Genomic DNA, 143,709 nt, shown 5'->3' with positions numbered 1-143,709 from the left:
TTTTGAGTTTAAGATGACTGTATTTAAGTTGGAGGAAGAGTAATGGCAAACCAAAAACCACACCACCTTTGGCCAGTGGTTCCTTGTGTCCATCCATCTCTAAAACAGTTGCTGGAGATGTATCTTTTCCCTGGTCTCTTGCCTCTCTACCCTGTGTCTTTGCATTATTCCCTATAATGCTCAAAGAAGAAAAAGTCACATAGCATTAAATGCCAAATACTGCTGAACAAAGCAATAAATATGCTTTCTTAAATTTTTATTTTCTAACCACAGGAACATTTAAGCTTACAATAGAATTCACTGAGGAATATCCGAATAAACCACCTACGGTTAGATTTGTCTCTAAGATGTTTCATCCAAATGGCAAGTATCACTTTTAATACATAACCTATATATTGTCTATTATGGAGGTAGTCCATATTTCCTATTTGTGCCTGTGTTTGTGTTTAGGCATTTTTGCTATTTCCTGAAAACTGAACTTGCTCATGGTGGGCTATGGCAGTCTTCATCTGTAGTCCTAGAAGTTAAGCAGTGAAGGGACTTTGCCTTTGTCTGGAGTTTTAAGAAACTTCTGGCTTGATGTTTATCATTTACTCTTGAGGTTTCCTTTTAATGTTAGGCCAGATTGGGGTAGTCTTATTTTCACTAGAATTTAGGACAGGAATATTCAGCTTTGGATGGATATCAGAATTACCATGGAACATTTTAAAAATGTAGATGCCCTGGCTTCGTTCCAGCCCTTCAGAATATAAGATTCTGTTTGCGATCTGGGGAGATAGACACAGTATGTTGGAAAAGCACCACAAATGATTTGCTTTTTTCCTAATAGTAAGCCTAGAACAGCTTGCCTTTCATTCGGGTTAATAAAGTATGTTCCAGAGTATCAGGTATTTTTATCTTCATGCCAAACTGTAACCTTGTGAACTCTAAGCTATCTTATTTCAGATAGGAGATACAGTTTACAGATTGGGTAGAATGAATTCCCCACAAGTGTATGGGTGGCTAGGGAGCCTGTCAGAAAATGTGTATGATTTCCTGCATAAGAGGGCAGTCTTTTGGGAGAACAAGCACTAAGTACCTTCTAGTTTTATACTGATTACATTTGACATCTCAGATCATCCTGGTTATTTCACTAGTAGTGATTATGACTCATCTTTTTAGAAACTTAACTGAGAAGCAGTTTTGGAATCTTCCAAAACCTGCAAAGCAAAGTGTTCTTCACTATATTTGTCTTGATTATACTGCTAAAACCTTAGTGGTTTTGATGTGTTTAACCTGTCTCCTTCTATGCTCCTAGTCTATGCAGATGGTAGTATATGTCTGGACATACTTCAGAACCGCTGGAGTCCAACTTACGATGTGTCTTCCATTTTAACATCCATACAGGTGAATTTCCCCTAGTGTGACTAACAAACTTTGATATGTTTACATTAGCAATTAAATTGTTTTTTGAGAGTCTTAACTTTAAGCTCTTAAAGGTAAAATGTAGGTCATTAAGATCCAAGTCACCAGGAAATATGTTAGCTACTAACAGATTAATGTACCTCTAGCTCAGAATGCTAAGAGGAACTTAAGCTGTTTGTTACTTAGGATACTTGAGTTTCACTATCTTATAAAATATGTTTGCTTTGAATATGTGTACTTTTTTTGCATTGAGGAACTGACTTTCTAAAAATTGTTTCTGTAGTCTCTATTGGATGAACCCAACCCCAATAGTCCAGCAAATAGCCAGGCTGCTCAGCTGTACCAGGAGAACAAGCGGGAATATGAAAAACGTGTTTCTGCAATAGTGGAACAGAGCTGGCGTGATTGTTGACCCGCGTGAAGCAAAAGAAGCTGGTCATATGAAAAATATATATTGATGTGTTTGTCATCTTCCTATTCCTCAGTGTCATTATTTACTTTATTAAATGCAAAATAGCTGTTGTGCTGTTTCCATCTTCCCTTGCCAAGGTTTTCCTACCCTTCTACCCACTCCTCGAACATCAGAAAACACCCTCTGAAATCAAATGTACTGTACCTGGGTTACGTGCAAACATTGCTAATGCTTAACTATTCCTTTTCTGTTGTGCCTCATCTGCAGTTTTAGGACAGTATTGTGTTACTGTACTTTACAATAAGCTTTTAAAATGAATTGTTATGCAAGTGGTGCTTATGCATAGGTTGATGACCAGGATGTTATTTTTAACAAAATGATGGCTGAAGTGTTTCATCCTGGCTGGTCCTTCACTTGTGTTGGATCTCGAAGTGAATGCTGTTTGGCATACAGCCTATAGAAAACAGGGAAACAAATCCATACAACCGTCCATTTTGAAAGCAATGGAAGCTAAAATTGCTGTGATGCTCAGATCTGACCAATATGAACTACAAGACGGTTTTTACTGGTAGGAAGGAGAATGTTAAAGGACTCCCAAAGGACAGTGCAGCAGTTGTAGTAACTGACACACCATCTCCTTGCAAGATATTCACTGGACACACCCATGCTAAGTTTCAAATACTGAAGTCTTCTGGATTTTTTACTTTTTAAAGAGGTGTGGGGATGTGGGGTAGAAACAATCATTAGTTTTTAAGCTAGTGAAGCTTGGAGATCTTTTCATCTTTTTAAGGAGCAGTGCTACCTTAGAAAAATGTATAGCCCCCCATCTTTTTTTAAACTTTTAATTCAAAGAAGGGAGCATATCTGGCAAAATACCAATATTTTCCACTCAAAGCCTGAGTTATGCTGCATGTTTCAGTTTCTTCTTCCCTTTCAGTATTATAAGAACCTTAAAGTCAATGTTTGTAATCTTTCTTTGGGTATTTATACTTTTAGATAGACAGTACCTTTAAATGCCAGTGTGGGACAGGCTTGTAAATGTTTTGTCTAATGTTCCATTGTCATCTTGTGCATTTATCACTATTCTAAATCTAACTTTGCACAGGTAACCCATGTAAAAAATGTACATTTTTCAAAACTTGTAAATAAAAATAACCTTAAAATTTTGTAGTCAAGGTATAATTATATTTTAGCCCAGTGTGTGAACCTTTAGTATTAACTCATTAGAATCTCATGTCTGCACATTTTTCCCCCTTAAATATACTAAAGCAAAAATACAGATTCTGGGAAAGAGGAGTAGAGATTGTTGGAAAGGATTTTTTCTTTTCAGTCACAAACATTAATGCCTTAAAAAAATTAACAATATAGAACTATTAAAGTTACTTCAGTATGTATCAAAGAAACTGGAAAGGGGGAAGAATAAAACCTATGTATTTGCCAGCACCCTCAGAGTACCAAGCTCTAAGTTGCTGATCCTGACATTCCACCTCTAAAAAGCCCTGGGGGGGCTCCCTGGTAGCACAAGGGGATAAGACGCAATCTATGAAGCAATCTGCAGCCACTGCAGCACGAGTTCGAACTCCAGCTGGGGAGCTATACACATGGCACAGCAGACCTCTCCTGACTCATCCGCTGCTCCCCTCAGCAGTGTATTTTGGTCAGTCTGCCTGTTCTGCTCCCCTCTATCTCTGGTGAATCCTCTCACCGCCCGCACCTCTGGCCTGTACCCCAGTTCTTGTATGCATAAATAAATACCTGAAAAAAAAAAAGCCCTAGAAGCAAACAATAGTACCAAACTATTACTAGGTCTTTTAAGTTCCATGTAAAGTTTGGGAATGCAGGTAACCGCAATCTCATTTAAACAGTTCTCTCTTTTGAGCAACGACACATCTCATTTTAAAGAGACAAGTGACCTTGTGGAAACTCACCTCTACACCTGTTTGGAGGGTGCTAAATGAAATTAAACCCTCTGGAAGTACATGCCCCACTTGTCCTTTAAGACGTGGTGCTTAAAGGACCCTCAGAGTGGGGGAGTTCATTCTGCATTGACCACATGAATTGGTTGGTTTCACCTAGGTGCAATATTGCTAAATGTGCTTAGCATTTTCCTTCAAGTCCACTTCTGCTTCAAAGTGGAATCAAATTCACTTGGTTTTTATTTGCTGTATTAGTTTTATATTATCTTTTTCATCCTACTATAACTGGGTACCTTAAATATTGACACTGTTCATACTTGAAAGAATTTAAGCTGAGACTGGGAATGTGCAGATTTTTAATTTTTTTTTGCATCCCTCCTAGGAAACACCATTCCCAATCTTTCATGGAATAATTCTTTTAAAATCTTAAAACAGTCAACAAACTGACTTCCCAAAGAATGCCCTTGGTTAAAGGCACCACACACTATTCATTCAAAAGTTTAATGCTAACTTGCTTTTTCACACTTTTTTAAATGCCACAGACTACCTGTGTAAGATAAGCATAACAATGCTCATTGTAAAGTTAATTAAAATAGATTTGCAAGATCTCTTTTCAAATGGCAGTCAGGTTTGCACTTAAATCTTCAAGTCTGCACCTACTGATATGGGGAAGTGGGTATGATGAAGAGCCAAAGTTGTAATTAGATTCCTTTATTTAGGACTCATCTCCAGCTTCAGGGGTTACTCATAGCAAAGTGAATGCATTGTATACTACTAAAAAAAGATTCCCAACAGAATGCATGAAATTTCCATTCATTTTGCAAAGGGGAGGAAAAAAGTCTAAAAAAACCTGTGAGACCCAGTGCTAGATATAACTGAAAGCAGTTAGCTCCTTAGTGTAACATTTAAGAAATTCAAATCAAACTTGAAACTGTTCATGTAAATGTGAAGGCTTCTAGCAAAGTTACTGGGTAAAAATACTGCTATCTCAAAAAAAGGGAAAATACAGGAACTAACAAAATACAGAACCTGAAGGTTGTCAGCAATTCATTCTTATGAAACTCATTTCTCAATGTATTTTTAAGCAGAGTTAGGTCACTTCACTCGAATTCCAGATTAATACCAAAGCTGATCTAAGGAAGTTAGGAACTCTGGACCCCCAAATCCAGGAACCACATTTGTATGTACTGGTTCCAATAATTTTGGAGCCTTGACTATAACATTTATATTCCGTTCTGCTGAACTTTTCTAGACAAACCAGACATATGTAACATTTCTCTATACCCCTGTCCCCCAAATTTATTTTGGGAAGAGGGAAGGAATGTAGAGAGAAATGATTTTTCACACTCCTTAATCATCAAAGCCACCCTTGGGAGAATTGAAGGCTGGCTTTTCTAACTCACTAATTGAACCATTAACTTCTCAGGGTTGGCATGACCCTTGCAGGTTAAAAAAAAAAACAAAAGCAAAAACAACTGCAAACATTTTAGTTTAATCCCTTTGCTATTATGAAAACTGTTAGTGCCACACAAAATGCACACACGTCTTCCTACCAACATTCACACACTGTAAGAAGTTAGTGCAAAGCAAGTATCACACACTGTATTCATCACTGTAGGTGACTAAAAGAGATTTGGGCATAAAAGTTAACAATCCCTTTATATATTTTTTTAAAATAATGATTTACCTATAATGGACAGCTCCTTAATGCTAAGTATAAAAAAGGGAAAGGAAATTAGTTTGTTGTGGGCCAATTACATGTCAAGCATGGTGCTAAATGTTTTAAGACACTATAGACAACCTAATCATCCCGAACATCTTTTCACTGGAGATGTTTGTCAATATTAATATTCACCTCCGTTAAATCTCTTGGTATATTTAAGGTACAAACCATAATCATGTCAAAACAAACAGCCTGAGATTTGGTTGTAGCCAGTATGTTGGTCTATAGAAAAAGTGTGATGGCTGACTGATTAGGTGTTCCTGTCTGCTAAATTATAATGCGCATCCATCCACATGTGTTCTGGTGTTGAATTATTCTGTGCAAACACCACCTCCCTTCTCCAAAGACTCAGTGTCGCTACATGGTTGCTGCCCACAAATAAGTACACCACCATCTTGATCAACTTTGGCTCCTTTTTATTCAGGAAGCATACACTAACTCTTTTTATACATTTTTTTTTACATTCCAGAAATAAGCGAAAATAGCGGTTTTAAATATGTTACAAAGTTGGCTTTTGGGACTTAATAAGCTTTTTGAGAGAGGGACCAGCCAACCGACCTTTTCATCAAAGCACCAATGTACCTTCAGTCTTTTACCAAGCTCTACCACAGCTGTGGCTGCCCTGGATGTGCTGTACATCCAAATCAAGTGAAAGCTATAACGGAGAGTTGCTGTGAGTCTCTCTGCAAGGCACCAAGAACAAACAGCTCCAGCTTCCTTTCTTCAGATTGAAACAAATTTTTGAAACTTTTCAACTGCTCTCTCAAGTAGTGCTCTCTCAGCATGAAGACTAGAATTTGTTAAAATCCGTATATCACAAGATACAATAAATCACTTCCAATATTCTGGAAACCACATGAGAGAAGTTATAAATAAATGAACACTAAAATTACTTTAAGAAAGTTTTACATCAGTTAGTTGGTAAGGACATTTACACGTACAGCACAATTTACTTTTAAACATTCTATAACTGGCTTCACACAGAGATGGAAAATAGATAATACAAAATGATTTGACATTTTCAGTAAATCTGGAATTAAGACTAATTTGATGGTAATTGTTATCAATTTTACATGTTGCAGATTGCTGTGCTATGCCCTTTAAAATGAGAATTTTTCTTGGGGTGATATTCCATTGGATATGTGTTCTTGCTTTGTACAAACTACTAAAATCGAAGGGACACAGCAATATCAAAGACACAAACAGTAACTGCACGATATCATCTGATTAAGCTAATACAAGTGGACAGAATTCTTCAGGTTCCAATATCTAATAAAGCACTATATGAAATGAACAAGGTAAAACATCTTAAGAATGAATATACTCTGTACCCAGAACATGTAGCATTTTTTTAAATTCACAAATCTGCCTAATTAGGCACCTACAAAATAAATTAGTACAATCTCAATTTGCTTGAGGCATCACAAGTTCGTAATGCCCCACTTGGCCTTCCTGCTTGAGCTGGTCTAGTAGGTCTTCCTTCCGTCTTTTTCTACCTACCACCAGGTATCTATCATGACCGACCCCATGTGATTTACTCTTAAGACCATACTTCTGGGCAATCTGGTGTATTTGTTTCCGCTCATCATTGGTCAGTTCTGTAGAGAAAGTCAAATCCGTGTGGCTGTCAGAGCGGGCGTAGTTTCTGATGATCTGCTCGATATCCCTCTTGGCAATTTTATTCACCCTCTCTACATCAAGGCCAAGCCCTTCCCGCTTATGCTGCTCTTTGACAGAGATAGGCTCCCGAATGCCCTCACCAGATTTCCCTAAACCACCACCCGTCCAACCCATCTTTCGCAGCAGTTGATTCCCGATGTTATCTTCCTTGATTTGTTGCTTGTAAGCCTCTTCTGCTGAGCGGCCCTGAATTTCATTTCTTGAAATCACATCTTCAATAGCTCCTTTCTTCAAGTTGTTAATGACAGTCGGCTGGGTCTTTTTGAGGGTTTTCACAGCTTCTCCAGCAGCTTCGTATTTGACAGTTTTCTTCACCCCCACTGCTTCTGCAATTACTTCACTCTCTAGAATCACCTTGCATTTCCATCGGAGGCCTGTCATTCTTTCATAAACATATTCAACGGTCATTCGGTTGAACTGAGCTGTGTCATTCAGTGTGCACACAGGATTTGAAGAATTCTCGTAAACTACAAGATCTTTTATATCTTTCTTCTTTCCAGATCCTCTAGGTGAAGAGCCTGTTTGGCACTGTGAACTTTTGACAGATGGGTAAGTAGGCTGTGTCTTTTGAAGGATTTTCAAAGCCTCATCAGCAGCTGCATGTTTACTTGTTTTCTTGGTTCCATAACCTTCAGCTAAGCAGTGATCTTGCAAGAACACTCGACAACGCCATGTGCGATTTGGCATCATCTCATATTTGTACTCAACTGACATTTTGTTGTATGAGGCAGAATTGTTAAGGATACCAATGGCATCATTTGCATTTTCTGTAAGGACAAAGTTGGTCCAGTGTTTGGCAGAAGCATTAAAAATTGGCTGCCCAGAAGCATCTTTAGCCAGTACCACCAGGTCTTCTGGTGGTTTCAGAGCTGGAGGAAAGTCATAAGAAAGCATGCCAATCTGACACACCACAAGGTCCTCTCCAATCGTGTGCTTGAATTTCCGTCGGACAACCCTAACTTCAATACGTTTCTGCAAGAGTTTTACAGCTAACTCAGTAGCTCGATCCCTGGACCCATTCTTGCTGCCAGCATAACCTGTAGTTAAGTAGATATTTTGGCATCTAACTTCACAAGCATAACCATCTGTTAGAAGTTTTTTATTTTTGGGGATGTCAGCAGGAGGGATTTCTTTTAAAGGAGCATATATATATTCAGGATTGGTCTTACATGCCTGAATACAACGAGTTAACATATACGTGTAATTAATCTTATCAGACCCAGAAGTCATCTCTGGATTAGAAAGGTTCTTCCAAATAGTCGCTGTTAATTTTTCAATAAAATACTGCTTCTCAGCTACCACTGACTCAGGAAATGTCTGTGATGGTGAAGGCTCAGGAACTGACTGAGAGTTTGCCTGCTGTGATGTGCTGCTTGGGGCAGGGTTCCCACTGTCAAAATACATGCTGGCTGTTACAGGCTGGTCTTTTGTGAAAATAAATCCTGATGAATCACAGTACTGAGAATTCCCATCTTGAACACTGAAAGAGTCTTGAGTATAATCTTGGTAGATGTCTCTTGGCATCCTGGCAAAATGTGTTTGTTCGTTTACCTCTTTTGTTTGAGGGTCATAAGGATCTTCCTGTCTTTCATCTTTTGAACTACTAGCTACAAAATGTACAGGCTCAAAACGAGGTCTCGCATGGAATTTGGAACCGGCTTGCTTTTTAGGAGGATTTTGACCTACAGAATGAGTGAAATTTACAATTCATTAAAAAGGGAAATTTTCAAAGGAACCAAGCAGGAAAATAGTACCAACCACATTTTTGCAAGCTGCATTGTTGGTACAAGATAACTTCCCATCACAAAAACCAGGTAATTTAGGTGAAGAGACTCAAATATCAATGTAAGATTCCAGCATAAAGAAGGCTGCTCTCTATTTTTCCACGTGTAAGGAAAGAGGCTTGATAGAAAATATGCCATTGAATCAATTCTGCAAGTCACCACCACACACGACTGGTAGATGCTGTTGCATCTAACGAGGTAAAGTACAGGTGAAAAGTACTGAGTAGGAGGTTGTCCCAGTAAAATCACATACCACCTGCACTGAAAAGCTCCCTTCTTAAGGATTGCCAATGAACAGATGGCTCTAATGCAACAGATATGACCACAGGTATTTACAAAGCCTTTCTTTTTGTATCAGAGGTGAGTGACTCTGTGATGGCACTTTATGTAGTTGTGACTGAAAATCAAATAAAAAAAATAACTATCAAAATATTCCAAAGGTTTTCAATCTCTAAGTCTTAGTTCTGACCTATTCTGCACAAAAGGATGTTTGCTATATTTTATTTCTAGAACAACAGCTAGAAACTAATGATTTATGGGGAAGGGAAGTGGCAGGGGGGAATCAAATTTAAAGCTATGAAAGACTGTTGAGGCTATAGCAGACATAACAGCTTTCTTCCTATTACACTGTTCAGTAGAAAGCTGGTCCACCTGGACCCATCCAAGAGGACTGTTACTTAGATGCTCAAATGATCAGAGTATAAGGTTGTTCTATTTAGAGGAAGGTTCCATGGCACAGACTTAAGGATAGCATAGTGTGACCTGCATATACTTAGTTTTCAGTTCTCTTTAGCATCCTCAAAAAAAAAAAAGTAAATAAAAGTTAAAGCCCTTTCACATTTGTGTAAAGTTCAATGTTACCAGTGTTACTTAAGAAACCATGTATCATGGGCCTCCCCGGTGGCGCAGCGGTTGAGCGCTGGGGTGCGAAGCTGCCAGCAGCCTCTGCAGCGCCGGTTCGATCCCCAGCTGCTCCCCGGCCACCGGAGAGGGTCCCACATGGCGTGCAGACCTCTCCTGCCGCCCGCTGCTCCCCTCAGCAGTGTCCTTTGGTCCTTCTGCCTGCTCTGCTCCCCGCTCTAGCTCTGGTGAATTCTCTCACCCTCCCGCGCTTCTGACTGTACCCAGTGCTTGTATAAACAAAACAAACAAACAAATAAATAAATAAATAAAAGCATGCCTCTATAAAAAAAAAAAAAAGAAACCATGTATCACATTCATACCATTTTTTAGAAAGCCATGTTGCTTCTTTAAATCCCACCTTCCACAAACAAGTATACTCACCATCACATGTTGAGAGGTGGCGTTTTTGACCTTTGGAAGGTTTGGGCAGCATCAGATCATATGAAGGCATCTCCCCAATATCAATACCTTCAGCCATTTGGAGAATTTTTTCCATCAAACGGGGGCTGTACCTATTTAAATTAATATAATCTACAGTTAAAACAGGTAAGAATGTACTTCTCCCCAAAAGTTTCTAAACTGAAGAATCTACTTAAAATATTTACCTATCAAAAGAGTAATTACATTACTATCATTAGGAATCAAGATTTTGTAGGATAAGACATACAAATATAAAGTTAAAACATTTCAGTAGACTTCATCTTTAATTCGAAGGTATCAGTATAAATGCTTAATTTTTGTCTTTCATATATGCATATCAAATATACATCACTATTTATATATTTATAGAAGTAGCAAGGATATTAAGAGCTGCTGGGTTAACATCCAGATTGTGGGCTCTATCATTTCCCACGAAAAGGAATCAGGGTCCTTGGAGAAATGGCTGATTCCAAGTCTGGGCAGTAATGTGTAAGAAGAACCTGGGAGAATCTTCTTGTGCCTGGAATTAAGGAAGCTGTCAAAAATCACAGGGGTTGTGTCAAATGGACTCAGAAACCAATTTGAATAGACTCTTACTGGCAAAAGGAGTCAACAATAACCACAGTGGATTGAAACACATCAAATATGTTAAAAATCCATTAGTTCATAATGATACTTACAAACTCATTACTGGTCACCTTTGGGGGTTGGTAGGCCATCAAGTCATTATTTTAAAATGGTAAAGAAAGCAAGCATTTATCTGGCATTTTTCTGTATAAATTGTACCTCAGAGCAAATAAAGAGTTAATGAGAAAATTCTTTTACATAAGCATTCCAGTTAATAAATGAAGGAATGATAAGACTACTGACATTTTGCAATCCATAATGAAATAAATGATCATCAATGGCTGCTAAGCCTATTAAGCAAAAAGTTGATGGGGGAAGATCCCAGAAACAGACCCACACAAACATGCTCAACTTTTTGTTGACAAAGCTGCAGAAACAATCCAATGGAGGAAGGACAGCCTTTTCAATAAATGGTGCTGGAGCAACTGTGCACCCAATGGTCAAACAAAAGCTCAACAACCTAAACCTCACACCTAATAAAAAATTAACACAAAATACATCATGACTTAAATATAAAATACTACTTTACTAAAAAACACAGGAGAAAATCTTCAAGATCTAGGGCTAGGCAAACAGTTCTATACATGACACCAAAGCATGATACATAAAAGGGAAAACTAATAAAATGGACTTCATCAAAATTTAAAAATTTCACTCACTTAAGACAGTGTGAAGGGTATATGCAAAGACAAGATAAAGAGTGTTGCAGGACATCTGGGCTGGGATGAACTGGGAGAAAATATTTGTAAATCACACATTTGACAAAAAACTAGCAGTATAAAGACCTCTCAAAATGTAACAGCACATGAAAATAAGCACAAAAACACAATAAGCACATGAAAAGATATTCAACATCATTAGCCACCAGAAAAATACAATTTTGAACCACAATGAGAGATTACTACATGCCGATCCAGAATGGCTAAAGTAAATAATACTGACAACACTGAGTGCTGCCAAGGAGGCAGGAAAACTGGATCACTCATAGTTTGTTGGTGGGAATGCAAAATGGTATGCCCAGTCTGGAAAACAACTTGTAAATTTCTTATAAAATTAAACATGCAATTACCATATCACGTAACAATTACACTTTTGGACATTTATCTCAGAGAAATGAAAACTTGTGTTCACACAGAAACCTGTACAAGAATGTACATAGCAGCTTCATTCATAACAGCCCCGAAGTGTAGTTGGCCCAGATGTCCTTTAACAGGTGAATGGTTAAACCCTGGTGTATATACACCATGGAATACTAATCCCAATGAAAAGGAATTAACTGCTTATATATTTATGAGTGGGAGGAGATGGGGAGATGGCTGTGGTTCCAAAAGGGGTCCTTGCGGTATTGGCACCGGGCAACATCTTGACTGTAGTATGGATAGAAAAACCTACATAGGTGATAAACTGTAGAGAACTAAATATTCACGCCCAATAGTCAAACTGAGGGTGGTAATAAAAGCAGGTGATTGTAACAATGTCATTATCCTGGTTGTGATATATTCAAGAATTTTGCCAACTGTCATCCTTGGCGAAACTAGGTAAAGAATCCAGGGCACTCTGTGGAGTGTTATTTTTTTACAGTTGTGAATCTACAACTATCTCAAAAATTAAATTAAAAAATTTTAAATTTTAAAAAATTCAATTAAGTTATAATCTTAATATCACACATAAAAAAATAGGGACACAACCAACCATGCACCTCCTGATGTAGTACAGTGGGATATACAAGGTACTATCTATAAAGCATTCTCGCCCTCCAAATAACTGAACCTGAACCTCAACCCCCAATTCCCAGAAACAGGTTCAATGCCACAGGACTATACCAGTCAAATCCAGATGCAGGAAACACCATTAACAACACATTTTCTTCATCAAAGTAATAGTATGCAAAAGCAGAGGGGGAACAGTTATAGGTTCAAGGAGACAAATCTAGCACATGTAGTGTATGGCCCTTGTTTGGATCGTACACAAAACCAACCAAATGTAAAAAGATATTTCCAGACAAATTGAGAAAATTGAGTACGAACTAGGCACTGGAATATTTTAAGAAACTGCTGTTAATTTTGTGGTGTGTGAATATTATGACTACTTTTAAAAATTCTTATCTGGTACAGATACACACGGAAGTAGTGCAGGTGAAGTGATAGGAAGATTTTCTTTCCTATACTCCAGACTATCTGCCACCAAAAATCAGGCAGCACGGATGATATGGGAAGCGTAACAGATTGTCGGTAATTGCTAATGTTGAGTGATCAGTACATGATGGTTCATTAAACTCTTTTACCTTTGCACATGATTTTTTTCTTCCATAATAAAAAGCTTAAAAATGCAGAATTTTTTAAAAAAAGGGCCCTTATGAAGATTGGCTGCTTGAAAAAATATCATTTTACTGCAGAGAAAAATCTGGGTTCAAGTTAAGTTTTCATCATTGTGGGATGTACTCACCCCACCTTTAAGGACTTTCCCACTCTAAGACCAAAGAGACTGTTGGTGGCATTTGGGAAGAAAGCTCTGAAAATGAGTTAACCATCACACCTTTATAAGAATAAGTTCTGAACCTGGAGTATAACATTATCCATTTTGCCACAATAAATTCCACACCCATCAGGTACCTTTCCTTGCAAAGCAGAAAAGTCAAAACAGGGTGGCCTTTACTTACAAATTACTAGACGCTAGCTCAGTTGTAACCTGCACTTCCCACTAATAATTACTACTACTGCTGGCAGCTAACACCAGCATTTAAATGCCAAGAGTAATTTTATTTCTTTTACTTTTATCAAAACAATGGAAAGCATAGCCTAAAACATCAACCATTCTATATATTACTTCCATTCAGATTTGGGAGTCCAATGTTCAAAGTATGAGATGAAAGCAAAAGAAAACATTATGGGCCTCCCTGGTGGCCAAGGGGTTAAGCATCAGAGTAACCACCAGGACTGCCCTACTTGGGAGGCAGGCCGGAGTTTGATCCCCAGCCAGGGACCTAACCCACAGGGAGCAGCAGACCTCTCCGATTTCACCCCGCTGCTATCCTCAGCAGTGTATTTCAGTACATCTGCTAGTTCTGCTCCCCACCTGGTCTCTGGTGAATCCTCTCACCTCCCCCACTCCTCTGGCCCACACCCCAGTTCTTCTATGCAAAAATAAATAAAATCTTAAAAAAAAAAAAAAGAATGTGAAACGAGACAAAGTCAACAACTTATAAACTGGTAATGCCACTTTTGCTACCAAAATTGGTACTACAACCAAGCCACTCACCTTGAATTCCAGTCAAAATTCTCCAGACCTTCAATTACCCTGAATTCAAATATGGTGTGCAGGGGTAAATGGTGTGTATGTCCCACAGTGCACAGATCTACTTGGGGTTCTCTCCATTCATATTCACCTTTCTCTCAGCTTTCTTTCTGAGTAATGATTATATCTACTTACTGTTCCACATTCATTACATCTGCCACAAAATTCAACATTACCCCATAGGTTATAAATCTTTGTATAGACTGCCAGTCATTTCTTTATTGGGAAGCTGTCATGGGTGTGGGTGTGTGAGGGGCGCACAGTGCCCTTTTCTCTCTTTTGTTCCTGTTTAAAACACCTGTTGTTTAGGGGTTTTCAAAGGTAGTGTACTATGTACCAAGCTTTTGGAAATCAGGACACTATTCCACTGTCTCATCAGGTCTAGCATATAAACTGATGATTTCTAACAGCCAATCTGACTTCATGAATCTTATGTTCCTAAACAAAGATAGGTACACATAGCAATATACTTATGATACATAATGGCACCTGAAATTTAATAAACATTCAGTAATAAATGCTTCCAAAAATTTACTATATTAAACTGTTCTACTATGTCTAAATAAAAAGAGCTGGGGTTTAATAATGAAGCAAAGATTAAGACTTCCAAGTACAAAACTATTTTCTCAAAACTATTCATAAGACCCCTGACATGAAATGAATAACATACCATCAGATTACTGATAAATCTTTCAAAAGTTCCCACCACCACTTCATTAGCTGGTGACTGATGCACTCTACCTATAATGTGCAAAGTTCGTTTCTCAACTATGAGGTCAGTCGGCATCTATCTTCCAAAACCATTCTCATATCAATAAGTAAGAGACAATCAGGGTAGCAAAGCTGGCTTCATTTTAAAATACAGTTTACCTATTAATACCTCATCAAAGCTCAATCAGTCTGGATTCTGCTTCTAATCCTAACAGTGAAGAATAATTGGAAAACTAAATGTTCCAGTTACCAAACATTCTGTTTTACTGAATTTTTATACATTATCAACCAATTTCAAGTAAAAGTTGCATTTCCTTATACATTTATATGAATATTTAAGTGCTGTAGATGGAGTTGATAACAAGACTGTATTAACTTCTCATCAGCCACAAGATATATCTTAGAAAGTGTCTGCAGAAGAAACGGACAGATTTTTTTCCTTTTATGATCATTAGCATTACCTGGGAACTTGTTAGATCCTGGGATTTTGCAAATTCTGGGACCCCACCTCAGATCTACTGCATCAGAAACCCAGTGTTTTCACAAGTCTAACAGGTGATCTGATTCTTGCTTAAGTTTGTGAACCACTGTTAAATAGTCAAGAAGATAATCAAATTTGTTCCATGAAAATCACCACCATTACCAAAAGGAATGAAACATGGTTTGCAACCGCCCATTTGAGCTCCTCCTTGGTCTCATGATCAAGGAGTTTTCAAAGATATCCTTGACCTAGGGAGTTATTTCGGCCTAACTAAAAATGGGACATTTTAGCATTTGAGAGAGGTGGGGGAAAAGTAGTTTCCTTCTTCACAGTCTGTTTTAAAAAATGATGAACCTTGAACACGAAGTTAACAATTTTAGTTTAGAATGGGCTGTTTCATGTATTCTGCAGTTCCCTTGAAAGAAGAGTATTCTGTCAAAGAATACACCAGATGTTCTGCTGACATCAACAAGTACTGAAATATAGATTTCACCCACCTGAAGATGACAACTAACATAAAGCCTGCCTAAAGTGGAAATTGCACTTGGTCCCTTGCTTTCAAGAGTTTTTATTGCTCCTTCTCTTTCTCCTGTACATAAGCTATCAGCTTTTCAGTTATGTGAGTTGAGGCTATGGCAATCCTTGTACTGATTAATTTGACTTAACTGCAATGTAATATGACAATATAGCATATATACTAGGCAGAGATGTGCCAGGTCGAGTGCAGGCACACACAAAATGCCCGGGATGCTTGAGCTTTCAATACCAACTACCAACAGCCTGGTTTGTGTTTTTTAATTCCCTAGTTATGTACAAGGCTGGTGTTCTTGGAATGAAACCCTGAGATATAATCATGATGTGGCTGTTATCAATTACTTGCTTTCACTCCTGGTTCATCCTTCCCAAATATTAGTAGCTAGGGGCCTCCCCAGTGTTGCAGCGGGTTGAGCGCAGCACTGTGAGTCTGTACGCAGCCTCTGCAGTGCCGGTTCAATTCCCGGCCGGCCAGGGAAATTCCCACATGGCACGGCAGACCTCTCCTGTCTTGCCTGCTGCTCCCCTCAGCAGTGTTTTCCATCGTTGTGCCTGTTCTACTCCCCACTCTGTCTCTGGTGAATTCTCTCACCCTCCCGCATCTCTGTCCTGTACTCCAGTTCTTGTATAAATAAATCAATCAATCTTAAAAAAACAACAACAAATATTAGCAGCTGTGTCTCAGTGGAAAGAACATTAGAAGACATGAGTCCCAGCCCCAACTGCGGGACCTTGGAAAAGTCACTTAACTTCTTAGCCTCCACTGATTCAGCTGTAAAAGTGAAACACCACCTAATTCCCAAGTGAGATACATACATATTTTGCATATTTATAAAGCTGTATTCATCTTTTGAGGCCACATATATTTACTGTGTGGCTATTATACAAAAGGCACTTTGCTAGGCACTGAGGATAAAGCTGTGAACAAAAAAGCTTACAGTCTAGTGGGAAGATTATTTATTAACACAAAGGATGGTCAGTGTGCCCTCCCACCCCCATGGAAGACTGTTTTCATTAGGATTCAGATTCCCCATGGCCTTCTATAAAGGAGATTATGATTATAGAATAAAGATACATTTTCACCTGCAAAATAATATTGTTAAGTGAAGGTCAATTTGATTATCTGACTTGATTCGTTACTGAGGCTTCCCCAGTTGTATCCAGTTCCTCCAGTGAAATAATCCTTATCTCTAGAGGCAGAGATTAGAGAGAAAAACATTTTTGTGATGAGAGCAAAACAAAGTATTACACTGGATGGTATGTTGAACAATGAAGGTAGGAATGGACAATTCTTTTTTTCTGTATCTGTTAGAGTTATTTCTAGAACTGAACTGGCTGCATTTGATCTGATCATTTTCCAGAATTTCTAATCATTCCCACATATTACAAAAACGAGGCAGGAGTGTAAAAAAAAACAAGAAGCATCTCAGTCTATCAAAGGAATAATTAGTATAGGGCAGACTTGGGGGTTCTGATCAGGACAGAGGTCCAAGTAGTCAATTTTAAAAAAAATGGGTTGGAAGCATACTGCAGTCTCCATTGAATGCAAACAGCTTTCAAAGGCCTGTTCCGAACGGCGCACCAGGTTCTAGGAAACCGGAGGGGGTGGGGGACGGACAGACAGACACACAGGAGCGTGTGCGGCACGCGCGCGCACACACACACCACACACATACGTACACACACCCCCCTAAAACCTCACCCGAAGGCCAAATGTTAATCCTCCTGATCACATTTAAGGAGAAAGGAGGGCAACCCGTTTTTACAGTAGATATACCCATTTCTTTGTTTGCGTCCAGACACATTATGCGCAAATCTACAAGCAAGGCGGACCCCGAGGCTGAGACTTCACAGAAACCGCCCCCCAACCCCCAACGGTAAAACCCAGCTGGGGTCTAGTGTTGTTTATTTAATGGGGATAAACGGTGACTGTGGCTAAGGAGAGACTCGGTTAATACCTCAGGGTGACTTGTCGTCCCCCACCCCCGACCCCGACCCTCAAAGCCCAGACTGTGGAAGATTCTCTGCGGATGCCGCAGCTTTGCATGATCCTACGCAGGTTCCAGGTTCCGCGATTCGTCATTTCCCACGCCCTCCAATACCACCACCACCTCGACCACCTCTCAACAATCCTCTTCAGGCGCTGCTTCCTCTCCATCCCTGGTTCTGGAGGGGCCACTCCCGCGATCCCCACACCCTTCTAGCTGTTATGTCACCCCCTGCCACCTCTCTCTGCCGCTACCCCCCACCCCAGGCCAACAGTGTGCCCTCTGGTGTCCTCTAGCACCTCCAAATCTCCAGTCTCCAAGCTCTCATCCTTATCCCGCCTCCGTCCCTATCCCGACCACCATCCCTGACCCCCTTACTCAGGGTCCCTAACTCAACCTTCACACCTTCCTCACCTGCAGCCCAGGAAAACGTGGTTGGTCCAGGCGGCGGAGAGAGCCAGGAGCTGGTCCAGAGCTGCCCCAGGGTAGCTGTGCAGATGCCGACAGATGAAGCTGCGCCGCAGAGCCCACTGCCAGTCACTTTCGTGGCTATAGCGCCACTGCTCCAGCACTGGCTCCGGCGGGGGCGGCGGGAGGGGCGGCAGCGGCGGCGGCGGGAGGGGGGGCAGCGGCGGCGGCGACAGGAAGTCGCCCCCCAACAGCAGACGTCCGCCAGCCATCTTCTCCGCCCCCAAGCAGGGACCCCAGGGATGAAGCCGTCTACCGACCGCCTGCGAGCGAGCGGGAACCGGGGTCCGTGGGAGGGGCCGGGTGAGGAGGGGCGCGCCCAGGCGCGAAGACCAATTCTCGGGGGACTGGAGTGTGTGAGGGGGGGGGCGACCTTTAAAAAAGGAAAAGGAGAGCTCAAGCTCACGTCCGGACGCCGGGGAGCACGCCTGCAGCACTCCAACTCGTGGAGGAGCAGGAGGAGGGCTCCCACCGCTGTCACACGCGCGCCGGGAAAGCCCACACGGCCCCTGCGCTCCGCACCTCCGGCGACCCGCAGACGCACGCACTGTGCCGGGAGCGGGGGGAAAAAGACACCAGCACGCTGTGCTCCCCCTCCTCTGGGCTTCTGCCTACCTACCCGCGTGCCGCCCCGAGGTTGTGAGGCCAGTGCGCGTGCGCTGCGGCTGATCCCTAACTTCAAAATCCCGTCGCAGAATCTCGCGCGACGCACATTTTTCCCTCCTTTGATCGCTACGGGCCTTTGACGCATATAGTGACAGCGAAGGGCGGGGACTCCGGAAAGGGAATGTGGAAGGTTCTCCGAGCTTCGGGAACACGTTTCCATTAAATCCCTGGAAGGCTCCCTCCGACGATGGTTGGCAGCGACCGGCCTGCCACTTTCCCCTGGATTTCTGGACAGGACGACGGTGGATCGCGACCTTTGGGAGGCACTTAGATTTGGAATGGGTTGTACACTTTTTTTTTTTTTTTAGTAAACGTCAGCTCTTGGAGAGGCCTTTTCCTCAGAGGATGGCTTCCAGAGCTCTGCGTGTCGTGCATCATTAGCTTTGCATTTTATCGTGAAAACATAGTAAAATGAAACACTTGTAAAAGAAAATCTTCAGTGCCACATCTCAGATCAGCCACTTTTCTCGTCCATACACCATTCCAAGTGTTGACAAATACAAATACCATGTTGACACAGTTCTAATCCTGATTGCAAGTAGTTCTGCATTTCATATAGCGATTTAAAACATGCAAAATATTGACAAAATACAATGGGGGCCTAGAAATGATGGTTAAACGTTGCGCTGCAGCAAACAGCTAAATTACTTACTGTGGCCAAACCTATCACTCCACGCACGGATCTGGTCCAGTCTGTTCCCTCACTTCTTCTGCCAATCTGTGCTATTCGTCAATGAGTGTCAATGGGAATTTATACAGCACCTACTGTGTGCTCAAATGCAAAGGAAAAACTGGGTTTTCCCCAGTGTCCTAGAATTGATTACAGTCTAGGTGGGGACAAAGTTCTGCATAAAATTCAATGTCTTCTTTTCCATCCTCCTTGTTTCTTGCCAGTCGCTGTGCCAGCCATGCACAGTCCTGTGCGCCCAGTAACCATGCCTGGAACAATTGAGGAAATCAAGAATTTTCTGGTCGCAGCCAGGGTAAAGGATGCAGATCCGTCAAGATCAAGAAAAACAAAGATAACAAAGAACGTAAAGTTTAAATTCCAATGCAGCATAAACTATCCCAGAAATTACATCACAAAAGTTCTTGATCAAGATATTCTGCACTACAGTATCCTCTTGTGGGATGTTTACTAATAGATTAAAGCAATAGGTAGGAGCTCTCACTGGCCAAATCTTGGTGATTTGAGCACCCAAATTAGTAAAGGACTGTAATGAGCCATTGAAAAAATAAAAAGTATAAATCCACAGTAATACTAAATAGATAAAAGCATAATGAAGAAGAGGATTTTTTTTTTACAATAGAATATCATGTGCTGGTTGGGAAATACGAAGGGAATACATGAGTTGGAAAATAATCATTTTGTACATTAGCACAAGGCAAGAATTATCAACGGACGCTAAATCTAAGGGAATTTTTTTTTAAGATTTATTTATTTGTTTGTTTATTTATTATTTATTTATTATTTATACAAGCACTGGGTACAGTCAGAAGCGTGGGAGGGTAAGAGAATTCACCAGAGCCAGAGCGGGGAGCAGAGCAGGCAGAAGGACTGAAGTACACTGCTGAGGGGAGCAGCGGGCAGCAGGAGGGGTCTGTGCGCCATGCGGGACCCTCCGGTGGCCGGGGAGCAGCCGGGGATCCAACCAGCGTCGCAGAGGCTGCTGGCAGCTTTGATACCCAGCGCTCAACCGCTGTGCCACCAGGGAGGCCCCTAAGGGGAAATTTTTGATGAGTAGGATATTTGCATTAACATAGTTTCTCCCCATAGATTGTTTATTAGTAGCAAAGGGGGGGGGAACAATAATTATATAGTGACGAAATTGGGCAACGCATTCATCCCAAATGAGAACAATCTACTTCTTAAATGAGACTTCAAAAATATCAAAGTCCTAAAAAACAAAGAAAGGCAGTTCCAAATTAGAGACTAAGGAGACAGGACACAATGGATGATCCCAGATCAAATCCTAAATGGCAGGGGGAATAATGCTGTAAAGCATATTTATCAGTAGCAATGTTTAAATTTCTATAGTTGATAACTATGTTTATGTAACAGAATATCCTTAGGAAACACCACTTACACCACTTAGGTATATTTGGTGATAAAAGGCCATGATACATATAAGTTATTTTCAAATGGTTCCAGAAATATATTACATTAACAAATAGTTTGTCGAGGGCCTCCCCAGTGGCGCAGTGGTTGAACGCTGGGTTGCGAAGCTGCCCGCGGTCTCTGCGGCGCCGGTTCAATCCCCGGCTGCTCCTTGGCCACCGGAGGAGGGTCCCACATGGTGCACAGACCTCTCCTGCCGCCCGCTGCTCCCCTCAGCAGTGTACTTCTGTCCTTCTGCCTGTTCTGTTCCCCGCTCTGGCTCTGGTGAATTCTCTCACCCTCCCGTGCTTCTGACTGTACCCAGTGCATGTATAAACAAACAAATAAATAAATAAAACATGCCTCTATATATAAAAAAAAAAAAAAAAACAAATAGTTTGTCGAGCTTGGACAGACCTATGCAGAGACTGAATGGTCTGGAATGGAGACTGGGTATTAGGAAGTACTAGAAAACATGATAGAGTAAAGATAAGGCCAGTCCGTAAGTCCCTCAATAGCAGTGTCTAACTAGATCTCATGCAAAAACTAGATCCCCCTAGCATAGGGCACTTGGCCAAACCCAATGAAGTGTTCAATACACCCTTATCATTTTATTTACAGTAATTTCATTAAGCCCAAAATCAAGATAAGGAGCTTGTCCCCAACCCTATACCTAACAGGCATACATGTAATTCTTAATGGGCATTGAATCCGGACAAGGACTTTCTAAAGCTTGAGCCACAAGTTAAGGAAGGGCAGGACTTGGACACAGAGGGACAGTAGGTCCAGGCAGCAATACTGTACAGTACTACTGGTCTAATGAGCAACTTTTCTAAGGAGCACCCACATTTGAAAATAATGAACCTTCAAGAAATTTGTCCTTGCAGCAAAAGGCTGAATCTCCCTCGGCGGGGGAATCTTAGACAGGAGACAATGCTGCTTAACCTTGGTGCTGACAACTGGAGCCCTGGTTGTTTATTAGGGCTCGATTCTCTCCCTAGAAGCAATTGACATTCCCCCCTCCTCAGCAAAACCCCAGAGGCAGGCTGTCATCACCACTGTGGGCCCCTTCCTCCCTCACCTATGCTCTAGCAGGACTGTAGGCAAATTTTCATTGAACCCATTTTGCCCCCTAACTTGCATGAAAAATTTAGCCATTTGTGTTCATTTATGATTTCTTCTGACTGGCTAGTCACTTTTAGGACCTGAGTCTTGATGATGCATTACTAAGTAGAAAGCTGCATTAGAGGTGGAGTCGGCAAACTATGGCCCACAGGCCGCATCTGCTGCCCCGACCTACGCTTGTATGACTCTTACTAAGAATCGCTTTCACATTTTTTAATGATTGAAAAAAAATAAAAAGAATAATTCAAGACAGGTGAAAAGGAAAATCACATGTGAGTTTAAAATTTTAGTGTCCATAGTTTTATCAGTACATAGCCACGCTCATTCTTTTGCGTATTATCTATGACCGTTTTCATGCTATAGTAACGATGGAATGGCTGCACACACCACATGGCTTGCAAAGCCTAAAATATTTACCAGCTGGCACTTTACAGAAAAATTTGCTGACCTCTGACCTAGAGCAATGATTCTCAACATGGAACAATTTTGGCGACATCTGTTGGTATTATTGCTTGTTAGAACTGGAGACATGAGGGGCAGGGTGTCAGGTGTGCTTCTGATATCTAGGTGGGGATGCTGCTAATCATGCAACAATGTATGAGACAGCAAACCCCCCCAAGAATTATCTGACCGCAAATGGCAATGGTGCTGAGATAGAGTAACCCTTGATTAGAGAAACCTAAGATGCTTCTAGTAATGGGGTAAGTCCATCCTTAATAAAGGATATCTAGGTCTTTAATTTACATTAGCTCAGGTCCCCTTCACAATTACTCAAGCAAGGGAGTTACTGATGTTCTCCTTTCACAGATTTTTTAACACAACATGCCCCCAAAGCACACAAAGCTAGTAAGGCTGTCTGGCTCCAGGGCCTGTATTTTTCCATACGTCGGGGCCTCCCTCTGCTCAGTGACATCAGAAGCCAGTGTTGTCTCAATTGACTGCCCCCTAGTGTGCGAACTGCCCAGAGACAGGCCAGTGTCTTTTCCTCTGGTGTTCCAAAAGTTCCCAGGCCTTGGTACTGAGAGGATGAGGAACACTGTCTTATCTCCAGCATCTGGCTATTCGGGAAATGAAGCTGAGAAAAAGAAACCTGACCTCAATTGCTGACAAAATTATGAAAATTTTCCACTTTCTCTCTTGCCCACACTAATGCAGGGGAAGGGGAAGGCAGGAGGGAGGGAGACAGGACAGGAGAGGCTCCTCCCTGGTAGACCCAGGACACAAAATACTACCTGCCACCAACAGAATGCCTTTCAAGTCAAAAAGAACAGTCATTTCCATGAATTTTTGGGATTTTGCACATCACAGGATTAAATGAGAGAAGACATACAATGAGGAGTTCTTTTGCTTTCTGGAATTAAAACTCACCAATCTTATTCTGTAGGATCCACGTCCTCTGTTATCCTAGTTGATACTGAATTCAACCTGATCAGTTAAATCCATGCCAATGAGGGAAAACAGAGAACTCATCCTGCGGGAATTTCTGGCCCAGAATGGGGGGAGGGGGAGCAGCAGCCAAACTAAGAAGATTGCCCACAGACTGCTGGTGCCTCCCTGCACCCCTCAAGTCACCCACTCCTCCTAACACAAACCCTGGTGGGGTCACCCCACCTAATGATTTAAGATCAGATCACACAGTCATTGAGCATTTCTTTGAATTTTATTGAAAATTGACATGGACATTAGAAAGGTATCAAGCTAAACAGTGCTGGTTTTGGGATGTTTCTCCTGGCGAAGAATGAAAGCCCCGCAGAGGAGGGGGGCAGTGACTGGTCACACTTTTGAGCAAAAAGAACAAAGGAGAAGAAAGGAAAAACAAACAGATTGTGGAAAACATGCAGAGAGACTCGAGAGACACTGGCCAGTGGAATGGCGACTGCTGTAGGAGTCTATGGGGATGAGCACACTCACATGGCATTTTGATGCAAGTCAAACCAATGAATTCAAGGCAGATTTATCAACATCAAAGCTCACCCTCCAGATCCCAGGTTGAGCAGAGACCTCTCTTAAAACCCCAACTGGCCTCGCAAGGTTGAATGGATCATTTTGCTTTCACTAAGTGTAAACTCCCTCCTGCCTCGCCCTTTCCACCTGAGTGTTAGATATTGGATCCATTTCCCCCCATGCTGGGAGTCTGCAGAAGGTCTGTGAATGCTGACGAAGATACGAGTGTCGCTGGAACGTCTTTTCCATATTCAGAAATGTTTAATAGTGGCTGGAGACAGTCCAACCATTGAACCGGAGAATTGTTTAAAAAGAAAAACCGAAAACTCAAGCCCAAACCCATGAACAGCACTTCCACACCCACAGCTGAGGTCTCCTGCCCCAGTCACTTACACTTGGGTGAGTCGTCCTGCAGTGGTCTCTGAGGTTACATTGGGTCCATTCTCCAGCTCTGACGGCTCCTTTCCTGCCTTGTTAAGTTAGGACAAGACACTTCCATTTAAAATGCCATGTAAGTCAGGAGAGAGCTTCTTGCCTGGACACAGGGACACATGAGCACTAGTTGGTGTGATGTGGCGTGGGGTGTGTATGTGTGTGTGTGTGTGTGTGTGTGTGCACTCAGATTGAGGGGAGAGGGAACTGGTTGGTTTCTGGTTTGAGACAATATGGAGCCCTAACTCTTCTATAATGGCAGTCTTCTCCTTTAGACTTAGTGCAGCTGCTGAAGACAAGATTAAAAAAAGCTGGAGAGGGAGAGAGAAAGAGAAAGAAAACATGAAATTAGCCAAAGAAAAAGGACATTTGAAGTAAGAGAGGGTGAGGGGAGCGGGCAGTGTGAGGTAGCAAAGATGACACTTGAAGAAGACAGGTTAGAAATGAGGCCATTGATGGGCCATCACCACCACCACCAGGGACATCTGCTGAGAGGGTTTGAACAACACCACACACCAGTTTAAAGCTTCTTGTTTTTAATGAAAAACAAGCACATATTAACAGCCACATGTGAATGCCAGATGAATAAAACAAAAAACAAAACCCAAAAGTGATGTTCACTCCAACTAAGGAAAGCAGACTTCTTGGCTCAAGAGAAAGGACGTGTGTGTGTGTGTGTGTGTGTGTGTGTGTGTGTGTTTCAGGAAAGCCATTCCATTCCAGTCCGTGAAAATAAAAGCACAGACCCTTTCAAGTGACTGGTTTTGTTTCACCAGAAGTAAACAGAATACTTTGGTTATTGAAGAAACTAATGATTGTACTAACTCAAAAGCTTTTTCACTGAAGAAGGAAAAATTTTTTCTGTTTACAGTGAAAAAGGCTAGCCAACAAAGTAAGCATTTACATTCTTTTAAAAGCCTCGGTGGACTATCTGAAGGCCTTGGGGTCACTCACAGATTAGATTTTTCTCCACCAGACTCTCTAGAGTTTGTTAGAGATGCATGCCTAGGCCCCCTTCCAGACTTCCAGGAAAGCTGACCAGCGAACAGGTGTGTCCTGGTGACTCCTGGTTCAGGAGCTGGCCCGGAGTTTTCTGCTTTGCCTGTCTTACCCACCCCATCCTTAGGTAAAATTTTTTATGGGGAAATAAAAACCTCAAAGGCTCTCTACTACAAACGATTCAGTTTCTCTCAGCATCAAAAGATCTCATCTTCAGGAACATACTGGGACAGATCGAATCCACTTGTGAAATGGATGGGCAGGCAGGAGACACTGAATTCAGCCTGACTTCTGGCAAGAAACAGCTCTGGGACCTCCCACAAGTCTCTTCATTTCTTTGGGCCTTAATTTTCTCTTAGGAAAAAAAAAAAGTAGGTCCTATCTGTGTCAAGGACCAAAATGTCTCCCTTAATACCAAATTCCTGCCTAGTGTCTGAAAGTCTGTCAGAGGCTGGGTGGTGCTAATACTTTCAGAAGTTTTCAGAGCATTTCACATTAATCTGTAAACAAATGCCAATGAAGGAGTCTCCTAGTTGTAATGCAAATAACTACCTGAAGGGGGAGATGAAGACCAGTTGGTGGTATAAGTTTGGGGTTCTTTGGAAGAAGCAGCTAAGAAAACAGCAAAGCTGCCAATGTCGTTCCCAAGAAGACATGGCAGCCCTGACTTAGCATCTCTCTGTGTAGCCATACTTCTTTTATTTTTTGAACCTCCAAGGCTAAGGTCTCCTTAAACCCTCCAATGAAAACTTTGATGGTCTCAAGAAACTAGCTTATGCTTTGGCAACCTCATCTTCATATTTGCCTCTGGCCACTAACCCATCAGTAACTCACCAAGAAATCCCTATCCCAACTGCAGTCTTGCTTTGCCAACAAGAAAAGGTGTGTGCCTATGTTCGCTTTTCATTTTGTCTGCTTTTTGCTTCCTATTATCTATTATTGAAGTAAGAAACCCCTCAAAGGCCTAAAACTTTGGTGTTGTTTGTGTGTTTTAAAAGCTGATAAAAACAAAAGTTAAAAAAAAAAAGGAAGAAGATGGTCATGCTCAGTGCCCATGGGGCTGGGAGGCAGAACTCAAAAAGAAGGACTTGAAGTGGAAGTTCATCATGGTAGGGAGGGGGCATCTGGCTGCCTGGGACCCCAAAGGAAAGCTGTCAGTTAAAAGAGGAACCTTGACTTAAAAGGCTAAATGGAGTCCAGTCCAGCTGTAGCGGGGAATACTATTCAGTACACAGCCATGGATTACTGCAAAGGAAGGGCAGAGAAACGGCATGTTAGCCACACATCATTTCCAGGTCACCTCCAGCTCTCACTGTCACTGGCCAAACACCAAAGTCCACTCTGCCTTGTGGCCCTGACAATAGAGGGCTCTCTACCTCAGAGGGGGTTCCCCAAACCACTGTCGACAGGTGCTGTGATAAAAACTGGGGCTGGAGTATTTTTTTAAGTATCAAATCCTGAGACAAGAGATAGTTAAGAACCTTCCAAGGCACAACCCTCTTTTCACCTCTCCAGGTGATGAATCTCACCTCCTCTTACTGGGGGACATGTGCAAAAGACACGTTAAAAATCATTTATCAACTGACCAAATCAATAGACTGGAAGACTCATCAGAACAAAACCCAAAACACTGATTCTTTTGACTGCTCGAGTTGGCAGTTTACAGCGTGGGGTTATGAGACCTGCTGCCCTGCCTTGTTTGGCTGGTGTGAAGCTTTAAGGGAAATTACAGAGGCACCTAGGAAGAATTCCACAAATCTGTCATGCAGGACACTAGGCTGGTAATCATATTCAGGTTTATTCTCCTTTCCGCATCTGTGGGGTACCCAGAGTTACAGAGAGGGGAGACATTTATGCTCTTTTCTTCAGTGGTTGTGTTTTCTGGGAAGGATTGGTGTCAGTAAACTTGTTCTGGATTTTAAATTTTTGAGTATAGCTACTTTGAGTGAATCAAAGGGTTGGACTGAGGTTAGAAGGAAAAAAGGCATAAAAGGAACTCCCTTTGGGGCCTTCTGAGGTGGGTCTGGGACTCCCAGGGTGCAGGAGACTAAGGGGGAAGCCTTGGCGGATGCAAAGACCTCAGGAACGCAAACCGCAGTCAGTTGGAACAGGGGTGGTGGAGAGTAGCAGATGGGAGTCCTGAACTTGTTACGATCTGGCAAAGTTGGGGGTGTGGCTGGGGGTTCCAGTAGGGGGACTGGGATACACCATGCATCTCCAAGCCATTCCAAGCATCTCCAAGGACTGCTGGCTTCTTGACCAGAGGTCAGACACTGTCCTCAGACAGTCAGGATTTTCTAAACCTTGTCAGGAAGAGAGGGGAGGGCACAGGTCATGTGCCCCCCACCCCGATGTGTTAAGGGGGAATTAGAGAAAGGGAGGCCCAGCTCTGTTGTGCAGGAAAAGGGCATCTACAGGAAACCCAAACTGAAAATGAAAAGAAAAGTCGGGTTAATGAATGGAAGGATTAATGTACAAAAAATAAAAAGGTTAGAAGAAAATGGTTTAAGTCACGATGACTAATGGGTAAATTAGAATGCAGCTATGTTAGATGGTCTTAAGGTCTTATTGCATTGGCTCTTGGGAACCCTCTTTCTCACACACCACACACCACACACGCCCCTGAACAGCAGCTAGAGTGGCATTAGTTAGCAAAATAATTCTCAACTGCCGTGAAAATACTTTTTATCTCTTCTAATTGCCAGGTCCTGCCTAACAGCCCCCACACACACCTCGTGCAGGAACACCTTCAGCAACTCTCCAGGTGGTCTCGGCCCACCGCACAGAGTTCCAGGACCTCAGCCCCTGCATCACCTTGTCCCCGGGAGAAAGGGAGCAGGCAGAGGTTTCCCCTCGGGTAGCCATCGGGGTAGCCCCACTCAACTAACTGGTACCTCAGGGCAAGACCTGCTTGAGAACTATTTGCGGAGGGGTGCTGGGTTCCCAGCTCCGGTCCAGGCCGCAGTTACCTACAGACCCTGAACTATGGCAGCCCATTATTGTTTCATGTTCACATAGCACTTTGACCTTTCTGTCATCTAACCCTCATCTCTGTGATACATAGGGGGCAAGTAGTATCGGTCCTACTTTGACATACGAGGAGACTGCGATCACAGAAGCTAACTGCCCGGCCCATGTTCCCAAAGAGAGAGCCCCGGCCCTGCCAGAGCCTGAGGCCCCTGGCTGTTTACCACTCCTCCCACCCCCAATGTCCCTGAGAACTCTTCATCTGTGCATCTAACCCCTATTTATTAGCCAAAGAATACATTTATGTCATTAAATAAATACAATTATTAGATATTTGGGAGGCATAGTTAAAACATATGCATATGTGAGTATGTCTGTACAGTCATGGCCTCAGCTGAATACAAACCTCTACACACACACACACACACACACACACACACACACACACACATCACGTGAACAGCAATTTATACCAGAAATTACGAGTTCCAGCTCTAGCACTAACACACTGTGTGATCCTTGGTAAGTCCCTTAAATTCCCCTCTCCTCCACTTACACATCTTATAAAGGGAGGAAGAGTATGCCTTTCTTCTCTTCCTCAAAGGACTTCGGGAAGGTGAAAATGAGGTATCATATGGAAAAACACTTTGGAAAGTAGTAAAAATGTTATACAAATGTGTAGCTCTCTTTTTCTTCATCTTCCTAGGTGGAAAGAAACCTAAACACTACAGGAGGCCTATGTTCTGAGCTTCGTGGGATAGGAAGACAGGTTTCCCCCTCTCTCCAAAAGCCGGATGTTCCTATTTGGCATTTGTCGGTAGGTTATTTTGGAGGTTCTGGGAACACTAGAACTTTTTTACATAGAAATGAATGGAAACAGTGATCCAGACCCAAAGCAATAACCTACCAACTAAAGACAGTGTGCTTTCAGGTAGTAGAGTAAACCCTTATTTTCCCATATGATGTGCACCACCACCCAAAGGGTCAAGGGCCAGTAACCATTGACAGACAGTATCTGCAACTGAGATACGACCACACAGGGGTTTCTCTTACGGTTGGAGTAGCTGCAAACAGTGCCTCAAGCCGTTTCAAAATCAGTGATGAAGAGGGAGCTGTATTCCGCCTGCACCCTAGTTACTGAGGGGTGACTCTGGAAAGGAACAGGCTATCTTTGCTGCTTTCAGATCTTGAGTAGCCAAGCCCACCTTCCCTCCCCTATTTGGTTTAGAACTGCTTTTACAGTCTACTGGGGGGCCGCCTGCCAGGAAAAGCCAACATACTTGGGATTGGGGTTGGCTGTTCTGCTGTTTGCCAATTGCTTCTCACTTGTAAAGTATGGCTTTAATTATAGTTTTGTCAGAATTCATTTTAGTAATGGCCACTAACAAAGATTTACTCAGGGAAACCTGAACCAAATTGTGTCAAACCACAGGCAATGAAACCCGAATTCATGGAAATCCAACGTACGAGGATCCAGCTCTCCCGGTCCCCTTGTTGAGAATGGGGTAACAAAGAAAATACGGGTGATCACTCCACTTTGCTGGGCACTGGGACTACTACAGCGGAGGAGTGACAGTCTAGGAATTTAGAGTCTTCCTCAATGAAAATCAGCTGTTTAATTCAAGTCAACTAACAGGGCATGCCTTCCAGCCAGACAATAAATCATTTCATTGTTCTTTTTAGGGTTGTTTTCTTTGGCCCAATTTCATAGGCCTTATGTTTCAGAAGCCTCTATGGACTTCCTCTTCAGGGTTTGCTTGAAAGTCGAATGTTTTGCCAGCTGCCCAGAATCCCTGGTGCACTCGCTGCAGTAGTCAGTGTGGGACGAACAGCAGGCTCTCCACTTAAATCATAAACTACATTGGTAAATGGGGAGAAGTCTTCTCAATATTTTACATTCCCTGATCCAAACATACCAAATGTAAAAGATGTTTATGAGACAACCAGGGTACTCTGAGCACTGACTAGATGTTTTGTGTCAGCAAATTGTTAATTTTGTAGGTGTGATAATGGTGGTGCTGTGGTTATGGGGTTTTTAAAGAGGCATTATTTCTTAGAGAAATTTGAAACTGTAAGTCCCTCATGTTAGAGTATTTATAGATGAAATGATATGGGTTTGCTTTGTAATTATCCAGCAGGTTTGGGATAATAGATGAAGCAGGGCTGGCCTTATGCTGATGGGCTTTTGGGGGCTGAGTCATGGGTGCGTATGGGTGAGGGACGCACGGTCCTCTTCTTTCCCTTTTGTTCCTGTTTGAAAGTTTTTATGGCAAAGTTTAAATAACTATCACTAAGCCTAATTGTGTCAACTTGAACGTACTTATGTTCCTTTTCCACTCACTGCCTTAGTATAGTAGAATAGATATAAGGTCCTTAATTGCTCTTATCATCAACCTATAAGCAATGTGATACCAGGAACTGCTTTAGTCACTTCTGTCGACACAACACTTAGCCTTCAGGAATCCATTTTACCAAAGGTAACTTGCTTACCTCCTTTATCAAAGGTGTTCATGAAGCCAAATTAAATGTAAAGAATTTTCTAGAATATCTGAGAGCTCTTTATTTTCTTCCACTTCTGTGAAGGTTTGAGGGATTATACAGCCAAAGGAAATTTGAAAATGTTAAGTCCTTTGGCTAAGGAACAGCCACCAGAAGGAAACAGAGAAGCGAGCTTCCATTGGCTTGAAAAAGTCCCAAATCTGAGGGTCAGTGGTGACTGAAATTGCAGGACAAGGTTTGTGAACTCAACTGTTTCCCTCCTCATCGCTAGAGTTTACTTAATCTTAGAGTAAGGATTAAGGCTCTTTCAAAAGAAACGGTCAAAATGGAAACCTCAAATACTCATCACAGGACCCTTCTCTGTCACCCACTTATTCTAGCAGGAAAAATATGAAAACACCCCCTTTTAATCAGGCAGGCAAACAATCCACATGTACACTTGAAACCACACCAAACTCTTTCTTAATATCTAAGTCACAAGAGGAAACCAGCTGGGACAATGAAGCAGCTTCTTTTAAGATTAGATATGAATGTTGGGTGTGAGGAGGGGCAGATTTGGGTAGATGTGTTCTAGAAGCCACTGCCAGTTCTATTTAGAGTTAATAAAGCTTACCAGGACCATGGGTCTCATGCAGCATGCAGCAAACAGCAGAGTTAACTGTAAAACAGTAAGAGCTGATGAAGATGGAGTGAACTTAAGGAGAAATCAAATATTATGAGTTGACACGAACAATGAAGAGTTAGAGGTCAAAGGAGATTAGGAGTTAGGGGAGGGGTTAGGAGGGGTGAGTGGGTTGATAGGGACCCCGAAATGCTGGTACTCATTCTTAACCTCTTTAAGGGTAGCCAAAGGAAATCCCAAGTATGTGATTCTACTAGACCCAACCACCATCTTGCAAGAAGAAATGCTATTAACACCACTACTCTGAAAACCCACCAGCACAGTGGGGCAGGGGGTACAGATGTCATGCTGGGTTTTGCAGCAGTTCATGGAATTACCCAAGAAGCCCAGGCCCAGGGCTACTTAGACACCTGGAAGTATGGAAGAGGACAGTCTAGTTTGTGACGCCCTCATTGCTACTATGAGGTGTGAGATGGCAGCAAAGGTTTCTTCCCCCACCTCTGAATTGGAAAAGGGCATAGTCCCCAACCCCAAATAAAAAGGTGTCTCCTGCCTGGAATGGAAAGGAGTCAGTTAATTTGAGGAGACTAGGAGAAAGCCTGGGCTGGGAGGAAATTCCACTGAACATTTGCAATGGAGAATATTTATGCTTTAGTACCAACGGAGTCCCAACCAATGAATCTTCTAATTCCTGCCTGCAGCTGGTAGACGTGCCCCGGGACTGAGTTAACACACACCATAGGGCCATGAAGGCAGCAGGTTAGAACTGGAAGAGTAATTTTGGTTTTTCTGATCTTCAAAACAAGAATCCATTCCTGCTGATGTAAAGAACACACCGTGACTGATCAGTTAATAAAGTGTGCCCCAAGAGGCTTTTTTTTCCTGTTGAGCTGAACTTTATCCATCAGGCTATACCCCAAAAGTTAATTAGGCAGTGGATTTGACATCTAGTGTTGTGATTCCATAACAAAAATCTCTGGACTGTGAAAGCATTCACATTCCATTTTGGAATAGTCTACTCAGATTGCAAAACTGAGTGGTTTCAAATGCGAAATGGTTTACTCTTGAATCAAAGTCACTGTTTCATTCCTAAGTGATCAAGCCGGACAGGGAGGAAAGGGAAGGGTTTCCTCTTTCTGGCAAATAACCAATAGCTGACTTGAGGAGCAAGTGGCTAAGAACAGAAGGCAATGAACATCCCCAAGTTGGGAATCCTCAGGTCCCTTTAGTAAGGACGTTGCCTACCCCTCCAGCCCAGGGCAGCTCAAGTGGCCCTGCATCAACGAGCCCATGGGAACACTGGGTGCATCCTCGGTGTTGTACAGGTGCCACTGGAGATGCTTTTCTCTTCTTGAGTGTTGGGATGAGGAAGGGGTAACTTCTGCAAGCAAAGCTTGGGGATGGTTCCAGGTTATGGACCCATCTGGTAACCAGGAGCCCCTGCCGTCCTGCCTGATCAAATACCAGGGAGGGTGGACGGATTTGAAATCATGCCCCAGATTGAGAATGGGCCACACAGAGTATGCCAGCATCCGAGGGCTCCCCAAGTACTGCAGGCTGGCAACAACGGAGTGGCTAAGAGGGAGGGACAGCGAAGAGGTGGGAAATTGGGGCTGTTTGGCTGCAGCAATGAGAAGGGGACTGGGGAGGGTGTGAGGGTCGGCCTAAGGCCACTGGATGAGCAAACAGGCTAAACCAGTCAGCGTCAATCTTTGGGGGGTGCAGGTCGTGGTGGGGCGAGGGTGCCCGGAGACTCCTGGTAAAGGTTCTCTCTTTCCTCTCTGTGTGGCACCGGCCCTCCTTTTTGTTCATCTTCTTCCAACTTTTCAGCTCTCTTAGTCTCCTCTCTCCTTCCTCCACTCTCCATTCCGTTTGCTTTTCTACTCTCCTCCCTCCCTTGAGTTTGCAGGGCTTTCCTCAGAGGCTGGGCCTCTGGGGCCACACCTTCCTCTACTCTCAGCTACCCCAGTCAGGGAGTCCGTGGGTCCCTGATCTTCATTCATACACTGAGACCAGTTCTAAGCTCCCAAACCCATCTATCAGCCCACAGCTCACCCCTGGGCACCCTTCTCAGCCCCCTCAGCGTCCAGGCCCTGCCTTGAGGAATTAAACAAAGAGGAGAAAGAAGCCGCCACCCCGGAGCTGCCAACCACTTACTTTTTCTTCTCTTTGTCTCTTTTCAGAGTCTGTGAGCCTCCCGCCTGGGAGCCCTGGGACTGCAGCAGCTCTGCCGCTGTCTTCCTCTGTTTGAAGGCGTTCACTTCATCGTCCAGGGATTTCTTCTTATCCTCCAGTTTCTTCTTCTCGTCCTGGTGTAGTTTCTTCAGACGGTCAAACTTCTCATGCAGCTGGCAGGGAAGCACAGAGAATTTTGGGAGAGTCCCCCAGTGAGCAAGTTCCAGCTGAGAGGAGCCCAGGGCAGATGGGGGTGGCAGGGTGGCAACTCCACAGGACCCTGGGACCTGCCAGGGACTGAGATGATGGCACGAATGAGCACCATGTTCTGGATAGTTCCCTACCCCTGCCATTTTTCTCTCCAAGTTTCTGTTCCTGAATATGGTCAAGGAACAGTGCATTCTAGTTAAACAAATATTTTATTTAAAAACAGTTGCCATAACTGGTAGATAATATCAATTATAACAGTCATAACATTTACTGAGTGCTTACTTAGGCAAGGCACTGATTTTTAGACGCACTTTTTATGTATTGACTCATTTAATTGTCATAAAAATCCTATGTGGTAGGTTATGTGATGAAGCTGTTATTATCTGCAATTTATGGGGGAACAGAAGGGCAGAGAAGTGAAGGAATTTGCCCGAGCTCAATCCACTCTTTACAGAATTACATAATGAGACTGCCCAGTGTGAAAGCTCCGGCCTTTTCTTATCTCTTCCAACCAAGGAGGGTCACCATGGATGGCAGAAGAAACCTCAGCAACGCCAGAGTTGGTCAAAGGAAATACTTGTCCTTGGCCATGGAAAGAGACAAAATAATTTTATTTTTTATTTATTTTTTATTTTTTTTTTATAGAGGCATGTTTTTATTTATTTGTTTGTTTGTTTTTGTTTATACACGCACTGGGTACAGTCAGAAGCGCGGGAGGGTGAGAGAATTCACCAGAGCCAGAGCGGGGAGCAGAGCAGGCAGAAGGACCGAAGTACACTGCTGAGGGGAGCAGCGGGCGGCAGGAGAGGTCTGCGCGCCATGTGGGACCCTCCTCTGGTGGCCGGGCCGCAGCGAGAGGTCTGCGCGCCATGTGGGACCCTCCTCTGGTGGCCGGGGAGCAGCCGGGGATGGAACCAGCGCCGCAGAGGCCGCGGGCAGCTTCGCAACCCAGCGCTCAACCGCTGCGCCACCGGGGAGGCCCAAGACAAAATAATTTTATAAAATGGATTGAGTGTGGAGATCTCAGCCTTGACCAAGGGGAAAACTTCAGTAGCCCTGAGTACAGCAAGACACCCAAAGGAAAAGAGCAAGAATACTCTGGCTACTCTGGCATGCCATTGTGATGAGCAGATCAGGGAGCGGGGATCTAGGTGGTCACGTACTCGAGCGTGATAAACTACCCTGAATAGTCAGAGCAGACCATGTGGAATTTCACTTTCTTTTGAGGTTCCAGAAGAGAGTTTAGGATTCTGTAACACTTCTAGCACACCGTAAAGGGGGTCAGGTCTCCTAGTCCCCTCGGTATCTGGGTCTGCCACTTACCCAGGTGTGGTGCCTGATGGACTGGCTGTATAAACCAGTTTTTACTAGTCACTTGGGACGGGACAGTGGAAGCTCCACCGATCTTTGCTTTAACCTGGCTTTGGTCCATCGGCTTTTCATTCATTTACCTTTAAGACTCCCTCCCCTTCCCTCCTAAAAGTCCTGGGTGACCTTTTTCTTTTGAAAAAGGAAAGTAAAATAAATCAATACTCTTGCCACGGGCTTTGGTGATTAACTCCAGAGAGTAACAGCAGATTAAAGGAAGAGACTTGGGAAGGAATGAAGTGCTTCTCTTCTTTATGGGTTTGAGCCCCAGAGAGGTGAAGCAGTTGCTGACATGACCCAAACTGGAGCTGAGGTCAATTAATTGGGCATCTGTAGGCGAACTGGTCAGGCAACCATGGAAGCAAGGCCATGGTTAGAGAACTAACTGCACTTTATCAGGCATGGCTGAAGTAATGACACCCCGGAGAGACCATCGAACTTTGTTTAAAGACCCACTAGAGTCACGCAGATGTTTCTGTAATGTGAAATAGAACAGAATATCCAAGAGATGGGGAACTGCCCTAGCTATCACTGGGTTAGGTATTGTGGATTGCCTGAGCCATCTTTCCCTGTGGTCATCAGAGAAGGTAGGATGGGGAGGACAACCAAGGACGTGATCAACAGTCCCCACTGAGCTCCAAACTCCCAGGAAGAGGAAAAAGAATCAGCCTGCCCCTGTCCTCAAGGGACTATGTTAGGTCTTAACTCTTTAGCAAGCGCTGCCCTATAGAACTTTCTAGCAATGATTTTTTATCAGTACTCCTAAAGATGATAGCCATTTGTTGGATGGGGACTGGGCACTCGAAATGTGGCCAACACAACTTGGGAACTGAATTTCAGATTTTATCTAATTTAAACTTAAATAGCCAACTATGGCTAGTGCTTACCATAGGGGACAGCGCAATTCAATGAGAAAACATCCAGCCTTGGGGAAGGCACGATCAAGAAGAAAGGGCTCTCTGTGAGGCCCATTCTTACCTAAATTTAGTTTCCTTTTCCTTCCTGCCTGGCACACAGGTGCACATTTACCTCTTTCTCTGCTTCTTTGAGTTCAGCTTCTTTCTCTTTGACTCTCTGGACGAACATCTGTCTCATCTCCTCTTCTTTTTTCTGCAGCTCCCCTAGGAACTCATTCCTTTTGGCCTCATACGTCTCCTGTAAACTGCAAACACAGTCGAGTTAATTTCCCCACCTTCAGAATGGCTCCCATTCGATGAAAACTGGTCCCAGTGATCCTCCCTGGGTTCTCCATCCACCCTTCCCCAGTTCGGGGAGAGGAGCACCAACAGAACCACAGAGCTAGGGCAGCTGGCTTGGGCTGTGACGGCACGGACATGGGGTTACTTATCAGGGATGGGGAGGCCAGGTGAACTGGAGAGATGTTGGGAGCTAGGAGAGACTGACAGCATCTGCTTCTCAATCCTTATTTCACAGATGAGGACACAGACCCGCAGAGGTGATGAGACTGGCTCTGGCTGAGTTTCACACAGCTAGAGGCAGAGCTTCGACCAGAAACTGGGTCTCTAGTCTCCTAATCTGGATCCTTCTACTGCACTCTGCTGCCAGGTCCTGTCTGTAACTCAACACAGCCATGATCTAGGTCAACAAACAGCCTATGACACTGCACCCTGTGCTCGACACAGGAACAGTGACATGCCAGTCCCTCGACAGGTAGAGCCAACAGCCACTGTGCCTCCTATCAAGGCACTCGGAGTCTGGGCTGTCCAAGTGAAAACATTCAGCCTGGACTTAGTTTTCAATAAACAGGAGTCCACCTGGTGAAGAAGAGGAAGAATTCTTTGACTGTACTCAAAGAGTACAGTCCATGGAAAAGCATATATGGGGAAAGAATGGAGTACTTGGGGGTCCGGCATCACCCAACATGGCTGCAGAGGCTGGTGCAAGCTGGAGAGGTGTGGGAGATGGAATACAGGCCTTGGATGCCATAGTAAAGACCTGGACATTCATCCACCTCAGGGTTTTAAGCATGAAACCTGCTTGATCCGATTTGAAAGTGAGAAAGGCTGTAGATTGAAGAATAGACTTGCCAACAATCCACTTAATGTTAAGGGCTGATGGCAGGGTGGATAAGCCTGGGGGGAACTTAAGGGACAGTAAAGGAAGCCAAACTCCTAGGACTTGGGAGGAGTCAAAGATGATGATGCTGGGGTTTTAGCCCAGGGAACCCGGTAGATGGCAGTACTATGAACAGCAACAGGGAACACTGGAGAAAAAATATTATCCGAGATGAAACATATTTTTTCTCCGGTGTTTCCTGTTGCTGTTTGTGGTACTGCCATCCACTGGGTAGCCTGGGCTAAAACCCTAGCATCATCATCTTTGACTCCTCCTAAAACAAAGGGGGTTGGGAATTGTATGGGGACTGTAACCAAGATGAAAATGAATACATTATGCGAAAATGAAAAAAAATGATGTAAAAAATATATAAAATTAAAAATAATAATAATAATAAAAATAAAAATTATATATATGCATATACCATTTCAAAATAAATAAAATATTGAACAATCAAAAGAAAAAGTTTCAGAGGGAAGAAGACGAATACCATGTTAGACAGCTTGAGATTCAGCAAGTCAACTCTAAGATGTCCAAGTGAAAACATCCAGCATGCTCTTGGGTCAATGGGTTTGGAGCTCAAAAGTCAGGTGTTAGTTTAGGAGTCATCTTTTTCTAGGTGGTAGTTAGTAAGAGTAGAAAAAGCCAGCCACAAATTCAAAAGAGAGGGAAAGGAGCTGAGGTGCTGGGAAGAATCCTGGGGTGCACAAAGAGTTCAGGATAAGCTGAGGAAAAAGAGCTTGCAAATGGGGATGAGAAAGAGTATCCAGACAGGAGGGAAACCAACCAGAGCAGTACTAGCAAAGCCAAGGCAGAGAGAATTTCAGGAAGGATACAGTGGGACGGTGTCAAATGTTGAGTTGAGATTAAAGAGAACAAAAAAAGATGGGATTCGAAAAAATGTTCAACATCACTTGTCATCAGGGAAATGCAAATCAAAACTACCATGAGATACCATCTTACACCAGTGAGAATGGCACATATTAAAAAAATAGCAACAACAAATGTTGGCGAGGTTGTGGAGAAAAAGGAACTCTCCTGCACTGCTGGTGGGAGTGCAAACTGGTCCAACCACTATGAAGAGCTGTGTGGAGATTTCTGGACCTACTAAACATAGAGCTTCCATATGATCCAGCAATTCCACTCCTAGGTATTTACCCAAAGGACACAGAAACATTAATTCCAAAGGGCACCTGCACCCCTATGTTTATAGCAGCACTGTTTACAATAGCTAAGCTTTGGAAGCAACCCAAATGCCCAAAAATAGATGACTGGATCAAGAAGATGTGGTACATATACACCATGGAATATTACTCAGCAATCAAAAAGATAAACACATGCAGTTTGCCGCAACATGGATGGAGCTAGAAGGGATCATGCTCAGCGAAATAAGTTAGAAAGAAAAAGAAAAATACTGGATGGTCTCACTCATAGCAGGAATTTAGAAAACCTAAATAAGGGACCAGGAAAAAGGCTAATTAATACAAAGTAAAAATCAAAATCAACAAGCAACTATAAACCAGAGACACACTATGGGGGCGGGGGGGAGAGGAAGGACTAGGATCAAAATAAGGGGGGTGCAATTGTATGGGGAATATAACCAAAATGAAAATGCACACATTGTGCAAAAATGAAAAATGATGTAAGAATTATATAAAATAAAATATTAATTAAAAAAAAGATGGGATTCAGAGAACACCCTGTATTTGGCCCTGAGCTGCCCTTGGAGAGAGGCCTTCCGGTGGAGCGGTAGGGACAGACCAATGAACTTGTAAAACAATGCCTTCTCTTTCCCATGAGGGTCTAACTTTGGCCAGGGCAGACCTAGGAGGAAGAGCAGCGTTAAGGGAGAAGTTTCTCTGGGGTGAAAATTGCACATGCAGCTTGGAAAGGAGCAGCAGGGGAGTGCAGGGGGCGAAGGTGTGGAAAGAGAGCTGAGGATGCAGGAGGAGGGAGGGGGCTGGATGAGCAGGTGGAGGGACACTCTCCCTCCATACATGCAGATTAGAGCTATGGGAGGCAAGGGAGAGAAAAGGTAAGGGGTATTTGCCAGAAAGACAGGCAGGCCTTCCCCTAGCCCAGGAGCTCCAGCAGCCCCTGTCGAGGAAGGGAGGTGAGTCTGCCCCTCCAGAACGAGGCAGCCCCAAAGAATTGGCTATGCTTTGCCTGCAGGCTGGCCTACTGCCGTGAAGAGGCACCATGGATCTCAGAGGCTATTTGAAAGGCTTCTTAGCGCACAAGCATTCCTTTTGCTTGTTGATAGAGGCCTGACATTTCCTGAAAGGAGACTGAGCTCCAGGAAAGGGCACCACATGGTATTTAAAATGCAAGGCCAATGTCATGCATCATGCATACAGATGAGACACCCTGACGAGGCCTATGGCTCCTATCTGCAGAGTTAAAATCAGAATCAACTGCTTTCAGAACCATTCCTCTTCTCGGAGAGCATCTTCGATTCTGATTTAAGCACATGATGATGCTTAACTCCCGGTGGTCAAAACAAAACTTGCACTTGAATGAAAACATTCAGTCAATGAAGCCTGAAGTTCTTCGGCACATGTACAACTGGTTCCTTGTCCCAACTGGTTTTTGATGAGGAGGAAGATACGGACTGGACTGGAACCCTGACAGAACAACAGGAGCCTGACGAAGAAAGTGGGGGGCAAAGAATAGGCACAAACTGCATGTGTCAGCTGCAAGGTCCCAGCTCAGGGCCCCCCTCTGGCACAGCAGACAGCAGCAACCATGTAGTGGGGGCTGGAGGGGGGTCAGTGAGGCTACTGACCTTGCTGATCCTCTGTCACTCCCCCGCCCCGGCATTACTGTTACAAGCAGGGCAGCGGTGCTTACAAGCGCACCCTGCCCCAGCTCCCTAGCAGGTGTACACAGGTAGAGAGGGGACAGGTACCTGGACCAGCCCAGTGACAGCCCTGTGGCTCTAGGTCTCAGCTACTGTGTCCGGCGGCCCCTGTAAATGCTCCAGGGCAAGGCTTCCAGCACTCCCTGGGTGGGTTCAGCTGGGCTGGGCTGGCAGGAGAGGTACCTGAAAGGTTTGCTGTCGGGGTCAGTGTCCTTGAAGCCCATCTCCTCCAGCTTACAGCGGCGATACAGCTCATAGTGCCGGCTGTGGGTCTGCTCCCGCAGGTCCTCCATGTTGACCCGAATCAGCATCTCCCGCAGCTTCACAAAATCGCAGTGGGCCTCATTTTCAACTGCATAATAGGGGGTGGATAGTGAAAGGAAGGCCAGAGAGGGAGGGTGATGGCGTGGGAGTGGGCGAGGGAAGAGGCCCAAGGGAACACGGTGGAGGATTGTGGGGGCACTGGTCGTGGGCAGGGTGTGAAAGTACACATTTGTGGAGGTTTGAATCTATAACTCCCAGAGCAGATACAAAGATGTAAACCTACTTTACTTCAATAAACATCATCTGGAGTGTGTGTGTGTGTGGGGGAATCCCTAAGAAGACAGTCAGCAGCGTCTCAACACAAATTCAGCAGACACTGACAGGCAGGCATGCTCCTTTGTACCACTTGTATGACAGTGGTGTGCACACATTCAGCCAATGGTTCAAGACATATTTGTGGAATCCTTGTTCCTATGAGGTCCTGGGAATTCAGAAACGTCACAGAGCCCTGCCCTCTGGAGCTTACAGGTCAGTGGAAAGATGGATGCAAATAGACAGCTATAATACCATGCAAAACTCCTGAAAATGGAGGTGCAGATTGTCTACAGGGCAATGAAATCTCAGAAGAGGGGGCCTAAGGACTCCTGGGACACCAAAGAGTTAGCCAAAGAGACAACCCTTAAGATACCTCTTGCAGGAGGAATCAGATTTTATCACACAGGGAAGGGAGTGGTTCCTGCAAAGTCTCCATGAGGTTAGGCAGGCTTCACAGCTAGCAAGTTGCAGAGTTAAGATCGAAATCCAGACACACTAGGGGAGCAGCAAAGGCAGTGACCAGGTACCAACGTCCCCAGTGAATAAGGGGAACACATTGAGACACCAACAGACTGGTGACAAAGAGGGCTGTGGACCACGCCTCCACCTGTGGTCCATCTGGATGGTAGAAGCCATCAAAGGAGGTGTTTTTTTTTTTTTTTTTTTAAAGAAATTTATTTATTTATTTATAGAAGCACTGGGTACAGTCAGAAGCGCGGGAGGGTGAGAGAACTCACCAGAGCCAGAGCAGGGAGCAGAACAGGCAGAAGAACTGAAGTACACTGCTGAGGGGAGCAGCGAGCGCGGCAGGAGAGGTCTGTGCGCCGCCATGTAGGACCCTCGCCCGGCGGCTGGGGATCGAACCGGCGCTGCAGAGGCTGCGGGCAGCTTCGCAACCCAGTGCTCAACCACTGCGCCACCAGGGGAGGACTAAAAGGAGGTGTTTTGTAGAGGGTGGGTTGACAGCAGCGATGGTTACTAGGACATAGTGGACCCCGCCTTCTGGCCTCCTCAAAAGAGCACAGTGAAGGTCTGTACCTTGGGCAACGGCCAAGAAGGGCAGAGATGTGGCCCTAAGTCATACAAGGTGGACTTGTGGCTGGGACATCATAAGGTCGTGAGCAGGGCTCTGGCAAGTGTCTCCAGGCCTGACTCCACTGTGTCAGAATAGGGGTGTCTGTCTTAATGATGTAGGGACAGTGGTTTCTGAGATAATGAACAGGCACAGTCACCCCAGATGCTGCTGTCTTTCAGGAGCGGGGAGCAGAGGTAGGATGGCAGGTGTGGTGGAAGGGCTGGGCATGCAGCAGACTGCCTGGCGGTCATCAGAATAATCTTCCCAAAGGGCTCACATATCAGCTGTGCATAAGCTCATTGCCTTTGGGCCAAAGCCCTCGGCTGTCACAGAACATAAGCTACTACTAAAAATCGCATCTGCCTGCAACATTACCTCGTCTGTCTCCAAACGGTGGTCGCTGGCAATACACAGCTTCTTCCTCATTTACATACATCACTGAACCCAGATTTCCAAACCCCCTTTGTTGGTTAGATCTGGGGCGACCTCAGTGGGAGGAAGTTTTTGGAACCATGTCATGGGCCTCTACTCTCTCAGATCCATACATTCCTTGCCAGGCCCGACAGAAGCCATTGGCAAATATTCCGAGCACAGTGTTCCCAGCCCCAGACGTCAGAGCAGACCAAAACCTAGTCCAGTTGTGTTTACCAGTTGTGATCCAGCCTGAGGAACCCCGGTTATAGCTTCAGGGTATCCAGGGTGGCCTAAAGCATACCAGTCTCTGCAATGTGGACAACTTCCCACAGCTTTCAGATGTTTGCTCATCGGCAGGGAGGAGTTGACAGTGAACCAGTCTCCTCACACACGGTGCCCCCACAACCCGAGAGCTGATGCCTTTTTGACCCAAGGCAGTGCCCTAAGCTGTATTTTATCCACAGAAACGACTAGTCTGGGGCTACCTTAACACATGCCTGGCAGAGCACAGAGGGAACTTTCTTCTGAATATAAATACACAACATTACTTGTTTTTAAATTGCAAACATAATTATACACACAAGAGTGCATGAAGTGTGTACATGCAACCTAAATTTTTTTTCAACCTAAATTTCAAAACAAAACAGTCAGGTGAAACACTACCAAAACCTCAGAAGTCCCCAGTGTCCCTTCTAGTTCTCATGCTCTCCTTCCCGCAACAAGACTTAAGCACTCTCCGGAGGTAGGGGTTTATCATTCCTTTGTTTTCTTTTCTTTTTTTTTTGATTTTTTCTATATCTTTTTACCCTATATTACACAGCTACATATGCAAACATAATCTTGAGTGCTTTTTTTTTTAAAAAAAAAATATTTATTTATTTATTTATACAAGCACTGGGTACAGTCAGAAGCGCGGGAGGGTGAGAGGATTCACCAGAGCCAGAGCGGGGAACAGAACAGGCAGACTGACGAAATACACTGCTGAGGGGAGCAGCGGGCGGCAGGAGAGGTCTGCGTGCCATGTGGGACCCTCACCCCGTGGCTGGGGATCGAACCGGCGCTACAGAGGCTGCAGGCAGCTTCGCAGCCCAGTGCTTAACCGCTGTGCCACCGGGGAGGCCCTCCTTTGTTTTCTTTATAGCTTTGCCACTTACATATGAACTCCTAAAGGCATTTATCTCGTTTTGTTTTGTCTGCTTTTGGAATTCATAGAATGGAATCACACAGCGGGTATTTTTCTGTGACTTATTTAGCTCAATGTTATGTTTCTGGGGTGCATTCATGTAGAAGTAGCTAGAGTCCATTCCCTTGTGCTGCTGTATAACATCCAGTGATTTGAATATTCCACACTTTGTCCAAGCTATTTTTAATGGCTATGTGGACTATGTCTGGTTATTGGCTGTTACAAATAACACTACCGGGAAGGTTCTTGTTTGTCTCCTGGTCCGCTTGGGCAGGTATATATGCCTTCTCACAGACTCTTTCCTACCAGGTACATTTGTTTTTGTTTTAGGAATGTTTTCTCTAGGACAGTCAAGGAGAGCTTGCTCATGGCAGAGAAACCAGGTCTGGAGCTGGAGTTTGCCTGCTGATGACCCCTGTTGCTGTTTGCAGCCTAAGTCAAATGAACAGCAACTGGACACAAATGTGAGGCGGATCACTCAATGACTGGAGACAGACAGGAGGGGTTCCCCGAGTGCAGCCCCTCTACTGGAGACTCACTTACCCTGCACTGTGCCCCACGGGTACTGCCGGGCCTTCATCATCTTGTTGCCTATCTTCAGTTCCTCTGTGCTGCCGATGACAGCAAATGGCAGGTGGGCCTAAAACAGAAGGCAAACAAAAGCTCAGAACTCGGCAGAAGGACTGTCCACATCCCACAATGCAATTGCTGCTCATGTCAGGGGCCTCAGGTCTCATGTTGCAGAGTTCCTCATGTCAACGTCAAGAGGCATTTATTAAACTCTGGAGCTGTGTGGGGATGCGAGGCCTAGCCCAACCTTCTGCCTTTAGGAAAGTCACAACAGAAGGTAACAATGACAAGGCTGAATGCAGAGGGAACAAAGAGAAAATAAGCAGAATAAGAAGCAGATACACAGATGAACTGTCTCTTCAGTATTCACAGCTGCTGAGGGTAACAGCCTTTCTGAAGGAGGGAAGTGGGAAGAGAGGCTGAAGGGGAACCAGTGTGAGTCTAGAGAACAGGTATAATACTGAAATCACACAGGGACTGGGCTGTGCCCTACTTGCTCTCATCCTTCTGTGGAGCAAGAGCACACATTGAACTCTTGAGCCTACAAGTCAAGTTCCCAAGTATTTATGCACATGCCTATTACTATGCTGGGTTCTGTTTCAGGTGCTGTAAGGGAGACAAAAGAAGTAGAAGTCATAGTCTCTCGCCCTCCAGGAGCTTACAATCTTGTTGGGGAAGCCAACATTCATACCCAAAATCACAGAAGACAGCATAAGACCAGGAGCTCAAATGTATGGTCTGGTATCCCGCACACAGTAGGTACAGGGCCCTGGAAAGAGTAGAGGAAAGGAAGGGAATGTACAAAGAGGAGTATGAACTTGGTGCTTACAAGGAGGAGGAACTGGGCTGGCTGGTGAAGGCTTTGTGGGTCACAGAAGCAGCAGCTGCTCCCAATTGGTAGTATGGGGTCTGGGAAACACAGCACCCAGCTCCACAAGGAGCTGTCCAGGTGCTGAGTGACCCCTTGGCCAAATGGAACCACTGGATAAAAATTGTTTAAAAATCAGGTGAGCGGCCTCCCTGGTGGACCTCTCCTATCACGCCTGCTGCTCCCCTCAGCAGTGTATTTCAGTCAGCCTGCCTGTTCTGCTCCCCACTCTGTCTCTGGTGAATCCTCTCACCCCCCGCATCTCTGGCCTGTACCCCAGCTCTTGTATGCATAAATAAATAAATCTTTAAAAATCAGGTGAGGGCCTCCCTGGTGGCACAAGGGATTAAGATGCAGCCTATGAAGCTATATGCAGCCACTGAAGCTGGGGAGGAAACCCACATAGTGCAGCAGACCCCTCCTGCCTCGTCTGCTGCTCCCCTCAGCAGTGTATTTCAGTCAGTCCACCTGCTCTGTTTCCCACTCTGTCTCTGGTGACTCCTCTCACCCCTCACACCTCTGGTCTGTACCCCAGTTCTTGTACGCATAAATAAATAAATCTTTAAAAAAATAAATAAAAATAAAAATCAGGTGATGCCAGGTGGGATTTTACCCCAAAGGGTTTTATACCAACAAGCAAAAAGTCCACTAGAACAAGCTTTCTTTGCCTGCTTGGAGACACAGGTCTTGATTGCAGGTATTCTGACCCATTTTGCTCATTCCTCCATTCTACAAATATTTACCGAGTTCCTACAGTGTGCTAGGCATTAAGACGAACACAAAGTTGAAAAAGCTCAGAGCCTGTCCCTGGAGAGTGCCTGCTCTGGCAGGGGGGGAAGGCACACCGACAGCCATAATATAATAAGATGGTCCGGATGATCAACAGAGGCTTGAGGGCTGGAGGAACACAGAGAAGGGAGTAGCTAATGTGGTGGGAAGTCAAAGCAGCTACACTGAGAAGGTGGGAGCGACTGTACTAACAGTGTTGGCAGCTACAGAATTGGCATTAGCAGCAGCAGCAATTTATTCGGTTCAATGTACTATGCCCCAGGGGCTCTGTGCTATCTTATTGAATTAAAAAAAAAAATATTGAGGTAACATCGGTTTACAGCACTGTATGTGATTTAGAGGTATAGGTTCACACCTCTTTGGGTGTATGTTACCACACCACACTTGCCACCAAGGCACTATATTCCACCACCATAGTCCTTTGTGGCCCCTCTCCATTTGGCTCCCTCTTTCCCTCTCCCCCTCTGGGAGCTTCAATTCTACAGTCAGATTTCTATCTAGCTTTTGTTATTGGTTTGGTTTTTATCTGACCCTTTGTTTTGTTTCCCAAAATCTCATTGAATCTTGGCAGCCATGCTATGAGGGGGGTATTCTTATGATCCCTCTTTTATAGAAGAGAAACTGAGGTCACAATGGATTAAGTGACTTGCCAACAGACACCCAGTAGTGAGGGGCAGAGCTAGGGGTAGAAGCCAGGTCTGTCTGGCTTCAAAGCCCACCCCTGTTGTCTAACCAGGGAGGACAACAAGCTACACCTTGCAATGAGTTGTTTGTGTAAGGTCAGATGACAGGAGGCAGGTCCATTCATGAAGAACCACAGCAAACCCGGGTTTTTGTTTTAATCTGCAGGCTCTTTTCACAACCAATCCTTCCTCTCCATTCTCTTAGCTGCACCCGCGAAGGTGTTTCAGAGTGGGAAAACACAAGTCTTATTCAGGAGCTCAGCTCCAGGACATCCACTAACCCCCCAAAGTGCTTGATCACCCAGCGGAGTGGCTCCCCCATTAGCCTCTCTCATCTCAGGTATTCTCTCACCCGTTCCCGCTCTGCTGACTGTCCTTGAAACAGCGACATGGGACAGAAAAAGAGGAGGTTATGGGGATGGAAAGTGGGCAAAGGGTGGAGGTAGAAAAGCTTCATCGGCCCTGGTAGGGATAGTTGGCCATGGACACCTTGGTACAGGTAGTCACTGAATTCCCAAAAACCCTGCTCAAGGACCAAGCACCTCGAAACACATGACAGCTGGCTTTGTAGGAGGGGGTCATCTGGGCACAAGTCTTTCCCACTTAGGGACCTAAGACATGTTGGGTGCCTCAAAGCCACCCCTAAACATTCTGGGAAAATGTTTCCTTTCATGCAGAGACCCCAAAGCTTGGGTCATGAGACACAAGAGAGCCAAGGGGCAGTGATGGCAGACAGCTAGACTGAGGGAGGAGGTGAGAAAGAGAAATCGAGTTGTATCCTTCTCGCATATTCTGGGCGCTCAGCTGAAAGTGACGGAGGAGGAGGGCGGGGTGTGAAGAGAGAAGAACTTCTCTGGGCTCAAGCGGGAAGAAGAAAAAAAAATCTAAGAAGAGAATAAGGCATCAAAAATGTCGGCATTCCCTTGGCTCTGTTATTTTTATCTCCGAAAAACATAGTTAGCTGGAATGACAGGGTCACTTGCTTCCCCTCTTCCTTAATTGCTGTCTTTTTCTCCCTCCCCACTCAAAAACACATAGGCCCCGCCAAGGCAGCTCCAGAGGGCTCCCGAGACCTCCCACGGCACACTCCTTTGCAATGGGCATCAAAGTCTATTCTGATAAGTATATGCAAGGATATCATTCCCAAGGACTCCGAGGCAGATTTCACTTGATTCTCACAAGGGCCGTACAGGGTGGTTATTATAAACCTCATGCGTGATTTGGGGCAAATGACATATTGAAAGGTTAAACGGGTTGGCCAGGTCCCTAACTTCCATGCCCAAATCTGCCCAGGGAGCAGTGAGGACACTGCATTTTAGCCGGGAGCCACCCAGGGTGCCATCTGCTAGAAGTCAGCTAACCATGAAGGGCGGGCGATCACAGGGCCAGGCTCTGGGCCTCTTTCTGCTCTCACGAGAGGATGACAGCTGTGACACCTGGAATGGAGTCTGAGCAGAGGAGGGAGGTCAGCCCCCCAGTCACACTCACACAGCATTTGAATCTCAAGCCAGGTTTTCTGCTTCTTTTTCAGGTCCGCGCAGGAGACTGGCGGGGGACAGTTTATATATGTGGCTCCAGAGAGGACACCTTGATAGATGCAAGACAGACCTGCTGCTGAGACAGGGACAGGCTCCTCATGGGAGTCCAACTTCAACCAAGAGACTTCTGCTGAGGTGCTTGCCAGATACCCAGTGTCAGTCTCTATCCAGAACTCGTCCCAACCTCCTCTTGGGAGTCTGTTCCCTGATTCGCTACCTACACAGTCTCACGTCTGCCTTGACTGCCTGTAGGTACATTTTAAAGTATTTGATGATACCAGTAGCCTGAATTATTCTATTCTGGTCCCACCACCTCAATTACTGTTGGGAGATCAGACCATCGTTCCCCTCAAACCAGTGAAATAAAGACTGTGAAGATCGTCCATTCCTCAATAATCTCAGCATCATGAGTGGCATGCCCCTGAAGAAGGACAGAATTCCCAGTCACGAGCTGGTTATGCTCGCTCTCCTCTCGGGCTTCTGCTGGTGACTGTGTGAGAACATTGCCTAATCCTCTCTCACGTCAACCTTGTGTGGGTGATTTCCATACAAGTTTGTCAAAACAATGGAAAGGGCACTGCTCTCTCTGAAGAAGGGACAAGCTTGTGCCCTGTGAGCCTACTGGACACCCATGTGCTCTCATTGGGCCCAAATCTCTTGGTGGGGCCAAACCCAAGAATTCGCCAATGGCCAACCAACTGAACTGAGTCAAATAACTGGGTCTATTCTCTGATCTCTTGTCATGCGTTGAATCACTCAAAGAACAACATTCAATTTGAACAACATAGCAATTTTTAGTATTAATCCTTGAGAGCTATAATTAAACCCTGAGAGCTATCAGGGCCTACGATGACTGTAGCTTGCAGTAAGACCTCTCATTACTGTCTCTGGCCCCCTCAATCTGAAATCAGTTTTGCAGAACTACTCATAAAACAAGGGGGAGGCTGACATCTCATCCTCTCATTTCCTGCCATTAGTGGGGAGCAGCTGGGTGACTCTATGGTCTTCTCCACTTAGGCAAGAAGTGTCTTCCTCTTCTTCCAATCCAATTCCCATTGACAATTGGCTGCCGTGGCTGAGACTGTGGGGCTGGAGTCAAATCCAAAATTTCTCCTACCATCATGGTCTGGGTCACTGATGATGCAGCTTTGTACACCACAGCTTTAGACAATTGTTCTGGTGATGACTCCCCACCCCCTCCCCCATCACAACACACAAAGCAACATTCACCTGCACATCTTCCTCCCAGGCATGCCCAGTTCCTGGGAGCCTGGCTGAGGCCATCCCTCTCCTTCCCGTTCAAAAAAGCAAGGGAACAAATGCTGCGTGAACTCCATCACAGCCAAGATGTCTCCTTGAGAACTACTGCTTCCGGGCCTGGCCAGGGAGAGCCCAGGAGGAGGTCTGCAAACTTGACGTTGCCCTAGGCTCTAGAAGGAAGGAGGCCAGAGCTGGGCTGAGCTCCGAGGCCAGGACAACTGTCACTCCTGAGGGCCAGAGTAATGGAATAGGATTTAGGTGACACCCTGGGGCTGCTGAGAACTCCCTATCCATTAGCAAAGCAAACCATAGCTTGATGAATTAGTGAATCTGAGTCCCAGTGGTGTCTACGGGGTCTGATTTCTGAGGTGAGCAGGCCCTTCAAGACAGCGGTGCCAGTAATTCCAGAACAGCACGTCGCTCCAGGCCCCCATTTCTCCGCTGGCTAAGCACCTTTTTTTCCATTTTCTCATCGCAACAGAGCCTGGTTTCCATCCAAACACCCTGCCCGCTAGAGAGGCAACAAGCACTCGTCTTTTTTTTTCCCCTTCCTTTTTTATTTTTATTTTTCGGCAGTTTTATGGTTTTATTAACACCATACACGTGCACAGGTGCTGGCTGTTCGCTCTCTTCGCTGCACAGCCTGGCATTGGGATGGGTGGCGTGGGTGGCCAGCTGTACTGCTCTTCCCACGGGGGCTTGGCAGTTCTTGGGGGAGACCTTGTGAGCCACCTCAGTGCAGTTAAGGTGTGCTGTCTGTCCATCAGTGGCACTTGGAGTTCCTTGGCGTTGTGTGCCAGAAACTTCTGGAAGACACTGGGCAGCATTTGCTTTGTTTTCTTGCTCCCGTGAGCATCATAGCCTGGCCTTTGAGCCTTCTGCGCCTGTTATTGATGCCTCTGAGTTTCTGCCAGTTACACCCAATTTTGACAGATTGGTCTGACTGGTGCCAGATGAACTCCTTGGTCCTCTTTGATGATCTTGGGCTTCCTAAGGGGTCTGAGGGTGACTGTGATGTCAATGGGTGATGGCTGCCACCTCTGGAGCCCAGGAAGAGAGGGCTTTCTTCCTTCTCGCATGCTTACAACCTGTCAGAGGACACGACTCAACCTACCACAACCCACACAGCTCACTCATAGACCAGATTTGTCACAAATGATGAGGGACTTTTAATAACAAACAACTCCGGTGTATGAATGGGCAGGAAGTCAGGCGAGACAATGGCTTGCTGCCCTGCTATGCTAATTTGTTGGCCGATGCATAGGAGGTGGCAGCTGATGCTATAATGATAACCTAGGGGGCAGTGGCAGCAAGAAAGTTTTCTAGAAATGGCTTTTATTACAAGGTTTTCCGGAGTCTGGCTATACCCAGGCATTATGTCATTAGGAAAAACTGATGCCTCTCAGAAGAGAAAAAGAAATCTGTTCCCCAAGCAGAGGCTTTCTGAAAGCTATTAGCTGTCTCCTTGAAATCACAACATTGAGGATTTCACAGCAACAGCATCAACACATTGTAAAGAAGCATGAGGAGATGTTTGACTCTCTGCCTTCTTCATTACTCATCCTCTGGGGGGGAGTGGGGGAGGAGAGGAAAGATGGCAAGTGGGTTTTTTTTATTCATTCACACTTAATGAAGCAAAGTATAACCCCGATACTTAAAAATTACATCTCTCTAGTCACCAACCAAATTGGAAGCAAATGTCTTATTTCCTCCCAGGAGCAGAGGCTTGATTATCCGAGTCAAGAAGATTCCTCAGTCTCTGAAGCCAGTCAACTGTTTCAGCCTGCCCTTCTTTGGCTGCACCAGTTGTCAGACATTGTTTTGGTCAGAGACAAGGACTGTTTGCCTTTCCAGCAGCCCCATGAAGGCTGTCTGGCCTAGACCAGAGCGGCATTAAAGGGGGGGGGGAGGCGGGGAGAGACCTGAAACCTCTGCTGCAGCCACTTCCTGGAGACAGCCTTTGCCCTTGCCCTTTCCCCATCTCAGCTTTTAATCTCTGCATCTCTGAGCCTTTCAAGCAGCCACCGCTGGCAGAGAGGTGCTGTTTGGGTTCTGGATTCTCTCTCACAGATACCTGACACTCGAATAATCAAGAGGTGAATGCACTAAGATGGAGGGTGAAGATGTTTGACTGCCATTTTATAAATGAATGAATGGATGAATGAATGAATTTTTGAAAGCAAATGACCCAAAAGTTGAACCCCCTGTGTGCCCACTCACGTTCATGGTTCCGTTGATCTCTGCCACCGATTCATCATCTGTAGGAAATTGATAGATCTGGACCCCGTTGCTGACAAGCTCGCTGGTGATTTTGATTTTGAACTTTGTTAGCTCACTCTTAGAAATGGCATCTGATTTGGCGATGATGGGGATGATGTTCACCTAGGAAAGGGAGGAGCAGAGGAAGCTCATTGTTGGTTACTCATAACTGACAGCAGCAAGAACTGGGACCTCCTCCAGCTGCCAGAGGGAGCGCTCAACCCAGGGTTCTGGGATGGCCACTTCTGGAGCCAAATAACAATAAACAACGAGTGCTGACTATGTGCCGGCCACTGAACTAAGTGTTAACAAGGCTTCCACAGTTAATCATGAGAATAATCCTCCCAGGAGGTATTATTATCACCACTTTACCATGAGAAACTGAGGCAGAGAGAGGTTAAGTAACTTGTCGAAGGCCACAGAGCAGGTAGAGAACTGAATTGGGATACAGACACAAATCTAGTCTTATTCCCAAATCCAAAGTCCAAATCCCAAATCCATGAGCTGTCTACCAGCTCACATCCAAATGGATGAGCCCTGTGGTATTTTAATATCAAGGTCACTACTTTGGATCATTTGAAGCAGAAAGATGACAAGGGGAGACATGGCCACCCTCACTAACAGTGAACTGGCCCAATCCATCCAGCGCAAGCTACCCCAGTGAGTGTGACAGGGACCCACCCAGGCCATGGCAGGGAAGGGGGCCAGGGCAGTGAGGATACACGCCCGGCCCTCTTTCCGGCAGCAGACACTCGGGAAAAACAGCTTTGCAGTTACCCATTTTATCTGACACTGATGCAGAAAGGTTATACTGTCTGGGTCTCATGAATAATTACCACCCAATTTCAGGCAGCAGGAAAGAGGTATAATGCCGCCCCAAAGTTCAAGCCACCTGAACCCTGATCCTTGGAATTCTTTTGAGAAGGGACAAAGCTTTTACTGTCAGAAGGTAAAGGATCTTGAAATGCACAGAGCTCAGAGTCACATGGAGAGCACAGCCGTTCCTGCCAGCAGACACCAAGGGGGTGACATGGATGGGGCACAGTAACTGAAAGCTCTGAAAGGGAGTTCTGGGGAGTGCTAGACTTGGGACACAAATTCTGCCTCCTCTGCACTTTGCCTTAGCAGTGCCACTAAACTGCACGGGACTTCCAGTGCTGGGTCAAAGAAAGATCAGACCTTGGAGGTACCTCCCTTGAAGTCTTTGGAGGAGGGTATTGAGGGTCAAAGCCCTTGCCATGATGGAGCAGCAGGCAGAGCCGATTCTCCTCGCTGCTTTTCACCACGCCCGCGTCGCACACTATAAACATATGCCAAAAGCTGCTACTTAACCAGCCCACCCACCAGGCCACCAGCTGCATGGCAGCCGCCCTATCCAGCATGGCAGTGAGCTTACTGCAGAAGATGAAAAAAGGCTCCTGTTTCGATTATACCAGAAATTCAGTTTTTATAGTGCATGTGCTACTAGGTAACTGTGCACAAATTAGGGTTTTTTTTTTGTTTTTGTAAAATAAAGCATTCTTGGAGTCAGAGAGAGCTAGGTCCAGAACCCAGGCCCGTGACAAGTTGTCCGATCCTGAGCAGGCTATTTGGCGCTCTGTGCCTCAGTTTCCTCATATTTAAAATGGGAATATAATAGGGGCCACCATTACTGGAAAGATGAAATAAAATAACTCATGTAGAGTATTCGTCACAGCATCAAACACATACAATAGGTGAGGGAGAAAATGTACTAGTAATTAGGCTTTTTAAAGAATCTGTGATCAATACTTTTATACAGCAAATGACCTTTTTTTTTTTTCTTTTTTTTTTGTGGGACCCTTGCCGTTGGCCGGGGAATGAACCGGCGCTGTAGAGGCTGCAGGCAGCCACGCAGCCCAGCGCTCAACCACTGCACCACCAGGGGAGGCCCAAGCAAATGATCTTTTAACATGAAGATTCACTGTCTAGTTTATATCTGTGGTGGGCTTTGCATTTTTCAGTTTCTCTTCAAGCAGGACAAGCCTGATGCCCAGAGGTCTTTTTCAGGGATGCTGGCAATACAGCATGGCACACAGATCAGGGTTTGATTTTAGGCTCTGGCCAGTCGCTTTGCTTTTATGACATTTAACCTTTCTGTGCCTCAGCTTCCTCTCCTGTAAAACGGGAGATAATGATAGGGTTTGCATTCTAGGGTTGTAGCAAGGATCCTGTGAAATACTCCATGAGGTACTTAGCACAGTGATGGCACATAATGAGAGTTCAAGGAATGTTCGCTGCTACTATGAAATTCTTCTTGATAAGAGTAACTTCCAAAGTCAACTTCACATGTTTGCTTCTAGTACAGGTCAGTTAATGTTCACACAAAGCAAAAACAATTTTCTATTGTAAAGCCTGAGCCCTTAAACCCAGACAATCATCTTGCTTGCTTCTACACTCACTCCCAAGAGGGATCAGGGCAAGACAACTCAGGGCAAATCCATGCCCAGCGCTGGGGAAACAGATCACCAAGTCTATGACGCAGGCGCTGGAGCAATATCACCACCTTTTTATCTATCTGTTTATTTATTTATTTATTTTTGTGGGACCCTCGCTGGTGGCCGGGGATAGAACTGGCGCTGCAGAGCCTGCGGGCAGCCTCTCAACCCAGTGCTCAACCACTGCGCCACCAGGGGAGGCCCAACATCACCACCTTTATGGAGGGACAGGAAATGGAAAGGATGAGGAAGCCACAAAACCTCTACCTAGAATCTGCCACCTGCTTTACACAAGGGAATAGTAAGAGTGAGTCCAGCTTGCCCAGCCTCCTACCAGCCATCGGGCTGCCCCTACACCATACCTTACTGTCCAGCTTCTTCATCGTCACCAGGTCCAGTGACTTCAGGGAGTGACCCGTGGGGGCAATGAAGTACAAGCAGGCATGGATGCGGGAGTCGTGGTAGCTGTGCAGCACCCTGCGGATCTTCAGCTCCTCCTGCAGGTATGCCTCGAACTGGGCGTCGATGAATTCCACAATGGGTTTATAGCTAAAGGGGAGGGAAGGGAGATGGCTGAATCACTTCAAAAACCACTTGTAGGGTGTCCCTGCTGGTGGAGGGGTTAAAGTCTCAGCGTTATCAAGCTATCACCAGCCACTGTGGCATTAGTTCGATCCCCGGCCAGGGAGCTGACCCACATGCCGCAGCAGACCTCTCCTGTCTCACCCACTGCTCCCCTCAGCAGTGTATTTCAGTCCATCTGCCTGTTCTGTTCCCCACTCTGTCTCTGGTGAATCCTCTCACCCTCCTACACCTCTGGCTTACATCCCAGTTCTTGTATGCACAAATAAATATAAAAAAATTAAAAAAAAAACAACACTTCTAAAAGGAAGCTTAAAATGCCTTCGGTCATGTCTCTTCCCCATCCAGCGGGATTCCTCCCATCCCATCAGGCTGACCACCCCCTTAGTCTCCTTGAGACAAACTTAAGTCCCTAGATGTGCCTCATTCACATCCCAAACCTGTCCTTCCAGACTCAAGGCTCAACTGAATGCCACCTCCTCCAGACAGCCTTCAGCAATGATGTCAGAAATCCCTTCAGTGGCTCAGGAACCCAAGAAAAAAAATGTTTATGCAATTGAGTCGCCTACCGGTTCCTTCACAAGGATTCATGTTCCTGCAAACAGACTGCTTTCTTCAAAAGGTCAGGGATTGTGGAGGCCACTTTTCTATCTCCCATGTGCCCTGATGCTGTATGGACCCCACTGGCAATATCTGTGGATGGGCTGACTGAGGTCCAGGCTGGTCCATGACTTCCATTCCTGTGTCTCCATGCCCCCACCCACTGCCCGGAATGGGAGCTGGGTACTCAGTGGAGGTCAGGACCTTTCCTTGACCCACTATTGAGAAATCCTGTCAGAACACTCAGTGTTTATTGGAGCTCCCCACTTGGATCCCCTAAACTCCAGATATTTTTCTAATTCTCAGTGCCTCCAAGGTTGTCATTTTAAAATCTAAGCATCTGGAAAAATTTGGTGCGATACTCTCACCCCTGCCCCCAGCCTCACCTCTACCACAAGTTCACTGAGGCCCCAGGCAAAACTCCCCTTTGTGAACTTCACTTCTGGCTAGGCCTTAAACAATAGTTAGTCCTCTGTTCCTCCAGTGGTGGGAGCTTCTCTGTCCCCTCCCAGCTACTCCTGCCACCCCTGCAGCCTCTTTCTGCCCTAACTAGGTCAGCTTAGCTTCAGCCCTGCCTCTGTTATCAACCTGTCTGTCCACTGCCTCTCCATCCAGACTTTCCTCCCTTCAGGCTAGAAGAGGTTCGTTATCCGACCAGAGGCAGTGAGGATACAGCTAACGCTGCCGGAAGAGAACACAATCAAAGAGGAGCAGGGCCCAGCCAACGCCTTCCACCTGTAACAGCCCCCAACCTGAGCCATCTTGAAAGATCCCCCTGGTAGAGAAGGGAAAATAGCTTTTTAAAAAAGAATCACAGAAACCTAGACCCCGAGAGTTACACACAGAGAAGAGATCAGGTGCAGGGGAGCTCTGGAGCCCCAGAGAAAAATCTAAAAATACAGTCCTTTCTTTCCTCCTTTGATCCCTCTGAGCCAGACACTGTTCTAAAGGGTAACAGCATCAAAGAATCTCTGGGTTGCAAAGATCTTTAGAAGGTTCCTGAAGAATTAGGAATGACGGTGGAGGATGCATCCCTTAAGCTCAGCTGATTAATTTTTGGATGACTGGCTGGTTTGAATGACGGGATCATGTCACAGCTTCATTTTTTTTTTTCTCATTACATAGCTTTTTGTTTTTTGTTTTGCTCTGCAAAAGGAATCAAAGGAGGAAAGAAAAGATTGAAATATTCGCTTCCCCCTCCCAACCCTACCCCACCCCTGGGCCTGTCTTTCTGCTGCTGCTTCTGGCCCTTAGGGTCTCTGAAGAGATGCATGGTCAGATCAGCAAAACCAGCTAATCAAGCATCGGGATTGGGTTTAGACTAATCCTACATGTGAGATTCTTTATTGCTTTATCCACTTTCCTATCTTCTGTATCCAGTATGATATCTGGAATCTATGTAGGGGTTCCACCAACCACTCTGCTCTCTCACCCCCACACCCGGTGGTTCACCTTCCCACGGGTGCCAGGCCTCTCCCCACTCTGCTTTCCTCACTGGACTCCAGTCCCTGGTAAACAAAATCTCTTCCTCTCAAAGGAAACTCCTCACAAAAAAATACATCCTTTCTCTAAGTGATACCTGACTGCTTTTCAAAGATGCTGCTTCCCACGTATCTTTCTCAACTGGAAATTTCTACATGTCCCACAGTCAAGTTCCATAAGGGGGTGAAGAGGGCAGCTTTCTTCATTGTTGCCTGGCTTACTATCATCTCTTCCTTCGCCCACAAGACCCAGCTCTAACACACCCGGCCCCTCCTCATCACTACTATTTATCCTTTGTTTTTCAGGGCAGAGGTTTTAACCTGGGGTCCTTGAACTTGAATAGGATTAAAAAAAAAACCACATTTTTTTCCCCCACTAAACAGAAGTTTAGAGTACCGAACAGGTAAAAACAAAAGTAACCATCTACAGTAATTTTAGCAGTAGCTATGATTTCATAACCAACAAATAATCACTTATATTTTTGTTCCCAATTACAGTTCTTGAAATATCTCAAAATTACATTTATACTCATCACAGCTTCTAATTTATGATATTATTAGGCCTGCATGTAGATATTATTATTTCAGGAATTAATAAAGAAGCACATGGGTTACTAAATCACAATTTTAAATATTTTGCTAACTGTATTTTTAACACAATTGTTGTAAGTTAGGCATTTAAAAATGTTCTTCTGAGAATGATCTCATAGGCCTCGCTAGGTTGCTAAAAAGTCAAAGGCACAGGGCCTCCCTGGTGGTGCAAGGGGTTAAGCACTGCACTGTGATACAATCCACAGCCTCTGCAGCACGAGTTCGATCCCCGGCCGGCCAGGGAGAAACCCACATGGCAAGGCAGACCTCTCCTGTCTTGCCCGCTGCTCCCCTCAGCAGTGTATTTTGGTCAGTCTGCCTGTTCTGTTCCCCGCTCTGTCTCTGGTGGATCCTCTCACCCCCCGCATCTCTGGCCTGTACCCCAGCTCATGTATGCATAAATAAATAAATCTTTAAAAAAAAAAAAAGAGTCAAAGGCACAAAACCACTTCTTCATCTCAGATAGCTCTATGCACCACTAAGACAATAAAACAGGATAATGGCATAAAAAGTGACTGAGGGCTCAGCTACCTTAAATACAGGGATCAGGGAAGCTTCTTGGAGGATGTGACATGTGAGCTGCAAGGATGACAATGTGAAAGCCCTGGAGAGATGTGGGAAAAGAGCTTTCCAGGCAGAGGGACTAACAAACGCGATGGTCCTCAGGCAGAAACGAGCTTGACAGATTTGAGCACTGGGAAGAGGGCTGGGAGCTGGGAGTTAGAGCACGAAGGAAGAACAATAAACTATCCACAATAGCCAGTAAGGTGGAACCAACCCCAATGCCCATCAACTGATGACTGGATAAACGAGAGAATGGAAATATCCAAAATAGAATATTCATAAAAAAATATTCAAATAGGGCCTCCCAGGTGGCACAAGGGGTTAAGTACAGCACCTTGAAGCAATCCACAGCCTCTTGAAGCACGAGTTCGATCCCCGGCTGGCCAGGGAGCAACCCACATGGCGCAGCAGATCTCTCCTAACTCCTAACTCGCCCGCTGCTCCCCTCAGCAGTGTACTTCGGCCAGTCTGCCCGTTCTGTTCCCCACTCTGTCTCTGGTGAATCCTCTCACCCCTCGCACTTCTGGCCTGTACTCCAGTTCTTGTATGCATAAATAAATAATTCCTTAAAAATTATTCAAATAGAATATTCATGCATTAGAGTATTACTCAGCTATTAAAGGGAAGGAAAGTTGGACACACCCCCTCCACATGGCTGAACCTTGAAAACACTGTAAGGGCAAGATGTCAGAAACGTAAGGACAACTATCACACCATTCAACTTACGTGAGATACTAAAATGATCAGACTCATCAAGATAGAAAATAGTGGTTATCTGGGAAGAGGGGAATGGGGCATTAGAGTTTAATGAGTTTCCTTTTGGGGTGATGGAAATAGAGGTGTCGGATGCACAACACTGTGAATGTATTAAATGCCACTGAATTGTTCACTTTAAAAGAGTTAATTTTATGTTACATGAATAACCCCTCAATTAAAAAAAAAGAATAATAAGAGACAAAGTAGGTGATGCAGCAGGGGACAGATAATGTAGGGTTTTGTGGGGTCTTTTGTTCCATTATGTTTTCTAATTGCTTATTGTTGGTTGATATGAAGTCTTTCTGCATGTTTATTTTGAAACCGGCTACCTTACTGAACTATTGTTCATTGGAATTGTTTTTCAGTTAGTTACTTGGTTTTTATAAATAATCATATTATAGATAAATAATAATTTTACCTCTGTGAATGCTTTTCTTTTTAATTTTTTTTTTTGTTGAAGTAACATCGCATTACAACAGATAAATTTCAGGTGTGAATCATTATAATCACAGTTATTATGGTCATTATAATCATTACAAATCAGCATCTGTATATACTCTGCTACGTTCACCTAGTTCAATTCTATCCGTCACCATAGAATTGACCCCTCTTTACCCAACCTCCCCCTCCCTTTTTCCCCTTCCTCCTGCTAAGCACAATTTCGGTTTTACAAACTAGAAGGGTTTTTTTGTTTTATTTAGTTTGTTTGTTTCTTTCATTTCTTTAGGTACCACATATAATAAGCCGCGCTGTGAAGCTGTCTGCAGCCTTTGCAGCGCCAGTTCGATTCCCGGCCAGCGAGGGAGATTCCCACATGGTGCGGCAGACCTCTCCTGTCAGACCTCTCCTGTCAGACCTCTCCTGTCGTGCCCGCTGCAGTGTATTTCATCAGTCTGCCTGTTCTGTTCCCTACTCTGTCCCTGGTGAATCCTTTCACACCCCATACCTCTGGCCTGTACCCCAGTTCTTGTTGCATACATAAATAAATCTTTAAAAAAATTACATGGTATTAGTGGATATTATTTCTTTAATCTTTAACTGTTCTAAATCTGATGGATAAAAATACTTCATTGTTTCATTTTGCATTTCACTAATCACTAGTGATGTTGAATGAGCATCATCTGATATGTTGATTGACCATTTATTTCTATTTCCCCTTCTGTCTGTCAATTACCTTTTAACTTCTCATTGAATTGTACATGCTGTTTATATACTTTAGAAAAATTCTGTTATATAGCTTGCAAATATTTCTCCCCATGTGCAGTTCACTTTTACTTTTGTTCATAAATTTTTGTTCATATCATACAAGTTTTTTTACTTTTATGAATTTAAATCTGTCAGTCTTTTCTTCTGTGACTTTTCAATTTTTATGCCAAGACTAGAAAAGCCTTCTCTACCCCAATTTAAAAATATTCTCCTATATTTTTAGAATTTGTGTTTAATCCAACTGGAATCTATTTTTGTGAATGATATTTATGTGGGAGGACCTCATTTTATTTTTTTCCTAATGGATGGTCTATTTTCCCAGCACCATATCTGGAATAGTCCATTCTTTCCCTGCTGAGTTATATATACTAAATTCTTATATAAACATGAATATGATCTTGCAATCACTTTTCTGGTCTATTGTTCTTTTTGCTATTACGTCCCATTCACTCAGCAATTATGGCAATGTAGTCTCTACCCACAATTCCCTTGGAATTATTATTCTTAAGTGTATGAATGACCTTCATGTAGCCAAACTCCATGGATATTTTCCAGTTTTTCTCTTCCTGGACACCATTTATCATTCTATTCCATATTCTCTGTGATACTTATACTTCTCCTTTGATCCTTCTACAATAAAGGTCATGATGATGATAATGTCTTCTGTTTACTACTCTGTGTCAGGCACTATTTAAGCATATGCTTAATATGTCACATAGGCCACATATGACATGTCTCACCGTAACACTCTAAGGCAGATATTAATGTTATCATTGCTCCACATTACAGGCAAGAAAGCTGAGGCATAGAGACTTTGTCTTGTTCGAGATCCCTGGACTATTAAATAGCAAGATGGGATTTGAACCCAGGTCTGTCTGAATCCAAAGTCTAAGTTCCTAAGCATGCCTTTTCCAGTCTGTCCTTCGCATTCTCCCTCTTGGGTTCCTTTTACTGCAATTTTTTTTTAATGGTGGCTTCTGCAGGATCCAGCCTCAGTCACTGATCTTCGCAGCCTACCCATTCACCCTGGGAAAAGCAGTTCTAATGCAGCCACACTGACTTATCTATGCTCACACCGTCCTGGCCATGCCCAAAGCACTGCTTTTTAGTACAAATCCATGGAGCTTACTCCACCCCTGCTCCCCAGTCCACTTTGAAGGAGGTTTTTCATTTCTACTTAATCAAGTTTGTATTATTTGATTTTGTATGAGAGTGTATTGCATTCATAATCAGGAAAAAACAATACGGTTATTAAAAATATAATGGAAGTAGGGGCCTCCCCGGTGGCGCAACGGTTGAGCGCTGCGTTGCGAAGTTGCCCGCAGCCTCTGCAGCACCGGTTCGATCCCCGGCTGCTCCCCGGCCACCAAAGGAGGGTCCCACATGGAGCGCAGACCTCTCCTGCCGCCCGCTGCTCCCCCTCAGCGGTGTACCTCCGTCCTTCTGCCTGCTCTGCTTCCCGCTCTGGCTCTGGTGAATTCTCTCACCCTCCCGCGCTTCTGACTATACCCAGTGCTTGTATAAATAAATAAATAAATCTTTAAAAAAAAAATATATATATATATAATGGAAGTAGATTAGCTTTTTAAGAGGCCATACCACTTCAGTCTTCCCAAACCATCATTACCAAGGCATTTTCCAGTGTTGGGTATTGAATGTATGTACCTGAAAGAAGTGTGAGATTATAACTGATGAGCTCCTGAGCTACACACAGCTGAGATTAAGCACGCATATGGTGGCCCAAATATCCCCGTGCCCAGGGTCTAATTCATTCTGAACCGAAAGAGGTGTCCTAGAATTCCAAGTGAAAACAAAATTCAGTTCAATTACTAAGACGTTAAATATATTTATAAGGAAATGAGTATGGTTCTTGTAACATTAAGGGAGAAACAGGAGAATCTGAGATACAGTTCCTCTCTTCTTAAGCAAGAGAATCCTCAAAGAATGAGCAGACACTTGGCTCAAGATGATGAATGGCCTTTTCTGAGCTGAACACAAGTGTAACCATGTGACTTCTGTTTAAATACAGAAGGTACCTGACCCCCAATCCTTTCTTGACTGCAGCACTTATCACATCCCCATCTCTGAGCCTTGCCCCACCCCTGCTTCACACACCATTCTCAATCCCCACCCTCAGTCTCTCCTCTTACCTCTTTGTTTATTCCTGTTCAGCTTTTTCACAGGATGCTTTTCTTCCATCTGCTGACTTAACAGCCCAAGGTTTTTGCCTTTAGCCCAGTGTTCATCTTGCCCTACTGATCTCTGGGTAATCTTACAAATGAGAATATATCACCTATACCTTGATGACCCAAATATATATGTCCAGTCCAGATGTTCTCCTGACCTTGAACCTTGTATATCCACTTGCCTGGGGCCAAAGGTCATCGTATCTCTCGACAGACCATAGATAGTTCAAATTCAACAGACTGAGTCTCTTAAAACCTGGTTCTCTCTTATTACCTCTCCATTTGTCCACTTTCCTAAGCCAGAAATCTAGATCTCACTCGAGATTCTTCTTTTGCCTTCACAATCTCACACGAAGTCTCTACCAAGTCCTATTGGTTCGGCCCGCCCCATACTGATCATATCTGTATCCTCTTCCCTATCTCAGTAACTGTTTTACCACTGCCTTGACCTAACTGGCCTAACAATCTCCCAGTTGGTCTTCTTGTTCTCCAGTCTATCCCGTACTATTCCAAAGTATGTTCTTCAAAGGCCAACCAGACTATAATATTCTGCTTCTTAATATCTTCCACTGGCTTCCTATCTGCACATTCTAGAAACCTATCCATGATCTGGCCCCTGCATACCTCTTCACATACATCTCCCCCTGCTAGTCCCCTAGCTCACTCACTAACCCAGGGGCACACCTAGGTATTGCAGGGTCTAAAGCATATATGATTTGAAAGGTCCTCCAAGAATGATAATACAACATTATCACTAAAAATTGGAGATAAGGCCTTGGAAGGGCCTGTGCAAGTGAGGGCACTGAAGCTTTAGCTTCATTAGCTGCACAATACCTCTGCCTCTGGTCTAACCAAACAGAATGACCTGTGGTACCCTAGAACATGCCACATCTCTTTGTTGCTGTACAAGCAGTTACCTCTGCCTGGATTGTCCATCCCTCCCTTCCCTTGTCTGTCTGGGCAAAACAGTTTATCCTTCAAGGGCCGGATCAGGAGGCTCCTCCTCGATGAAGCCTTCCTTGACTTCTCACGTGGAATTGACTACCCTCTCCTTTTTGTAACTTGTGCTTTATCTCTTTGGATCCTACCTTTACAGGGCATATCAGGCCCGATAGAACCAATTTTTTTTTTAATAGAGGCATGTTTTTTTATTTATTTATTTGTTTGTTTGTTTGTTTTGTTTATACATGCACTGGGTACAGTCAGAAGCGCGGGAGGGTGAAAGAATTCACCAGAGCCAGAGTGGGGAGCAGAGCAGGCAGAAGGACCAAAGTACACTGCTGAGGGGAGCAGCGGGCGGCAGGAGAGGTCTGCGCGCCATGTGGGACCCTCCTCCGGTGGCTGGGGAGCAGCCGGGGATCGAACCGGCGCCACAGAGGCCGCGGGCAGCTTCACAACCCAGCGCTCTACCGCTGCGCCACCTGGGAGGCCCTAGAACCGATTTTTTTAACACCAGTCTTTCCTGTAAGCATCTCAAGGGCAGAGACCAAGTTGTTCCCTATTAGATTATCAGAGACCTGCAGTGCCTGGCACAAAGTAAGACCTCAATAAATGTCTGCCAATGGTATGGACACCTCACCCATGTAGACTGGAAAGACACCCTTCTTTGGCAATGCATATGGAATAGAACAGTTGCTATAGACAGGGACCCTAGGTGGAGGCGGTGTTTGTGAGGTGTCTGCTGCCTGCCCACCCAGTTCTGAGAGGGGGTCCAAGCTGGACTCCCATGCTGAGCTCCTCCCCATAGCCCCCCACCAACTGCCCTCCTTACCTGTCCTCCTTGTTGATCTGGTCCCCAAAGCCCACCGTGCTAACAATTGTGAGCTTTAGCCCCACGTTGCTCTCTTGAAGGTCATAGGTATTGGACCGGAGCTGGACACCTGGTTGTGTGTGAGTGGCTGGCTCCCCCTCGAACTTGGTGTTGAATAGGGTATCCATAAGGGTGGACTTGCCCAAACCTGTTTCTCCTAAAAAGCAAACGCACAGATTATGTTCCATTCACACAATCACTATGTCACCATTATACATCATGGCTCGGGTGCATTTCACTGACATGAGAAAATGTACTAATAAAACACCAGCTAGATCTCTATAGACTGCACAATCTGAGTTAAGTGAGGAAGATGGAAAAAAGCCACACAAAAGTATCAGCAGTAGCCACCTCTGGGTTGTGGGACTGGAGTCATTTTACTTTAACCTTCATATTGTTTGAGTTATTTGAAAACTGCCTATGTACGGCTTTTAGAGTCGGAAGAAGAATCCACGTTATGGGCAGTGGTGGAGAGGTAGAGTTGTATCTAGAAAAAGCCTGCAGGGAAATACAGCGTACTCTTACCAACGGTTTTCTCTGGGCAGTAGGGATGAAGTGTGGTTTTCACTTCTTTTTTTTTTAATGCTTTTCTGTGTTTTCTACAAGTTTCCTTGGATGCCTGGATGTGTATCCCAGTTGGAGACTTCTCTTCCTAGCCCAGTGGAGCTTTCAGTGAGTTCATTTGTAGCTAAGGTGGTGGGTGGGAGGTTTAGCAGGCCACAAATTATTTTTCTCTTTAAATTTCAAACAAACCAGTCATTTGTTTGTTTAACTAACAGGCTACAGAATATTGATAAATTAAACCACTGGAATTTCAAAAGTCTTGATTTTCACACCAGGGAAACGAGTGGGGGGAGGGTTGTGGGGGACTACAGAAAGTTTTTGAAGGTTTTTCCTGAGAGACCCAAGGAATATCAAGCTACAGCCAGGAGCCAAGGAGTCTTTGGGGAATGAAGACACTGAAGGGGAACTGGTAGCAAGAGTCAGGCAGGAAACTGACATGAGACCACGAGCTGGACTGGGCATTACAGCCTTTTAAGTCTCCATGGATCTAGCCTGTATCCACCCAAAGCAATTCAGGAATTCCCGTAACAAAAGACTCAGTTGTTAATGACCTTGGACTGCTCTTTGTATACAATTTCCCCTGTCACCCGAAAGTTGGCGTGTGTTTGGCAGGATTTGGTAGGCTATTTGTTGGGTCTGGGAACTCTACCATTAATTTATATGGAAATTTTTTGAGTGTTCCAAACCCCAAAATAACCTACCAAATCCTGTCAAATAAGAATAGTCTACTTCGGGACAGCAGAGAAACCTGTGCATAGACTACCTGCTATTCTGCCACATCACCTTTCACTTCCCCTCCCCCTTCCCAACCTCTGAGATGCGGGCATTGACCTGTCTTCACCGTGGGAAGTGGGTTTGCTCTGGGCCAATCTTGACCTGCCAACCACCCCCCACCCCCAGCAGCACGTATCTGCAAAGCAGTCCAGGAATCAGGGATACACACACATAAAACTGCAAAGGGTCTGTCCCGTCCCACCCTCTGGGCGGGGGGTATAGCTTTGCATCTTCCATGCCTCTTTGATCCAAAATAATGAGCTATGACAGGGAGGTGTTTTGTGAAATATCTATCTATGAGAACTTTCTGTGTGTGTGTTTGTGTGTGTGCGCGCGCGCGCACGAGAGAGAGAGAGAGAGAGAGAGAGAGAGAGAGAGAGAGAGAGAGAGAGAGAAAGAGAGAGAGAATAAGGAGAACATTCAACTCGACCTGGCTACCCGGCCTCCCAGCCCAATTTCGTAGCTGGGCCTGACGGATGTGGTTGATTGCCAGGGTGCAGAAAAAAGGATCCTCGCACAGATCATGTTTCCAGCCAGGGTCTGCTATACCCATTAGCAACACGGATCCTCCCAGAGGAGGTCTCCTTTTCCCTCCACAAAGGAATAGGAAGTATTTAGGTCCCAAGAAAATTTGGTGAGGTGGGGCCTTTGCCATGGGAGGTGGTAAACTTGGCCAAGCCATGGAATGTATCAGCCCCACCATTGTGCCCAAGGGAGGGGTGCCGATGGGACCAGCTCCCTTGAGGCAGGACACCAAGGACCGCTCCTTCCCCCATTTGGCCTTCCCTCCTGGCACTGGCGTTACTTTTCAGTCATCTCTGGAAGTGTCTAATGAGTTTTCCATGGACACCCCCACCTCCACTCCCTCTTGTGTTCCAGGAGCTGCTTGTGGAATGGCCCAAAGCTACCAGAGAGCGCTGGGCCTTGTCCCACCGACACTGAGCTGGCTCCTTGATTCTAAGGACTCTTGGGGAACACCCATCTGGGGCATCTTCCTGAGGAGGGGCACATGGGCCTCAGGAGCAGTCCTACAGAGTGAGGCACCCCAGTTTGCACAGCTGGAGTACGGGAGGTCCTGGCCTGCTGGGCAGGGCAGGGCAGGGCTGGGCAAGGCAGCAGGGAGGAACAGCATGGAAAATGACCACCCGGAGCCCTGCCAGCACAAAGGGTTGTGGAAATTAGATGCCCAGTGATGAATGTCTGGAAGAAAAGAACCGGCAGGTGTCCAGGGAATCATGACAAATGCAACAAGAGAGGAGAGCAGGAGATCGAGCCACATCCCATGGCTATGGCGGGGCCCATCCCACATTTCCATCGGTGTGGCGCCCAGGCTTTCTCAATGGCTGCCACAGACCCAGCCTGTGCCTAGAACGCTGTCCCCTCCCACACTGCCCTAGCACCAGTACTGAGTAGGGGTGGGGCTAACTCGAATGGGCTCAGCAGATTCCACATCCCTGCAGGAAGGTGGGGTCTGGCAATCAGATTCCAGCAGGAAAGCTGAGGCGTCCCCAGGGGTCAATTTCTCTCTCCTCCCGCCTTCTTCTCATGGTGGACAGCAGGGTTTCTTAACCCTTTTTAAGTCATCTCCGCCGGTGAGAGAATTTCATCTCACTTTGCTTCATGGAGATAGTATTCGGGAAGAAACAGGTTTTTTTAAAAAATAGAATTTTAACTGAAAACATGTATTGTGAAAAGATGTTTTTTCAAACTGTACTCCCTGGGATAGGTTGATGCTGACCTCTCTACGCTGTTAAAAATCACTAAAAATCACGGTCATAAAGAAAAGCATCAAGCAAAAGAAAATGCAAGCTCTTTGTTTGTTATTAAGATTTGCATTCCCTTAGCACTTAAATTAAAAGTCCTCACAAGTCATGAAGTGCAGAGCCCCAGCCAGGGTATCACCACATGACTACGCAGCCTTGGTTTGAGCCCTTTCCCCTCTCTGGGCCCCAAATTCCCTTTCCCATAAAATGAGCAGGTTGGAGTTATAAAAATAGCCATCATGGGCCTCCCTGGTGGCGCAGGGGTTAAAGACAGTGCGATCAAGCTATCGCCAGCCCCTGCAGCACAGAGTTCGATCCCCGGCCGGCCAGGGAGCTACCCACACGGTGCAGCAGACCTCTCCTGACTCGCCTGCTGCTCCCCTCAGCAGTGTATTTCAGTCAATCTGCCTGTTCTGCTCCCCACTCTCTCTGGTGAATCCTCTCACCACCACCCCCCCCAACATCTCTGGCTTACACTCTAGTTCTTATATGCATAAATATATAAATCTTTAAAAAAATATAAAAACAGCCATCACTCATGGAGCCCTTGCTAAGTGGCAGACCCCCACGGCTCTAAGTACCTGACGTCTATTTCCTCACCTCTTCCCCACAACAAGCCTATGAGGGAGATGCTATCACTTGTCCTCAGCTTACAGATGGGAAAACCAAGCCACTTTCTGGCTGTGTGAATTTATCCCAGGTCCTCGATCTCACTGTTCCTGCCTTCCTCATCTGTAAAATATGAATGAAGTACCTCTCCGGGGTCACAAAGTAGTAAGTGGCCAAGCCAGCATTTGAATGCACAGTCTGGCCCTGGAGGCCAAGCTTATAGCCAACGGGCTTCAGGCATGATATGCTGATTCATTTGGTCAGTCAACAAATATTTAGAAAGTCTCTACTAATAGGAGCCAGGCACAGTGCTAGGAGCCGAGCATGAATTACAGAGCCAGGAACAAGACAGCCATGACCCCTGTACGCCTGGAGCTCACACTCACTTGGAGCCTAAGTCCCTTCTCACTCTGAATGTTGGAATAAACTGAGGGAAACAGCCCTGAGTTCAGCAGAACTGAGCTCTCCAGGGACTCCAGCTGGCCAGGAGAGCCTACAGACAGGGATGACGAGGTCAAGCCTGGCTCTGGGACCTTGCCCTCTTCTCTTTGAACTTGCAGAGTCCTGGCAAGCAAACTGGCCAACAGGAGAGTGGAGCCAGCTTTCCCTGTTTCCTGTAACTCTTCCCAAGACTACGGACGGTGACGTCATATTGGTGGCTTAAAATCAGCTATGGTGGGAATCACAACACCCTGAGCTGGTAAACGTTATAACCAGTTTTCTTCCTGAGAGTGGATTTTTTCAACCCTGGCCACCACAACAGGCAGCCTGGCTTAAACAGGTGAACAGGTACAACTGATCCCTGACCTTGATAGAGGGCTAGCTGCCCTTCCCATCCCCCAGGAGTGAGCCTCAATCCGAATTCTCTTGTGTGTGTGTTTTCCAAGTTCAACAGAGCCCAATTGAGCCTGGAATCTTGAGCAGCTTCAAAGTAAATATTATCATTATGACCCTTTGTGCTCCTCATAGGCATGACTGTTGCTGGCACATTTGGAGGGCTCAGTCTCTTTGGGGTGCTTTCCCAGCTGTCCAAAGCAATGGGCTCCTGAATATTTGTCCTGCCAGCTTGGGAGGTTCCTATGAAGCCTCCTGTACTGTATCGAGAATCATGGGATCCTGGCGATTGCCAACCTAAGGGACTAGGGGATGTTTTTATGGGGGGAGGGGAACCTCACTCCAATTACTATTGTCAACCTGAGAGAATCTGCTGGCGAGGAATCATAACATGGTCTCAACTGTGTGCCTGGTCTTCTAAAAAGAGTAACTATAGGTGCCATTTATCAGCACCCTTACATACGAAGTGAGCTCTAGGTTCATAAAAATTCTCTCAGTCCCAACAGGCACACACGAGTGAGGTACTTACTCTGCTGGGCTAGTATCTATGATCAGCAGCCCAGCATCTGGATAAAAAAAATACTGTGGGGCCTCCCTGGTGGTGCAGGTGGTTGAGCACTGCACTGTGAAGCTGTCTGCACTGTGAAGCTCTCCTGTCTCACCCGCTGCTCCCCTCAGCAGTGTATTTTGTCCATCTGCCTGTTCAGTTCCCCACTCTCTCTGGTGAATCCTCTCACCCTTCCGTGCATCTGGCCTGTACCCCAGTCCTTATATAAATAAATAAATCTTAAAAAAAATACTGTGATAAAAATATCTTAGGACTCTGTGAATAATCAAAGCTAGTGCTACCATAATTTTACACTTAAAATGCCTGATCAGAAAACAAACAAAAATCCTTTGGGGGAACATCTTCTATGCCTACATAGAATCATTATCTCACAACAGTCATTAATGGAGGAAAGCTGAGGGGGAGAGCAAAAAAAAAAAGGAGAGCTGAGTTACGCACAGGCAGGAGGCATGACGTATGATGACTGGAAGTCCTGGGGAGAAAAGACCACTTGTGGCAGCCTCCTATGAACCCTCAGTGACAGACCCTGCCCCACGGCTGGGCTGAAATTGCAACCTTTGAGTCACTCTAAGCCTCTTGACCTTGGCCCAAATTGAGGGTTCCCTGGGCAATGACAGGGTATGAGCATCAGCCAGAGAGCAAAGCGGGTAAGTTAGAGGCTTTTTTCGGCTGGGGATGGAGGACGTAATTAACCCAATCCAGGCTGGTGCATCCCATAGTTGCCCCTGCAGGGCTGAGAAGGGAGTTTTCAGGGCCGCCATTTCCTGAAGCTTGACAAGTAGAGAAAGAAAGAGAGGGGATGGGGCCTCCCCAGTGGCGCAGTGGTTGAACGCTGGGTTGCGAAGCTGCCCGCGGTCTCTGCGGCGCCGGTTCGATCCCCGGCTGCTCCTTGGCCACCGGAGGAGGGTCCCACATGGCGCGCAGACCTCTCCTGCCGCCCGCTGCTCCCCTCAGCAGTGTACTTCGGTCCTTCTGCCTGTTCTGTTCCCCGCTCTGGCTCTGGTGAATTCTCTCACCCTCCCGTGCTTCTGACTGTACCCAATGCATGTATAAACAAACAAATAAATAAATAAAACATGCCTCTATATATAAAAAAAAAAAAAAAAAAGAAAGAGAGGGGATGACTCACTGGGGGTAAGGGGTCTCCTTGCTACCTCACCCCTCTTGGAAAGTCTGGCCCAGGCAATTGAGAAATTCCATCCCAGCAGGGGCACACTGAAGCAGCTGTAATGGTACAATGCCTGGGTGGGAACTCGAGGACAGTGGTTTATTATTTCTCCCACTCACTTTGCCTTGAACTTGGCTGTCTCTTCTTCTGGGACTCAGGGGAGTCTATGATCCACATGTCCACTTACTCTATGCTTCCGCACTCAAAGGGCCATTCTGATTTACATGGCTTCTCTCCTGAAGCTTTACCAGCCCACTCAATTGCACTTGGTTGGAAGGTTCCTTAGAATGGGTCTGTTTGTTCATGTCTCATCTCCTCAACCTCACTACAGGTCATACGGAGCTCTGGGGAGAATACCAAAGGAAGCCAGTATGTTGATGTGGAAAATTTTCAGTAATCACATATTATGTGAAATAAGTTGGCCATCAGCCAAAGGAGCTCCTGTTGGTTAAATAGAGAGTCAGCAGCACTAATAATGGGTGTGATAGCATTTGACCTTGACGTCAATCACCATGACTTCTACTTAGCTGTGTCCCTCTCCAATTAGCAGCTAATCACAATCATGAACAGACTTTTGGCATTTGAAGAAGTCACAGCTTATATCTGCACTCTGAGACCTAAGGTGAGCCATTCGACAAGGCATGTACCTTCATCTCTTCTGTCCCAAAGCCGGTCAGATGGGACTGAGTCGCACGGCTCAGGGAGAGACCCTAGCTGACTGCCCGTCATCAGTATTTACAAGTGGTTTTGCTGTTCTCTATTCGTCCTTGAGTATGTAGTTATTATTCTCTTGCTCTTAGATTATCTCTCTTAGATAACGGTCTAGAAAAGAGTGCTGGGAATAGAGGAGAAGGAAAAGTAAAGAGACCCAGGAAATGAGTGACCTTCGTTAAAAAACAGATCTTTAGACTACATTGAAAAGTAAAATATCCAGTTCCATTGTGGTTCAGATCCCCAACATGAATGAGTTCCCCCGTGTGCTCTAACAGAAAATAAGAAAAGGTGATTAGCGAAAGTGTTTGAGTGTACCAGCCCAGTGTGAAAACCAGCTTTATTAGGGTATTTATACAATCATTAAGATTTGGAAGTAGGTCACTGAAAATATTCGGGTATGCGTTACTGCACTGTACGGTGGAAATTATATGCTGAGATCGTGTTGGCACATTTGGGACTTCCAAGGTCTAAGAGATTCTTAAAAGAATGTCAAGGAACTGTTGTCCCTCATATTTGTTTGATTGGTATTTGGCAGTTTCCAAAGTGCTTTTGTGCTCTCAAGAGATGGTGTTGGCAGCGGTCAGAGAAGCAGTGGGAGGAACAAAGGGTCAGCCAGACCTAGGCTCTTGCCAGGGCTCTGCCACTTACTCTGTGTTGCCTCAGGTAAATGTCTTGCTCTCCCTAAATGTCTGGATCTCCATATGTCCCATGAGGGTACAAAGGCTCCCTTCACTTCTCAGAGGCCTCGTAAGGCCCCAAATTGCTAATATGGGAAAGTATCTGAGTAGTCTAATGAGTGGTTTTTGTGGGGCAAATGCATTCACTTATTTCTCATTCATTTCAACAGGAGTGAACTCTCTTTGTGCTGTGATTAGCACATTAGAAGTGACTAAGATGTGGTTCCCACACTTCAGACTAAAGGTCCAGGCAGAGAGGTACTTAAAGGGAATAAAAGAACTTTGCACACAGTTGTGTGATCCCTGCCCTTGAGCTGAAACTGTACCAAGCATAGCGGGACTTCAGAGGAAGCAGACAGACCCAACCCGTTGCCTGTAGCTGGTGGACTGACAACCTTCCGCAGCCATCAGCTCCCTCCCAAGTCTTCCCTGGCTCCTGTCTTCCACCATCAGAACGAACTTGACAGCAATGGCTGAACCAGCCAGCTCCTTTACCCAATGTCCACCGGATGTCACACAGCTCAGTTTCTCCAAAGGCATGGGCCCCACATTCAGCTCTGGCCAAGGAAAATGAACTGACAGATAGTTGTTTACCAAAAACCGAGCAGGGGGGATAAAAGAAGAAGGGGGGGGACACTCTTGCTAATAGATCACAATGACACACTTATTTAACCTAATTACCTGCAAAGCCGAATCCAGTCATTAAGGATCCATATTCTGTAATAGAATTTCCTGCTATGGAAATACTCACCCACGCACAGGATGTTGAAGCAGAAGCCCTGGCTGACTGACTTATTCACCAGCTGGTCGGGCAAGCTGTCAAATCCCACATGTCCAGCCAGGGGGACAGTTCGGCAACCTTCACCCTAATTTGGAAGGGGAGGGATGGGATCAAATTAAAAGGTGCTTAAAAAGTAATCTGGGTGTCACTTCTACATCCAAATGCTCTTTGTGCTCGGAAATCACACCCGCCCAGTCTCTGCGTGTCATCCATCTCTTCCCTTAGCTTCTCCCTGCTCCAAAGCAAAATGACCCATCGGCTTGGACATCATGGCTTCTTGGGTACAAGCATCCTCGAGCCTCAGCAGTGGATGTCCCCAGAGTTCCAGACAGAGCAAACTACAGAGGGAGTTTACAGGGCACAGAGGCGGGGTCAGGGATCAGTGCACTGTCGACTCTATCCCTTGCAAGGGGAGTAGTAACCTCCCACAGACTCACTTTTCTTCTGCGTCTATCATATGAGATAACACTACTCATCTTAGGGGTGACTGGGAGACACAAATATGCAAAGACATGTAACAAGCTCGGCACAATGCCTGGTGCGGGCTTAAGGGTTCAGCAAATATACAAAGGGACTTTAGAAACGAGGCAATACTCCTCCTCTCTAGGGTGTTTTGGGGATCTACAAAGGTGACACCGAGTTGAAGTTAGGAGGCTTTGAAAGCAGGTAGGTCAAGGGTAGAGTCCCACCTCCTTCACCTTCTGACCTTGGACAAATGACTTAACTTCTGTTAGGGAGAGCTGGAACACTCTTCACTTAGTACAACCTCACCTAGCCCGGCGCCTGGCATAGGGTACACATTCCGTCATGAGCAGGTATCCGTCCAGCTAGACCCCTGAAATAACAGGTGATGCCACGGAACTCGGGTGGCCCCTCCAGCCAGAGAGCCGCCGCCTCCCTACCTCTGGCACCCTTGTCTCCACAGGGGTTAGCCAAGCCACCTGCAGCCCTGAAAGCAAGTCCCAGAGCCTCTTACTGTTAATGGTTTCGCAAAACAGAGAGTACCTCAAGCAGGTTTCCAAGGAACCAGGGAGAAGGACCAAAGGGGCCTGCGTGGAGTCAAGAAACGAGCTAACTGCCAATGGCCGCGGAGAAGGTGAGAAAGGAGGAGAAGCGAAGCAGGGGACATCTGAGGGAGACCGGGGGGCTGTGTAAGGAGTCCGAGATGGTGAACAAGGCTACACCAAGATTTCCATAACAGGAAGGGCACCAAGAGCCATCCAAAGGGCATGCTGGTCCAGGAGGCCTGTGCCAGCCTCCCAGGCTGTGCCGACAGCAAGCTCGTATGCCGGATGGGACCTGTTTTTCGACTAGACCATAAGGGCACATACATGCACACGGAGAGGGACGGGCTGTGACAGTGGGGGAAGCGCTCAGCAGCTGACAAGGTCAAAACCGGCACCCACATACCCCTTCAGCCAGCGTGGGATCCCACTCCCGCGGGTGTCATCAGATCCTCCAAGAGTGAGAGACAGGGCGAGGACCGGTAACTACCATCTGGCAAGTTTATTATCCTCATACGTCTCACCCCACACACTCCCAGCGGAGAATTCTTGACAGGCGACCATATGCCACCATTCAGCCCGGGCTGGTATATTCTAGGCCCCGGAGGGGCACCTGAAGACAGCCGAGTCTCACAAGCAGCCCACGTCACTCAAGACGTCCCCATCCTCCCATTCCACTTCCCCCTCTCCCTGTATCCTCTTCTTTTGATTAAAGCCAGCAAAGATGGTGCGTGTCCCACTGTTCACTTCTGGGCTTCAACAGTGGAGGGAAGACCGAGACGTAAGAGCCACCATGTGTGTCTGATGGAGCCTCCACCACAGCAGGCATCGGAAACCAGGATGGACTTAAGAGTTGAGGTTTCCTGAGCCGTGTTTTATCGCCTCTGACTGCCTCTTCCTGTCGCCAAATTCAGTACCATGAAATGTCAAGTGCTCCAAGGCCTCCGGTCCAAGTGCCAAAAGGAGAGGAAAGGGAATTTGCAAGCTGAAGACAGTGGAAGGCAGTGGAGAGCGCGACTTCTGAAAACAGCCTGGCTGTGTTTCCTATTTCTCTCTCACACCTTACTCTCCAAGATGTTCCTCCTTGTCAGACTCAGCACACGCCTCCCATGCGCCCACCCCAGGCGCCCACCGTTCTCTCCACACTGTGCCACAATACAAGCAGTGTTTTTGGGAAACCATTCCAGCTGCAGGGCGCTTGATTGATTGGAAGAGAGAGAAGATGACACCTATGAGGCCGAACTGGCAGGGTGCCGCCAGACACTGTGACAACAGACGCTGGTTGAAGTGAACTGATCGGACTTGGGACTCAGAGGGAGGAGCAGATTTGAGAAGTGTCCTAAAGAAGGATGCACCCCAATGAGTAGATGCTGCAAGGGTTGCGAGCCTGGGAGCTGGGACTGCTGGCTCTCTGGACAGAAGGAGGGAATTCAGGAAAGGGAGTTGGTTTAACTGGGGAAGTCAAGGAGTCCAGCTTTAAACCAGTTATTACTAAAAAATTTACACTTACCAAGTTTTTTTTTTTATTTTATAAAAGTAATCACCATTCACTGTAGAAATTTTAGAACATATGGAAGATTATCAAGGAGAAAATAAAAAAAATGCACCCATACTATCACTCTCCGGAGATAAGCACTGTTACGAATTCTAATGCCTCACCCTCCAGCCTGTGCAGTTTTATTTCATACAAATGGAAACAAACTTTTCCTAATCTGACTTAATAACCTGACAATTAGTACGGATGTTATCTTGACTAGCTAAGCATACTTCTGAAACACTGTTTTTATTGGCCACATAGCATTCCATTGTAGGAATGTGCTACATTTTCTTTACCAATCTTCCACTGCTAGACATTCTGCATGTTTCCAAGTTTTCAACATTATGAAGAATATGTTCTTGTTCTTGTTCTTACAGGTTTACATATGTCTCTGGTTACTTCCTTAATTAAATTCCTAGAATTGAAACCTGCTGGGTCCAAGGGCACACACGTTTCAAAGGCTTTGGTACACATTGAGAAATCATTCAACTGAGAATAGTACAAATGTCTATTCCACCATTGACGTATTCTACCACCAATATGGGAGCGTGTCTGTTTACCCAGACTTAGGCCAACACTGAGTTTCTGAGGCTTTTTAACAATTGTGAATTGAATTACTGGAAAGGAGTATCATGTCATTGAATTTGCATTTATTATCAAAGGTGAAAGTTTGTTATTGTTCAATTATGAGTGTATTATTGTATATATGCATATGTGAGCTCTTCATATCTTTGTCCATTTTTTTTAAGATTTATTTATTTATGCATACAAGAGCTGGGGTACAGGCCAGAGGTGTGGGGGGTGAGAGGATTCACCAGAGACAGAGTAGGGAACAGATCAGGCAGATTGACTGAAATACACTGCTGAGGGGAGCAGTAGGCAAGTCAGGAGAGGTCTGCTGCACCATGTGGGTTGCTCCCTGGCCGGCCGGGGATCTAACTCATGCTGCAGAGGCTGCAGACTGCTTCATAGTATGGTGCTTAACCCCTTGCGCCACCAAGGAGGCCCTCTTTGTCCATTTTTAAAGAAATGGACATCTGTCTTTGTCTTCTGGATTTGTAAAGGTATTTTATACATATTAAGGGATATAAGATAATTTTGATTTTATGGTGAGATATACAGGAGGAGAAATCCAATAAGTACTTAGCAACATGAGATTGTAAGCTCTGGGAGAATTCAGAACTGACATATAAATTTAGGGGTGAGAGCTATGAAAATGGATGTGTTCTCTAAGAGATAGCATAGGGAGAAACAGGCTAAAAACACAGAATATAGGGGATGCCAAAGTAAGGCATGGGAAGTTAAAGAGGATTCTTCCAAGAGGGGGAAATGACAAGAAAAATAAGAGGTGACCCAATCGTTTTCTATCACCAAAGGCCAAGGTTGAAGTCAGAAGAATTACATAGCAACAACCACTGACCTGGACTTGGTGAAGATCACTGGTGACTTTTAGGAACTTTATTTCATCTGTATCTCCTTACCATGTGGCCAACCCATGTAGACTAACTGGAAGGTTTGGGGGTTGAGGGACATGGTTCTGGTGAATGTTTTTGTTGTTGACCAAGATTTAAGCAGCAAACTTTTTTGTAGTTGAGAAATGTTCAAAAATGAATTTGTACATATAGTTTCTGCTTTAGGAAATCCTGTCTGGAGAGCACCATTCACTCTTGTTTAATGAATCTTTTACGATATCAAGGTCATCATTATGAATAATCAGTCCTTACTCTTCAGAGCTAAATGCTTAGAGGTCAAAAAGATAAGTTAATGAACTAAATGTACAGCCTCTAGAAGTTTCTTCCCCACATCCTCACTAAACCTCTAATATCTTATCTCTTCTTTCTTCCTCCTTAAGGTGGCCTGATTAATTGAGGTCCTGATTACTTTGATTGCAGTTAATTGAACACTCCCTGAATTACAATGTGCACAAGAGGAAAGAGAACTGGCAACTAGGCCCAGAGCATCCAACAATAAAACCTCAAGTAGGAAGGCCACAGTCACCAAAGTGTTAAATGCACATCTCTTGTAATCCTGCAATCTTTCCTTAGAATCTATTCTGCAGAAACTCAGTATCAACAAAGATCTGTGTACAAGGACATTCATTACAGCACTGTTTTTAATACTGAAAAAGTAGGAAAAAACCTGAACATACAACAACAGGAATGATTTTCACCAAATTATAGTACATGCATCATCTGGAATATTCTGTAGTCATTAAGAAGAATGCCGTAGGTCCAACCATACTGATGCAAATACCTCCAAGACATACGATAACGTAGAAAAAAGAAACTGTAGAACAATAATCACAGTATGAAACTATGTGTGCCCGAAAAGCCCTATGGATGTGAATTTGCAAAAAAATGCATGTTGGTGCATGGGAAAGGGATTGAAAAGAAAGACTCACTGAACCAAGAACTGTGGCTTCCTCCAGGGAAGGGAATGGATATGTAGGGGCTGACTCAGGAACATCGAGAATGTCAGTATGCTTCTGTATGCTTTGATTTTTTTTTTACAGCACGAATGTGTTCACACCCCACCTATGTAATTTAAAAACATTTTTTAAAGATTTATTTATTTTTGCATACAAGAACTGGGGTATAGGCCAGAGGTATGGGGGTGAGCGGATTCACCAGAGACAGAGTGGGGAACAGAACAGGCAGACTGACTGAGGTGAGCAGCAGGTGAGAAAAGGAGAGGTCTGCTGTGCCATGTGGGTCACCTCCCTGGCCGGGGGTTGAACTCTTGCTGCAGTGCCTGCAGACAGCTTCATAGTGCTGCGTCTTAACCCCTTGCGCCACCAGGCAGGCTCCTAAAAAACATTTTTAATATAAGAAAAGAGAGTTCTCACTCAGCTTTGCAACAAGAGTAATTAGGATGCAGAGTCTGAGAGGAGCTACAAGGAAGGCAAAATGCTCCTGAGAAATGGGGGAGCCCCCACGCCCCTCCCCTAGTACATTTCCTGTTTTCTCCTCATCTGCAGTCACCTGCGGTTTAGAAATACGTTACACCACATTTCATATCACAGGCAGAAACACTGTTCTCTTTCTCTTCCGCCACCTCCCCTGAGGGACGCACTAATTTCATTTTTTTAATTGAATATTCCGAAGATTCCTGTTACGAAGAACGAGTTAAGGCCATTCCAGCTGTGCATCTTTCTCCCATTGCTGTTACTCCACAAATAAAGAGTCTAATAAGCATCCAAGTGGGCAGCTTTTGCAGTTGAGTAAGCAAGTAGTATCACAGGCCTAGGGGGACTGAAGGTGCATCCGTGTCAGTGGAGAATTTCCTGCCACCAGGATGAATAAGTTACTAGTTGTCATTCAGAAGGATGAGGCCAAAGTGAAAAATCTGGGCTTTCTGAATACAAAACAAATTTTCTCCTCTAGTCCTTGCATGCAGATGCTGGGAAGGGACAGAAAGACGAACTGGATTCTCTTCAGCAGCCTCATGTGTCACTGCTGGACCCAGCGCTCACACCATACCTTTCTCCATCTCTGACCTCAGCCCTGAATACCGATCTCTGATAGACTGCAAATCTTCAGGATGATCAGAAACAATCAATGGTTTAAAGATGTATGATAGAATATTAAGCAGCTGGTAAAAGCAGTTTCTAAGAATTTTTAATGATGTGCAAAAATGACCACCAAATACTGTTGGATAAAAAGCAAACTAAACTGGGCCTCCCCTGGTGGCTCAGCGGTTGAGCGCTAGGCTGCAAAGCTGCCCGCAGCCTCTGCAGCACCGGTTTGATCCCTGGCCACAGGCAAGGGTCTCACATGGCTGACAGACCTCTCCTGCCATGCCCGCTGCTCCCCTCAGCAGTGTATTTCGTCAGTCTGCCTGTTCTGTTCCCCGCTCTGGCTCTGGTGAATTCTCTCACCCTCCCGTGCTTCTGCCTGTACTCAGTGCTTGTATAAATAAATTTTTAAAAAAAGGCAAACTAAACAATCAAGAAAACCTGTCTAGACAGGATCATCCCAATGACGAGGGGAAATACATATGCATTTTGAAAAGACTGGAAAAATAGACACCAAAAATAGACACCAAAATGGCGATAGCAATCACCTTTGGGTGGAAGGACTGCAGGTGTTGTTGCTTTTCTGTGTTCTCCAAATTTTCTACAACAGGCATATTTCACTCTTATAATCAGAATAAAAATGTTATTTTTTAAGAAAAGATTCCATGATGACACTTTCCTAGGTGGGAGAGAAGGCCCCATTATTTTAACAAAATCTACTACAGCAGCTCCTCAAATAACATTGTTTCACTGAACATTATTTCACTGTAACATTGATGAGAAAAAAAAAAAAAAACCAGATGATGTTGAACGAAATTCAGTTATTAGAGACCTGCTTGGATTAAATGTCATTTTGCCTCAAGGCTCAACCTCCAAGAACCTATTGACCAGGTGAAGTGAGGCCTTACTGTCCAACCAAAAAAGGTACATTTCATACAGATACATCAGAAAATTCAGTTAAGTACTCAGTTTTCAGACAGATTCACTGTATATAAAATATTTATTTTATTAATAATACAGTAATCCTCTATTATGCTCATTATCATTATTATACACAAAACATATTATTTACACAGCATAACTTACTGTCATAAAGATTCACATGAACCAGAAGTCAAATCACATATCCTGAGACATGGAGCAAAAGTCTTCATGAAGCCATAAGACAGATGTTCTCCTGTCTGCTGCCTCCAGGTTTGTCAAGGGAGTGGATGCCGCTGTCTTATCAGCCATAAAAACCACAAAAGCACTGACAAATTCTCAAAGGTTAAAAATCCCTCCAACATGTCAAATGGCAGGATTTCCCCCGTGCCCCCGATTAAGCCAGGCTAAGAGGAAATTGACAGTAGTAGCAAAGCCCTGAACTGGGAGAGAGAAATTGGGGGGCCTTTCCAAGGAGAAATAAAACCTATGCAAGCTGCCCCCCCTCATTGGGGGTGGGCAGCTTAGGAACCCTGGAGAAATGCAAATAAGACCATCCTGACATACAGGGAGAAGGCCCATTTGGGGTAAATCCAATAGATGAGACTCAGGATTTTAATACACAAGATAAATTCCAAAGTGGCTTTTCATTCTATAAAAGGATTCACAGCAGGATTCCATTAAATAGCCAACTCTCCTAGTGCCTTTAAGATGAGATTCAATAGACAAAAATTCAGCTGTCATGTACCTTTATAGGAAGACAATACCTAGATACACCTGCATGTATAGACAATATCTTAAGGGTAGTTTCTGTTCTACTTATGGAGACCCTGCTGAGCTAAAATAAAAGCACAGACTTGCCTAATCTACAATTGTCTCCCTACCCAGCTCAAGGAGTCAAAGCAGGGAAGGGGTGGAGTGAAATTCTACCACCTCATTCGGAAGCAGAAACAGACAAGGGCCAAAAAGAAATCAGGCTGGAGAACCAGGAAATCTAAGAATCATGCAATGTTAGAGCTGGAAACGCCCTAAAAGAGCACCTACATCCGCACCACTGGGCTTACAAAAGGGGAAACGGGACACTCAGAGAGGAAGTGACTTGTCCTGAGCCCCAGAGTGACTTAGAGGCAGTCAGGGGCGCCAGCATCCAGAGCCCTGTCATGCCCACTGCCTCTCTCACATGGAAAAGCTGACTCGAGTGGCAGATTTCTTTCTGGGCCATTTGGCTGGTGGTTTGATGCTAGTTGGAGGGAGAAGGATTATGGAAGGCAACCCGGAATCTTGTGGGCTCACCATGGTGGCTCGGGCCTACAGAGGCAACTGAGGTGTGGAGACCATGGCAGTCCTGTGTTCCTCGACCACATTCTCTCTTCCATTTCCTTCTCTACTGACTCTGGCCTCAGCTCAGACTGGCCAGCTGCCTAGCTCTGCTCAAGCGCTCCACAGCCACCTAACCCAATCAGTCAGCAGGATTCTAGGTAAAATAGCTCCACCTCTGGCCTGGGGCCTGCCCTGCTCGGGGTGGCTTGACTTTCCCACAAAAGGCAGGTCCCCTTCAAGCCAGGCCATTTAAACAGTTTGCTAGGTGTTCTGGCCATTGTTATCTCTAATCTGGAAAAAGAAAAAGAAAAAAAGGTTTACTCACAGGGATCTGGATGAATGCCCAACTGTCCTCTGGGGAGGCTGAATTTGCCTCTGCCTCCATCTGGTCTCGTTTAATGGGGATCTGAAAAAACCCAGTTCCTGCCTCTGCGCCAGTGTTCCGAGCTGGGGGCCTCTGCTGCAAAAGGAAACCCAACACTACCTCACACCTCATCAGGGCCGTGAAAGCACAGTTCTGCCCCTGCTACCCCAGGGCCTTTGCTAGGGGTCAGAAAGCCCCCCCCCCACCCCCGCCCCGGGCAGGAGAAACCGGAGCCCTGAGTCCTGTCCCTGAGAAAGGACTGCAAATATTTTCCGGGTCACCTTTAAGTGACTGCAAAGGGATGACCCAACTCCAGGACCAGCTGAGAGCACACTGCATAATTCAGCAGATGGCTGCCTCTAATGAGAAGACACTGAGGAAGAGGATAACATTATTCTCACCCTCCTGAGCATGTGGCCTCCTTCCTCTGTGCAGGAGGCAGAGAAACCCACGGTTTCAAATCCCAGCAGCAGAAGCCTCCGCCTGCCAAAGCGAGGAGGGTCTGTGTTTCTAATTTATTCTGCCCCCCTCCAGTTGTTACTTAAAATAATCCATCATGACATGGCTGGTGGCTCCAAGATTTTTATTTAAAGCAATATGGGGTGGGGGGGGGAGAAGAAAACCCACACAGGACCCGTGACTGTGCTATCTGGGATTTAAGCTAAGATTCTTTTTAACATCTGAGAGTCTTCACAGCACCCAAGTATACTCTTCTCTGACCCCCATGAGTGTAGGGGTGCGGGGGTACAGTGAAAAGAGGGAGAAGAGAGGATGTGGCAGGATTTTTAGTCCTTAGAAGCATCACGAAAAGGCCAGCATTAAGAAAAATGGAATCTATATCACCTGGCAGGAGTCTCATTGTTGTATCCGCTGACCAACAACACCATTTTGGACCAAGTCACTTGATCCCCCTACCCCACCCCGTACCCAGCAAATGAAGTGAGTAAGAATACTTGGCCTGGAAAGCTATCGGGGAAAGTGACATCACACAGACGTGAAAGCATTTTGAGATCACTGAAAGAAACATGTTGCCCTCATCCATGACATTCCTTCTTGTTCTTTCCTTTTCTCCCTCTCTGCTTTCTTTCTGGAATATGATCTTAATGTCCATGCAACTAAAGGCCCACTCTGCTGAATACTCCAGAACCCCAGGCCAGGCCAGAAACCAGTCTTATTTCGTTTGGGAATAAGGACCCTTATTCCAGGGTCCTTGCCTTCCTAATTAGTTTTGCTTAGGCTAATGCAACCCGTTTGCTCCCTTACAGCACACAAAGGGAGGGGCCTGCTGGGTAACAAAGCCAGCAATTAATAGAAAATTTACAGCAGAGACTCTACAAAGTAAATGCTATGCACACGATGGCAGATCAAAATCTCTTTATACTATACAGACAAATCACTTGGCTGGAAGGCCGTTTTGTAATAAGAGCACCACTAAGGCTCACATTTCCAGGATTTAGGATTGGAATAGAGAACATGGCTGCTCCTGCCTTTCACCTGGAAGCTCTAAGAGGGCAGAGGTCTATGTGTCTTGGCCACCAGTGTATCTTCAACATCTGGCACAGGGCCTGGCAGCGCCAATGCCCAATACATACAGCTTGAAGGAATGGATAAGCATACATATGGGTGAATTAACGAATGAAACGTTCCCAGCTAAGTAGCAGAAGCCACATTTCATCCATCTTCACACCTAGCCCTTTCTTAGTTGAAGCCCCAGGACTCCCCTGTCCTCCAACACCCCCATCCACTGCTGGATGAGATCCCCTTGTAATGAAGCCTCAGAGTGACTGTGGCCCTCCAGTGGCCCTCCAGTGCAGCCGTCATCACAAATGATAATTAACTAGTTATTTGGTCTGCCTCCACGATTACACTGTGAACTCCCTGAGAGAGAGCCATGTGCATTAGTGGGGAGGGGGTGTAATCTCCCCCAGGTTTTTATTTTGAGAAGTCTCAAGCACACAGGACAGTTGGAAAATAGTACAATGATCACCCATATACCCTCGACTTAGACGGAAGAATTTTTAGTATCTGGAACCATGTAACTTTTCTTCCGTGCTGTATTCCCAGCGGAGGTACAGGTACAGAATGGCGTTTTGTCCCCACTGCTTGGGGTATAATATTACTTTCAGTGTGAAGTAAGAGAAATGGCTGAGGTAGGCAGCGTCAAGGGGAACCAAGCAGAAGGGTTCCGTCTACCTGTAAACAATTGTCTTGAGACAGTTGCCCCAGCACTGCTAGTACGGAGTTAGCCCCTATAAGCTCTTTTGTGAGGGAAAACAGCCATTATCTGGCTGCCAGTGGAGGAAAGTATCATGGCCCACTTGGTAGGGTTGGGCCAAGCCAGAATCAACAAGCTGTTCTTTCTATGGGTCGGCACTTCCAGTCTGGACCTCAAAATGCAGCACTGAAAGAAACAGCTCATTGCAAGAGCCAGAAGCCACATCCCCAGGGGTGTGCGCTGTGCCTGGCTGGGTTGCCTCGGACAAGCCCCATAACCTCTCAGAATAAGAATAGCAGCCTGGGTCACCTCACAGGCAGGATGTGGGGGTAAGATCATCCCAAGAATCTTCTATAATTCTCTAATTATTTCACAGTGTCCCCCATGATTCTGCTAGACTGTATACAAGCCTAAAAACCAAGAAGTATGTCCACCACTCCATTTTAACTTTTTAGTATAATTGATCAAGACTAGTCACAGTGTTAGACACTTGCTAGTCCATGAAATAAGCACTCATGGGTGTAACGGAGAAATAGTTTTGTGATACAGAATCTTTGTGGAGTTCATTCAAATGCGATGGGATTGTGTTATGTATACGAAAGCTGAGTTTCCAAGTTGCATGCAGATCCAAACAAGGGCCCTGTCCAACAACTCGAAGGCCTGTTTTAGTCACTAATGATGTTACCTTACCAGCCAGAGTGACCCCTTACCTAACTCTGGGAAGGACACCCCTTCCCCCTCACCCCGCCCCCAAGCACAAAGCAGAGCACAACTTGGACGGATGGCACCAGGTCTCCCAGCTCATTAAAAAGAAGCCCTAAGCCAGGCACACTTCTGTTTATTCTCCAGTCTTCTCTTCCCAAACCCTGGATACAGGTTCCTAGGAAGAAAGAAGCAGCAACCAGACATCCAAGGTCTCCTGAGTTAATTCCATCTCCCCTAATGAATTACAACTTCTTGCAGACACAAAGGAGAGCAGAGAAACAAATGACACATAAACAAGAACTTCACTGGCTGGAGGAGGGGGCATGGAGAGTGACGTCAGTTTCCCAGAAACCCATTTATCACAATAACAAGGTTTCAAGTGCTTGGGCTTCTCTTTCAGCTTTAGAATCTGGCGCGTAATTATGTTCTTCATCATATGGTACCGCCAGGCCAGCCAGAGCCAAACTGGAACCAGGCAAAGCAAATCAGGTAGTCCTAAAACCAATCAGGTCTCCCTAAACCCCCACCCCCACCCCTCTCTGCAAAACAAAGGAGATCTCAGAGTTGCCTGTGTTGTGCCAGAGGTGCAGCACAACCTTCTGGAATGTTCCCCTTTGCAACATCTGCCCTGCAGTCCTAATCCAGGCAAAGGGAGCTGGTAAGAGAGTATGAACAAATCAATGCAAATTCATTAGCTGACAAGAAAAATCATTAGTGTCACTTCTAGTCACTAAAGATGGAGCAAGTGTAATCCAGGAGACTAATTCCTCTTAAGTCATGCCGTCTCTAAAACACGGGTAACAAGCAAGGAGCAAAAAAGCTCTCTGGGAACCCTCAAAACACTCAAGGAATAAATATTGCAGTGCTAGTCTTGAGGAAGGGGAGAGAATTCTCCCAAATTCCATTACACAGAGCATTGACTGCTATCTATTCCTGGTCCTTCCACCCCAGGACAGCATAAGTAGCCCTGTGCCAGCTTTGGCAAGGAGGGGGATGGGAGGTTCCAAAGAAATAACCCTGCCGCTCCAAACAGGGACAAGAGAGTGGAATAGGTTTATACATATCCTGTAGAGGAAATACTACCAGATTCTAGATTCAGATTTTGAAAACAAATCAATTTCAATTAAACCAAACACCTAGAGGCTACTTTTTTTTTTCCCCACTGCAATTACATTGCATGAACTATTTCCCTAAATAAATGAGCCACGACGTTTAAAAACATTTTTTTGACATTCAGGAATTTTCAGCAACCAGTCTTTGGTGTCATGAGGTTTGACCTACCTCTACTGCGCTCTCCTTATTCACCTCAAGCTAATGGTAACGGGGGGGGGGGGGGGGGGGGAGTGGCTCCTTAAAATCCCAGATATCCTCCTGTGAGTAGAAAGGCTAGATTGTTCCCCGAAATGGAACCATCCTTTCCCCTTTCAACCAAACTTCTGAATAAACATGGAGGCTCGGGTCAGTTCAATATGATTTCTCTGCACATGCCAGGCTGGAAAACTTCAGTTATTTAAAGGAAGATTTTTTTCCCCCAGAGTCGGTTGCCAACAAAAAGAGAGAAGGTACCGCTTTTGCAAGCCTCACACTTAATTTTCCTGAGTCCCGGTAGACAGAAGACAGCTCTACAGGTTTTGGCACAAAAGCCCAGTTATGCTGAGCACGCGCCCAAGACACAGACCCCCAGAGGCCCGCAAAACCCGGGTCAGGTGCTCAGAAATATGCCAAAAGACGCAGCCAGCCACCTACAGGCCAGCGAACTGCACCCGACATAAGCGCACAAGGGGGAGCGGGACCCAGAGTCACACAGCACAAGCAGAAGGGGCGTCCGGACACACGGACACACACCAGGGCGCGGAGCCCACTCTAAGTAACTGGCGGACTCCTCTGGGGTCACAGACGACCCGGGCGCCTCCGCCCGCCCGGGGAGGCGCGAGTGCGCGCGCGTGCACTCACACGCACACAGTGAGACACACACAGACGCAGTCACATATGTAATGCATATGGAGAAACCCCAGCCCAGCCAGTCACCTCCCCGCCCCCCTTCCCGCTCACCGCCTCCTGGCCCAGGCTAACCCCAGCCCGGCGCCCCTCCTCGGGTGCAGAGCCGGGTCCCCACCCGCAGCGGTGCGCAGGGGCGCGGCCCCGCGGTCTGAGGGCGCTCGGCCGCGGTGCCCGGGACCCGGAGGACTCGGCGGCTCGTGCGGCCATTCATTCGGCAACGCCCCAGCCGCCCGGCCGCTGCTGCAGCGAGGGAGGCGGCGGCGCCGACTGCAGCTCTTGGCAAGGCAAGTTCGGCCGGCCGGCCGCAGCCTTCCCCGAGGCCCCCCCTGGCCGCCCCACCGTTCGGGGACAGGCTGGGGGACTGAGCGGTTGACCCCGGGGGCAGAAGTCCCGCGGTGCCGGGGCTCCCGGAGGCTGCCCGCTGCCCTGCTCGCGGTGGCGGTGCCGGCAGCCAGGTCCCCTCGGTGCTCCCCAGGCCCCGGCGCCGGCGCCCGTGCCCCAGCCCCGCACTCACCACCTGGCGAGCTATATCGGTCGCTGCCATCGCTCCTGCGTCCGCCAGGGCTGCCACGGGCGCCGCCGCAACGGGAGCTACAGCACAGGAAACAGCGGAGCTCCTCCGACAAAGAGAAAGTGTTACACTTCGGGCGCGACCAAGTCCGGTGGGGGGAGGTGCGAGGGAGGGGCCCCTAGCCGCTGCTCCAACCCCGATCCCCCCTCTGCCGCTCTCCCCCTCGGAAGTGGAGTGTGGGGAGGGGGCGGATTTAACTCGCCGCTTCCCCTGCTGCGAGCCCACTGCCAGTTCTCCCTGCAACCTCAGCCATAGGCCTTTGCCAAGGGGGCGGGGGCTCCCCTCGGTGACCACGTCCTCTGCCCCCCCGCCACTGGGCTCCGTGGTACATCCCGACCTCTGCTGAATTGTCACACCCCCCTGCTCTCGCCTTACATCCCCGAGTCCCCAGACCCCGGAGCCTGGAAGGGAGCCCCCGCCCCTCCCCCCCCACCGCTTACAGCCTGGCGGCGGAGCTCTGCAGTGCTCCTCTCTCTCCTCCCCGCCCCGTGAACCCCCTCGTGCTCTCCACCAAGATTTCAGGGTGCTTGTATGAGAGCTCCCGCCGCGGCACTCTTGATGTTCCACCACACCTCCCCGCGCCCCCACCGTCGCCCCAGAGTGCAGCTGAGGTCGGAGGGGTTGGGGTGCTGCCGCACCTGCCGCTCCACAGCGGAGCTTAAAAAGGGGGCCGTTGGGGGGAGCCGCAGTGCGGCCCCGCTACTGAGCTCTGACATGCGGAGTCCGAGGCCAGTAGTCCTGAGATGAGACTCCCTTCGGCCCTGGGGTTTCCAAGCCTTGGGCGCTGTGCGCTGTAATTTCATGGAGACGGGTTCACCACCGTTGGGCACTTAATACAGAGGGACCCCACTGCTCCCCTCCCCACCTGGCTCAGCCTTCTAGTGTCGGGGAGCCTCAGGGTAGGGACTTGGGGGTGAAGGTTCTCCCCCCCACTCCGGCACCCCCCTACTCCCCGCTGTCAAGCGGGATGGTGAGGAGTGACCGAGAGCGGCCTCCTGTGGCTCTCTCCGGGGTGGGGGGGCTTGATTTCCCTTTAACCTTCGATCTTCTCCGGACCGGGACCGGGTGACCGGCGGTGCGCAGACAGGAGAACCTCCGAAGGCGGGAACTCTGCTCACCTGCTCTCCCTTCCCTCCTGGCCAATCGCGACGGCGGGTCCTCTCCCCTGCCCTCCGCACCTCTCCACCTTTCCAGCCCTGACATCCTTCGACTCCCTGTCCCGGGAGTGGCCCTTTCCCAGCTCCCTGTGAGTGGCAGGCCCCGACCCATTCTGTTGTGTACCAGACCATAGCGGTCCGGACGCTCCACTCCACTCCTAAAAAGGGCAGGTGATCTCAGAGACAGACCCAGACCCTCGAAAGAAAAGATTCAATGAGGGGGTAGCTGTAGGGACAGTCAATCAAAAGCCGAGTATTGGGAGTTCCCGCTGTGCACCTATCATTGCGCTGGAGACGCAGGTGGGGGCTAAAAAGAAGAGTCTGGAACTATTAAGGGCCAGTGCAGGGGAGTTGTGAGACACAGCTCTGGCCGGCCGGGCAGATGGTGGTGGCAGGGAAAGGGGGGAGAGTAAAGTCTCGGAGGCCGGCAGGGAGCTGGGAGAGGCGCCAGGCCCGGTATTGGAGTGGCAGTGACACGGGGGCCCAGGGATGTATCTGAAGAACCGCTGTAAGACGGGGCCGAGACCGGATGGGGCAGGGAGTGAAAGGTGACTGCCCGCTTCCGGGCTGGGCATCTGGGAGGGAGACAGGTCTTCCCTGGCAAAGGCTGGAGTGTGGTAGACAGGAAGGGCTGAGGCCACTAGCTCTGATCTGGACCTGGGGCATGCATGGTGGCAGGACCGGAGGCGCACATTTGAAAGCCTGAGCTGAGTGCAGCTACCTGGAGCGGCAAGACCAGGGAAGAGCCAGGCAGAGACTGACTGGCCGACTGCCTGGGCTCCCAGGGAAAATGCCTGCCGCCAGCGCATCGGGAGGCGCTGCGCTCTGAATGAAGCTCTCTGCACATTCCCGCCCCACGCTGGGGGTACTGTGGGTAGGGGCGCCCATGTGCCCTGCTCCAACCTCTTATCTGTGGGGACTCTCAGGACCTCCAGAGGCCTCTTTCGCAAAAATGCTGGACCTGGCAGATTGGGGCTGAGTGTGTAATTCAAGTCTCCTGCAGCCCTTCAGTCCCTTCAAGACCTGTGGCCTGAGGCTGCGAGCCGGTCCTAGGGGCTGGGTCTCCGGATTCTGAGTGGTGTGGGTTGGTGTTGATGTGTGAGTAGGTGTGCATTCGTATGTGTCAGTGTGTGTGTGTCAGCTGTGTGTCAAAGTGTGTATGTGTATGTTGGCATATGTTTACTCCTCTGGTTGTATTTTAGTGTGTATCTGCCTGGGTATGTGAGTTTCAGTGCTTCGGTGTGGATGTGTGTGTCAGTGTGTATTTTCAGTGTGCGTTGGTATGTCTGTGTTGTGTGTTGGTCTCTGTGTGTCCATATGTGATGTAATACGTGTGGTGGTATAGGTGTCCTTGTGTGTGCATCAGCTTGTGTATGTCAGTGTGTGTGGATATGCAGAGGGGTTTTAGTTCGCTGTGCTTTGGGTTTTAGGTACTGTTCCTCCATACAGCAGGTCAGTAACTGAGAGGTATGGATAATCAGGCTCATTGCAACTAACGGGATTGGAAATTTGCTGGGTCTGTGTCTCCCAGTCCTTGGTCATGGGTCACCTGCCCAGGCACAAGGGAGAGCGGAGGACTGGTGAAAGTGGTCAGTTTCTTCACTGAGTGTCTGCCCCTGTTGATGGGGGGGTGGGGAGACAAAAGATCCCCTTTGTAAAGTGACATTGCGGGCTCTCCAGGGGGATGACCATAAACATGCATTTATGTTCAATGTGTCCTGATGGCGTCCCTTGGGCCCAGCACAGTGCCTGGCCAGTACTCAATCAGTCTGTTGACTGAATGAACGGAAGCATGTAATGTGGTGCTGTCAGTGTTTCCACTGTCCTTAAGGAAGCTGGATCAAGCAGTGACTTCCCAGAGCCAGCAGGTGACTGTCATCAGCATGCTAATGTTGTTTGTGGAACTAGACTCCCCAAGGAGGGGAAATAGCTACCCTGATAGATAAGAGTGGCCCCTAATTGGAGCCAAGCTTTAGAAAGTCACTCTGCATACTGGGATAGGGGGTGCTAAGACTGGATGGGCAGCGTGGAAGGAGGCAGAGAAGAGGAAAAGGGTAGTGAAATGGAGCTAAGAGCTCAGGGCAGGGTTTTGTTTTGAAACCATGGCTTTATAAAAGGAGAAAGAGAAGGATAATAGAGTTGGTCTAAAGTGGAGAAGCTCCAAGAACAATTTGAAAAGTAAGATCAGAAAGTTGGAGGAGGCTGAGGTGAAGCAGAGAGAAAATGCTCTGGGATTAACCAAATCCAGGCAGTGCTGATAGAATCAGAAACTCATTACCCACTGCTCCCTGCTTTTACTTTAGTTTATTCCAGTGGTTTTCAAAATGCAGCCTCTGTCTAGCAGCATCACCCTTGTATGGGAATGCAAATTTTTGCCCCCTCCCCCCCCACCTCCTGAATCACTACCTCAGGGACTGGAACCAGCAGTCTTTGTTTCAACAGTGCTCCAGGGAATTTGACTGTATGCTAAAGCTTGAGAACCACTGTTTTATCTGAAAATCTAGTCCCAGAGAAATGGGCCAGGGGAAGGTTTGCAGTCTGGGCTGTCCGGCTGGATTTCAACAGTGAGCAGCATGCGCATACCAATAGCCTGGAGTTAGAGAAGGGGCACCAAAAAAGGTGCTAAGTGCCAGAGGAATCCAGCAAGATTGGGAGACAAGAACCCCTACCATAACCTGAGGGAGCTCCCAGGCCAGTGGCCAGAGAGCTCCACAACCTGGAACGTGATCATCGATATAATCAACTGGGAGCAAGACCCTGGGGAAGAAGAAACTCTGGGAGTGAAAGAAGCATCATATGAACTGAGTCTTGACTGAACAGTCTAGCAGCTCCTCAAATAAAGTTATTTTGTTCGGCGTCATTTTGGTACAACTTCTAAATCCCATAGGCAATGTTGAATGAATCGCTCTTATTCGAGGACCTGGTTTCGTGATGCGTCATTTTGTTTTAAAGTCATAGTTTCCAAGACCCTGTCAACAACATAAAGTGAGGACTTACTGTAATTTTTTGGGCCGTGGTGGGAGTGCGGGGACAGTGGAGCAAATAGCATGTGTAAAATCACAGAAAAAAAAAAAAAAAGATCAGAGAATGCTTAGGGAATTCCCAGGCCTTGGCCAGAAGGAGTGGTAGAGGTAGAGGAACAAGGTTGGAAGATAAGAGGGGGTCATATCTGGAAGGGTTGTGTGGGTCTTGCCAAAGAACTTCAATTATATGCTCCAGAGTAGGGTTTCTCAAGCTGTGCTCTCCAGGGACAATGCCTGTTCGATCTGGAACCATGCCCCATGTAAATGGGATGGAGGCTTGCAGTGAAAAACAAAAAATCAGTTAATGGGTAGAAATTCCTCTATTTTAACTTTCTTAACCATAAATTTCTCTAAATCTTTAACAGATGCTCCTGCTTATCTGCTAGAAAGCAACAAAATGAATAAACAAGTAGCAAGTGAATATTAAACAGTGAATCCCAATACTGATCATGCTTCATTCAACTGTTTACTTTTGCATGGACATCTATGCTCGTGGCTATAATTTCACATTGCACACACATAATGTAGACATGTTTTCTGCCAGCAGAAGTGTTCTTTTCAAAAGTGTTTTATTTCATATAGTGACATTTAATATATCAATTAATTCATGGCATTCTGAGAACACCATGACATCCAGGTGTTATTGTACCTGAACAAGTTGCAGAAACTGTCCCTTAGATGGCATGACACCATTGAGGGATTTTGAGCAAGGGAGTGACATGAACATATTTGCAATTTCAAAAGGTCTTTCTGGCTCCAATGTGGGGAAAAGATTGAAGCAGAGGGCAATGAAAACAGGTAGGATCTGGGAGTCAGGACACCGTTGTAGCAATTCAGGCAAGAAATGATGGTGACAGTGTCACGGGAGTGGAGTGGCATGCAGGAAAGACTCAGCATTGAGAAGGGTCACCCAAAAGGCCTTATGCCATGCTAAGGAGGATGAAGTTTCAAACTGTAGAAAATAAAGAGCCCTTGAAATGATGTTTCTTAATGGATGGTACTGGAATCAGCTGCATCAAGAATGACTCATAGTGCTTCGTACAGATGCAGAGTCCTAGACCCCACTTCAGATCTGCTGGATCATAATCCTTGTATGAGAAAGACATATCAGTTTATAACAAGCTTTCAGGTGGTTCTGAGGCACATCACAGCTGGAGAGCCACTGCATGAATGGTTACTGAGCAGTGGTATGACACGGTGAGATCTATGTTTACGCAAATCACTTGAGTCACCACATGGAGAACTGATTGAATGAGGACAAGACTGCCCATTGTCATACATCTGAGATGACTTAGAACTTTGGGCAAGGCACCGACTTCAAGAGAAGGCTGGGCTTGCCTCTTACCTCCTGAGATACTAGTTATCCTTATACCCTGATCTGTACAAAATTCACCCTCATAGACATGGTATAGAATCTAGAGAAACAAGATCTCCACCCAGTTACCTTGCAGCCCTCGACAGACAAACCACAAGTGCCATGAAAAGATTAAAATAGGACACAGAGATAACAAAAGGATGGCAATGTAATCACACACCTTGGTAAGATACTGGATTAACACATCAGCCACTCATCCATCAGTCATTGATTAGGATGAGGTCTTCGTGAGGTGTGAACCTAAACCTTAAATTATATATGGTATTATAAACCAACATTATCACAATAAAAATAATACAATAAAAAATGAGTCCCCATTTATATCAGTCTCTTAACACTTTGCATTTATGTACTGATTCATCATTGTATCCACACACTGATTTATCTCTGTATCTATCAATCTCTTAACACTTTGCATTTATGTACTGATTCATCATTGTATCTATACACTGATTTATCTTTGTATATACACATATGTGCATATGTGTATATGTACATACGTGCACACACATGCTCATATACACACACTCAAACACAGCCATGTTATTCCAAAACAGATTTCATGGGCCAATAAACTAGAAATAGAACATCAGGATCAAAAGAGAGAATTCAAATATGCTATTTCTAGTGGGTTGATATAATTGCTGTGATTAAGTTTTAAATAAGATTGTTAGCTTCCTGGAAGCCATGAAGGAAAAATACTAGCTGATCTAGTTTTATGTATTTCCTGTACCTCAGGATTGCTAAGTGATTCATTATTCTGACAAATGTTAATTGAGTCCCTACTGTGTGTCAAGTCTTAGACTAGGTGCTGGAGATCAGTGGTGAGCAAAAAGTTATGGTCCTTAAAAAAAAAAAAAAAAGTCACGGTCCTTTCCTTCATGGAATGTTTGGTCTAGTAGGAAAAATAGACAATAATCAAATAATCACACACATAAATGCAGTAACAGCAGTTAAGGAAATATTCGTGGTGCCCTGAGAATCTATAAAGGCAGGAATGGGAATGCAGATGTAATTTAGTTTAGCATGTCAGTATACGAGGATTCATAGAAGTGATGTTTGAATCGAGATCTGTAGGTTAAATAGGAGTTATAAAGGGAAGGTGGGAAAAGTGTTTCAGGCAACGGGAAGGGCACTGTGAAGACTCAAAAAAGAGAAAGCAAGCTGCTATGTCTGAAGTGCAAAGGGCTGGAGTGGTGTGAAATGAGGCTTGAGCCACACACACAGAGCAAGAGAGTTCAAGGCCTTAGGCCATTGTAAAGAGTTTTTTATCCTAAGTAATAGGAAGCCACTGAAGGTTGAAGACAGGAGTATGACATGATCAGACTTGCGTTTTGAAAAGTTTCCTTGACTTCAGTGCAGAGAGTATATTGAAGGGAGAAAGAATAATAGGAAGACCAGTTGGGAGGCCATTGCAGTCGTCCAGCTGAAAGACCATGGAGGCTTTCTCTAGGATGCTAGAAGTGGAGACAGGACAGGGAAAAGACAACTTATTTGTGAGACATTTAGAAGGTAAAGGCAAATCAGACTTGGTGATGTGGGAGACGAGGAAGACAAAGAGGCCAAGGGTGACTCTTAATATTCAGACTTATGTGGTGACGCATTTTATTGAGATGGGGAACACACTGCAGAACCTCTGTTTTGAGAGAGAGGGAGAAAATCATTGACTCCCACTTGGTATATGTTGAATTTGCCATACTTTTGAGACATTGAAGGGGAAGATGTCAAGTAGGCAATCAGAGCTCACAAGCGAGCCCAGGACTGGAGATATAAAACCAAATATAAGTCTTTGGTGTCTAGATAATGTTTAAAGTCATGGGAATGGGTGAAATTACATAGGAAGAGAGTAGAGAAGATGACTGAAGACTCATCCCTAGGAAGCAACATTTAGAGGTGAAAATGGGAGGAAGAACCTGAAGCTAGAGACATTGAACACAACCAGGCTCATGTATCACAGAAGCTGAAGGACAAGAGAATTTCAAGAAGGTAACGATCGACAGTCCTGAATACTGCCAAGAGTTCAAGGAAGATAAGGGCAACTGTTCACAAAATTTAGGGTTCGCCGAGGTCATCAAGTTCAGCAACAACTACTTCAGGAGAATGTCAATTAACAAAAAGTTGCTTCACTGTGTTTAAGAATGATTGGAAACAGGGCCTACCCCGGTGGCGCAGCGGTTGAGCGCTGGGTTGCAAACCTGCCCACAGCCTCTGCAGCGCCAGTTCGATCCCCGGCTGCTCCCCGGCCACCAGAGGAGGGTCCCACATGGCGCGCAGACCTCTCCTGCCGCCCGCTGCTCCCCTCAGCAGTGTACTTCGGTCCTTCTGCCTGCTCTGCTCCCCGCTCTGGCTCTGGTGAATTCTCTCACCCTCCTGCGCTTCTGACTGTTCCCAGTGCTTGTATAAATAATAAATAAATAAATCTTTAAAAAAAAAAAAAAAAAAAGAATGATTGGAAACAAGTGCAAGGATTCAGCAAGAGGACAGAGATTTGAGAATGCTTTTAAAAGATGCAGGTAAGAGGACGAGACTGGATACACACAATAGTGTGCTGGTAAATGTTTAACAAATGGTTCTCCAAAGAAAATAAATAAATAAAAAGCAACCCTGATAGGCAGCATTTGCTGATTTCCGTGGTGTAAATATTCTCACTGTCACCAATGTCAAGCTGTCACTATGCGGTCTCATGCCAGCATGTAGACTCAGCATACCACCGACAGGAGAAAAAATGCTGGACAATACCAACATTTGGATTTTTTTAAAACAAGTAAATTTCTTATTGATGGCAACTAAATGGTCTTTGTAGCATTTTTATCATACAGTAGATTCCATCCACTCTACTTTTCTAACTGAGTTGTCCTACAAGCAAGTACATGTTTTTAATGTTGTCTGTCTTCTGTGCTGTTCCTGTAAGTTTGCTATTAAAATACATTAAACTATAAAAAAATGATTGCAATATTCTGGTATTAGCTCATTGTAATTTTTTTGGTATGACCATCATGTAAATGTCATTTGCCCACTTTTGTATTGAAACAATTTTCTTTTTCTTACTTCATATGCATTTGCTATATACTATGGACATTTATCCTTTGTCATGAATTTTATTTGTGGTGGATTTTTGTGTAAAGAAGTTTAAAATGTTGTTACAGTCAAACTCTATCAATGATTCTTCTACTGATTTCCCCCTTTGTATTCTACATTTCACTATAAATTAGTAAGTTGGTGATCTGCTTTGATGAATGTTTATTTGGCTATCTTGAATTAGCTTTCCTGAGCCTGAGGTGTTTTAAATTGCAAAGGTGAGGGCCTCCCCGGTGGTGCAGTGGTTGAGCGCTGGGTTGCGAAGCTGCCCGCAGCCCCTGCAGCGCCGGTTCGATCCCCGGCTGCTCCCCAGCCACCAGAGGAGGGTCCCACATGGCGCGCAGACCTCTCCTGCCGCCTGCTGCTCCCCTCAGCAGTGTACTTAGGTCCTTCTGCCTGCTCTGCTCCCCGCTCTGGCTCTGTGAATTCTCTCACCCTCCCGCACTTCTGACTGTACCCAGTGCTTGTATAAATCAATCAATGAACCAATCAATCTTGTATAAATAAATAAATAAATAAATAAATAAATAAATAAATCTTTAAAAAAAATAAAATAAAAAATAAATTGCAAAGGTGAAAAGTAGATTGTAGATCTTAGGAAATTCACCAGAATATCACTGTCTTGTGAGCTGTTGGTGGACAGGTAACACCTCTAACATCTTTTCAATTGATTATTTCCAATATCATAATAGGACAGAAGACACAAAGAGCCTGCACTCCTCTTTGGAGACTTCTACTGCAGAAATTGGAATCTGCACTTCAATCCCTTGGACAGATAGTCCCCCTAACCTAGGGAAGTAGACATTCTGGGACCTTAGGCAAGTAGAAAAGCTGGTGATGTAATTCTACACCTGCTAAGAGGGGCATGTTATTTCGCTCCTATCAGAAGTAACTAAGATAAAATTATAACCATTGACTTTGGCACATACTTTCCCTGCTCAGTTGGTCAATACTAAATAACTTTATAAAGCAGGTTCAGTCACCTGGGGGCATATTGACTGGCCACTAATTCAACCAAGCCAACTCATATTACTTAAAATCAGGCATTCTGTAGTGTCAGCCTCCGCCTGAGGGATCAAGTCAAGGATACAGCCAGGATTTAAAGGGGTGAGTAAGGTGGTGAAATGAGTGCACTTGTTCATTTATTCAATAAAGGTTTATGGGGGACACTGGGCACACTGGACACAGTATATAACATTGGTAACATAGCAGTGAATGAGGCTGTTATGGAACAGCACTGGAGAGAAAGATATACAGGCTATTCTATAACACACAGCCACACAGTGAAGAATAGGGTGCTCTGGGACCCATCCCTGCAGATAGTAATAGCGGTAGTAATAGTGATACACAACTGCTTGACTATTCAACAATGTGGATACCTAATTCAGACTCAGGTAATTAAGTCTTTTCAGAGATAGTGATGAATAAGTTAAAGCGGGCCTCCCTGGTGGCACAAGGGATTAAGCGTCAGCACGATGAAGCTATCCATACCTACTACAGCACGAGTTCGATCCCCAGCCAGGGAGGTGACCCTCATGGCGCAGCAGAACTCTTCTGTCTTACCTGCTGCTCCCCTCAGCAGTGTATTTCAGTCAATTCACCTGTTCTGCTCCCCACTCTATCTCTGATGAATCCTCTCACCCCCCCATACCTCTGGCCTACACCCCACCTCTTGTATGTATAAATAAATAAATCTTAAAAAACAATAATGATAAGTTGAGGCCTGAATGGCACTAGGAGTTGCTTGGGTGAAGCAGACAAAAGAAATTATAATTATATCAGGATGAGGTCTAAGAAAAAAGTACCAGTTACCAGAAATGGGTTGAGAAACATCAATCTGTCAATAAAGGCTCAAAGGTAGATGACAACAGTGTATGTCCATTTTCTTGAGAGTCTAAAACTGAGGGCGAGTGTGAATGGGGGAGGTAGGAGAATGGCAGATTCTAGAGGACCTCTAATTCTCCCTCCAGAGATATGGAGTATAGGAACTTGGACGAGATTTCTAAAGTAAGCAAGGCTGAAACAACCCACTTCAAGTAGAGGTGGGATTTTGTCAGAAAAGAAAAATCCCTTGGATGTTTGCACCCTTACTCCTCAAAGGGGTTTTCTGTCTTTGCAAATTTGGAAGAGTATTGAGACTATTCAATGTCCACAGCATTGGTTAATGTCATGCTCTAGTGTGGACCTTGGAGACTTGATGGACATGTTGGCCAAGAGTCAAAGCCACTTTCTGAGGAAGATCTGGCCATCACTATAAGTGGCTTCATGGCTCACCTCTTAGGAGGTAGGCCGTGACCTATATAGTCCTAAGACTTCCCATTTAGGTGATACTAGAGGTCATATTTCTCAGCTGTCAAAATAGAATGTGTATTAATCACCTCCTCTGTTGGTTTCCAAAATCAATAAAAACAGAGAGAAAATACTAGCTCTCTAAACCTTATTAGAGAGTATAGGCTACTGCCCTTAGATCTGGTCACAAATTTACTCAAGAGAACTGGAATTTTAGGAGAGATATGTCTACTCCACATATATCGGTAGTAATAGTGATATATAACTTCTTGGCTATTGAACAACATGGATTGTGGGGACAGTAGTACAAAAACATCTCAAAAAAGTTTAGTCAACTGCATTCACTCAAAAATGTACATTTTATAGGCCTATTGAAGAGCTCTGATTCACTAATAAGAATAGAACTCTGATATTTAACAAAATGAACTGGAACAGTGGGAGCTAGTCAGTCTGGGCCTATCTCATGCTGGCTTCACACACAGTATCCCAAGAGGAGATTCAATTTTGACAGTTTTAAGGAAGAGATCACACTTTCAGCTGCATCAGGGAGACCTTAACCTTGGCCATTCAACCTAAGAGGTTGGGATAATATTCATCTGTAAAAGTATTGGTAGACCCAGTTTACTGTGCTGAATGTTGACACATACTAGGAACAGGTGTGATAACTTAGTTATAAGCAAAGTATAAGTAAATGACAATGTAAGGTCCTCACTATTGAGCAATCATTAAAATGTCTTTAAAATTATATTTTCTGTACTCATCAAAGCCTATGAATCAGGGCCTCCCCGGTGGCGCAGCGGTTGAGCGCTGGGTTGCGAAGCTGCCTGCGGCCTCTGCGGCGCCGGTTCGATCCCTGGCTGCTCCCTGGCCACCGGAGGAGGGTCCCACATGGCGCGCAGACCTCTCCTGCCGCCCGCTGCTCCCCTCAGCAGTGTGCTTCAGTCCCTCTGCCTGCTCTGCTCCCCGCTCTGGCTCTGGTAAATTCTCTCACCCTCCTGCGCTTCTGACTGTACCCAGTGCTTGTATAAAACAAATAATAAACAAACAAATTAATTAATTAATTAATTTAAAAAAAGAAGAAAAAAAGCCTATGAATCAGGTGACTTGTGTGGTATGTGAATTATATTTCAGTAAAATTGTGATGTTAGGGGGAAAAAGCCTTCTAACTATCCCATAACTGTGCTTTAAATTCAGCTGGGCCCTGTTCACCCTACTGAGTGTGCTGAGTGAAATGCAGGGCAATCAACCGTGCCTGATGCCTGCCATGCTGGGGTCTGGAAGTTGACTCTGGCTCTGCTGTTATTGCTCTGATCTTTTTGGCTTGCAGATTTTTGGCTCTGCATGTCTAGCTTAAAATGAGACACTCCTTCGTCCAGTCCTGAGCTCTCAGGACCTTGCAGTTTTAACTCTCCTCTGTACCCCTCCCCCTGCATGCAGGAAGGGAATCCTCATACAATTGTGACTTATTTGCCACCAAATATAGTGCAGCATTCTTCAATATCTATGAATGCACAGAACTCAAGACATCTCAGCAATGGAAAATGGGTGGTTTCCAGTCACCATCTGCCTGATCCACATGTCTAGTTGGAGTCTGCATTTCCTTGAACTAATCAACAGAGCTTTTGTTTGTCCCCTGCAGTTTCAGTTCAATGCATTCAGATGTCTTGTCATATTCATAAGAAAATAGAATCTTGTGAATCACTGGAGGTCTAACAAATTGGATTTGGGAACTCTTTTATTCCAAAAAATACTTGATTGGTGATGGCAGCTCAGTAAATCTCCATACTTGGGATCAATCTTTTCTAAATAGCTCATAGATTGCTCATGGTTAAAGGCATGAGCACTGAGGAAATTCATAATCTTCATTGCTTTCCCCATCACATTATGTAGTAAAAAGGACTTGCAAAATTCATGGCATGAGGCATGAGGCAATGACAGCTGGCCCCACCAAATTTCTCTTGGCTTGAATACATTGTTTAAATCTTGTTTGCCTTTCGATACAAATGCTCCATGTAGAGCAAGTGAACTTTTCCACATTTAGAACTTTTAAACATCCTTACTTTGAACTGGTCGGATGCTAATTTGTGTAAGATGGCATAAAAAAGAGCCAGATACTGGGGGCCTCCCTGGTGGTGCGAGGGGTTAAGATGCAACCTATGAAGCTATCTGCAGCCTCTGCAGCACAAGTTCAAACCCCGGCCAGCCAGATTGCTGACCCACATGGCGCAGCAGACCTCTCCTGTCTGGCCCACTGCTCCCCTCAGCAGTGTATTTCAGTCAATCCACCTGTTCTGCTCTCCACTCTGTCTCTGGTGAATCCTCTCACACACACACACCCACACACCTCTGGCCTGTACCCCAGTTCTTGTATGCATAAATAAATAAATCTTTTTTAAAAAAGAGCCAGATAACTTAGTTTTAAATCTTATTATGCCTCCTGCTAGTTATGGGACCTTAGGCAAAATATTTAACTTCTTTGTGACTCAGTTTCTTCCTTCCCTGTAAAATTCAGATGATGTAAGAGTACCCATTTTGTGAGGACTAAACATGCTTAAATTGTGAAATGCTTACAACAATATTAGCATATGGTAAGTGATGTATTTGTTACTAAGTAAGTGAGGTTAGCTAATAATTTTTGCCAAAAATCTCAGGAAGGCACAACCATCCCCTCCCTCTTTCCCAAGCCATGTTTGGGTCTGTCGGCTCCAAGTTAGAGGACCTGGATAAGGGAAATACAGTCCCTCACTCTCAGCTTACTCTAAATTGCACTGTTTAATCAAATTAGACCACTGGAAGTCTGTGTCTTTGGGGGATCACCTTCCCTGAGTTTATGTCTAAAGTTAAGCCTCCATCTTTCCCCAAAAATCACTACAATAAAGATTCATGCATGATGCATTTCTTCTGTTGAGGACAATATCCATATAGTCCATACTTGTACCTCTAACCCAAGCCCTGCTCTGAGTTCCAGCCTCAGGTATGCAGCTCATGCCCATCTGGCACCTCCACTTGGACTTTTCGAAGAAAGAAACAAAATTAACAAGTATAAACACCAACACATTATCTCCTCCCCTTTCCTGAGCCTCAACCTGATTTTCACCCAGTGTTCCACCTCTCAGAGAATTGTCCCAGGAGTCCTGCTTCTTTAGTTCCTGTATCCGTAATCTGTTGCCAAAACCTGTCTACCTCACTCCTAAAAATCTCTGAAATGTTCAAAGCCCACACATCTCTTTTTACAGAGCTATTGTTAGGGGGAAAGGATGTCCTGAGCGAATTCCATACAGGCTTTGTGGATGCCACCCCCTCTCCATCAAGACACTGGAAACTACAAATCCCAGGATCCCCAAAGGGAAGTTGCAAAGACCTAAGGGCAGAGTTAAGTGGAGTTAAGCAGCCATTTTCTCAGTTTGTAAATAAAACCAGCCATGTTAGTGGGGTTGGGGCTCACTTGGCTCCTGCTCTTGGCCAGGCAGGTTTGGTCTCGGCGGGTCACTTGGGATTCCAGGCCGGCAGAATGGGTGGGACGCATTTAAGAATTTATCTCCCTCTTTTCTCCCTGAGTTGTACATTTCCTCATTTCCCTTTCCCTTGTAAATAAACCTTTTGTTGCCTTTTTGTGTGTGCCTGCAGTATAGCTCCCTTTTGAGCGCTCAGGTGAGGACCCAGTCAGGCAACCCATTATAGAGCTGGGTTGCCCTGTAACACTATGACTGCAACAGGGCAGGGAGAGGGGCAGCCCAAACCCTGCAAACCTGCCAATTCTAAATGGGTTTTGCCATCTGCCGCATCAACACAAAACATATGAAACTTTAATGGGAAGGAACTTTAATACAATTAGGAAATAATACAGGAAAGGCAAAGAATCTAGTTTCTAAATCAAGCACCCAAAGTTACCCGTCTCCTCGTGGGTAAAACTCCATCCAAATGGGATTGCCCCAGAGCAAGGCCCCAAAGCCTGCCACAAGTCTAAAGCATCTTCCAGTGGGGACCCACAGAAAAAGGTCAGAAACAACCAGACAAGCCCAGAAGGAAAAGAGTAAAATCAAAATCAAGATAAAAGCTGCCATTGTCACCTCCCCACGGGTCTCACCCACATCTGTGTCACCCAGTCCACGACCAAAAGGCAAGCACAGTTTCTTCATGTGTCTCTCTGCTCCATGTGCCTCCCCCAGGTCTCCTTCTGGCTCTGCATCCTGCTTCCTTCCTTCCTCAGTCTCCTCTGCAGCTTCTTCTCTCCCTGCTCAGCTCCACCCTCCACTTGGGTGGGGCAGGGAACCTGGAACCTCCCCCTTTCCTGGAGACCACCCTGTTACATGACCAGTATATGCAAACTCTTCTTTTGCCTTTTCAGTTAATTGTGTTGTAAAAACACACTTGTCAATCATTGGAACCCAACTGCTTGTTTGTTTATTCAACAAAACCTGACCCTCCCTTCTTTGTTCAGTTCTGTGAGAGGTGGTGGAGCAACTGAAATGACCCAGATCTGTTCCTGCCCTCAAGGAGCTCCCAGTCTGGTGGGAGAGACAGACAAATTTCCAATTCTCTTTAAGAGAAGAAGTGCTATGCAGCAAGCATAGGTCATTAAGCACAGAAAGCAAAAAGTTAATCAGATGAAAGACTTGCTCTGCCTTGAAGGATGAGTAAGAGCTGCAGAGGAGGGAGTTAAGTGGTTATCTAATCAAAAAGAATACAGATGGTCCCAGATTTATGATGGTTTGACTTGCCAGGTTTTGACTTTGCAATGATGTGAAAGTAATATGCATTCAATAGAAACTGTAGTTCAGATTTTGAATTTTGATTTTTTCCCCCAGGCTAGCAATATGCAATAGATACTCTGTACTGATGCTAGGCAATAGTAACCAGCTGCAACTCCCAGTCAGTCATGTGAGCAGAAGGGAAAACCACCTTCTACCAGCTAGTTTTGGGGCTTATCAAAAGAGAGGGAAATTGATGACTTGTCACTGTACCGTCCCCATCTTGCAGTAATTAATTTTAGTCCAGTGCTTCAAACATTCTTCAAGTTCAATGTGCTTTCAGCTGTGTGCATTAATGGTGAGAACCCACAAAACCATTCTCTTCTTCACTTTCAGTACGTATTCAACCCTTTATTATAAAATAGGCTTCATGTTAAATGATTTGCCCAACTGCAGGCTAATGTAAGTGATTTGAGCACATTTAAGATAAGCTAAGTTAAACTATGATGTTCAATATTTAGGTGTATTCAAAGCATTTTTGACTTACAATATCTTCAATTCAGAATGGATTTATTAGGACATAATCCTATCCTAAGTGAAGGATAGAAACTGATAAACTGATCTTAAAATTCATATGGAAAGTCAAGGGTCCCAGACTAATAATAATAGTCATGAAAAAGATAAACAGGGCCTCTCTGGCCTCCTAAGGTTAAGTCTCAGCACTCCCACTGCAAAGGCCCACTGCAACGGCCTGAGTTGGATCCCTAGCCAGGGAGATAACCGACATGGCACAGTTCCCCTTAGCAGTATATTTTAGTAGATCTGCCTGTTCTGCTCTCTACTCTGTCTCTGGTGAATCCTTTCACACACACACCCCACTTTTGACCTGCACCCAAGCTCTATGCAAAATTAAATAAATAAAATCTTTAAAAAAAGAGAGAGAAAGATAAGCAAAGTTGAAGGACTCACACTTACCCCTTTCAAGACTTTTTATAAAGTTACATAATCATGACAATGTGATCCTGATACAAGGGTAGACAGACACAGATCAATGAAATAGATTTAAGAGGTCAGAAATATATCCTCTCATTTATAGTCAATTGATTTTCAACAAGGGTGTCAAAACAAATCAATGGAATATCAAGAATAATCTCAACAAATGGTGCTGGATATCACATGCAAAAGAATGAAGTTGAACTCCTGCCATATGCCACATATAAAAGCTAACTTAAAATGAATCTCAGTCCTAAAAGTAAGAGTAAAAACTATAAAACTCTTAGAAGAAAACATAAGGGTAATTCTTCATGACCATGCATTAGGCAATGGATTCTTAGATATGACACCAAAAGCATAAGCACAAAAAAAAAATCAATAAATTGGACATCATCCAAATTTCAAACTTTTGTACCTTAAAGGATGCCAACAAGAAAGTGAAAAGCAGGGCCTCCCTGGTGGCGCAAGGGATTAAGACGCAACCTATGAAGCTGTCCACAGCCACTGCAGCCTGAGTTAGATTCCCGGCCAGGCAGGGAGCTACCCACATGGCGCAGCAGACCTCTCCTGACTTGCCTGCTGCTCCCTTCAGCACTGTACTTCAGTCAATCTGCCTGTTCTGTTCCCCACTCTGCCTCTGGTGAATCCTCTCACCACCGCCACCCCCCACACCTCTGGCCTGTACCCCAGCTCTTGTATGCATAAATAAATAAATCTTTTTTAAAAAAGTGAAAAGCCATCCTATTGTGGGAGAAAACATTTGCAAATCCTATATCTGATAAGACTTGTAACTCAAAAAGAAAAAGACCTCAATTTAAAAAGTTGGGAAAGGATCTGCATAGACACTTTTCCAAGGAGGATAAGTTTATGAAAAGATTCTTAAAAAAAAAAAAAAGATTTATTTATTTATACAAAAACTGGGGTACAGGCCAGATGTGCAGGAGGGAGAGAGGATTCCCCAGAGACAGAGTGGGGAACAGAACAGGCAGACTGACTGAAATACACTGCTGAGGGGAGCAGTGGGCGAGACAGGAGAGGTCTGCTTGCCATGTGGGTTTCTCCATGACCGGCGGGGATTGAACCAGCACTGCAGAGGCTGCGGACAGCTTCACAGTGCTGCGCTCAATCGTCTGCGCCACCAGGGAGGCCCCGTGAAAAGATTCTTAATATCATTAGCCTTCAGAGAAATGCAAATCAAAACCATAAGATTTATTTACTTCATATCTACTAACCTGGCTATAATAAAAAGGACATGTGGTAACAATTGTTGGCAAGAAAGTAGAGAAATGGAAACCTTCATTCACAGATCATGGTAAGTATAAAAGTGTAACTGCTTTAGAAAGCAGTCTGGAATGCCTCAAATGTTAAACATAGAGGTATCATATGACCCAGAAATTCTATTCCTAGGTATATACCCAAGGGAAGTGAAAACATGTATCCAAACAAAAGCTTGTACATGAATGCTCATAGCAACAGTAACCATAATAGGATATTGGTTAAATTAATCATGGTGCATGCATACAATGAATACTGTGTAGCCACGAAAAATGATATTTGTAGGGCCTCCCTGGTAGCACAGAGTTAAGTCTCAGCACTATGAATTTTTTTTTTAATTTTTTTTAATAGAGGCATGTTTTATTTATTTATTTGTTTGTTTGTTTGTTTTGTTTATACATGCACTGGGTACAGTCAGAAGCGCGGGATGGTGAGAGAATTCACCAGAGCCAGAGCGGGGAGCAGAACAGGCAGAAGGACCGAAGTACACTGCTGAGGGGAGCAGCGGGCAGCAGGAGAGGTCTGCGCGCCATGTGGGACCCTCCTCTGGTGGCCGGGGAGCAGCTGGGGATCGAACTGGCGCTGCAGAGGCCGCGGGCTGCTTCGCAACCCAGCGCTCAACTGCTGCGCCACCGGGGAGGCCCAGCACTATGAAATTATCAGCAGCCACTGCAGCACAAGTTCCATCTCTGGCCTGGGAGCTGACCCACATGGCGCAGCAGACCTCTCCTGACTCACCCATTGCTCCCCTCAGCAGTGTATTTCAGTCAATCTGCCTGTTCTGCTCCCCACTCTGTCTCTGGTGAACCCTCTCACCACCCCCCGCACCTCTGGCCTACACCCCAGCTCTTCTATGCATAAATAAATAAAACAAATCTTTTTAAAAATGATACATGCAATGGAATGTCTTCTAGGAAGACATTGACAGAGTCTGTGATCCTTTGTATTTTTAATATAACAATTGTACATATTGGCTATATTTTTGTTGAAGGTGGTAGAAATGTACTGTTGATGCTTGTACATTCAGTTTATATGAGCTATAAAATAAATATATTTATATATATAAGTTATATATATAAATATAACAAATGTTCATATGGATTGTACTTCTGGACATAAGATGTTCATAAAAGAATCTTTAGTAAAAGTAAGCAGTTACTAAAAAGTGTGATGGAAGGATTCTAGGTTTTCTCTTTTAATGATACATAAGATCTAACATCTGAATGCATAGAAAAAGAATGGCTAGGATGAATAGGATGCTATTTATTATGAGTTGTTGCAAGGGTCTTTCACATTTTGTCCTATATATTTTTATACTGTGTTAAATATATTGTGTTAAAATCTTTTATGCATTTATCACTTGCATAATCGAAGGTGCTCCAAGTTAAAGAAAAAAAAAGAGAAATGTATATAGAATACAGGTAAATGTGCATATATGACTATATGTATGTGTGTTGTAGATAAACATACATAATATAAAAAGGATCCAAACAAATGATCACAAAGGTATTACTAGCAGTTGTTCTGGCTGTGGGATTATGGGCGACCTTTATTTAGCAATTTTTACAATTTAAAAAAAAAATTAAGGATGACCTTTATGCTCTCTTTTTGCTTGTCTGTGCTTTCCATAATTAGCTTTTATTACTTTTGTAATAAGAGAACATCATAAAACATATTTCATAGTGAAAACACATTACAATGAGAAAGAGAGGCCCAGAGAGTAGGACTATTCATGCGGGCTAGCCAGCTCATTATCTTCCAATAGGCAAATATATGTGGGGGGCCACATTTTAATCAGAAGGTTGCTTAGTGACCATAGCCCCAGCACAGTGGCTTTAATGTGGAAAGACGGGAAGCAACAGCAGTCTGATACATTCATCCACTGCGGTGATAAATGGCTTGCCCTGAAAAAACTACCTTTTAAACAGTCTGACACACCTAACAGCCCTTGATCCACCCCCAAACTCCTTTGATCCCATTGAGCTGGACCCTCCCTGCTGTGTCTGACACACCCTCCTCTGGCTGTTTCTGGCTAACGGTAAACTCCCAGCATCACCACACAGCTTTGCACCCATTTGAGGTCTGGTGTCTGGTCTTATGTGTTCGCATGTGTCCTTGATCTTGAGGCCTAATTTGCCTCTTCCTAATGGATTTCAATTTGGACTTCCTCTTTGACTCTTCCTGCTAAACTTCTCTAACTTCAGAAGCCCAGTAGAGGTCCTGCCTCTCCCTGCCCCACTCCTGGCCGAGTGTGGGGATTCAGACATACACCTGTCAAGTGGCCCAGACATTTCAATTCACCTGAAAACTATTTTTCTTTCTAATTCCTGTTTCTAATGTTGTATCTGATCTCTGTAGACTGATCTCCTTCTGAAAGACATTCTTTCTATAGTTTGTAACTTTCCATTAAATTACAATCAATTTCTTGCTCTTTCTGCTTTGAGCCTAGGAAATATTTTGCTTCTAAAGTGTTTTTTTTATGACGAATCTTATCCATCATATGCTCATTGTAATACTTTGAAGGACGGATTGCCTTGTGATCCTTCTATACAGGTTTAAAGCTGCTAATCAACAGACATGAAGTCATATATAAAATTTCTCTTAGGCTTATACACAAATAGAGATCAAGAAGTACCCTGAGGGTGGGGGGAACATGTATGTATATTTCCTATAAATCAATGGTAAATCAATAAAAAAGTTAAAGTTTAAAATTTTTTAAAGATTAAGGAGAAAATAAATAAAAATGTTCACATACCCTCAGCATCTAACACAACACTATGCACACAGTAGGTGCTCAATAATAACTGAGTGGAAAAAAAATGGAAGCAAATGAAAAGCTAGATTTCAATTCTTAAGACATAAATACATTGCTCTTCCTGCACTCAGCTCCTAGGAAGCTGAGGTCTCAGTGTAGACATGGCCAAGTCCAAGAACCACACCACACACAACCAATCCCAAAAATGGCATTAAGAAACCCAGTCACAGGGACTCCCTGGTGGCACAGGGGTTAAAGACAGAGCTATCAAGCTGTCACCAGTCACTGCAGCACGAGTTCGATCCTAGGCCAGCCAGGGAGCAACCCACATGTCGCAGCAGACCTCTTCTATCTCGCCCGCTGCTCCCCTCAGCAGTGTATTTCAGTAGATCTGCCTGTTCTGTTCCCCATTCAGTCTCTGATGAATCCTTTCACCCGCCCCTGCACCTCTGGCCTACACCCCAGTTTTTGTATGCATAAATAAATAAATCTTTAAAAAAAAAGAATTCTCTGAGGCTTGATGTAAAAAAAAAAGAAAAGAAAAGAAACCCAGTCACACAGATATGACTCTCTTAAGGGGTTGCAGCCTAAGTTCCTAAGGAATATACACTTTCCCAAAAAGCAGAACAAACGTTCAACATCTAGTTTCAGATTCTCAGCATCTATTGATATGATCATATGGTTTTTACTTTCCTTTTTGTTGATGTGGTGAGTTATAGTGATTGATTTTCAGGTGTTGAACCGTACTTGTGTTCCTGGTTTTAATGCATTGTTGGATTTGGTGTGCTAAGATTTTATTGAGGATGTTTGCATCTACGTTCATTAAGGAAATTGGCCTGTTGTTTTTTTTTTTTTCTTTGTGTTATCTTTGTTTTAGTATTAATATAATGTTGGTCTCACAAAATATATTTGGAAGTATTTCTTGATTCTCAATTTTTTGAAGGAGTCTGAGCAAAACAGTTGAGGCAAATTTGTATTTGAAATGTTGCTATTTCACTTCTAAATCCTGCCAGGATTTAGAATAAATTCACTTCTAAATCACTTCTAAATCAACCTGGACTCCCACTTATACCCATACTTTCTTGTCTGCAGCCCCCAAGCCTAAGGCAGAAGTGAGAAGCCAGATGTGCTAAATAGACATTGGCAGTAGATTTCAAGAGGCTGTTGTATCTTGGGAGTAGTAGCATTCTATGGAGTCTCCTTGAGGGGTACTTGTTGGGGATGCCTTTGCCAGGGCTTATGGACTGGTTCTGCAAGGGCACCAATTACAGAAGATCCAGGTCTAAAATGGTGACTTTCTGGTGTCTTCTTGTGCTGGAGCCACCGATCCTTAATGTGGAAACCACTCCTATCCTTCCCCAAGGATGGGCCCTGCATTTCATAGGGCCACTGTAACAAAGTGCCACAAGCTAGGTGACTTAAGACAACACATTTATATTGTCTCATTGTCCTGGAGGCGAAAAGTCCAGAATTGAGATGTCACCAGGACCATGCACCCTCTGAAACCACCAGGGGATTCCTTCTTTGCCTCTCGTCTAGATTTGGGGGGTTTGCCTTTGGCGGTCCTTGGCTTAAAAATGGAAAATACCTTGCATCTTCACATGCTGTTCTCCCTATGTGCCTTCCCATCCCCTTCCTTCTGGCCATATCTCCCCCCCCCCTTTTTAAATAGATTTATTTATTTATGCATACAAGAACTGGGGTATAGGCCAGAAGTGTGGGGGTGAGAGGATTCACAAGAAACAGAGTAGGGAGCAGAACAGGCAGATCTACTGAAATACACTGCTGAGGGGAGCAGCAGGCGAAACATGTGGGTCACCTCCCTGGCCGGGGATCGAACTCAATGCTGCAGTGGCTGTGGATAGCTACATAGTGCTGTGACTTAGCTCCTTGCATCACCAGGGAGGTCTCGTCATCGTGGATTAGGACCAAATGTACTAACTTCATTTCAACTTGATTCCCTCCACAAAGACCCTTTTTCCACATAAGATCATATTCTGAGATACTGAGGGTTAGGGCCTCATCATATATTTTGAGGGGATACAATTCAGCCCATAACAGCCCCCAGGCAACCATGTTTGGGTTGCCAGTCTCTATCTGCCCTCCCTCCCCATCAAGATTGACTGGATGAGGTGAAATGAGTTTTGATTTGGGATTGGAAAATGTGGTCTCCAGGTGTGAACTGTGAGTTGAAGAGTGCTCTTTCTTACTCTGTGCACCAGAAAAGCAGAGAATACCAATTTATAGAAGAAATATTCAGATACACATAGAGAAGTTGATAAGGGAAACATTTATAGTCTACACAATTCCCATTTTCTGAATACAGTGTCATTCAAGGTGCAGGGCAATGCATTATATATACACCACTTAGCTCATTGCATAATTTTAGCATGTATTAGAACCCCATTGTAAAAATGAGAAAAGTGAGGCTCAGAAGGGTTAAATTGACCAAAGTCACTCAGCTATTAAGTAGCAGAGCAAAGTTTGAATTCTGCCAGGATTCACAGTCCTGTAAGCCTAGTGCTTATGCCACTTTAAACATTATGTGCATATTCTGTCTAGCACAGTTGTTATAGAGCAACCCCGATATTAAACGGGTTCCTGGCTGTGGGTCCTCACCCGCGCGCTTTAAAGGGACTTATGAATACTCTACTACAGACACACGCAAAAGGGTTAATAAAAGGTTTATTTACAAGAGAAAAAGAAATAAGGAAAATGTACAAGTCAGGGAGAAAATAGGGAAATAAAGTCTTTAATGCGTCCTACCCGATCCGACGACCTGGAAACCCAAAGTCACTCTCAGAGCTGGCCGGACGCTGCGAGCTGGCGGAGAGCCAAAATGGAGAGCCCCCCAAAGCCCACGTGTCTGCCTTTTGTATCCACCTGGCTGCTTAACCCCACCCTCAGGTCCCAGCCACCTTCCCTTGGGTGGTGATGGGATGTAGAGTTCCCAGTGTCTTTGGCTTTGGCCTGGGGTGGGGGTGGAGTCCACAAAGCCTGTATGGAATTAGCTTTGGGACAGCCTTTTTCCCCTAACACAGTTAGTTACACCTGGATGCCACATGTTTTCTAATCCCAAATCCATATTCCCAAGAAGGAAAGTGATTGATTGCCCTGGAGTCACCCTCATCCATTCAGCCATGGTGCAGAGGGGGGAGCAGAGTGCCAGGTAGAGCCCTGAAATCCAGAGTTACCTGGGGGCTGAACTGTGCGAGGATTGCTGTAAGGAGATAATTTGTGTAAACTGCTTATAAGAGTAAGTGCCTAGCACCTAGTTAGCGCTTACTATGCATTTGTTGTTATTATTGTTGCTACCTATTTGGCCTTGGTGGTGTCATTCAACCTCTCATCTGTCATTCATCCTCTTGTTTAATTTCTCATCGGCCCTCATTTGCTTGCTCTAAGGATTCAAAGTGCCTGGCACATAACAGGCATTCAGTAACAGTTTCCTTGGTTCTTTATGTAGTGAAAATAATATTTAGCATATGAACACTTACTATACACTGAGCATTTTACTTATCCTAATTGTCCCACTTAATTCACAAGACAACTATGTGAGGAAGGTGTGATCTTGACAAGCAGATATCCCTAGTTTACAGATATGAAACTTGAGGGTCAAATAGATTGTGACTGCCCCAGGACCATATAATAAATGGCTAAGCTGAGATTTAAGTTCCTTTTTCTTTCCTAAATATGGACGCTGGACTGGATGATGGCCAGTGATTTGTAAATTCAGTGACTGATCCTTTACTACCATGTGGCTTAACACTCATCTTTTTAGCTGTTGATGACAGGCTTCCTAGCCTTCCTTTACGAGCAGGAACACTTTGCTGCCCCCTTGTGGCTGATCAGGATATTACCTCCACCGCTCCGCTTTATTTAAATAATAATGATGATGATGATGATGATGATAATGATAATAAACTTTTCTTTTACAACCATTTCCCTCCAAGAAAGGTGTTGCCTTGGGAAAACAGAGGATTGAGATTGACTTTTGTTTGTTTTGGGGTTTTTTTTGCCCTTTTTTTAAAGAGGAGAACACACAGGTGTCTCTTACACCCAGAGTGGTATGCCAGGCATCTATTTCCCCCAGGAAAAAATAAAAAAAACAATAGAGCAGCTGGCCCTGCTGGTGGGGAGCTTTCCAACAGTAAATTCAGGCTGCAAACCCCCCACTGGGGGATTTCTCTAAGCAGGATTCCCAATTTCCATTCCTATGGAAATGTCTTCTCCCTCCACCCCCTCATCTTAGCTCCTGGGAAAACTGGTATGGGTCCCCCACCTGTTCCCAACCCTCACCACAAGTGATACCGGAATTGTCAGGCCTAGTCTCCCAGCCAGGAACAGATCCCAGGCTGCAGGGGCAGCGCCGAGTCCCAGCCGCTAGACCCCCACGGGTGGGTGTCCCACAAAGCCGCAGCAGGAACTTCACAGAAGCTCAGGCAAGCAAGCGAGAAGAGGCAGGTTTGTTTAGAGAAAGAAAAAGTTTATTGAGGAGAAAAAGAGCAGAAATAAAGTGGAACTCCCAGGCCAGGGAACCAGGCCTGGCAGGGGCAAGGAAGCCAAAGTGGAGTCGTGTCCCAGGGAATATAGACCTTCTTTCCCTCATTATTCTAAAGCTCCACCAGTCTCTTTGTGATTGGTGAGTTCTCGGCTGTCTCACTTAATTTGCTACTGAGTGGGGATCTTCACATTCCTTATCTAACAGCTTTCTCTTTCCCCATTTTCTGCATCTTTATCTTTATGGCCCAGTCCTCTGGACGGGCATCCCTGCATAGAAGTTAAACATCTGCCCTTCTAAGTTGTCCATAAATTAAACCATTCTCCATTTCTCCAATCTCTGCCTCCCTTTACCACCTGAAGGAAACCAGGACCAGTGTTAACAATGTTGTCCTTGGTCCTGGGATGTTTGTTTTTCCTAGTGGAATTGGTTACATTCCCTTGGTTGTCCTTATCTCTGAAACCTCCCTAAATTCTTCAGCGGTCCCCTCCTGCACTGTCCCTAAAATTGCCTAATTCCTAGCTTGCCCTGTGTCTCACAAGGATGTGGGGAATAGACTGGAGCGCTGCCCAAGTTCTGGTTTTGCCCACCATTGCTTATTTCTCTCCTCTTACCTGTATTTTCTTTCCTTTTTTTTTTCTTTTTTTTTGACATTAACCAATCTACTTAAAAAAAACCAACTTTGTTATTTTTTCACAGTATAGGATTTCTCCCCCTTTCCTGGGACCACCCTGTTACACAGTCACCATAGTTTTCCCACCACCAAAGTGGCCACAGTCCTTCACCTTCCAGCTCCATCCATGTTGCTGCAAATGGCATTGAGTTTAACTTTTTTTGATCACTGAGTAGTATTCCATAGTGTGTATATACTGATGGAGGACAAGAATAGAAAAAAAAAAACTGAAAAGGAGGTGCACCACAAGACCAGAAATCTGGCTCACAGAGAGGTGGGGGTAGAAGAGATTAGCATAGCCATTGACACAGCTATGGAAATCAAGATCCTTAGGCGCAGCCGCCTAGATTACAACGCGAAAACATCCAAGCAGGTATCCGAGGGCGAGGCCGCATACAAAGGTAAAGATATGGAGATTGAGCCCATTGTAGAATCTCCAGTCCCTTTCAAATTCTACATAGTTATCCAAAATCAGCAACCAACTGACATCTCACAAGGAGTGAGCCCCTCCCAAACAGTAGAAGACTGTATCAGTGCAGTCTCTGCACCTGCTGGGGGCGGCACTCCCACTGCCCACCCGTGACTATGCAGGTGCTTCTTTTCACCAACTCTCTCCCTCCGCAGGGCAGCAGCTTTCCTGCCTGCCCGTGATCTGTCAAGGCCACCCGTCTGCAAACATGCAGGCCTCTCTTAGCAAACCTGTCCCCTCTGGGGCAGCTCTTCCTGCCTGCTTGTGTCTATGCAAGTGTCTTTGACTGTTTTATCCCTTCCCTAATAAATCTGCCCTTTAAACATAACTAATGTCTCTGTCTGGTGGAGAAACTCACCAGGAAACTTGCCGCATGTCGCTGAAACGGGAGTTCTGGTGAAACCTTTCCCAGAGTGAACCCAAGGACCCGGCACCTCAAATGCACTAACTCCAAAAACTACAACATATACCACATCTTTTTTTAAAAAAATATTTATTTTATTTATTTATGCATACAAGAACAGGGGTGAAAGTGTTATAGGACAGGGAGAGGGTCAGCCCAAACCCCGCAAACCTGCCTATTCTAAATGGGTTCTGCCATCCGCCGCATCAACAGAAAACATAGGAGACTTTAAGGGGAAGGAACTTTAATAAAACTAGGAAACAATACAGGTAAGGCAGAGTCCAGTTTCTAAATGAAGCACCCAAAGTTACCCGTCCCCTCGTGGGTAAAAGTCCATCCAAATGGGATTGGCCCAGAGCAAGGCCCCAAAGCCTGCCACAAGTCTAAAGCATCTTCCAGTGGGGACCCTTAGAAAAGGGTCAGAAACAACCGGACAAGCCCGGAAGGAAAAGAGCAAAATCAACATCAAAATAAAAGCTGCCATGGTCACCTCCCCACGGGTCTCACCCACATCTGTGTCACCCAGTCCACGACCAAAAGACAAGCGCAGTTTCTTCACGTGTCTCTAGGCTCCATGCGCCTCCTCCAGGTCTCCTGGCTCCATCCTGCTTCCTTCCTTAGTCTCTTCTCCAGCTTCTCCTCTTCCTGCTCAGCTCCACCCTCCCTTGGGTGGGGCAGGGAACCTCCCCCTTTCCTGGGGACCACCCTGTTACAATAGGATTCACCAGAGACAGAGTGGGGAGCAGAACAGGCAGATTGACTGAAAACACTGCTGAGGGGAGCAGCGGGCCAGACAGGAGAGGTCTGCTGTGCCATGTGGGTAGCTCCCTGGCTGGGGATCAAACTCGTGCTGCAGAGGCTGTGGATAGCTTCATAGTGCTGAGATTTAACCCCTTGCAGCACCAGGGAGGCCATATATACCACATCTTGATCCACTCATCTCTTCTGGGGCATTCAGATTGTTTCCATATCTTGGCTTTTGTAAATAGTGCAGTTTTCCTTTCAAATTAGTGTTTTCCTGCTCTTTGGATGGACACCTAGGAGTGGAATTGCTGAGTTATCTGGAAAATCCATTTTCAGTCTTTTGAGGACTCTCCACATTTCTTTCCATAGGGTTTACATTCCCAACGGCAGGGTATGAGGGTTCCTTCTTTCCCACACCCTCACCAGCACTTTTGTGTGTGTGTGTGTGTGTGTGTGTGTGTTTTAATATGGGTTACTTGTATTTTCTAAATATGTCTAAATGTCTCTGATTCTGAGTCACACTCACTCTAACAGAAACCTGAGAGGCTACAGGATGTGCACGTGATAGATTTCAAAAATTCCATCTTGTTGTCCCCCCAAAAGCATGAGCAAGTTTGTCAGATAGTGAATCCTAATTTTTGGAGTTTGGAAGAAAGGGTCACTGTAGCAGAGATGTCATTTCTATTTCGAGAAAGTTCGGGTGAGGGGCAAGGTATCAGGATTAATCCAGAGAACAGGGGAACTTCCCTAGTAAGGGGCCCCCATGCATCCTCAGGTACCTACAGCAGACGAGATGGTTCCCTCCCACCCTCCCTTCTACTTCCTCTCTCAACTGTGGGTTCACTTATTCAATCCACAAATCTTTGCCAAATACTTGAGACAGGTACTGTACCAGGCTCTGGGACTGCACAGTGCCTGTCCTCAGGAAGCCCACAGTTCACTAGGGAAGACACACTTGCCATGAGAGTCAGGTGTTAACTGTGGCGTGCAGGGTTCCGTATCATCACCAAGGAACAACTGGCTTACTTAGCCTGGGACGGGAGAGCTTTCCAAAGTTGGTGGCAGTTGGCTCAGGCATTGAGAATAGGAATTTTCCAGGCAGGTGGGGAGGAAGGGTTTCGCAAGCAGAGGAAATAGCTTGGGCACAGAGGGGAGCTGTCCTGGAACACTGACAAAATTTTTTTTTTTTATAGAGGCATGTTTCATTTATTTATTTGTTTGTTTGTTTTTGTTTATACAAGAACTGGGTACAGTCAGAAGCGCGGGAGGGTGAGAGAATTCACCAGAGCCAGAGAGGGAACAGAGCAGGCAGAAGGACCAAAGTACACTGCTGAGGGGAGCAGCGGGCAGCAGGAGAGGTCTGCGCGCCATGTGGGACCCTCCTCCGGTGGCCGGGGAGTAGCCAGGAATCGAACCGGCGCAGCAGAGGCCGAGGGCAGCTTCGCAACCCAGCGCTCAACCGCTGCGCCACCGGGGAGGCCCAACACTGAAAAATTTTTAAGCTGGGAGGACAATGGGATGAGTTTCACTTATTTTTTGACTCAAGACAGATGTGCCACACACTGAGCCAAGCGATGACAATGACAGTGAAGGCAACATAAAGCAAAGGAATGAAAGTAAAGCTGGGGGTGGGGCAGGAGGGAGCAGACGGTGGCATTTTAGGTGGCATGGTCAGTGACCCGGCGACATTTAAGCAGGACTCAATGAAGTGAAGGGGCAGTGCTTGTGAATGGGGAAAGATCACACCAGCCAAAGGGCTTGAGCTGGGAGGGTGCTTGGGATGATCAAGGAGCAAGGAGACAGGGTGGGAGTGAAGTTGGTAGGAGATGGGGCGTGTGAGGTAGAAGAGGACTGGATCAGGGCTGTGTAGGCCATGAAGGGGTGAAGGTCTCAGTCTAAGTGGGAAAGGAAGTGTTTGCTGAGGTGATAGGTTGGGGTGTGCCAGGAAATTGAGGAGTAGGATGACACGAAAGTTATCACTAAGCCACTAGAAGGCTGGAGATGCCATGGAGTGAGGTGATGGAGACCAGGGGCAAGCCAGGAGGACTTCAGTTTAGACACGCTAAGGTGGAGTGTCCTCTTAGACCTCCAGGGGGAGCTGTTGAGGAGGCAGCCAGGTCTGTGTCCGGTAACCAAAAGAGCAGTCAGAGCAGCAGGTGCCTGTGCAGAGGGGGTGTTTAAAGCCCTGAGGTCAGATGAGTTCCTCAAGGGAATGCATGCACAGAGAGGCAGCCCATGGCCTGAGCCCAGTGGCTCTCCGACCTCTGGACTCTGGAGGCTGGAGACAGGAGCCAGCAGTAGTAGGCACTGAGGATCAACTCACTGCCAGACCCGTGAGATGAAAGGAAAACGAGGAGAGCTCAAGTTCACACCAGCCTTGTTCTCTTCTACAAATAGCACTGTGGCCCCGGCTTGGGTGGTACAGGTGGGCGGCAACTGGCCGAGGTACGGGGCTGGGCGAAGGTGCCAGGGCCTCTGTTGTTTTTAAACCACCGGTTGTGCCATCATTTGTCACTGGCACTGTAGAAAACAGTTACACTTTTGAACAAGGGGCCCCGCTTTTCAGTTTGCATTTGGCCCTACAAATTGTGTGCCAATTGTCTTGGCAATGTGGTCCTGTAGCTACATGGGGTGCGAACTTGAAATTGAAATATTTTCAAGAGACATAGGCGGTGAGGAAGTAGAGTGCGGACAGTCCGGCTGCTAAGGAGGGCACAGAAATAGGGTGGTGGGTAGATGGTGATATTGGCTCAAGAAGGTGGTGACGTTTTTCAAGAGAGGAAACATTGCATTATGGCAGGGTTCCATGGGGGGGTAGGGAGTGCTAATGGTGTGGGGACCAGAGGAGTGATTTGCTCCAGCAAAGTCCTTGAGTACTTCAGAGGAGAATCCATGGCAAAGTTTATCTGTTCACACACACACGCACATACACACACACACACAAATTTGTGTCTTAGTTAAAATGCTGCCCTGCCCCCTCAGCAGCAACATCCTCATTGTCACCAATATGTTCCGCAAGAGCCTTTGCAGCCATGACCTCGTCTGATCCTCCCAAAGGCCCGTGAGGTGGTGAAGTCCATTTTTCAGCTTAGAGTTAAGGCTACTTTGGGGAAGGAGGAGACGGGAGGAAGGCCAGTAGACTGTGGTGGAGAATTATGGGTTCTTTGGTGGTGGGGGTGGCGTGATAACATACATCTGAGGAGGTGTGAACCTGTTCCTCTAAGTCATATACAGTGTTGAACACCAGTGATACCACAGTAAAATATATATATATATATATATATATAAACAAACAGCTATAAACCAGAGACACACTATGAGGATGGCGGGGAAAGGAGGGAGTGGGGTCAAAATAAGGGGAATGCAATTGTACGGGGAATATAAAAATAAAAATATATATGTATAAACCAAATTAACCATAAAATTATTATAATGTGAACAAAACGTGTATTTTTTTAAGATTTATTTATTTATACATACAAGAACTGGGGTACAGGCCAGAGGTGCAGGCGGTGAGAGGATTCACCAGAGACAGAGTGGGGAGCAGAACAGGCAGATCTACTGAAATACACTGCAGAGGGGAGCAGCGGGTGGAGACAGGAGAGGTCTGCTGCGCCATGTGGGTAGCTCCCTGGCTGGGGATCAAACTTGTGCTGCAGTGGCTGTGGATAGCTTCACAGTGCTGTGCTTAACCCCTTGTGCCACCAGGGAGACCCCAAAACATGTATTTTTGTATCATGTTATTTGTTACAATAATAAAAATAAATAAAATAAATGATAAAAATAAATTTCAAGAATTAGTTTTTATTTCATATTATTTGTTACAATAAATTAGTCATTACAATGACTCAAAAATAAATAAGCAAACATTATCAGGAATGACAAAATCTTATACAAAAGAGGAAAAAACAGAGCCTCCCTGGTGGCGCAAGGGTTAAGCACCGCACTATGAAGCAATCCGTGGCCTCTGCAGCATGAGTTTGATCCCCAGCCAGCCAGGGAGCAACCCACATGGTGCAGCAGACCTCTCCTGACTCGCCCGCTGCTCCCCTCAGCAGTGTATTTTAGTCAGTCTGCTGTTCTGTTCCCCACCCTGTTTCTGGTGAATCCTTTTGTAACAGGGTGGTCCCTAGGAAAGGGGGATGAACCCTGCAGGTGCATCGGGCTTACTGAGATTGTTTTTCCACTAACAGGAAATAAGGCACAGCAAGGCTGAGGCATAGGGTCCCCAAGGAGAAAGTGGGGAGAGGGGGTTGGGTTTCTGAAGCACCTCTGCTACCAGGAGGCCTGTTCCCCACTGCCGGGGGCGGGGGGGGGGGCTACTCGTAACAGAACTAAGGGACCATGTCAGAGGCCCAGTGCAGCCAGCAGGCAGCAGGAAGACACAGATGCATGAGCACTAAGAAGGGGGCTGCTCTGGTTGGGGCCAGAAAGAGGATCAGGCCCTCATGCCCGCCCTCAGCTTTCTAAGGCCTTTCAATGGACCCCATCACTGGCATGTACCCAGGCAGGTACTGACTAGAGGAAGAAAGTGACAAAAGTGGGGGAGGTTAGTCCTGGCTCTGGAGAAAACAACACAAGTACCTGTCCTTTGTGACAGAGAGCAGAACAGAGAAATGCCACTTCCAGGCCTCAAGCAGAGGGAGTTGGAGAGAAGGAAGGTAGGGGTCGCTCACGGGCAGGCTCCCCTAGAATATGTGAGCACAGAGGCCAAGGACATGCCAGGGGCAAGAGACCCCTCCTCTTTGATCCTGCTGTCCACAGGCTGGGCCAAATGGAGCCTGCCACTGACTGAGGTGAGAAGGGGAGGTGGGGGGGGGCAATCGAGAAAGACTCCCTACAGGTTCAATATACATAAGCGCTAATCAGTTATTCCATCTAATCAGTTATTCCATCTCCCAATCCCTGCTGTAGTATAAATCCCGACAGTTGTTTCTTTCTTTTTTTTTTTCCTTTTCTGTAATGTAAGTGTCTGACTTAAGCTTTGACTGCCAGGCATCCACTTCAAAGAGACATCTGCTTCAAAGAGGGTTATCTCCAATAGACACATTGCCAGTCTCTTGACTAGATAAAGAGCCAAGCCACCGCCCCTCACTGAGGTGCCTTTGTTTTAGAGATCTTGGATGATTTCAGCGACCATGTGGGCCACTTGATTTTAATTTTTTTTAATAGAGGCATGTTTTATTTATTTATTTGTTTGTTTTGTTTATACAAGCACTGGGTACAGTCAGAAGCACGGGAGGGTGAGAGAATTCACCAGAGCCAGAGCGGGGAGCAGAGCAGGCAGAAGGACCGAAGTACACTGCTGAGGGGAGCAGCAGCGGGAGGAGAGCTCTGCGCGCCATGTGGGACCCTCCTCCGGTGGCCGGGGAGCAGCCGGGGATCGAACTGGCACCACAGAGGCCGCGGGCAGCTTCGCAACCCAGCGCTCAACCGCTGCGCCACCGGGGAAGGGCCACTTGATTTTAATTCCCACTCTTATGCTTTAAATTCACCAATAAAGAATAAGTCCAGAAACTCTACACCCCCAACCTCGACACCAATCACAGCAGAATCCTAGGCCTGTGATAATGCTCTCCCTCCTCCCCTAATCTTGCTGTGAGGCCTCAGGTGTGCCATGTTATGTCCAGGTCCTGTAAGTAACAAACCTTTAATTTTTTTTTTTTTTTCAGTTTCTTGATGGTTATTGTTGAAGGGTGGTTGCAATCATACTAAGAACCACAAGGGCAGTCAAGCCACAGCGCTGCTTATTGACAGGTTGAGCTGGCACACCGCACCAGTCTAGTGACTCCTTTGAGCCTCTAGAAGAGAAGAGTCCCAGGACAAGTCTATGTGAACTAAAGCAGCCTGGGCCTGGATCCCAGCTCTCAGGGGCATTGTTCCCACAGCTGCAGAGGCCATACCGTCAACATAAGAGGCCTGACTGAGGAGCAGGGGGTCCTGACCATCCACCAGAAAGTCAACTCTATGAGAAAAAGGGGTCCCTCTGTCTGCTTCACTGCTCTAGCCCCAGCTTGTAGAAAAGTGCCTGACAGAGGATAGGTACTAAGGAAACATCAAGGCTGATGTGGGAGTGTGGGGGACCCCAGGGAGCAGGGGAACCAACTGGCAGAGATTAGGAGGGTGAGGGAGGGAGAGGTACTTCCTGTACGTCCCACAGCCTAAGAAAGACTTTTAGTACTTACTGAGTCCTTCAGACTTTTTCCTGTGTACTTTCCAGAAATTGTTGCAACATAAAATTTTAGTTGATATATTTGTATCTCCTTTAAATCTCACAAAAGGAATAAAGGAATACATTTTCCTTGGGGAGGGGAAGGGGAGAAAATATTTCTGATATGACTAAAGTCTCCTTTGTTACCCCAGCCCACTCCCATCCCCAAACCCACCAGGGAATAACCCGAGTCATAACTACTGTTATCACTTCAGTGTGACCCTCCCAGAGCCTGGCCCAGACCTTTACACCATATGCACGTATAGATGCAGACACAGAGTGGTGCATTGTGGGTGTTTTTATATATAAATTAGATGACACTATTCTTGTTTTTCTGCAACGTACATTTATCACTCACCAGTCCATTTGGGAGATTAACAAACATTTATTGAGCATTACTCTGTGCCAGGCACTGTTTTAGAAGCTCAAAAGACCTTAGTGTACAATACAAAAATACCCCCCCTCGTGCAAATGACATTCTAATGGCAGCAAACAGTCAAAAGCACCAAATAAGTGTGTAAGAAATACGGTGTGTTATAATGAATCCTACAGAGAAAAATGAAGTAAGGAAGGAAAAGTGGAAGGAAGGAGATAGCAGAGAGGTTGCATTTTTTTTTAGATTGTTTATCTGAGACTTTTCTTTCTTTCTTGATGGCCTGTTTATTGATGGAAGTTCAACTGCTATGAACTTCCCTCTAAATATGGCTTTCGTTGCATCCCCTAGGATTTGATAACTTATTTCTTCATTTTCATTGATCTCCAGGTAATTTTTTATTTCTCCTTTGATTCTTCATTGATCCAAGATTTATTCAGAAACATGTCATTAAGTGTCCACAAGTTTGAGATTTTTCCATTTTCTTTTTGTGGTTAATTTCTAGCTTGCTCAAATTTAATCAGAAAAGGTGTACTTGATATGATTTCAGTTTTATTTTTTTTATTTTTTTAAAGATTTATTTATTTATTTATACAAGCACTGGGTACAGTCAGAAGCGCGGGAGGGTGAGAGAATTCACCAGAGCAGGGAGCAGAGCAGGCAGAAGGACCGAAGGACACTGCTGAGGGGAGCAGCGGGCGGCAGGAGAGGTCTGCGCGCCATGTGGGACCCTCCTCCGGTGGCCGGGGAGCAGCCGGGGATCGAACCGGCGCTGCAGAGGCCGCGGGCAGCTTCGCAACCCAGCGCTCAACCACTGCGCCACCGGGGAGGCCTATGATTTCAGTTTTAGTATATTCATTGAGACTTGTTTTGTAGAGATGCAGGAATTCTTTATATATCCTAAGTACAATGTTTTTGGTGAGATAAATATGTTGCAAACATTTTCTCCCAAGCTGTGACTTACCTATTAATGGTGTCTTGCAATGTGCAGGAGCTTTTGATGTTTTGTGAAGTCCAGTTAGTCAATTTTGTTCTTTTATAAGTCATGAATTTTGTATCTTTTGTAAGAAATTTCTGCTACCCCAAAGTCAAAATGTTGTTCTCCTATTTTTTAAAGAATTTTTATGATTTTAGCTTTTACATTTAGATATATGATCTGTTTTGAGTTAACTTTCTTTCCTTTTTAAAAAATTTTTCAATCTTTTTCTTTGCGTAGAATTGGAGTATAGGCCAGAGGTGCAGGGGATGAGAGGATTTACCAGGGAGAGTGGGGAACAGAACAGGGGGATCTACTGAAATACACTGCTGAGGGGAGCAGTGGGCGAGACAGGAGAGGTCTGCTGCGCCATGTGTGGGTAGCTCCCTGGTCGGGGGTTGAACTCAGGTGGTAGCTGTGATAGTGCTGATGTTACAGAGCAACTCTGATAAAAAACAGGTTTCCTGACTGTGGGTCCTCACCTGCGCGCTTAAAGGGGACTTAGTAATGCTAAACTGCAGACACACACAAAAGGTTGATAAAAGGTTTATCTACAAGGGAAGGGGAAATGGGAAATGAATAACTCAGGGAGAAAAAGAGATAAGTTCGTAAATGCCTCCTACCCATTCCGCTGACCTAGAATCCCAAAGATCCGCTGAGCTGGCGAAAAACCTAGCACTCCCCGGGGCCAAGCGGGCGCCCCCTGGCCACATGGCCAGTTAAATACTCAAACTGAGAGCCTAGTTGCTTAACTCCGCCCTCAGGTGGTTGCAACCTTCCCCTTGGTGATCATGGGATTTGTAGTTCCCAGTGTCTTGATGGCGTCGGGGTGGAGTCTACAAGCCTTCATGGAGTCTGCTCAGGATATTCTTTCCCCCAACACTGAGACTTAACCCCTAGGTCACCAAGGAGGCCCTGAGTTACCTTTTTTCTGTAGTCTCAGGTAGGGATCAAGGTTCATTTTGTCTGAGCATCATTTGGTGAGAAGACTATTTGCCTCGGACCAGCACAGCAGTAGACGATGAGGCCACCTCAGGGTTGAGAGAAGCGTGCAGGGTGGTCAGGGCGTCGGTGAAAGAAATGAAAAACAGACACACTTCAAGAGTGAAAATCTGAGTGTAATTTTCTTTGAGTTGGTGACCAGTATATATATGTTTTCCAAAAGCCCAGGAACAATGAATATCAATGAAATCAGCTTGCTCATGGGCTCAGCCTATCACCAACAGGGCGGTGATCGACATCTGGACTCAGCCTCATTCCTAAGTATATAGACCATTAGTTTTGTTTTTAAACTATATAATCGCATTTTTTATTAACTATATTTTAATTATTACAGGGTTTAGTAATGTTTCATTTGAGTCAGCCTTGTTTTAAGGATTTCATATGATTTTTTAATTAACAAGCAATGACCTTTATAGAAGAAAGAAGGAAGTTTAGAAAGACAATAAGGGATTAAAGTTTGTAGTTCTAGAAAGACGGGATAAGGTTTTTTAGCATTCTTGTAGTGGTTCCTGGTGGTCGTTATCTTTTGATAAGCTTCTGTCTTTTCAGGGAACTTCGCTGTACTTCCCCTGCTTCAGGGTGTTTTGCTGTTCTCCTCCTGCGCGCTGGTTGCCCAGGCGGACCTAGGGACCGTGGCGAAAGCCATTCCTAGAGGTCACTGCAGGGGGAGGTGCAGCAGGTATGTCTTCAGGGGGTTTTGCTGTTCTCCCCCTGCGCGCTGGTTGCCCAGCCGGACCTAGGGACAGTTAGCCCTAAAGGTCACTGCAGGGGGAGGTGCAGCAACTATTCTTTCCCTTATTTAATTACCTTTCTATCTTTGATAAAGATCAATTGAGTGTATGTATGAGGTTTACTTTTAGACTCCTATTCTGCTCCGTTGATCTATTCATACATTTTTTATTGTAGAATATACAAAACATAATATATACCATCCTAACCATTTTTACATGAAAAATTCTATGACATTAAAGACATCCACGTTGTTATGCAACCATCACCACCATCCAACTCCAGAACTGTTTTGTTTTCCCAGACTGAAATTTTGTCGGATGGCAATTTTAAGTACAACTGTCAGGGAAGACCTCACCAAGAAGACCTGAAGAAGAAGCATGAGCAAGCCAACCAGATATCTGGGGGAGAGCACTTCAGGCCAGGAGCTTGGTTGACAGGTTAGAGAAATGGAAGGAGAGCAGCTGATCCCTGGAGCAGGGTGAGCAATGAGAAGAATGCTTGGTGGAGAAGACTGGCTTTTGCTTTGAAGATGAAACCACTAAGAAGTTCTGAGCAGAGAAGTCACATGGTTTGGTTTATGTTTTACAAAAGCTAAGAAGACACTGGATTCTGGATAATGTTGAAGGCAAAGCTAACAAGATTTGCTGGTGAACTGGATGTGGGGTACAAGATGACCCCAAGTCTTTTGGTCTTTGGTCTTGTGTAACTGAAAGCATGGAGTAACCATTTTTGAAATAATGAAGATTGTGGGAGAACAGATTTTGGAGGAAGGCATCAGGGATTTGGTTGTTATGACGTGGCAATTACACACCCAGATGTGATATCAAGGAGGCCGCTGGTTATTCAGGTCCAAGTTCAAGACAGAGGTCCCGGTTAAAGATATAAATGTGGGAGTTATCCAGTGTCTACAGGTAACAACCATGTCCGGGGCCTCCCTGACAGCCTAGGGGTTAAGTCTCAGCGCTACCACCAAGAATGCCGAATCACAATGGCTTGAGTTCAATCCCTGGGCCAGGAGTTAACCCACATGGCACAAGACCTCTCCTGTCTCTCCTGATGCTCCCCTCAACAGTGTATTTCAGTCTGCCTGCCTGTTCTGCTCACCACTCTGTCTCTGGTGAATCCTCTCACCCCCCACACCTCTGGTCTGTACCCCAATTCTTTTATGCAAAAATAAATAAATAAAATCTTACCAAAAAAAAAAAAAAAAAGGAACCATGCCCAGTATGTATTTAAAACTATGGGTCTGGATAGAAAATAGATCTGAGGATACAGCCCTGGGGCACTCGACCATTTGGAAGCCAAGACATAAGAAGGAACCCATCAAGAAGACTGAAAAGCAGTAAGATAGGAGGAAATGCAGGCGAGCGTGGCATCCTGGAGGAGCAGGAACAGGTCAACTCTATCAGTGATGCCAATGGGACAAATCAGAAGAGGATGGAGAAAACTGATTCTTGGAGTTGACAGCATGTAAGTTGTTGATCACAAGGAGAATAACTTTTGGCGGAGCAGTGGGGGCAAAAGCCAGATTGGAGTATGTAAAACAGAAGGTTGGAGGAGAAAGACAGGAGGCAGCAAATGTAGATAGCACATTTGAATGGTTTTGAAAACAGAAAAGAGAAAAATTGGGCAGTAGCTAGAGGAATTGCTTTTCTTTTTCTTCAATTGGAGAATAAACAGCATATTTGGGTGCTAACAGCAAAGATTCAGTGAAGAGGGGAAACTGATGATTTAGGAGAGCAGGGACAATGGCTGGAGCAAGGTCGGTGGTAGGTAAGGGGATGGGGTCCAAAGCAGAAGTGGAGCATGGACAGCTCATTACAGTAACAAGATTTTGCAGACACTCAGTGTAAGATCATTAACCCTAGAGGTTGGAAAAGACTTTAGAAAGGGTACACTCCACTTTTCTTCCCTATGTAAGAATTCCTCCACACAGTCCTCAGGAAATGCTTGTTCAGCCTCTGCTTGAACATCTCAAGTGATGATGAACTTGCTACTTCCCAAACCAGTCATTTGCATTTTAAGACCCTCATAATGAATGGCTAGTACCTCTCCTTAATTGTACTGTGCCAAAATCTGTCTTTCTGTCATTTTCACCCATTGGCCTTCATCCTGTGCTCCACAGAGGCTCCCAGTAATATAAAGTATCCAAGTGCTTTTTAGATTCTAGGCACTCTTTTCTGACCCCCTTTACTGAATCCTCAGTGGCACAGTGAGGAAGTTATTATGCTCCCATTGCACAGATGAGGAAACTGAGGCTCCCGGAGATCAAGTGACTTGACAAAGGGAGCAGGCCTTGTAAGTTGCAGAGCCATGAATTCAGCTGGAGGTTCCTGAGTCCAAAGCCAACGCTTTCCACTCCTCTACTCTGCCTTGAGTCCCCTTCCTCTCACCCAAGGACCAGTCCTTCAGTATTTTTTTAAAGATTTATTTATTTATTTATTTATTTATTTATACAAGAACTGGGGTATAGGCCAGATTCGCGGGAGGATGAGAGGATTCACCAGAGACAGAGCAGGAAACAGAACAGGCAGACTGAGGAAATACACTGCTGAGGGGAGCAGCGGGTACGACAGGAGAGGTCTGCCCCACCATGTGGGACCCTCGCCAGCCGGGATCGACCTGGTGCTGCAGAGGTTGTGGACAGCTTTACAGTGTGGCGCTCAACTGCCTGCACCACCAGGGGAGGCCCTCCTTCAGTATTTTTAAAGGCAGCTGTCATTTCCCATGAGCCTTCTCCGTCCTGCAGCCAAACAGCCCCAATTCTTTCCACCATTTGTCAACAGGCGTCCCTTCACCCAGGGTTATGCCCACAGGTGGGCTCGATAAACCGAGCACAACCTGCCAGGTGAGGAACGGCCATACCTGTGCAGAGCAAGTTTCCTAACCCCACCCCTGCACCTCCCACACCTCCCCCCCACCCCTCCACTCGCCTTACCCCGGCTCTGGACCCTGTCCTCCCATTCCTGCAGCTGGAATTGAATTAGTTCCTGTCTTGGTAACGAAACCTCATCAATCTGTTGTCTAACTCATTTTTCACTCATAAATATGAAAAATTTGCATATGTGTTTGATCTGTTTTGTTCCTTTACAGACTCTTCCGTCCCCAGGAGCCCTGAGAAACAAGTGTTAGGTGAGCGCAGAAGGAGATGCGAGAGGCAGCCCCGACATGTAATTATACTTTGAAATGTGCGGAGAAGCGTGAATGCTGCGCGCTGGCTGGAGCAGGCATGTGGGCCCTCTCTGTCTTTGGAAGGAGTGTGTCCTCCCTCTGGATCACAATGAATGAAACCGTGTCGAGTTATTGCCTCCGCATGGATTTCCAGCAGCTCTGAGCGTCTGGCAGACAGGAAACAAATCAAGTGACTATTCTTCCCAGGCTGTGCTTGCCAAACTGGCTGCCAGGGGACCCTAGGAACCAAACTCTTGATGATGCCAGTTGGCTAACTGGAAGAGGTGGTGGAACTGGGGCAGATTCTTCCTTGTGCCTTAAAGGAGTCACCAAACTTCCAAGAGAAAATGGCCCCTTCCCCAAGAGAGGTAATACTGGGCTACAGGTTGCAGGGTTCTCAAGCACCTAGCTGGCAGTTGACCCTCATCCCTCAAGTGTCCTGCCAGTCCAGGTTCTTTTTCCTTTTCTTTGAGGGGTTGGCAACCGTGGCAGGCAGACAGAAAATAGCCTGCAGATTCATTAGCAATGGCACTGGGACCAGATGCAATGTTCTCTCCCACTGCTAGCCACCCGCTGGGAGAGCTCACTTAGGGACAGTGCCTTCTCTTGAGAGCCTGTGCTCAGCTTGAGGTCCCCTGACCTCCTTTACCAACCTGGACCAAACCTCCAGCCCATCAAGCAAAGGGGGCCTGTTCTTGGCAAGCCAATCTTGATGTCCTGCCCATACCTGCCCTAACTGAAGGTGAAAACAGTGTGGTTTCGCGAAGGCCATTGAATGCACAGATCACAACAGCAGACTGGATGCCAGTAAGGCACAGTCCCTGTTTCTTGATCGCCAGAAGCAAAAGGTGCGACAATGAGGTAGAGTACAAAATAGAACCAGACTTCAAGTGGAGATCTAACTCTTCTAAGTCAGAACCATGTCTAAGAGAACATACAAGGGCCATGGAGACACTGAGGCGTAGGCCTGGAGGTCTTGGGGCATTTAGATAGATGCCACAAGCCCCAGCAGGGGCCCATCTTCCTTCTTTTACTTCATCCAGGATGTGGGTGTAGTCTCACACAGGAGCCACCGGGAAATGTAAGGCTCGAATAGCGGCGGGTTGAATGTGCCACCAGGAAAGACCCCCCAAGGCCAGAATTCTCTCCCTTCTAGAGCTTCCCCCAAGTCTAAGATCTCCACCATGTGAGCCATTCCTTGGGGTTGAAGACACCGATCACAGGCAAATATTTAAGTATATGAGCTATTGGCTAACATTGCCCTTGAGTCACACACTGCCCTGGTTTGAATCTCAACGTCTCAATTTCCTCATCTGTAAAATGAGAAAAATAAAGGAACCTACTCACAAGACTCTTCTTGAAGATTCACATAAGCTTGGAACAGTGACCGTCACATAAGATGTGCTCGCCAGATGTCATCTGTTACTGTTGGGACAGGATCAGACTGAAGGGCTTTGAATGCCAGGCTAAAGAATGATGCAGTAGGGGCCTCCCCGGTGGCGCAGCGGTTGAGCGCTGGGTTGCGAAGCTGCCTGCGGACTTTGCGGCGCCAGTTCGATCCCCGGCTGCTCCCCGGCCACTGGAGGAGGGTCCCACATGGCGCGCAGACCTCTCCTGCCGCCCGCTGCTCCCCTCAGCAGTGTACTTCGATCCTTCTGCCTGCTCTGCTCCCCGCTCTGGCTCTGGTGAATTCTCTCACCCTCCCGCGCTTCTGACTGTACCCAATGCATGTACAAAACAAACAAATGAATACATAAATAAATAAATAAAAATACATGCCTCTCTTAAAAAAAAAAAAAAAGAATGATGCAGTATAAGCCTGCCTGCCTGCCAGACTCCGCTTCTCCCCACCTCTGTGGCTGGAGTCACTTTCTAAGGATAAACCAAGCCTCCAATTGCAGGCTCAATCCTGCCCCAGATTCTAGACCAGAAGGACATCAGCTGCTCCAGCCAAGCACTGCAAATCTGTTTGGAGTTGCTTTTACTGCCGGGGACCCTCGACTTCAGACCTCTGTTCTGATAGCTGGGCTGCCTCCTTGGCCCTGAGGCCCAGTCCCCCCTCTTGTCATACCTCAGTTCTGATTGCTAAACCCTGCCCTTTCTCCCCGTGCTGGCTTTGAGGATCTTTAACCTAGATGGAGAATCGAAACAAGAACCACTTGGGATACTACATGGGTGTGGTAAGTTACAAGGATTCTGTGAAGGGGAAGGGACTAGGATCAGAGTGGTCAAGCAGGGCTGCCTAGAGGAAGAAAAGCTGGGATATGTAGCATTTGCACCGGCAGAAGGAGAAAGGGAAGAGCTGGAGTCTGGTCATGTCCCTTGACCTCTTGCTTAGTCCCCTAAATCTCAATTTACAATCCAGTTCCTCACTGTCTGTCCTGCCCGACAGTAGTTCACTGGGTCAGGTGCAGCTATCTCTGGAGAGATGGATTGCCTCCCGAAACTAAGGACAGCAGTGGCATCCCGGCCAGAAGCAGGCACATCAATGCCCTTTATTGATGAACAGATGGCTGATGGGAGCGCTACCGAGGGAGCCCTTGAAATAAAAATGATGCTGGATCTTTAAAGCCTGCGTCGTTTTTGATTAAAGCCAATCACCTCATTCTTCTCGAAAACCTCCCCGGAGGAACAAGATCAGGCCGTTGTAGTTGAACTTGGAGTGAGTCAAGCCATTCCCATAATTCTTTGCTGGCAACTCACCACTCTCCAGGTTTGACTTAACCACTCCTGCTCTCAAAACCACAGACTATGGGCATGCACTGTTTACAGGATTTTTCTATACCAGTACTTCTCAAATGATCTGTGATGAAAGAGAGATTTATAAAAATTTTCCAGTTTGTTGTAAATGATACTTTTGTAAAAGGAAAAGAACCAGGCTCTTGGATACCCTAGCAATATGCATTTCTGTAAATATTTTTAAGCTCTCACTTCCTTCTCTTAGCCTAGATATCAGCCTGTAGATCACACCAAGCTGGGCCTTTCTGGACTCCACCTGCTTGGTGAAAAGATGCAGACAGCATGGACAGTGGACTCCCTAAGAAAGGCTGGCTCTGTAGAGATAATGCCCATTCCCTACCCAAAGCAGTAACGGAAGAGATGCCCTGTGGAAGAGCTGCCACATGCTAGCAGCCTTGGCACCTTGAACCTTGCTGAACCTTACTGTCTGCATCTGAAAAATGAGGATAATGTCTAATCGTCTTTCTCATGAGGCTGTTGTAAGAATTAAATGAGGGGCCTCCCTGGTGGTGCAAGGGGTTCAGTCTCAGCACTATGAAGCTATCCACAGCCACTGCAGCATGAGTTCGATCCCCAGCCAGGAAGGTAACCCACATGGTGCTTCAGACCTTTCCTGTCTCCCCTCAGCAGTATATTTCTGTCAATCTGCCTGTTCTTCTCCCCACTCTGTCTCTAGTGAATCCACTCACTCCCGAAACCTCTGGCCTACACCCCAGTTTTTGTATGCATAAATAAATAAAATAAATCTTTAAAAAAGAATTAAATGAGATATCACACAGGGAAAGCGGCCCAGGGCCTGACACGTGGCTCACTCTTACTGTGCATTTATTGTAACCAAGTCTATGAGGTAGATGGACTAGAGGCAACACTGCATGTTGGTTAAGAGCCCAGGTTCAGGAGTCATTCTATTTTTGGCTTAGAATGCTAGTAGCATGGCCACCTGCTAGGTGCACAGTTTTGGGTGAGTCACTTCCCAGAGGCTGCATCTTGTCATCTGTACAATGGAGGGAACGCTTTTTGCTACCTCATGGAGACGTGAGGAGGACTGAGCATCAGCTTCGTGTCTCACACACAGCAAATGCCCACTGACTGGTGGTTAGATCCCAGTTTTTCCCGAATCTACCCTTAAATCCTAACCCCTATTCTGCTACAGGGAAATATACCCCCAGTTGTCACATTTGAGTTTGAGAATAAGATTCAGCAGTGTCCCGCCATGCTAGGGTCTGAAATGCAAAACTACACGTTGTTGAACCAGCTAGAATCATTTGGTATAATAGAAGGAACACGGACAATGGATTATTGGCTCTACTTTACAAATGGAACTTAGACAATAAATCTGTTATTTCCAAAGTGGTTGGAAGATGATTCATTGAGGTATGGAGAGAAAATATTAGAAATTGTATTTAAATTAATTTTTTTAAAGATTTATTTATTCATTTACACAAGAACCGGGGTACAGGCCAGATGCGTGGGAGGGTGAGAGGATTCACCAGAGACAGAGCGGGAAACAGAACAGGCAGACTGACTGACTGACTGACTGGCTGGCTAGACACTGGCACCCTCATTCGATTCATTTGTAAGATGATCACTGATGGATGTTCTGAAGGAGGAGCTGGAAATCCACAACACAGAAGGACCCATGGTGATGATCAGGCTCTTTCATTTTATTTTTATTTTTCAATTTTTAAAAAGATTTATTTATTTATGCATACAAGAGCTGGGGTACAGGCCAGAGGTGCAGGTGGTGAGAGGATCCACCAGAGACAGAGTGGGGAACAGAACAGGCAGATTGATTGAAATACACTGCTGAGGGGAGCAGCGGGCCAAACAGGAGAGGTCTGCTGTGCCATGTGGGTCTCCTCCCTGGCCGGGGATTGAACTCGTGCTACAGAGGCTGTGGCTAGCTTCACAGTGCTGTGCTCAACCCCTTGTGCCCCAGGGAGGCCCATGATTTTTTTTTTTTAGTTCAAAAAACTCATTCCTTTTTTCTGTATATTCCACATATGAGTGAAATCATCCAGTATTTGTCTTTCTCCTTCTGGTTTATTTCACTTAGCATCATCCCTCCAGCTCCAATTGGGTTGTCACACATGGCAAGTTTCATCTTTTTCTATAGCTGAGTAAAATTCTATCATGTACATATACCACATCTGCTCTTCAAGTCAAAGTTGATATTTCAACCATGATTGAAAGAGTAACTGCCTTTGAAGGAAACACAGTACACAGATATTTGTATTTTCATTGTTATGTAATTTTATTGCCAAAATGTTAAGTTATGTACCTAGAGAACCTTTCATATCTGCACACTTAAAAACCTGAAACTGAAAATCCCTACCCTGTTTTCAAACCTTTCAAATGTCGAGTTTTTGTGGTTTGTTAAAAACACCAAAGTGCAACAAGGGGCAACTGGTTTCCAAGAACAAATGATCAGCATCAGGAAAACTGACTGTTCATCAGCTGAATTTCATCAAAACCTTTGCATCATTACTGGGTGGAATTATCAGTGAGGATCTTGATGTAGAAAGTCCATCCACTGGAATTTGTCTGCATTCGGAGCTGGGTATCTTTTTGAGATATCTTTCTCTTCTACGACAGCCACTGAAACCAAGTGCTGAAATAAACCATCTGAGAATCACACCGTGGCACAGCCATATTGCAGTGTTAACCCAAGATTTTTTTTGAAAGTGAAGCATATGCAGTCACCTTCTGTGGGGAAAAAAAATTGTATTAAAAGTAACATCTTGATGAGTCAAAATAGTTTTTGCGGGCCTCCCCGGTGGTGCAGCGGTTGAGTGCTGGGCTGCGAAGCTGCCCACAGCCTCTGCAGCGCCGGAAGCGGGAGTTCGATCCCCTGCCGCCAAGGGTCCAACAAGGTGCGCAGACCTCTCCTGCTGCTGCCCGCTGCTCCCTCAGCAGTATATTTCAGTCCAATCTGCCTGTTCTGCTCCCCACTCTGGCTCTGGTGAATTCTCTCACCCTCCCACGCTTCTGACTGTAGCCAATGTTTGTGTAAATAAATAATCTTTTAAAAAAATGTTATTGAGGAACTGTTGATTTACATCATTTTTTTCTTTTATTTTTTTATTTATTTTTATTTTTTTAAATAATAAATTTTATTTTTATATTCCCCATACAATTGCAACCCCCCATTCTGACCCCAATCCCTCCCCTCCCACCCTCCACCTCCCCAAAAGTGTCTCTGTTTCATAGTTTTTTGTTGATTTTGATTTTCACTTTCTTATAGTTACTCATTTTCCTGGTCCCTTATTTAAGTTTTCTAGATTCCTGCTATGAGTGAGACCATCCGGTATTTTCTTTTTCTTTTTGGCTTATTTCGCTGAGCATGATCCCTTCCATCATTATTTGTATTTTGGAAGTATAAGGTCCCCCCCTTTAGGTATTTTTACCTTAGTGCACCTCACCATCAAAGCACCCACAGTCCACCACCATAGTCCATTGTTCTCCTTCCCTGCTTTGTTTTCACCCCTCCCACGCCCCTCCCCGCTCTGGAAGCCACAGTTCTATCGTCAGCTTTCAAAGGTTGGTTTTTAAGTTTGACTTTATCTCACCCTTTGTTTGGTTTCTCTACATTCCACATATAAGTGACACCTTCTACTATTTGTCTTTCTCCTTCTGACTCATTTCACTGAGCATAATCCCTTCCGGTTCCATCCATGTTGCCACCACTGGCCTGAGTCTATCTTTTTTGACCACTGAGTAGTACTCTATCATGTGTGTATACCACATCTTCTTGATCCAGTCATCCATTTTGGGGACTCAGGTTATTTCCATATCTTAGCTATTGTAAGTAGAGCTGAAAAGAACATGGGAGTGCAAGCTTCCCTTCAAGTTAGTGCTTTTTTATATTCTTTGGGTAGATACCTAGGAGTGAAATTGCTGGGTCATATGGCAGATCTACTTTTAATCTTTTGCAGAACCTCCATACTGTTTCCACAGGAACGGGACCAGCCTACATTCCCACCAACAGTGTAGGAGGGTTCCCTTTTCTCCACACCCTCACCAACATTAGTTGTTTATGGTCTTTTCCATGAGAGCCATTCTCACAGGTGTGAGGTGGTATCTCACTGGGGTTTGATTTGCGTTTCCCTGACAGTAAGTGATGATGAGCATTTTTTCATGTGCTCGTTGGCCATCTGCGTGTCTTCTTTGGAGAAGTGGCTATTTAGCTCTTCTGCCTATTTTTTAGTTGGGTTATTTGTTTTCTTTTTGTTGAGATATATGAGCTCTTTGTAGATCTTCCATATCAGCCCCTTGTCAGATGTATGGTGTGCAAATATTTTCTCCCTTTTGGTAGGATGTTTCTTCCTTTTGGTGCATGCGTTAGGAATTGTATGTGAGTTGAGTCATATGCCATTTTGAACTTACAAAACATTCATTTATTGAGAATGCCTCAAAATATTTTTATTAGCCAAATGTGCCATCCAAAAAGTTGGGAGACCACAGCTTTAATAGTATCTACCTTGTTTAAATATCAACAAGCTCACGAACATAATGTGGTTGGCACACTCAGTGAGTGTGGTCTTTTACAAAATCCTCTCTATGAGTGAGGCATTAGAGGTAATGTTGAATCCTGGTGAAAAGAACGAGTCTTGCATTCAGCAAAGTTGGAAGGTGCTCTTGCCACTTACTAGGTGAGTGAATATGATGGATGAACTTTGTGGGCCCCATTTTCTCATTAGTCCCCATCTCTTAGAGTTGTGAAAATGAAGAGAGAGAACACAATTTTTAAATAACATTTTCATGGAGATATCATCCACATACCATATAATTCACCATTTGCAAGTATATGCCTTGGTTCTTTTCAGTGCATGCTTTAGTACATTAGCAGGGTTATGCAGCCATCACCTAATTCCAGAACATTTCTGGCACCCCAGAAAGAGACCTGTGCCCCTTAGCAGTCACTCTCCATTCCCCTTTCCCTGCCCGCACTGTCACACTAACCTATGGATTTGCCTCTTCTGTACATTTCGTATCAATGGGCTCAGACAATATGCGATCTTCCACTTCGTATCGGTTATTCACGTTTCCTCTGTGTTGTAATGTGTGTCAGTACTTCGTTCCCTTTCGTAACTAAATAATATTCCATCGCATGGACCTACCACATTTTACTTCTCCAAGCACCTATTGATGGACATTGGGGTTGTTTCTACCCTTCGGCTGCAGTGACTAGTGCTGCTATGGATGTGGGTGCATGATCATGTGTGCTTAATGCTAGGAACAGGGCTCACCCGGCACCTAAGTGCTCAACACTAGCAGGCAGCTCTTATCCTTATCATGAGGGAGGGCTACATTGGGTGATTTGGGGTCCAGGGTGTCTGGGTGTCAGATACGGAAGGCTGAAGACAACAAGGACAATGTCTCCTAAGTACACACTGTCGCCGAGAGGTGTCCCTGACCACTATACCACGTGACTGGGGTGGTGGTGACAGAGGCATGGGCACTTTTGAGCTCTGGGGCTCCGGGCAAGCACTTACCCTCTCTCAGCCTGTGAGTGAACTGGATATAAATACCCTCTTCTCTATAAGCTTCACAGGCTCGATGCTTGGGTCAAAGAGATCATTTTTGAAATATGAAAGCACTCTCAAAACCATAGGGATTATTACCGCGTCTTACATATTACAGCAGCCAAATAAAGTAAGGAAACACTCTTCTGCTCACCATCCTCCCTTCTCTAGATTGTTCGCACTCTCTTCAAGATGACACCCTGACCTTCTCACCACAGCCCCTGATGCTTGTAGCTCCTTCCTCACATCTACTTAAGGGCCACGGGTGAGCAGCCCGATCATGGGTAGAAACCTGAATTCACCTCAGAAGGACCCGCAATGACTTTCTCTCCCCCAGGTTGAAATCTGTGCAACCTTTCCGGGTTTTCGCATTCGCCGATCGGCTAGAGCGCCCTCGTGTGTCACCACGTGGTAATACTTGGACTTTACATTCTTTCCATTGCAGTACCCCAAAAATGTGTAGTGGAAATTTTTTTGTCGTCACACTTCAGGGCCCATCCTTGACACTTGGGCTCCAAGTTATGCCTTGCAGCCCGAGTCCTAGGCAGGTTTCTCTGCTTCCTGCCCATGCCTTTCACTCTGTCATTTTACAAAACAATAGTCTCATGGCTCAACTTCATCCTACCACCTTCTATGGTTCTAAGCTTACCCAGTTCCCAAAGCAAGATCATAATTTTCTTTCCTAAAATGTATATCACACATGGGCCTCCCCTGTGGCGCAGCGGTTGAGCGCTGGGTTGCAAAGCTGCCAGCAGCCTCCGCAGCGCCGGTTCGATCCCCGGCCACCAGCGAGGGTCCCACATGGCACACAAACCTCTCCTGCCGCCCGCTGCTCCCCTCAGCAGTGTACTTCTGTCCTTCTGCCTGTTCTGCTCCCTGCTCTGGCTCTGGTGAATTCTCTCACCCTCCTGCACTTCTGACTGTACCCAGTGCTTGTATAAATAAATACACAAATATTAAAAAAAAAAAGTATATCACACTTTACTGAAGGCCTACGAAAAAAAACCATTCCAAATTTCTGTTAAAGAATTTTTAACGTGTTTACTAAATGTGCTTTGTTCTATAGTATAAGGAAAAATATTCAGGATGTTAAACTTTCACAGCGCTCCTCTCATGTGAAGCCGTGACACTTCAAAGGGGGGGGGGCAAGTGGAGACAGTGACATCTGGCTGTGTACCCACACACATTTATACACTCTTGCTCAGTGGAAAGGAGCTTTCGCTCTGTGGTTTTCTCTGTCTTTGAAAATTATGTGATGATATCTGCATAGGTCTTTGGAAGGAAGAGAACATTTTCGATCTAGAATGTTCCCTGCTCCCTCTCTGGGTGAGGGTTATGGAAGCCAGAGGAACTTTACTGCCCATATTCCACACAGTCCCTCTTGCTTATTTTGCATCCGAGAATTTTTCTGAATCCACAAGTCCGATTGGCAAACTGTATGGCCAGCCAAATCGTGCCTTGGGCTTCACCCCAGGAGTGCATTCCCAAGAAATTGTGTGGAATAAAACTTGCAGCTCAATTATTATTCCCCACTGACTTCCAATATGATATTGTGGCTGAGCTGCTCTCATCACTGACATTGATTTCCAAGGTATGTCTAACACTTCAGCTGGAAGTTTCTCTGCCTTCATCCTCTGACCGTTCAATGACATCTGGGCCAAGGAAACATTAAGATCTCTTTTAGTTCCAGAATCCATAAACAAACTCCTTAAAACCTTAGAGAGGCAGCTAAAATTAGGAATAGACACCCGCTGTCACCATTTGCCAGGCAAATACCCTAAACCCAACTTTGGGAGTCCTTTCCAAAGGCTGGGGATGAGGTGTTCATGCCCCAATCCCTCAGAAGAGGCATAGCAGCCACCCCAGGTGACTGCATCTTTATTTCAGGAGGGGGTACTATTCCATTTTCTACTCCCTGGAATCAAATTTCAGACACCCTCTCCACTGAAATAGAGACAGAGGTTGTGGTTCTGGGGACCCAGCCGCCTGTGCAGCTGGTGACCAAGGGTACAAATCACTGGCTAAGTAAAATGAAAGGCAGCGGGGAAGTGCTGAGGCTTCAGTCTCTGGCAACAGAGTTAAGCAAGGACACGTGTGTATGGGTCTGTGGCGTTGGTCAGGCGACTGCCTGTTGAGTCTTTGAACTGGAACCAGAGATATTATTAGTGCGATCGGGCAGGGAATTGCCTGCTTAGTGGCAAGGAAAATTAATAGTCCAAGCATTCTCCCATCCTGAGTTCACCATGTTGGCATTTTGATTAAAAAATATTGCTGCAGCTGTTTGTATCCTCTGTAAGTATGTGTGCATGTGTGTGGTTTGGTGTTTACAGATTTGGGGTTGCAGAGGGGAGTTTCCAGAGCAACGGAAGTAGCTGCTTGTCAGTTAGGGTTCATTTTGAAAATGAAAGCCTGAAAGCCTGGGGCCCACTCGGCCTGGGCCTGGTGGCTAAGGAGTCAGCAAAGGCCGGGAGGCAACTTTGGCTACTCTGCTCAGTGAAGCAGCCACTGATTACTACCCTTTAATGAATAAACCAAATGTGAGTTGCTTTTGGTGTCCTGCAGATCCAGGCTGGGGCAGGGATGTGGGAGTGGTCATAAGGGCTCAGCTACAGATGTACCTCTTTCCACACACATACACATGTGTGCATGCACGGTGCCCTCCCCCATCCACACACGATCACATTTTTCCTGGCTGCTAAGCCAGAGCAAGTAACACATTTCTTGCATACCTAGTAGATGCACAAGCATAGTATGACATGGTCATCAGGGAGTTTACAGTTGAATTGGCACGTCAGAGCAGTCAGTGCCAGGAGCCAGAGGAACGGAATAGTACAGAGGGCTGGGGGAGGGAAAGAAGTCACCCCAGAGGAGGCTTACTGGAGGAGGTGGAAATGGCAGCCAACCTTGAAGGACAGGGAAGAACCACACTAGACAGAACCAGAGAGAGGGCATTCTAAGCAGAGGAGGGCAAGTTCAAGATAGACTCAGGTTAGCACAAGTTCATGCACTCAGCTGGAACTGGGGCTTGATTGATTGTTTTGCACTTGATAAGTCTGGCTTGAATGCAATCCTTCTGTGCCAGAACAAAGGTTACGGTGTCATACAGACCTGCTCTGCAACTTCCTGCTGGGTGACCTTGGACTAGTGGGCTAACCTCTCTGGCAGACTGAGGATAGTAAGGACACTTAGTGCTTGAGGTCCTTGTGGAGTGAAAGAATTAACATATATAAAGCCTCTGTGTTATATACAATGTTATTTATATTTATAAGCCAGGTGTCTGGCATGTAGGAATGTTCACAACTGGTTGACAAATGAATAGGTTGTCATGAAGGAAAGCTCAAGATATTTAAAGCTGATTCCAAATAGTTGAGGGCCAAGGCAGAAAACCAGTCACCTCCCATCACTGTTGGGCCTAGGGCAGCGGGCTGGTTTGGCCTGAGCCCCCATCCTTTCTGGGCTAGTCTGTTGAAATAGTCTCCTGGCTTTTTGCCTCTGGCTTTCCAAGAATCATCTTCCTAGACACCACCTGAACTGGCTGTGTCCTACTGTGGCTCAAGAACCTTCTATGGCTCCCACTGGTTACTCACTGAGAAACCTCCTAACGTGGGGGGCGGGGGAGGGAGGAAGGAGGTAACAAGTGCCTTTAATGAGGGTAGGGAAGAGCAAAGAGGAGGCCAGTGTTAGGAGTGAAAAGGTAAAGCCTGCTCTTCTTTTAAAAGCCCCGGAGCTCTGAATTCACCGAAATCAGCAGGTTGCTCGGCGAACGGCAGGGATGCTTCTCGGAAGCAGGCAGGGGTTCCGTGGCCGCGGACTCAGATTCACCTGTACCAGCAGCTTCAGGGCAACCTGGGAACCAGGGAGAAGAGGGTGGAGAGCGTTGCTGGGAGCCGCGAGGAAGCAGGGGAGAGCCTCTCCGTTCCCTGGAAGGGCTTCTGCCGGAGCCCAGCTCTCGGGTTTCTCCGCAGGAATCCCGGGCAGCCCCGGGAGCTGCGGGGAGGTCAAGGCCACCCAAAGGGCAGGGCCCGCGAGTCCGGTCACATGGGGCCGCCCGGCCGCCTTCGGAGAATGCGAGACTCCGGACAAAGGCGGCTCCGGGACAAAGTGCAGCGCGAGAGAGTCCTGAGGCGATAAGACGGAAGGGCCGAGGAAGGGGGCGGGAGCGAGCGCCCTGGGGCTCAAGGCTCGCGTTCCTCCGCGGGGCCTCGGCTGGCAGCCAAGGTCGGCCCGCCGGGGAGGGGGCGCCCTAGAGCCCCATCAGCCGGCCGTTGTTGGGATGCTGAGAACGCGGCTGCTGGGGCCGCGGGGCCGCTCCGGGAGGCGCTCGGCGGTGCTCGCTGCCCTCCCCGCGCGCGGCCCGCGGCGGCCGGCTCCCTGGCAGGCGGGGCTGCCCGGCTCACCTGGCGGTTTGGGGCGGGGCCGCAGGCAGCCCCGGGCAGCTGAGGTGGCCGCGGACCCCGCGGTGCCGGCAGGGGCTCGCCTTGGCGACTTGGCCGGAGCTCGCACCCCTGCAGGCCAGCGCGCGCCGGGGGCCTCCCTGCACTCTCGTGCGCCTTCCCTCCCTCTCCTCCCTCCTTCGCTCCCTCCCTCGGAGCCCAGTTGCTCAAGCCGCTTCCTTCCACCGCGCCAGCGCCAGTTCCTCTCCCGGCGGGGCCCGGGAAGGGCAGCGAACGCGAGACACTGGACCCGTCGCGGCGGCACCTCCACGACCATGGCCCAGCCCCGAAGGGCCGCGAAGCCGGCACCCAAGGCCTCGCAGGTCCCCACCGCGCAGACCGTGCGGAAGCCTCCGCAGCCCCGGCTCTCGCGAGGGGACACCGGCAGCCTGGGCAGGTACGGGGCCACGTCGCCGCCGCCTCCTCCCGGGAGTCCTCCTTCTACGGCACGATGACGCTCACCGGGCGCCGGCGAGGACTGCTCGAGCTGCTGGGGCTGCAGGGGGCGGCGCCCGCCGGGTGGCCGTCGGAGGAGCGCGCTGAGGAGCAGTCTCTGGGAGGGTCGAGCGGGGCAGGCGGCAGCAGGCTGTGTCTGGAGCCCCGGAGCACGCCTGGATCCTGGCGACCGCCGAGGGTTGCATCGAGGCACTGTGGGAACAGCTGGAAGCGGAGCCGACGCTGCTGCTGAAGGTCGACCCTATTAGCGGCTACACGGTGCTGCACTGGCTCGCCAAGCACGGGCGCCACGAGGACCTCATCAGGGTGCACGACTTCGCCCGGCTCCGGGGGCTGCAGCTCGACGTGAGCGTGCAGGGCAGCGGCGGCCTCACGCCCTCCACCTGGCGGCCATGCAGGGCCACGACATGGTCATCAAGGTGCTGGTGGGCGCCCTGGGCGCTGACCCCACGCGCCGCGACCACAGCGGCCACCGGGCCAGCCACTACCTACGGCCCGACGCGCCCCAAGGACTACGGGACCTGTTGGGGGCCGAGGACTGGGGCCCCGCGGACAGCTACCCGTGGAACAACGCCAACAACAACAGCAGCGGCGGCGGCGGCGACTCCGCACGGCCGCTGCGACGGACCCAGAGCGCCATGGGCGCCATGGCCATGGATACAAGAGCAGCGGCGTCGCCCAGCAAGAAGGACTCCACTGGCAAGCGGGTGCCGCATATTCATGGCTTTCTCCGACATATATTCCCCTTCTTCCAGGACCGTTGAGGGCAAGCCCAGACTAGACATCGCCAGAGACTGGGTTATCCGGGGTCCCGCCAAAGGGACGGCACCTGGGACGCTGCTGTGGCCACAACCAAGCACGCTGGACCCGCGAGGAGCTGACCACCTCCGGGTCTGTTTCAGGTATCTGTCCGGGGTCTCCTGGCACCACCGACCCGGAGATCCGGGGACCGGAGCATTCTTGAGAGAGAGAGAGAGCGAGCCAGAGAGCAAAGACCAAGCTGTCTTAGCACTGCATCCCTAAACTGTAAGGCTAAGGAGTGGGAGCAGAACTTGTTCCTCTTTGCAGCGGCAAATTTCAGCTTCCAGTATCCATTTCTGGGCAGGCAGAAGCTCTGAGTTTTTTGGAAAACATTTCCTAGGAGAATAAGTTAAGATTGTAAACCACTGATGCATCTAAGCACCTAACTGTAGACTTGACTTGGCTATTAACCACTCACTTTGTGCCAGCAGAGTCAGTCCCTGGCAACCGTCTGCTAACACAACCAGACCTGACCCGTACCTTTTCCACTGTATCACCGATGACTTCTTAAGCACATTAAAGTGGCATCTATTTTCCTTTCACCCAACAATCTGTCCTTTGACTTACTTTTTTTTTTTTAATTAACCAGCAGGGGGAAACATCCCTAGTTTGCAAGGACAAGGTCACCAACCTATGACAACCAGCTACAGACCCAGGGCGGGTTCTGGCCCTCACTCTCAGAGCAAAGGCCACATGTGCGCTGAAAAAGCTACTTTCCCCTTGGCTCTGAATAAAGACACACAGTTCACCTGTATCTGGGCTCTTTGGTGTCTACACCTGATCTCCAGCACAGTCTCTCATCCAGAGCAATTGTCTGTGGAGAGTAAGGAAAGAAGCAAATCCGCAAATGTACATGTCTGATATTTCCTGGTGAGTCATCTGAGTTACCTTGAAATCTGCCCTCCAATGAGACACACCCAGCTGGCACTTTCCTCCTACAAAGGGCTTCAATCATGAGTATTGTTTTAAACTTCACTTATATATTTAGAGTAGACATACAGCTTATTGTACAATCTATAATACATACAAATCGCATGCAATGTATGGAATATACTAGTGTTGACAGGCTCAAACGAGCAAAAGCTCCACGTCCTTGCTGCCTAACAGATCAGCACATTTTTAAAGTAGCTTGGTATCCCTGGAGGCTTGTAGTCCTTGTAATGAACTGCTGCTTCCCCAGCTCTCCCATCCCAGCCCTTGGACACCAGAGAGAAACTGAGTCACACAGAATGCAGTCTAGGAACACCATCCATTCAAGTTCCTTGCCTTCCTATTTGCTCTCTTTATTCCCCTCTGTGCTCACCTCCCTTTAATAACCCATTCAGTTCCTCTCATCCATGAGCTGATCCAAATCTTCCTTCCTGTTCATATTTTTCAGCCGGCCCCATGTCTCTAGGAACTACACCTGAACATAGTCACACAGTGTAATTTATCATTTCCTTTTCCTCTCAACGAACTTCGATGTTTGAAGGGAAGAGGATGACCAGTCCCTGGATTTTGGCATTCGGTATTGGCATTGGCCATAAATACCCGCTTTCCGCTCCCTGTACCCATTTTATAGATGGAAATTGGCTAACTGATGCAGAACTGTGGTTTCTGCTCCACAGTCTCCCCCTGGACAGCTGCCAATGTGCATTGGGCTTGATGAAGGCTGTCTGGGCAGGCCTTCCTGCCACATGGCTGAGTCTATGGGCTGCTGGCTTGGAGGGAAGACTGGTGAGTGCCTTTGCCCAGCATTCAAAGGACACATAACAGTGGTCCCTACTTCACAGAAAAAATTTAAACTTGAGCATGTTAACTCTTAGCAGATTGAGGACCTGAGACAAGATCTTCCCTGCTCTTTCCCAAATGAAAACCAAGTCAGCTAAAAGAGTTGAAAGCAGCTTTCTAGAATTTTCGTGTAGTCAGCGATTCTTCCCCACAGATTTTTCTCATCATGTGATATTGCCTAGCCTACCTCCTCCATGTAAAATTGAGGTTTGGCTGCAGGGGACAAACTCCCAAGCTGAAAACTCTCCATGCCTAACATCAAGCCATTGGCATTTCTGGTATGCTTTTCGAGGCAAGCCTGGTATGCTTACCCCAAGAGAAAGAACAAATTCCCCGAGAAACTTTTTTCCAGGGGAGCAAAACTGAGTTAAGCAGATGATGCAAATCTGCATTCTAGTGGGGCATTTGGCCAAGACAAGGAGATAGTTAGAAGCAGGACTGTGACAGGCAAGCAGCAGGGCTGTGGGAGGAGGGGTGCCGCACCAAGGGAGGGGGGGCCTGACCCGTGGAAAGGTACAAGAAAAATTCTCTGGGTGGAAAGTCATGCCTGATCTGAGGCACTAGGAGTAAATGCGAGTTGGTCAGTGGAGAAGGGGGAGGTTCCTCTGCTCAGAGTCCCTGGGGTACATATGGGTGTACTTAGCAAGTACCTGGAAATGCAGGTAAGCCAGTTTAGCAAGAGCATGGAAGCTAGGGAGAAGTTGATGGCAAAGCTGGAGAGGTGGATGGAGGTCCAGATCAGTCAGGGGCTTGTAGGTCATGCTAAAAAGGGAACACAGATTTTATTTATTTGTTTTTTAAATGGTCAATTTTTGTAAAGATTTATTTATTTATGCATACAAGAACTGGGGTATAGGCCAGAAGTGTGTGGAGTTGAGAGGATTCACCAGAGACAGATCGGGGAGCAAAACTGGCAGATCCACTGAAATACACTGCTGAGGGGAGCAGCGGGCGAGGCAGGAGAGGTCTGTTGTGCCATGTGGGTAGCTCCCTGGCCAAGGATCGAACTCGTGCTGCAGTAGCTGCGGATAGCTTCATAGTGCTGTGCCTTAATCCCTTGCACCACCAGGGAGGCCCAGAACACAGATTTTAGAAGTAAGCTGGGAGCTATAGAAGTTTTTTAAGCAGAGGAGTGACATGATGGGCTTTTAGAAAAATCACTCTGCCAGTCCTGTGGAGGATAGATGTGCCAGGGGAGACAACTGGCACACGGAGCATTTCTGGAGAAGGCACGCTTCAGCTGAGGAGTTCAAACACCTCTGTGGAGGGCAACGGCTTCCACACTTTCTTCCTTCTCTATAATCTTTGCTCATGAAGTTTACCTCCAAGTGCCACAGGCAAAGGTAACAAATGGGAAATTGCTCAGGTTGAAGCTGGCTTGGGACCTCACCTCCCCATCCCTACCTTTATCTTAGCAGCACATAGTGGTCTCTGGGGTGTGGGGAAATGTCTCCGCCCACCCTGGGCTCAAATTCTACTACTGATCAGAGACTTTGAGGAAAGTGCTCAGGTCTCTGAGCTGCAGTTTCTTCAGCAGCAAAATGGAAACAATGCAATTTCCCTGGTAGGGTTGTTCCGAAGATTTGCAACAATGTATGTGTAACACCCAGCACACAGTTGGGACACAGGAAGTAGGAACTAAGAACTAATACTG

The 143,709-nt window shown here is 45.9% G+C and overlaps 4 protein-coding genes across 7 annotated transcripts in view; 2 read left to right on the top strand and 2 right to left on the bottom strand.

Moving 5' to 3' along the window:
- UBE2A (ubiquitin conjugating enzyme E2 A) overlaps nucleotides 1-1,926 on the top strand; it is a 7,472-nt gene extending 5,546 nt beyond the window's left edge. Inside the window, exons 4-6 of the mRNA XM_037512022.2 lie at nucleotides 274-363; nucleotides 1,298-1,386; nucleotides 1,688-1,926. Coding sequence (XP_037367919.1) covers nucleotides 274-363; nucleotides 1,298-1,386; nucleotides 1,688-1,816 — 308 coding nt within the window. The 3' untranslated portion in view covers nucleotides 1,817-1,926. The remainder of the gene's footprint in view (nucleotides 1-273; nucleotides 364-1,297; nucleotides 1,387-1,687) is intronic.
- Nucleotides 1,927-5,854: 3,928 nt separating this feature from the next.
- On the bottom strand, nucleotides 5,855-18,975 carry NKRF (NFKB repressing factor). Its single transcript, XM_054695582.1, has 4 exons — nucleotides 18,868-18,975; nucleotides 18,292-18,718; nucleotides 10,204-10,334; nucleotides 5,855-8,817 (listed from the first exon to the last, which is right to left on the bottom strand). The coding sequence occupies exons 2-4, from the start codon at nucleotides 18,555-18,557 to the stop codon at nucleotides 6,860-6,862; spliced, it is 2,355 nt and encodes a 784-aa protein (XP_054551557.1). The 5' UTR covers nucleotides 18,558-18,718; nucleotides 18,868-18,975; the 3' UTR covers nucleotides 5,855-6,859.
- A 4,903-nt stretch (nucleotides 18,976-23,878) lies between these two features.
- On the bottom strand, nucleotides 23,879-86,719 carry SEPTIN6 (septin 6). 4 transcript variants are annotated; one of them, XM_054695581.1, is made up of 11 exons: nucleotides 86,384-86,669; nucleotides 72,259-72,373; nucleotides 63,798-63,993; nucleotides 54,423-54,609; nucleotides 51,566-51,727; nucleotides 44,181-44,277; nucleotides 40,570-40,738; nucleotides 36,480-36,612; nucleotides 33,855-34,045; nucleotides 31,689-31,733; nucleotides 26,836-26,854 (listed from the first exon to the last, which is right to left on the bottom strand). In XM_054695581.1, exons 1-10 carry the CDS (start codon nucleotides 86,411-86,413, stop codon nucleotides 31,730-31,732), a joined length of 1,284 nt encoding a protein of 427 aa, XP_054551556.1. In that variant the 5' UTR covers nucleotides 86,414-86,669; the 3' UTR covers nucleotides 26,836-26,854; nucleotides 31,689-31,729. The 4 variants fall into 4 exon arrangements, with proteins under 4 accessions (XP_054551555.1, XP_037367917.1, XP_054551556.1 ...); XM_054695580.1 differs by lacking the exons at nucleotides 26,836-26,854; nucleotides 31,689-31,733 and adding an exon at nucleotides 23,879-24,921 and having other exon boundaries at nucleotides 86,384-86,719; XM_037512020.2 differs by lacking the exon at nucleotides 31,689-31,733 and having other exon boundaries at nucleotides 25,131-26,854.
- A 52,584-nt stretch (nucleotides 86,720-139,303) lies between these two features.
- On the top strand, nucleotides 139,304-140,286 carry LOC119246552 (ankyrin repeat domain-containing protein SOWAHD-like). The gene is given in 4 exon segments (XM_037512913.2): nucleotides 139,304-139,427; nucleotides 139,430-139,627; nucleotides 139,630-139,860; nucleotides 139,863-140,286. Coding segments are annotated over 4 exon segments (939 nt in total). The 3' UTR covers nucleotides 140,249-140,286.
- Nucleotides 140,287-143,709: the final 3,423 nt, after the last annotated feature.

Source organism: Talpa occidentalis, unplaced genomic scaffold (assembly GCF_014898055.3).
Source record: "Talpa occidentalis isolate TD23 unplaced genomic scaffold, MPIMG_talOcc4v2.1 talOcc4.15, whole genome shotgun sequence".
In the NCBI taxonomy this organism is placed as follows: Eukaryota; Metazoa; Chordata; class Mammalia; order Eulipotyphla; family Talpidae; genus Talpa; species Talpa occidentalis.
The sequence above is the reverse complement of the archived record's forward strand: the minus strand, read 5'-3'. Positions and strand labels throughout refer to the sequence as shown.

What these genes read in the sequence shown, in the direction of transcription:
- NKRF (XM_054695582.1), bottom strand. Translation starts at nt 18,557, where the DNA reads ATGGCTGGCGGACGTCTGCTGTTGGGGGGCGACTTCCTGTCGCCGCCG. An exon ending in CACGTTTTCCTGGGCTGCAG is followed by an intron (nt 10,335 to 18,291) that starts GTGAGGAAGGTG and finishes TAATTTAAATAG; the next exon opens with GTACAGCCCCCGTTTGATGG. An exon ending in CCACCTCTCAACATGTGATG is followed by an intron (nt 8,818 to 10,203) that starts GTGAGTATACTT and finishes CTCATTCTGTAG; the next exon opens with GTCAAAATCCTCCTAAAAAG.
- SEPTIN6 (XM_037512020.2), bottom strand. Translation starts at nt 86,413, where the DNA reads ATGGCAGCGACCGATATAGCTCGCCAGGTG. An exon ending in CTTCAACATCCTGTGCGTGG is followed by an intron (nt 63,994 to 72,258) that starts GTGAGTATTTCC and finishes TTTGCTTTTTAG; the next exon opens with GAGAAACAGGTTTGGGCAAG. An exon ending in CAGATCAACAAGGAGGACAG is followed by an intron (nt 54,610 to 63,797) that starts GTAAGGAGGGCA and finishes CCTCCCCTTTAG; the next exon opens with CTATAAACCCATTGTGGAAT.